Raw genomic sequence first — 142,667 nt, 5'->3', positions numbered from 1 at the left:
CCAGCCTTGGCCTGTGAATCTGGCTTCCTCCAGCATGTTCAGAAACACTAGCTTAAGTTTTTCTTTTATTCTCTTTTTCATTTTACTTTAGAGGTATTTCTTTCTGCATTGTCTTTACCTTCTACTGGGAATTGGGCTGTTATGTTGTTTTTGTTCCCTTGTTTGATTCTGCTTCTCTTTATTTTTTCTCTGCAAGCTCCTGTACTGTGATAGGAAGTTTTCTTTAGTTAGATGAGATGAATCCCGTCCTGGTTTCAGATGATGGTGACCAATTGCATATCACTCATGTTGATCACCTGTAAACCCATGTTTACAACCTGTGTTGTAAAGCCTCCCTTTTGATCTGATGAAGAGAAATACCCTCTTCTGGGACACAGCTCCTGCTCTCCTAGGTTAGATCTCTAAACTAGGTGAGCTGAAAGGCATTTCAGCAGGGTCTTTTCCACTTTGGTGTCCCTGACAGCCCTTATAACCTACTGTTAAACCAGGCATTTCAGTATACTGAGTTGGATGTAAATCTCCCATCTCGGACCTGAGAAGTTTCTGTCTTTATATGAGAGTGATATCCCTCCAACATTTTTCTGTGAGACTACAGTGTTCTCTTTCTTTTTCAGTGTCACCTAATTACCAGCTCTTCCCACTTAGCTGTAGACTATTGAGCAAGACTAATCTTTTTTGACTGTGAAAAATTATATTTGTTTTAGAGCCATGCTTTGCTTGTCTTCCTTTTGAGCATGTCTTCATAAAAATAAAATCTTGCATGAGCTTTTATTGATGGTATTTCTGGTGCTGGGCACCTTCCTGTCTCTTATTTTCCAAATTCTTACAGACAAGAGACAAGTGTTATAATCCATTATTTAATTTCATATCTCATTTCTCCTTTGCTCCTGTCAGTTTTATCCATTTGATTCCCTGGGCTCTCAAAGCTCCATGAGCCTGTGGGTAACTTCCCTGCAGGAAAGGCAAGGAACATGGGTTTTTTTGAGGAAAAGTAGTGATTTTAGTAAGTGCCAATGCCTTGCCTTTCCTAGAGCATTGAATTTTGCAGCCATAATAATTTGCATCAGTGATGTAAATCCTGCCTGCACATCTGGTGTGGCTTTCCTTGAATTGTCCCACCCTGCAGCACGGGATTAACTAATGCAGCACTGGCTCTGGGAGAGCAGGTGATGCTGTGCCATCCTGACAAGTTTGGGTGTTTGAGAATACCAGAAGATTGCCTTTGACTCAGGAAGCTCAGCCCCAGCTCTGTGTGCTCAGAAATGCAGGCACGCTGCTGTTCTGCACCCATCCTTACCTGGCCAGCCGCAAACAACAAACCCTGTGGTGGCTGCTGTCTGTCTTTCCTCCTGGATGATTTCTGAGAGCTGCCCAGGTGGGAGTACAGTGATTCAAGCCTGCAGCTGGATCCTCTGCTATACCAACCCCTGAAATGATAAATGAAGCTTCCAGGAGCAGGTACAGTGTAAGTCCAGAGCTGCCACAGAGCGTTTTGTGTTCCCCTGCCTGCTTGCCCTCGTGCCTTATGATGCTTTTTGTTCCCCTCCCCTGTTATGTGCAGTGAAAAAATGGCTCATTCTGAGCATTTGAACTGAGAGTTGCAGCCCTCCTAATCCACAGCAAAGAGAGGCTGTAATATTTATTAGTCTGTCAATAAGGATTGCCTGAAGAGGGAAAAAAGGAGGTCTGAAATACAAACACAGAAAACAAACAACATATATACAGCTGACATATATTCCTCACAAATGAGCAGAGGAAGGAAACTGGTGTGTCCATGCTGTAGAAATGAGCTGCTACAGTGAAAGCAAGAGGAACATTATCACCTAAACCCTCACAAAAACTGCAAATCAACATTTTTCTGAGCTGAGCTACTATGAAAGAGGCACCTCTGCATTCAATTTCTAAATTAATTTGTGTAAAAGCAAAAACCCCAACCAACCCCAACCCACACATGCCAAAACCCTGACAGATATCCAGCCAGCTCCTGTTCCTGTTGCAGTGGGGATCATTGCTAATTTTTCTGTAGAATGACTCGGTGCCAGACTGTTATCCTGATGCTTTTCACTTGGGCTGCAAATGTCCTGCAGCTCCTTCCTTCCCCTCTTCCCAGCCCATGATTGATTGTTCAACGTCCTGGGAAATGGAACAGAAGGCATCGGCTAAAGGGAAAACAGCAATTCCTTGTGATGCCAGAGACAAGGTCATGGAGGCATCAGCTGCCAGGCATTTCTGCATGTTTGCTAGCAACAAATTTGGTTTGTTGGTGGCTGCAGGTTGGATTAATGCCGAGTCCTGTGCTGCATAAGCACCATGGATAAGGTCAGGGGTTTCTGGTGAGCATTTAATGAAAGAATTTCTTGCACTAAGCTGAACCTGAAGAGTATTTTCTCACTGTGCCACAGTGAAACAGAGTGGGAATGAAGGACACAGGTACCAATCACTGTGAATGTGATTTGACTTGGAGCATGGTGTGACTCTTGAGCAGGGGGTGGTGGTGTGAGCAGAGCTTGGCAGGGAGAGCTGTGGGTGCAAGCACAGCTGGACAGAGGGAAGAGCCCTGTGCACCCATGGGGGACTCACAGATCTCATCAAAGCTCAGGCAGCCTCAGAGCTCTGCTCCAGGGATCCAGCCAAAGGCTGTCCTCTGTCCCATGGGCATCTGCTGGCAGTGCCCAAATCCAACCCCATCCAGACAGATGGGGGCTCTGGGGACTGGGGAGGAAAAAGCTGTGGGGAAATGAAGTGCAGAGATTGGGGAGCAGCCTTGGTGGGAGCTGTTGATCCTTGCCTGAGAGAATCAGCTTGGATCAGGGCTGGGAGCTTCAAATGCCAGAGCCTGAATCCACTGGCTTTGGTAGGAATGAACCATGGGTGGGCTCAGATCAAGGAGAGAGGAGGAAGAAAAGAGCAGGAAAAGATTAGGGGAGCAATGAAAGTGATAAAAGGAGAAAAGACTGAGCAGAAATCAAAGCAGAAGGAAGATCCTGCCTCTCCACAGCCCTGCTGGTGCAGCTCTCCCCCTGGCTGTGGCCACACTCTGAGCTTGCTGTGGCAGGGTGGCTGTGGCTGCCTTTGCTCAGCACTGACAGCTGGGTGCTGTTGGCCACATGAGAGAACTCAGCATTTCTTGAGTGATAAAACAGAAAATGAGAACATTACATGGGTTTTTGGTTTTTTGGAGTTAAGTTACAGCCCCAGCCTGGAGGCCTTGGGCCTGGCAGGTGGCTGCTCCTTGTGACAGTGCCATGCTCAGAAGAGCATCTCAAGCTCCTGCAGGCACAGAGCTCCAGGTGTAGCTCCCTAAACTGACCTGCTACTTGTAAATTGAACATCCCAAGCTGGCATCCCATCAGGCAGCTGTGCTGGTTCTGACAGGCAGAGCTCACAGCCCTCACAGGGCTGTGCTTTGCACTGGCAGCTGCATGGTGTTGATGACAGCAGACCAGTGTCCTTGTGTCCTTCTGGCATTCCTTCTCCCACCAAAGGACATGGCAGTGGGCAAGATCCTGGGAGGGGACACAACCAGGCCAGCTGACCCAAGTTAGCCAAAGGGATGTTCCACACTGTAAGATGCCAGCTCAGAGATGTAAGCTAAGGGAGAGAGGAGGGAGCGGGGGTTCCAATGAGTTTCATTTCAGTGAGTTTCATTTCAGTGAGTTTTCAGTGTTTGCCTTCCAGAAGAACTGTTTTGTGTGCTGATTTCTGCTTCCCAGGAAGTGTCTGAGCATGACTGCTGATGGGGAGTACACCCTGACCTTTTTCCTCTTCAGCTCTTGCAGTCACAGATCTCCACTTGTTTCTTTTTGCTGTGATAAAACTGCCTTATCTCAGCCTGCTGGTCATTCTCCATCTTATTCTGTGCCCTGTCCCAGTGGCAAAGGAGTGATAGAGTGACTGAATGGGCACCTGGCACCCAGCCAGGGTCAGCCTACAGCAGGTAACCCTCCCTGCGCTCTGGAACAGCCTCCAGGAGCCAGCCAGGGACCAGTGGCATTAACCCCACTCTGTTCAGTATCCCTTTGCAAAGGGAGTCACAGAGGCTGCACAAAACAACCTCAGCCACAGGGCTTTGGCTGTGACTGGTGTTGGTCTCTGGTGCAAGAGAGTGACCTCCTGGCTGGGGTGAGCAGTGGGGAGAGCAGGGCACAGGGCTCTGCAGGTGCTGAGCCCTTTGGCTTGGCTGGAGGCTCTGAGTCTCCTGTCTCTGCTCCTGGGCAGCCTGGCAGGGTGCAGGACAGCACACAGGGATCCACAGAACAGAGGGGCTCTTGCCCAGGCCTGGCCTTTGCAGGGAATGAAAAATGGGAACTTTAAGGGAACTGCTCCCCAGTTTCATCCATTCACTATTTGGGTAGAAATAAGGAATGCCCCTTCTTTGCCCATAGAATGGACAGAGTTCTGTGGTTATAGCCATAGCTCTACCTGCTGTCATGGAAGAGTGTGGGACAGGGTCTCTGGCTTGTTTTACAGGAGCATGAAGTCACCTTTACACAGTAAAGGCACTTGTGTGCAAACAGCAAGTGCCACCACTGCATCTGCCCTGGCACATCATCAGGGCACTCTTTGCTTATTTGGGTTCTCCAAACTCTGCCCACAGTGGGGGAAAATGCAGGTGGTGGGAAAGGAAAATGAGACTCTTACTGTCTATGAGCTTGAAATGCATAATAGGAATACTGAGTTCTCTCCCCTGCCCCACCTCCCCACATCTACACTCAATTTCAGCTGAGCCACTGTTTGGCTTTGTGTGTCTGTAGAGCATCTGTAACTTCCGGAGAGCTCTTTTTCCCTGCATGGGCAGCAGAAGTTGGGAGTGATTTGAAGCAAGGCAGGCCACGAGTGAAATGCCAAGGGCTGAGCTGACTGCATTTCATTTGAGTGTCTTTCACTTCTCAGTTCTGGACCAGCAGCCAACTGTGACTGGGGTTCCAGAGAAGCAGCTGCAGACACCCAGCCATGGCAGGCAGCCTCCCCTGCCATGGGAGCACGTGGTCCCAGCAAACACATCTAATAACTCCACATCTTTAGGGTGCAGTGATCCAAGGCACTCTCAATTCAGGCCAGGAAGGAATCCCTTGTCTTCCATTACTGTCTGCAGCCCTGGAGATGGCTGTGGATGTTTTTAGCCTGGATGGCTGTGCTGCTGCACTGTGTGTGATGCCATCTAACTCACAAGTAGCAATCAACCTGAGCTGCCTAATTCATCAGCTGAAGTCATTAGTTTCCTTCGTTTTGAAGCTATTATGCTGACAGCTTTTAGAGGGAAGTTTCAATTCTGCTCTAGCTAACCAGAAAAGGCTTCATTTTGTTTTTCCTGAGGTTGGGGGATGATTTTGTTTTCTTTCATAGAAGAGTTATCTCCTCGTTTTTAGGTACGCTCACAGGAAATTAAAAAAAAAAAAAAGAGCACAGCAAAAGGTGGCAGAGCTGTTTTCTGCTGAGATTTGGGGAGTGCTGAGAAGTAGGGAGGGATGGAGATGCCAGGAAAGGAAAAGGCAGGGGTGAGGGTGAGGAGGTCATGGAGTGGTGGGACATGGAGTGGTGGGACAGGGCTGGGAAACGGCCTGGGCAGGAGGAGGAGACAAAACAGAAATGTGACTTGTCCTGAGGGTCACCGTGTGATATTTAGAAAGTAAAGGATTTATTTAAGCAGCTTGCAGACAAAAAGCAAGCAGGTAAAGCTGCCTGAGGACAGAAAAACAACCATCCTACTCCCCTATTTTTGCTAAGGGGGAACAATGTGTGTGCTGAAGCCCTGCAGGCTGGAAAGGTGGCATGTTATGTTTAAGACCAGAGGTAACTTCATTAGAGCTGTTATATTTAGCCTGTCTTATAAAGACTATTATTTCTATGGAATATTACATAGAAACAGTTACTATGTACAACACAGTAGAAAAATGTGGTTTCTGTCCCACAGAGCTCACAATCTGCCTCTGTAAATTAACTCTGCCCAAACAGGTTAAATGGCAAGAGGTAGAATATTTGAATCTGTGAATTGTCACGTGGCTGGTAAGCTCAGAGAGGGGAGTAGGTCTAGCTGAGAGACTGTCTGTCCTGGTGTCCCTCTGTCCTGGTGCCCCTCTGAAAGGGTGCAGGTTCCCAAGGAGCAGAGGGTGACAGCTTTACACAGAAACAGAGCAGACTGGGGCTAAGGGTGAGAGAGACCAGCTCTGCTCCAGCTTTGATGACATTTTCAGATATTGACTGAGATTAAATTCCAGCCTGCCTGGATTTTATGGATGTCACCAGTGGCAAACATGGGAACAGGGCCCTCAGAGAGAACAGAGCATCTCTACCCTCAGAGATGTACAAAGCCCATTTGAGCAACCTGCCCTGTCTGACCCTGGCAGGGCGTGCAGGGAGGTCAGAGGGTTAATTGTGAGAAGCACTGCCTTTGAAACTGGCACTGAAACTCGCAGCTAAGCTCTCTGCTCCCTAGGGAAGGTGTGCAGCTGCTGCTTCCCCTCACAGCTCTGCCCTGCACCCCAGGGATGCCCCAGAGCCCCCTCCACCCAAACACCAGCTCCTCTCTCCCCAGAGATGGCCTCAAGGTGTGGGAGGGGAGAGCTTCAGGCTCAGGATGGGACAGAGAGAGCCCTCAGTGAGCTGCCCTGCAGGGGCTGGGTGTCCTTGAGGAGGGGGAGGCACTGAAGCATCCATCCATGGATCCATGTGTGGATGGTTCCATCCATCCATCATCCATCCATCCATCCATGCATGCATCCATCCATGCATCCATCATCCACCATCCATCATCCATCCATCATCCATCATCCATCATCCACATCCATTATCCATCCATCCATGCATCCATCCATGCATGCATCCATCATCCATCCATCCATGCATCCATCCATCCATCCATCCATCCATCCATCCATCCATCCATCCATCCATCATCCCTCATCATCCATCCATCCATGCATCCATCCATGCATCCATCCATCCATGGATGGTTCCATCCATCCATCCATCCATCCATCCATCCATCCATCCATCCATCCATCCATCCATCCATCCATCCATCCATCCACTGCCCTCAGGGCTCTCCCCATCCAGAGAGAGGCCTTTTCTGGTAGCAGCCCAAGCCCTTGGGAGGTTCTCTGAGGGGCAGAGCCCTGGGCAGTGCCCGTGTGCAGGGCTCAGGGGGTCACTTTGCACCCACCCCGGCTTTGAGCACGAGCTGCCTCTGTGGTTCATGCAGAAAGCAGTGCTGGGGAAAGCCCCTGTGGCAGGGCCTGGCTGTGGTTGGCTTGCTTGTGAGAAGCAAGCAAGCATCACCTGGAGGGGAGCCAGACAGCTGTGAGCTGTGGCAGCACCCTGCTCTGCTCGCTGGAGGAAGGCTGGGTGCCCTCACAGTCTTCCTCATCTCCTGTGGGAGCTGCACCTGAGCCCCACCTGCCCCTGAGGGGTGTGCAGGCTGCTGTGGTGTTTATTAAGGGTGGCTTTTGGGAAGCCCTCAGTGCTGGCAGCATCAGGGGCTGTGCTTTGGGTCAGAGAAGCTGCTCCCATCACTCAGCTGGGACGAGGTGAGCTGGAAGAGGCCTCAGTGCCTTTTTGGCAGCACATTGCTGCTCAGTGAGGCACTGGGTGGGCAGGAGCCATTCAAGGTGTCAGGTGGTGGCAAGGAGCAAAGAAAAACTGCAGGGAAATGATTAACCTTGGCTATAAATACTCTGTTAAATTGCCATAAACTGCATGCAGTGGTAGCTTAAGATGTTGCAAACTAATGGTCACTCACTCAAGTCCTGAGCAGAGCTTCTAAACCACAATTAACTCAAATATGCTCTACTTCATGAAACCAGAGTTTTGTCCTATTGTTTTCTATTCAGAGCAGTATTACAATGCTGGAATGTGTCTCAACAGCCTTTTAGCCCTTGCCCATAAAAAGAACAAATGTTTTCAGCAAGACAGAGCAGCTGCCTGGCTGTGTCCCCAGCAGACCCTGAATGCTGGAGAGGAAAACTCCTCCCCTGGCAGCACACCTCTCCATGAGGTGGTTTCACACCATGGTTGCTGAAAGGAAGAGTTTTGGAGAATCACTTGCACTTTGTTTTCCATCTGGGCCATCATAGTACTGCAAAACCTGATGTGAGAGGTGAGGCAGAGGAGGAAAGCTGGTCAGGAGAGGCTCAGGGACTTATTCCTCGTGGGATTACACCTGGTGTCAAAGCAGCAGCACATCAAGCTGCCCCTGGTGATAGGTGCATCCAGCAGTGGGAGATGCCAGGCATTTCTCAGCTGGTAGCCTCAAGTTCTGGGTGACTGGTTTTACTACCCCTCTCAAAAAATCTTTTTTCTCCCCTAAAATCAATCATGTTTTGGTCATTGGGAGCTGGAACATGCTACAGACCAGTACAATTCTCTGCTTGCTTCATCTTAACTTTGAGCTTTCTGTTTCCCTGCTCTCCTAAACAGCCAGCAGAAGGTAGGTCTGAAGCAGGGACATTACACAGAGACCTCCTCAGCCTCAGATTCCCTTGTGTATTTATGCAGCCCATGTTGGGTGTGCAACATGAGTGAGCAACCTGCTTGGCACCTTTACTGAGAGGAACCTTCTCCAATGATTTCCAGCAAGTCTCTGAGGACACCCAGGTTTGAGGAGCTCTTGACTGATGTGTGCCAATGCTTTGTTAGCTGGCAGCTCTGCGTGGAGAAGCACCTCATCCTGAAAATGATTGTTTTAATTTCATTCTAAAGGTAGAGGATATTAGAACCCGAAGTCTTAATGGCTGATGATAAAATATGGAATAGCAACTCCCCATTCCATTTGTTGTTGTCTCTTTCTTCCGTAAATCAATATAATTGAATTTCTCCCAACTTGCCCAGCCTTGCACGCAGCCGTGTGCAATCACAGGGGACACTGCACAAAGATGAATAAGCACAAAGCTGCTCTAAATCAGCCAAGCACCCAGTGGCCTCTCTCAGAGATTGGTTTTGCAGCACGCTCACGTTCTCCCGAGCCGGCCCAGCTCTGTCCTGGGGGGAAGGCTCCTTTCCCTGCAGCAGCTGGGACTTTCTGCAGTATTTATAAGTAGCATATGGAATTCTCATTGCCAGGAACGCCTGAGTCTCAAGAGTGGATAAGTCTCTGCTGAAAAGGCTTTTCACTGTCAGTGAATTGATTCCCAAGTGAAGCTTGTCTCTGCCTCAGTTTCCCGAGTTGTGTGACTTCACCAGCCACCTGGTTTCCCACCTGACTTTCTTAATTTCTTTCCCTTCCCGTTCCTCATTTTGTAAAATTAATGTTGTGGAAACCCCAGGTTCTAAGGTTCTTTCTGCTGTTCCTGCTACAGAGTTGGCACATCTGCATCTCCCCTTCCTTCTCCCTGCCTCTCTCCAGGGCAAAGCCGGGTGATGGATCTCGCAGGGCCTCCCCTCCCTGCCGGTCTCAGAGCTCACCAGGAGGGGCTGCCAGGCCCTTTTACAGAGAGGGGAAACTGAGGCAGGGAGCCAGGAGCCTTGCACAGGATCAGCAGGAGGCAAAGGTGCTGCTGGAAGCAGAGCTTCTGTTCCTGAGCTGTAGATCTGTGCTCTCACCTCTGCCAGCGCTTGCTGGGGTGTGTGATACCCACCCTGGGGCAGGCTGGAGAGGGATGGAGCAGGAGCTCACCCTGGGCATGGGAAGCTTTGGAGGCAGGGATGGAGCAGGAGCTCACCCTGGGCACGGGAAGCAGGGATGGAGCAGGAGCTCACCCTGGGCATGGGAAGCTTTGGAGGCAGGGATGGAGCAGGAGCTCACCCTGGGCTCACCCTGGGCTCCTCCAGCCCTCGCTGCAGACCCGGCTGCCTCCCCTGTCCCAGGGAGAATTCAGGATTTGTGCTTCACCACGCTCATTTGTACTCGCCCCGAGGCTCCCGAGGGGAGCCCGGAGGAAGCAAACAGCTCTTGAGTGCTGGGAATTCCCCAAAGGGGTCCGGAGCCATGAGCTAAAATGCGGGGTTTCACTTTCCATGCTGCGCTCACTGCACGGCCGACGGTCTGTGCCCGTCCCTCCCGATCCTTCCCATCGGGACAGCACACACCTCCTTGAACAGCGGCAGCTGGGACACCGAGCCAGCTCTGTGAGCCATCCTGAGCTGCTGTGCAAATCTCGGGATGTGGAGCAGTGCTGTGTGCTCAGGCACTGCAAACCCTTCAGAGCAGCTCGGCCATGCTGCCTCATCCTCAGCCCCGGCAGGGACGGACAGACAGACAGACAGACAGGTGGGACCCCTGCACTGCTGCATGCCCAGTGATGCTGCTGCCTCCCGAAGCTGCTGCAATGGCAATGGGCACATCTGCAGCTGGAATGCGTTACAGCCAGGGCCTGGGAAGGGGATTTCTGCTGCCCACCCCATGCAGGAGGGTTTAGTCCCTCAGCAGCCCAGGGTGAGGAGCACAGGCGCTGTTCCGGGCTGGCTGCAGGCACGCTAGTACACTTATCAGTCATTAAGCTCCTCCCCCATCGCCAAGAAACCCCCTAAAAATCCCAAACCACCATAAAAATGTGTTGGCAGAATGGGAGCGAGTCATGCAGTGCTATTTGGAAAACACAATCTTGTTTTCAAAATAGATTAATGATGGGTTTGGTGCCGGGGAGTCTGCCCTCCCCAGCCCCCCCTTGGAAGAGCATTGCAGGCAGGTCTGCAGTCCAGCAGTAGAACTTCCTAAAAAATAAATACAAGACTGGCTAATAATAACAGTGCCACTGCTGGTGCTACTAATAGTGTGCTTCTGGCTGGCAAGGTCTGTGCCTTCACAGGCTGCTCTGAATGAGAGCAGCCAGGGATGGGGAGGTGACAAGCCCAATTCACTGGGATCCACCCTGGCAGGGGTACTGGTGTCACCTGATGGAAATTTAATGGTGAGGTTAAACGGCTGCCTCACAGATCCAACACAGTTCCTGCTGCTCTGAGCACGAGCTAATTTGTCCATTTTTGAGGCTTTTCCCACTTGTCTTACTGGAGGCCAGGCTCTGGCCTTACCCTCACAGAGCCAGACCAGCTGGAAGCTTTGTGAGATCCAGCAGATAATGGATATAGAAGTGATGGAAAATGCCACTTGGACATGCACTAGGCAGCTTTTTTCCTGCTAGGGCTTGTTTAGGGTAAGGGAGCAGAGGAGTTGTTGGGTACGTTTATCTGACAGAATTTCACTTTTGCAGATGACCAGCCCCTGCACTTGGACAACTTTGCCTTTTGCTGATAGGCTGGTCTAGCTGTCCTGGTAAAACCCCAGCAGGGCTGCTCTAGCCCCTACCCAAATTACAGAATAATGGAATGGCTTGGGGTGGAGGGGACCTTAAAGGCCACATTTCCAGGTTTCTCAAAGCCCCATCCAACCTGAGCTTCAAGGACTCCAGGGCTGGAGCAGCCCCAGCTTCTGTGGGTACCCTGTGCGAGTGCCTCACCTCCCTCACAGTGAAGAATTCCCTCCTAACACCTGATTTAACTCTCTGCCCTTTCAGTTTGAAGTGTTTTGCTGTGGCAGAATGAATTGTGGCACGCTCGGCCACGAGCCCAGGTGCTGCTGGGGAGGGCTGGGGCTGTGCCTGGCCATGCAGGATTGCAGCAGCTCTCCCTGGGCACGCAGGGCCCAGCGGGGCTGGGGGATTGCAGTCACACGCTGCTACTGCAGGGCTGGAGGAGAATTAGTAAAATTTGCTGCAGGATTCCCACACCCTTGCAGCAGAGACTGGCACTGCATCCCGAGGGCCTCTGATTCAGCTCTTTCTCCCCTTGGTCTCGGCTGCTAGCACTGTTTTTTATCAGATGCTACGGACTATAAAGTGATTTTCCTAAAAGCTGCTATTCAGAGCAATTTTCCCCCCCACCCCATGCTATTATTTAATGAAATCAATACACAATGTTGTTACATGTTATGTTGTTTGTAAGCTATAAGCTTTCAAGCTAGGAATTGGAACAACATTATTCAAAGCCTTTTCAATTTGCTGTGCCTGCCAACTTATATGTTGATTGTGGCATTTTGTCCAAATAGCATCAACTTGCTAAATGGCAGTCAGAAATTTAGGTATGTTAACAAGAAGGATTAGAGTCTGTCATGAGGATTCACCTGCATGCCAGCAGAGATGTCACTTCCTGCACTTTGTTTTTTCTACCTGCCCCTCAGTTTGCTTGCATGCATGCGTGGCACAGGCTCCTTCCCAGCACTGTCAGGCTGCACCATGTGCTGGCTGCTAAAGGGAGAGCCAAGGAGTGAGCCTGCAGAGGCTCTGCAAGTTGCATCCAGGCTGTGCCAAGCCTCCCTGAGCTCTGTGCTCTGCCAAAGCACCATGACAGAAGCTGAAACACCCAGGGGAGCCCACCTGGGTCACTGCAGCAAGGCTGGACTATGGCTGCTGCTGAAACAGCCCCTCAGCTTCCCCTTTCTGAGCTTATTTTAAACTGCAATTTTACAGTTGCATTAGTGCAGAGTCCAGAACTGAACTTCTCTCCTTTTTCACAGTCGGGAGGTAGGGGGGGCAAGTGTTATTGATGAAATATCCCCAACCCCCATGAAGCTCCCTGCTCATTACAGTGGCAGGGCTGCAGCCACGCTGGCTCTCAGTGCTTTAGCAGTGCCCCACAGACCCAGCTCTCAGTGCCAACGTGGTATCTCCTCTTGCACAGAGATCATTCACAGCTTTCCCCTTTGAAACAAAGCCTTTGTAGTCAGATCACATCTGAGGAGATGGTTAGGGGCTCAGTGAGGTGATGAGTGAATGGATTGTGTTGCAGCAGACAGCCCCCACCTCCCACAGACCCTTTGGGCTTGTTTGCATCAGACATTTTATCTACACGAGGAGATAGCAGAGCTTCCCTCCCCTTCCTGGGCAGACCCAAAACTGTGTGTGAGTGGTGGTGGGGGAAAATGGGGCCAGGGAAGGGGCACAGAGGAGTTGGATGCTATCAGGGGTGCAATGGTCTGTCCTGCTGTTTTGCCAGTGCTGTTATGCTGGTTGGCTTTCCACTCTTCTGTTGCCAGAAAATATCTGTGCTGGCAAATGTCCCAGTGCTGATGCAGTTGTATCACTTGAAAAGGACTTTGCTGGCATTGTTTGCTATCTCTTAAGAGCCAGTCTGAGATATTCCAGCTGAAGGAGGCTGCAATGAGCTGCCTTTCCTTAAGGGTGTTTGCTGAGAGGTGTGACCCATATCTGGGGAAGGTGGGGATGCTCAGGAAGGAAAAGATATCCTTGTGAAAACATGAATCAGCCAACCACTTGCAAATTCATCTGCATTTCTGATACTGAAACAAAAAATGAGGAAACAAGCCTCAGGTTTTTGGGGTGCTCTCCTGCGTGCCTTTTGAACCTCTGCTCTTACTGTGAGAGCCAGAAAACTGAAAACAGGAGAGGGGAGCAGTTTTATATTCATGAGAACCACTAAGCCACAGAGACCAAGGGCTTTATCAGAGGATCTCTAGGAGGCCCTGGGGTGGTGGCTTGAAGCCTGAATGGACCCCCCCAGGCTTTGCAGGATGTTACTTTTTGTGCAGCAGTGAATGGGAGCCCGTGGCTGTGAATTGTCCCCCTGGTGATAGTGGGCCAGCAGGGAAAACTCAGAGATGAATTCATGCCCATAGAGAGATGTCCCAGAGAGGTCTGTGACACACACTTTGCTGTGCTCTTGTTCAGCACACGGGAAAACTTCCCACCATGAAAGGTCCAGGTGTTACATGTCCTGCTGTCCTGCCCTCAGCTCTCACAGAGGACCAGGAATTGCAGGAAAGGTGTTTGTGACTCAGGCTAAATGGCCACTATGCAAGTGATGCTTTGTGCTCATATTAGCACTCTGTCCCCTTCAGATCTTTAACTCATTTGACCAAATGATACAAATTTTCAGGAACCTCAGAAATACCAAGCTCCCTAAATTCCATGAGTATGGAGACCTGTTACCATTCCTAACACAGGAAAGGAACAGCAACTCTTCTTTCTCTGGGTATCTGGTAAGAACTGAGCTTCACCTTTAAGATGTTGTTTGTAGAAAATGAAACTTTTTGCTGTACACAGTATTACCTGTTTCTTTGATTGATTGCACTTGTCTGTTTCACTGTGTGAAGATCCCAAGCAGGGCTCCACGACACTGAGACTCCAGGTTTGTTTAAAGCCCAGGGGCAGGGCAGCCTTTCCATCAGTGTTGGACCTGCCATGCCATGGTGCTCTGGGAGGAGAGGAATGGACAGGGCAGCAGCTCCCCTCAGATGTTCCCCATGGACAAACCTTGTAGCACAGCCTGGAGATGCTGGCCAGCAGTGATGGCCTGGAACAGGAGCAATCAGGTGATACAGACCAAGACAGCCCTGGAAATCATCAGGGTGGTTTGGCTGCCTGTGCCAAAACCCAGCACAGTGAGTTCAGAGAGACCCCTGCCTGAACCTGACCTGGGCTGCCAGGTTGTTTGGGGTGTAAGTCTACTGGGGAGAAAGGCAACAACATCCTGAACATGCCTGGGGAAGGATGCTAACAAAGACAAATTTGGATGATGATGGATTAGTAGAAAGAGAGGTGATGATGCTGTGATTTCTCTCCTGAATTCGGCAAGAATAAGTGGGTGAGGGAGCTTTAGACGCTGGTGATGGCAAGGTTCCAGAATACCTGAGGACTGTGCTCAAAGCCTGGGTTTGTGCTGCTGCTGTAAACCAGTGTGGGAACTGACGTGGATTTGCTGGTGCTGGTGGTGCTCAGCAGGTATTTCAGGGCTGTGATATGAGAGAGGCAGGGCAGGCAGGGCTGGGTGTCACACAGACACACTGCTGGCATGGAGGGGACATGCCTCCGGGGCTTACGGGCTGGCACGGCTGCTGCAGCATCAGCTGCTGACTGAATCACAGGGTCCAGGCCTGGGAGGGGTTTCTGAAATCCATCTGCCTGCCATCAGTGACCCCAAACAGCAGCAGTGCTGGGGAGAGTCCTTTCTTCATGACCAGATGATCACAAGGTGTTCTGAGTCCCTCTGCCACTGGTATCATGACAAAAACCCGGCCCCAAGCTCTCTCAGTTGTGAGGTCTCTGCAGACTTTAGAACCTATTTCTGTGTCAGAACCCAGGGCATCCCTCTGGCTATCCTGAGCAGCCAAGACCCTGCCAGGGGGCCCAGAGACCCTGGCACAGAGCCCAAGACCCCTGTGGTTTTGATTATGACCAATGGAGTTACCAACCTTATATGAAGATCAGTAAGCCACAACAGTTTAAGTAGAATAATAGTGAAGTTATCATGGGGTGAAAAAGTAGATTTTTGGGGTTTCTAGAATGAGGGTTCAGGGGGCAAGATGGAGGGATCTGGGCATGCCCAGCCTTTCTCCCTCTTCTTCTTGGCCTCCATCTTCTGCTGTGATGTTGGCACTTTTAGATTGGTTTAGAGTAGAAGCTCACTGTCTAACATAGGTGATGGGTATTGGAAAGTAACTGTAAATATTGTACACGGAGCTTTTAGTATAAAGACATACCACCACCCTGGGAACAGGCAGAGTGCCTCTCTCTGTCGTGCTGAGCAGACCTTAGCAGGCCAGGAGAAAGAATTTTATAGATAAGATGCAATAAACAACCTTGAGAGCGAGAGATGAAGAGCCGGGCTGGGAAAAGAGACTTTCCAACTTTTCTTGGGGTCACTCTGAGCAGTGAGAGATCCCAACATTTCTGATCTGGCTCAGCCATCCATGTGTAGCACCTGGCAATTGCTTCCATTTGGAACAAGGTCTGAGCTGGACTGTTGCAGAGCCTGTGTGCCTGCATGGGTGAGTGCAGCCCTGTGTGCTGCAGAGCACTGCTGCAGCCTCTGAGACAGAACTCACTGCTCTTGGTGCTTCAGGATACACAGGCAAGAGGGGCCAAGCCCAGGCTGTTCAGAAATGTCACCAAATCACAGAGTGGAACAAAAGGAAAGGCTTTCCTGAGGACACTGGCACAGGCAGCCCCCCAGGCATGGGTGTTACTCCTCCACAGGGTTTCACCCAAACCAAAGGGACCCATTTCTTTTCAGGCACAGAAATCAATTAAAAATAAGCAAATAACAAAAGATATGAAGGTGTTTTTTACACTGGAACTTTAAAGCAAGGAAGAAAATCCCTCCATTCTAAAAACAAATCCAGACACAATTCCCAAGGTGGGAGTTACAACAGAAGCTATTTTCCTTCAGTAACATTCACGGCAGAATTCCCTTTATTGCAGTGTAATGGCCACAGCACACAGTGCACTGCCACAAATGACTTAGTTCAGACAGAAATAAAACTTGTATTCTGAATGTCTTTTAAAGTCATCTGTTGGTTCTGTGCCATCTCCTTTCTTGTTTCATCTCCTGCTTTACCTATAGGAAGAAGAAAAGGACCCCACTCAATGAGCAGGGGTGTGTGTACCTGTGTTCAATGAGAAATCCCCATTCATAGAGACAAGACTCTGACTCCCAACAAAGACTGGCGGCCTTTGCTAATGATGAAAGGATGTTTCCAGTCTCAGCATCACACTGCTTTTACTCAAAATAATTAAAATATCTCTATTTTTCTCGTGTATTCACTGGATAGGTTTGACCACATCCACTGTATAATTTGTTTTGCTGCTACTTTCATGTAAAATCAGCTAATTTTTTTCCCCTCGTAGCTCTGTGTAGATCTTTTCTATAGTAAGAAGGAAGCCTAAAAGGCAACTGCAGTTAATTATCCAGAAAACCATGCAGTGGAGAGAAAAGGGCCAGGTGTAGCACATGAAACTGTCTGCATTTTCTACCACAATCCCAACACTAGGCTGAAAATATCCCATGGCATTTACAAGCATCTTGATATAAATGGAAAACCCCACAAGATGAAGATTTTCTTGCCTTTGTTCAGACTCCTGTCAGTTCAGAAAAACTGCATATTCATGCTATTCATGCTAATTATTATTCCTGAAACAAAACCCACATAGCACAATGTTGGGAATTATTTTTTTCTTTGGGATGTCTTTTGTGGTGAGCATTGTGTTTGCCTCTACAACACATTTTTCCATTTGTTTTCATGTCGTTTCATAACTCCTACCAAAAAAAAAAAAAATCCAACCCAAAACAAAATGAACCCAACCAAATCAAAAACCTCCCCCAGAAACCCCAAAAACTTTTGATTGATAACTTAGCACAAATCCCTACTTCCTTCTACACTATTTTTCACAGTACAAATGATATGCACAGCTCATCCACTGGTGCAGCCCTGCAGCTTGAAAGGTGTTTTCTGTATTATCTCACTTAGATAATTATGTAGGCACTGGTGAACATCACTTTGAAACAGTCAATAGAGTAAGGTGAAAACCTGAATTATCTTTGTTTTCACACATTTTGGAAGGCTGATAGAAAACTCAAGCAGCAGCACCGAGAGGAGCATTGTACGTGCACGTTTAGCTGTGAAGAGTTGCCTCAGCTCAGCTCTGTGGAGCCCACAGGAGCAGTTATGAGACCAGATGTTTTTCTCATTCATTAAACATGCTGGCCAGCATGCAATTCTGAGCAGAAAAATGCTGGGATTGCTGGAGATACAAGACCTCTTTGTGATGTGAGCTCTGGTTTTACACCTGATCCTGCTGTGTGCAAGGGCTGCCCAGTTGGACATGGGGGGTGTGAGCTGGAAATAAACCCCAAATCAAGGCACAACTGCACACACCTGCCAGCCCCCAGGAGAAAGGGTGAATTTCTGGTCCCTCTGAATCTGGTAAGAGTCTGCTCATTAACTTCAGTGTGCTTTACTTTGCCTGTCTGGTTGTTTGGCTCCAAACTCCACATTTTTTATGTCTTGAGCAAAAAGAGTGTTCCTGCAGCTGTTGGTAGTAATAAGTCTCTTCAAATCAGTCACCGGGGAAGAACTTCACTCATTTGTACAAACAAAGCCAATGTAATGCAGGGATGTCAAAAAGCAACCATGGCTGGCACCTGCAGGGAGGCTGAAAAAGTCAATTCAGGATGACTTTAGAGCTGCAGTTCTGTATTGACTTCCAGAGATTCTTCCCTGCATGGGAATGGTGGGGTTTAGCCAGGAAAATGCTGGAGCCAGCTAGAGGAAAATGCAGTTATAGATGATGATTATAGATAAGGAGTGTCTCTCAGGACCCCCTGGCTTTCTGCTCCAGCCCAGAGGAGTTGTTTAGACTGGAAAGCAAGCAGCATGTGGAGTAAGACATGGCTTTAAACTTCAATTTTCTTTTAAAGGTGGCCAATTGTAACACTTCATAGAGATGCCACAACATCTGTAGCTGTGTTTGGTTGGTTGTGGGGTTTTTTCGGTTTTGGTTTTGTTTTGTTTTATTTTTTTCCCCCAAGGGTGAATTTTATTTTTCTTGGAACAATTGAGTTTGGTAGCTTTCTAAGGAAATTAGGCCCAGATATTTTTTCTGCACTTTTGAATGGTAGCTGAACTAATGTTGCTGGCACTGTGAGGGCTGCTGCTGAGTCAAAGGACAGCAAAGTTCCTGTGCTTGCCAGCAAAGCTCCTCTGGGCTGAGTCTGGCTTGGCAAAGAGGGCTCCATGGGGCCCTATATATTTTTATGTATACCTGTACATATCTGTATCTGTCTCTCTATATCTATTAATGTAGTCTTGTGTGTGTGTGTATACCTATAGAAAGACAGGAGTTTTTAAAAACAAAAAGCTAAACTCAAGGAAATGAGCCACTTACTGAGTCACAATGGGCTCTGCTCATTCAGAAACATTTTCATTTAAAAATACTTGTGTTATTTAGAACAAATATTTCCTATGAGATCCAGATTCAGAAGGATTCTCTCAATAGATTGTGTATTTTTTAGGAGTGTGGAGGGCATGGAAGGTGAGGTTAAGTTATCAGAAGCATCAACAACACAATATATGAGCATTGCACTGAGTATTTCAAGAGTGGATTGAATTTTTTGCTGGGTTCATGCCTTGCTGAACTGTTTTCACTGGTACCATGATGAAAACCTGCCCTTCTGCCCATATTTTGAATGTGGAACAGAAAGAGCTCTGAGCGTTTCTTGTCAATAAGGATGAATTCTGGGATGTGAACAGGGAATTTTTCCTAGTACATGATGTACGAGGCTAGAGGCAATTAGTTTACCAGCTTTGTGCACTTTGACCCTTTTACACACACTAAGTGGTTTGATGGTAGTTTGAGGAAAGCATTAGGATCGTCTGTTAGTCAGATTTCAAGTTAATTAACCAGCCAATCTGCTCACACTGGAAGGGGCTCGTGTATGATTATGAGTCACCCAGTTGGGTAACTGATATTTGTTTATTTTTAGGCAGACTATGAGGCACCCAGACACTATGGCAATGGGTTCCAGATCAGTACTTTAAATATATGAAATAAACTGGTGATTTGGACCTTGCAGATGAGAGGAGTGTCTGCTTTCTCACAACCTCTCCCTTTGTGGAAGATGAGGTCACGCTCATCACATGAAGACAAATTCCTTATCCTAAGTATAGTTAAGGCTCATTCCTGAAATATACAGAAAGCATTATTTTGGGATGGATCTGTATGTACTCTTGCAGTCCTTGGTAGGCCCTGTGTTTCTAAATGAAAGAGTTGGTCTTACCTTACAATTACCTGTGTAATTGTATAAAATTGTGCGGCGCTGCATTAATAGCATCCAAATTTTTGGTGCTTTGGGCCTTTATTCTTGAAATGTGGTGCTCAAAGTGTGGGTCCATGAAAGTGTGAGAGGTTGGCAAAAGCGAGGCAAAGAAAGTACAGTGGGATTTGGGAACAGAGGTGGGGTCTCGGGTACCATTGAGACAAATTGCCTGCCTTTGGAGGTGATCACACTCCATTAATGAATCCATCAAACTCCTTTCCACACTAAATTAGGATCCTGTCCCACCCCAGGGCCACCAGCTTCTTGCTGCCACCTTAAAGGGATTTGTGGCCAGCTCAGACCCACTTGTTCTTGTGCCAATGCTGACTTTCCTTCAGCAGCTTTTCCTACAGGGCACATCCCCATTTCTTTTGTCAAGGACAGGAGGAAATTTTTTCTTGTCTGCATTTCTGCATGAGGAATTTGGAAACAGAAGGAAGGCTTTGTCTAATAAGGACTTTTCCAGGGGCTGGTGCCTCCCCCTCAAAAGGAGTGAGTACTTTTCTTAGTTTCACTTTCCTTTCCTCAACTTTTGCCTCCTCCATAAAGGTGACACAGGATTCATGGAATGTTACTTGCTTTTGGTTCTGGGGAAAGCATGGCATAGGGGGACATCAACGTCACCCATTCCTCTGCAGAAGTGACTTTGGACCATGCAGGATGACAGGAAGAAAAACAGAATGAAATGAGACCTGGCAGCTTGTTCACGTTGCTAGAGACCATGAGTCCCAAACATTTATCTGTGGATGTGAGATATGGAGCATTAATTAAACTGTGTAAACAACCATTTATTCATTCTTACTCTATAGCCTGGTGAAAAATTACGTGCTGGGAATTAGGTATCCTTCTGGAAAAGTGTAATTTTTATAAGAATTGCATTAAGCAAAAAGTTTACTTAATTTAGAATTGCCCTTTTGTGTATTTATGTCTCAATATTGTATTTTTAACATTGTTTTTGTTTAGTGTATTTTGTGTAAGTAGTCACTTAATTAGCAATGACTTCATTTAAGTATTACAAAGATGATTTCCATATTTTATTAGTATTTGTTTTAGCATTGTAACTACATAAGCACAGTCTTCTCTTCTTCTGGAAACAGCTGCATTTTCATTTTCCTGAAATGGGTTCTTTTAGGATCTTTCCTTGAAATTATTTTGCTCTGTACATTTCATATTTGATCACTTCTGCAATGAAATTTAATGAGTTTTCCTTATAACAGTTTCCAGTGCAATGGTCCTGCAGCATCATTATTCTGGTAAATGCAATGAGGAGAGGAGAGGAGACTTTTACATAAACTCTTTCTATATTGTGGTTGCAAGAGGATTTGAAGGAAAATTTTAATAATTACGGTGAAATTAAAGCGAGGTGATATTGCGCATGATTTCAGACTCTGAGGGACCTTCTCACAGCGGTTTCACCCCAGCTGGTGGTGGCATGGAACCACATGAAGGAGGTTTAGTGCTGGAAAGGGGTTTTCTGTGAGCCATGAAGGCCTGGGAGTGTCAGTGGGGTGGGAGAAGCCTTCTGGCTCCTGGCTCGAGCCAGCAGCACACATCTCATGCTATTACAAACAGCCAATTAAACCAGCAGTGCTTTAATAAACAATTTAAAAATATCAGACGTAGCAAAACAAACCTGGGGGTGACAGAAACAGTGTTGTTTTTAGAGGTGGCAGAGAACAGAACATCCTTTTATTGGAAACACTACATGTCCAGGAGGAAGGCTGCTCCTTTGCCGTGTCTCAGCTTCCCCAGACACTGCTCACACAGTCTCAAGCAGTGCTGGCCCGTGGAAACCCATGTGCCAATTTGTGTTTGTAGAAGCACGGGCTTCCCAGCTCTCCCAGGGATATTCTGTCACCTAAATAAAAATTCCTCTTGCAATTCTTGCATGTGAAGGTGAAAAATATTTGGCAATAACCCAAGAAATGCATAATTTAGATAGAGAAAAAGAAGGGCTTTTAGTGACCCACAAGCAGCTGTTCATTTTGAATGTTAGTGGCACACATCATGCCTGGGCCTTGCCTTGTGATCTCTTTTTTAGCTGATGACCAAGAAGTAGGGTAGCTTCATGCTTTCCACCTTGGGAGCTGCAGCTCTGGGCTGGGTTTGGCCACTGATGTGTGAGAAAGGACTTCAGGTTGTGTTGATGCTTGAGCAGCTTGAAAACATGCTGATGACTCCTTATTTAATAAAGGAATGGGCCAGCCCTCAATGCAACATCCTGAACATCCCAAATACAGCACAGTGTGAAATAATTTCCCCAAAGTAACCTTCTGAAGTTAAGATGCAGATAAGGCTGCCTGAGGGGTGAGAAATGAAGAGAATTAAAGTGGGTATTTCCATGGAAGAGCAAGAAATGAACTGAAAGGGGCTGGTGTCTTTCTGTGAGGCATTTAACTCCCAGTATCACAGGGATCACCTCTGGGGGCTTGGGGAGAATCTAGAGAGACCAGTACATATACTTTAGTCTCTAGATAACTTCTGTCACTGTCATATTTTCTAGAAAAATCCCTTCACCAGGATTTCACTCCTAGGAAGATGAGAAGCCTCAGAGAAAAAGGAAAGCAACATTATCTCATTTGCTTCTCCTGTATTTTGCTGCTTTGGAATGTGGTCTGGAGATTGTTTGTCCAACAGGTGGTTGTTTCATTGGTTTAATGTGAATTGTTTTAACTTAATGACCAATCAGGGGCCAAGCTGTGTTGGACTCTGAGGAGAAAGTCACCAATTTTTCTTTAGTATCTTTTAGCTTTCTGTCTGTATCCTTTCTGTATTCTTTAGTATAGTTTAGTATAGTATTCTTTAATATAATATAGTATCATAAAATAATAAATTAGCCTTCTAAGAACATGGAGTCAGATTCATCATTCCTCCCTTCGTCGGGGGACCTCAGAAAATGCAACAACTTTGATTTAATCCTTGGACTTTACACTTTGAAAAAAATGCGTTAAAAAGTATTAGGTGATGATTTAGTTTTGTCCACCTCTGCTCCTCAGCTTTACCAGTACTTCAGCTCTGAGGCACCTCTTGGAGCAATGGCCAGGTTATTACAAAAATGATGGATCTAAAGAAAAACAAAGACCTGGCTGACTCATGAAAATTTAGTGGGGGCAAATGTCTGTTGAGCTCTGTTTCAGCTCTGTTAGCATAAAGTTAAGATGTATAGAATGTCCTGGAGGATCAGTCCTTTGGGTGGCTCCATGCAGGTGTGTCACTGAGTGCTGCAGAAAGCCTCTCTGCTTTTCTTTGCTCCTGGCCCTTCTGCCCCCCAGCCCCAGCACCATCCCCACTGTCAGCTGCCTACCTGGACACTGGGCCCTGCTCAGACTCCCCTGTCCACCTGGGGAGGTGTTTTAATCCTCCTTCCTTCACAGGAAAGAGGCAAAAGTACAATAAAAATCAAATCTCCTCACTGGGGCCTGGGCAAATATTCGACTCGCTGGCCTCTGCAGGTTATTTTTGTTTAATAAAATGCGGCAGAGGAAGATTTCTCAGGAGACTCTCTGCTTCACTCCATACTGCAGGGTCAATATTTTAACAACTTATTTTTCCTTGCATTTGTACTCTCAGAGTGTTTGTGCTGGGATGGCTGAGGTGGGACTGACACCACTGAAATGCAGGGAGAGAGAATTAGCAGCTGGGACCCTCAGCCCATCATACAAAACCACCATGAACAAAACGCCCCAAACACAGGCTCCAGCTATGGGCAGTGGGGACTTTCTTGGGCGCTTCTAAATGCAGCAGTTTTGCAACATTTAATTATAGCAGAACTAACTGTGGTTGAATACAGAGAGATGAAAACGTGAAAATCAAGAGATATAAGGTATTTGGGGTTACCCAGGGCTGAACTCAGCCCCTCCACAAGATTAAAAAAAAAAAAAAAACTAATGAAATTATAAAAAAAACACAGAATTGATTAGCAGAAAAGGCCTGTTGTCACGGACTCAGGGTTCTGTAGATTCACATGGCAAACTAAGAGGTCATTAATAAAGGCTAAATAATGAGTGAGCGAAGTGTCTGCCCATATTGGCCTTGCAGTGGGCACCAGGTGAAGTAAACATTTCTGGGGGAGTTGTTAACTCTCAGGTCTGCCCTGCCCAAACATTTCTCAAACCCCAGAAACATCTAAGTCATTGAAATGGGTGTAATCTACTTCATCTTAGAAAAGTTATGTAGTTAGGGGAATTGAAGGAAAGGATCTAGCCAATATCTTCATTGCTGGGTTTCAGTTTCTTATTTTCTTTCCTCCCTCTCCCTGTTTCCTCTTCTCTATCTGCTTGTGCCCCTATTTCAGTGTAGATTAGGCAGCCAGGACTGCATTTTTGTTAGAGTGCTGCAAGGGTGCTCAGGAAGGCTGAGCAGTGCCTGATCAGCCCAATGCTGGTACCAGTAATCTCAGAGGAAATGGTGAGAGTGAGCTGTGCCCTTCCTTCCACAATGAGATGGAGGGGAAGAGTCAGCACCACAACAGCTGCTGTCTTTTCTGTTTCTGCACCTCTTCCCTCCTGCCCTCCATTTCTATCCTCATCGTTTATTTTAGCTTTGGAGAAACAAAGGAGAACAACATCTCCTGTGGCCTATTTAAAATAACCTTTTCCCTTTTTGCCAAAATGGACAGTTGTTGTCACCTCTGGTACCTTACAAGAGCCAGCAGAGAGTGACTTTCCCTGGGAGTAGGTCATCCTGTAAGCAGGAAAAATAATGAAGCCTGTTTCTCTGCAGATCTATGTTCCTATCATGGAAAGGGCAGTATTGACTTTTAAGTTAATTATACTCAAATCTACTGTTATCTCTGCATAAAGCATAAAGCATGTCATGCCCTGCAACTTCCATGTTCTTCAGCCACTCTGCCTTCCTGACCTCCCCACGGCTGCTCTGCTGCCTTCAGCCTTTCATCCTCCTTTCCATCTTCTCTGCACTTTACAGCCTCTGTGTTTTTCTGCTGCTCCAGGTTTCTCTTGAGACTGTCTTGTCATTTCCTCCTCCTTTTTAACCCATCCCTTCCCCTGACTTGAACCTTCTCTTTGAGGGGCTGTGTGAGCTGCTGCTGTCAGCATAAATAACAGCAGGGCTGTGGTTGAGCAGTGACAACTCCCAGCACTTGGGGAGCTCCAGGGAAACAGGGCAATGCCTTACCCCACTCCTCCACACTCATTGAGCTCTCAAGGTCTCTCACATCCCATTAACCACAACACCCTCCAGAACTTGCTGTGCTCCAGAGATGGGGCCCACCAACAGCCCATCTCCACTGTTGACCATCCATCCAGTGCCCAAACTCCAGCCAGGGAATGTCCTTTTCCTGCTGCTGGCACTGTGCAGCTCTTTCCCACAGCTCTAGGCAGCACAGGGCTCACCCCAGGGCTCCACAGCAGGGACAGTTCCGAACACTGGTACCAGGGCTTGTATGGCACAGCAGCTAAAGGTGGAAGAACTGAGCCACAGCTGCTCCCTGGTATTCAATCAGCCCTTTGTACTGTGCTGTGCACTTCCTCAGTGGCTGCTATCTCTTATTATACATTTTTAATTGATTAATTTTTCATCCTTATCCTAAGGTCGCGTGTTCATGGCAGTCATTGTCAGCACCCCGTGTTCATTTCATGTAAAGCTATATTTAGACATTTCCTGGATGACATATCCCTAATCTACAGTATCCTTTTATGGCTCGTATTAAGTCAGACTTCAGACCTTTAGGCCAGGCTTGGTTAGTCCCTGACTGGACCACAGGGTGGGCTGCTCAGGAGAAGCTTGTTGGTCCCAGCAGTGTGACAGAGTTACACAGCTACATGAGGCTTCCTGCCTTTTTCACACTGTTTTTGGCATTGCAATATCCTGCCCCGTTCCCCTCCTATTCCTGTGCCTGCCCATGGCATGCTGCCCAAGGGGGCTGTGAGGATCCTGTCTGGCCTTTCCCTGAGCAGCACCACAGGGGCTGCTGTGGATGGTGCTGGTGGATGCACTGCTGTACTCACCATGGCACTGTGCTTCCCCTTTGCTTTGCCCTTACAACATTCCACACATAATTCACCCCTGACACCCCACTCCTTCCCCCCCCCTTTAAAGGATTTTAAAGCAAAGTGATATTCTAGAAATAGGGTTACAGGAGCAAAATCATTAGAGGTCAGCTTGGGAAAGTCCAAACCATGGTCCCTGCTTCCCGGCCACTATTTTTTATAAATCCTGTAAAAATTAATTTAGGCTTGAAGGACTGTACTTTCTATTAAGTGCTCTTGAAATTGGCTAATGGGGGAAAGAAGATTGAAGGGTGAGAGATGTGCATTTCCCAGCTGATCTCATAAGCTTTATTTCTATAGGAAATCGGTATAAAATGCGAAAGGGAGCAAGTCACGTTAAAATAACAGTTGATCCTTCACATATCTGATGCTTTTAATACTTTCTCTCCCTTCCAATAAATTGAGGGGGGCACACAGGGCTGAGATGCTGTGCCTGAAGCCTCAGACTTGATTTGCCAAGCTGAAGTTGAGTTAGCACATTAGAGCCTCTGGGGCTGTGCCTTGCACAAGAAGCAGCACAGCTCGTTCTGGTCCCCAGCCCTGCTCCTGTCACTCGCTGCTCTACGTGATGGGGGGTGACACGTGCAGGGAAACAGGGCCTCTTCCAGAATGTGTGAAAAGGTAGGTTTGACATAAGATTAAATCAATAAGGGGAAGATGGATGAGCATTCATTACCCATATTACAGAGGAGACTGTTTTAAGAGAAGGGAAAGTTTACCTTAGGACATTCGCTCCCCTCCCCTTTGTTGTACAGCTGCTTGTCTGTCAGTCCTCTGGCTGTCACGGTTGGGAGTGTGCGTTTCAAGGTGAACTGTTGCTTATTTCAGTTTGCCTTAAAATGTTGCTTGGCAAAGCGAGGTAGTTCAGGAGATGATTGATGAGCAATGAGACAAGCACGCAGCAGGGACAGGCTGGACAGCTGGGATGACTTCAGCCTCAGTCCAGAGCTGATCCTATCATTTAAAGGGCAGGATTGGGTCAAAAGGAAAAGGGATGCTAAAGGAAGAAGAATGAAAAAGGGAGAGAAAGGGAGAGTTTCAAAGGCTGTGATACAGTAGTCACCATAGTGATGATGAGGGAGGGAGGCAGAAGAGAGGGCAAAGTCAGTTGACAGTGAAGACATTCAAGGTTTAAAAGGCAGCCTGCTGCCTTTGTGCATGTCTGGGAACCCTAAAGACTGGGCAGGCTCCATCTGGCATCTCCAAGCCTTTCTGCTGCTATTGGTTTAATTCGGTAAAGATTCATTTCAAGTTATCATTTGGATCATAATTTAAGAGTTACAATTAACTTTAGTTAAAGAATATTGTCTTCTGATACGAGTGACTCTTGGCTAAACTTGACCAACTTTGTGGTGAGATTGGTACAGGGAAAATTCCTTGTGGCCTCCTTCCTGTCTTTTAGTGGTGCCTTTGAGTTGCTAATGCATTTTCTTGCTGTGAAGATGGATTGCCCTACTGATGGGGTAATTAGAACACTGAAGGGTGGATTGCCCTACTGATGGGGTAATTTGAGCATTGCTGCACACCAGCCCCAGGAGGATCTGCAGGTCTGTGGCAGACCCCTTGCCCCCCAGTGCATGGAGATGACAAGGTAACATTAGAAGAAGATCCCAAAACCACTCTACTGAGATGCCACTTACCAAAACCAGGAGGCATTGAAAAGAGGAGACATCCTTGGATATACATTACCACTTTAGAAGAAACTGCATCAGTTTAAGACATGATCATCCCTTCAGCTGTTTGAGTTGGTCCCATCCCTGCCCGGGATTGTCATTGTCACACCCCAGCAGCTCACCTGAGCCCTCCTCACCTGCCCCAGGGCAAGGCTGGACCAGCCCACCTCTGAGCAGGCCAGTCATGGCAACTCTGCCAGCCCTGCTGAGGGAGAGCAGCAGCTTCCAGGCCAGCAGTTGTAGCTGGAGGACAAGGACATTCCTCACACTGCCACATTTGCAAGGGGCCACCTGACCAAAGCTCTAAATCCATCCCTTCTCATGGGAGAGCCATCTCACTGCACAGCACCAGGCAGTGCCTGTCTCCTTTCAGAATTCAAACTGCAGCTTGGTGCCTGAAACTTTGCTTTGTTGTGTTGTTAGGCTGTTGTTTGTGCTGTTTGTGTGTCAGCTGCTGGAGATGACACAAGAGGCAGGGGCTGGAGCACTTGACAAAGAGATCCATTCACCTCCTGTCGATCAGCAGAGCGCTGGGGCAGAGCTGGAACTGCGCTGCAAGGGAAGATCCTGAAGGCCTTTCAAAGCTCTTATCTGTTGCATGAACTAATTAGAGATTCTTGAGGGACAACAAAGGGGAGAATAATTGTTCCAGATATTACAGTACCTATCTCTGAGTCTCAGCATCCCAGGCCATCCCTATTAATTTAGCTAGTCATGCCAAGACTTGTTCAGTCTTTGTCTTCTCAGAACTATTCCAGACAGCAGGGTTTCTCTGAACTGTGGGGAACGAGACACACATAAGATAAGATTAGAGACAAAAATCAGTCTTATTCCAGTTATTACTGGAATACTCCAAGGGCACAAGAATTTGACCCTGGTTATTAGGTGTGTTATTGCTATCCCTTTGAAGGCTTCGGGTTATGCTGTATTTAGTGGGACCCTTCTACTTGCATCTGGGTCTTTTAATGCTAAAATCATCTGGTGTTGTCTTTTTTTCTCTCTTTCTTTAGAAATTAAGTGAATTTTAGGTCTTCAAACCTGTTTTCCTTGACCTTCTTCAATAAGGGAAAAGCTTTTGACTATGCCATGATAAGTCTGGGGATTTTTGTAATTTTTTTGCCTAATTTTTAAGGGTATAGAATTGACTGAGTCTGGATTTACTTCCTGTTCAATAAATACCCTCACCAGAACATTCCCATTTCATTTGGGCTGTAAAACCAAGCCTACTGTTGCAGAAAAAATTGTGTCAAGCCAAATTATCCCCATTCCTTTGCTCTCTTCAGAAGATCACAGCATTTTAAAATTCTTGATTCTTGAACTCTGCAGTTCTAGACAGATTACAGATTTCCTGGACCCTCCTATAAATATCTTAAAATGTGCAGGTGAAGTGCACTGCATGATGGACAATGAAACTGTGAACCTGAATCAACAGACAAACATCCTGTCCCTTGCTCCTGCATGGTTTTTTATCATGTTTCAACACTTTGTGTTATTTGTAGTTTTCATGCACCAACAAAGGTTTGGTTTGCATGGTTGGATTGATTTGGTTTGCATGGATGGTTTGGATTGCAGCATGGTTGTCTCCAATAATCCACCCTGGGTGTTTATTTTGGCAAAGGTGTCACAAAGAGGGCTGGTGTGGGGCACAGGCTTAGAGGTGACAGAGATATAAAGGGGAAGGGAAATTGTACAAGTGCAAGGGAGAAAAAACAGGAATGAACATGATTAAAAGATGGCTGGTCTTTGGTGCAAAGTCATTGACAGTGTAGAAAGAGGCCAGATTAGATGGAAAATTAAGAGCTGGAAGTTATAATGAGAGAGAGACTTGGATGAGGATGGGATCCCTGAGAAATGGGGAGTGAAATTAAAACAACAGGAAAAATGAGCAGCATGAGAGGAAGTAAGGTGCCTTTTAGGGGATGCCCATCAAGATGTGCCCCCATCAGAGCCTGGAAAAGCATCCAGGCTGCTGAGCCTCACTGTTCTGCTGTGGTTAAACAGCAGAGATGCTGGGGTGGCAGGAGAGGAGCTCTTCCTCCAGAGCACCAGCATTGCAGCTCTGTGAGCAGCTCTCTCTGAGGTCAAGGAGTAGAAGTCTGTGAAGTGGATGTAAAGAGTCTGAGCATGAGAATATGAATTACTCTGGATGACACAATAAAAATTTAAAAAAAAGAAAGTAAAAGAAAAAAACAGTCATCACTCTCCTTGCCCTCAACCCAAAATAGAAATCCACACGAACAAGTTGACAATGAGGTTGAAGTTCAGGTGATTCAGAAATTCAGATGACTCAGAAACATGTCAGAATAAAGACAGTGTTATGATGCAGTTCTTAGTGGGATACTATTCTTTCCAAAGATCTTGAATTTCTTTGATCTACAACATGGACAGAGGACCCCTCAGTAATTTTGTTTTATCTGCAGCATTTAATGTGTGGTGCCCTACATATTTATTTTGTGTTAACCAGGTTTGTTTGAAAAGCCATCTGTTTCCTCCTAAGTAAGGGTGCTATATATTTGTTTTTCTCTGGTACATACTTTTTTCTGCCCTTTGAATCCCAGCTGGATGGTTCTCTTAGGCAGTAAACAGGATTTTAAAAGAGGGTTTGAGGGATAGGTGCTCTTGGCTTTGGAGGATTTGAGAGTAACCATGTAAGACCTCTACTCCTCTTACTTTTTGTCAGTGATGTGCTAGCTCAAGTCCTAAAATTTTCTCTCTAGTAGTCATCACTGCTGCTCTTGAGGGCTTCACAAACACTCAATTGATCTTCATATCAGCCTGGCAAGGTTTTCACTTTGCTCTGTTATTTTTGGGAGAAGTTAGGTGGGGTTTTAGAAATAAATTTCATTATCCATCTTTCAACTTTGATTATAGGGCGCATCTATCCAAGAAAAGACTTTGCCAACAGCATTCTGGTAGCAAAATGGATAACACCTTCTGGTTATGAATTAGAGGACTGCAAGTAGGACTCCTGGATAGTGTTTCTTCTGCAGGGTGCATGCTTTCCCCTTCTCATTGAAGGTGTTTGAAGCACAGCATGTTAAACTCTGCAATCCTGGATTCCTTACTAGCTGAGTGTGCAAATACCCACTTTTCATCTATTTTCTGCAGGGCTTGGTTTCTGTAGCATCAAGTTCCTCTTTAAGGATAAAGTGAAATACAGATCTGGAAGGCAGGAGTCCCTCTTGCTGCATGCTTCATATCCAAATCTCTTACTCAGAGAGGCAGAGGAAAAAATATGATTGCATCATTAAGGGCTTCAGAATACACATTCAGAAGCAAGGCAGAAGGGATATCAGACAAGCTGAAGTTGCACACACAGGCTTAATATTAGTGCTTCCTCAGTCCCCCAGTCACATTGCTGTTAACTAGATTTAGATATAAGTGGTGGAAGTAGAAATGGGATGACAAATACACTCAGCAGAACTGATATCAATTCACTGCAAAATATATAAGTTGTGAACAATAAAGTCAGATTATTTTTGCAGGGTTTACTCTGAGTTTACCCTAGTGTAACCCAGAGCAGACTGTGGTCCGGTGGGTATCAGAGAAGTGAGATTTTAAAGAAATAAATCTCACCTATTTCAAGTTTTATTAGCTTCTATTTCCATTGTGCCTTTCAATTTTTATATTTGTCATATACTGGAGCTTGCCTAGATGAAATCTTTAGTCTTCATTGTGTTACAGAGTTTTTGTAAAGCGTAGATGATGTTTTTGAAAAGCTGAGAATAGACAATACATGTAATTGTTTATAGTGAAGTTACTCTTGGCTCAATTTAGCCTTTAGTGTGACAAAGAATTTTATCCAAGAGCATAATGAATCTATATGGTATTGCCAAGCTGAATAATATAAAAATAATGAGTCAGATCTTTTAAAAAAAGTAGGAAAGGGACTTCTAGTTATAATGTTTAGGAGAGAATATGTGTTCAATTAATTTTGCTTTGCCTTCTGATTCCTCAGCCTTTGCAGTATGCTCAGTTTATATTTTTATGCTTCTCTCTATAACCATGAGAGCAGGAAAATTACTGCCTTTTTGTTTAAATGAAAGAAAAATGGGAGTTTTTACATAATCACATCATTCCAAGGGATGGTACTTTGAGGAAAAAGCCTCAAATACCACAAAACTTGCAATAAAGATTGTAAGAATTGTCAATTTGTAGTTCCTCAGATGTGTTTGAGGTTTAGAAATGCTCTTGTTATAAATAAAGAACTTCCTGAGGTCCATAAAAGATGCAAAGCTATATTTTAGCAGCAATGCCATTGGAAATAACTTCTCTTTCTGCAGGGAAAGATGCAGATTGCCACCTTCTCTCTCCCCAGCCACCGAAATGGGAGGCCCAGATAATGAAAAATAGTTCTGTTCTCAGCTGAGTTGACAGAGTTACCACAGTATGCATTGGGAGTGACTCCAAGAAAGTGAGAGCACATACCACCAGTGAGTGCTTTCCACTTTGGACCTCAGACCAGAATAAGATCAGGGTTTCCTGATACCCTGGGGAAGCTGGAGGAGGGAGGGATGCTGGGTTTTGGCTTCATGGCTGTATAGCATCTTAAACAGCCCAGGAGAGGTTTGGAGCCTCTTTCTGCTCTGGATTATGTTGGTGTCAGACTGCAGCAATGGCACAAAGACAAATTAGCATTCTCCAGGTAAGAACGAGGCCAAAGAAGAATTTGCTTTTTGTGGCTTTTGATTCAGTGCAAAGATGACATATGACTTTGTGCATTTTAATTTGCATCTGTCTGCAACAGAGGAGCATTTAATACATGATGTGAAAGCATTTTTCTTAGCAGCTGGAGCAGACACTGAGGACTGAACTCAGGAAAGTAGCACAGGATCAGAAAAAGGCTCTTATCTCTCTGGGATACAAACTAGGAAGGATGAAAACCAGAAGGACCTGGGAACTGCTGTGGTGTGACCTAGGGAATGGTGAGGTCCCATTGTCCCAGCTCCCTAAGGCTCCTGAGAGTTCAGCTATTCTGTTTGAGGCTGAACACAGCAGCTCCTTGTCCTCAAACCCACTGACAACATTTGCCTGCTATTATTAAAGTGAGAGAGCTGTCCTTAGAATATTCTGGGGCTCCTTCAGCTCCATCTGCTAAAATTACAAGAGTGTCTGGGCTTGCCTGCAGTTTGACAACAGGTTCTGTTCTATTATTATCTGTTCTTACAAAAAAATAAATGCAAAATTCATTTTGGTTTGAAAAGAACCCTTGTTTTCTACACTGGCAGCAGATTACTAAGTTTGTCCTGTAAGCTGAGCTCTCCTTAAATCTTCTGCTGCTCCAAGGGTTCTTTCTGGAGCTGCAGCCTAAGGAACCTCTCTGAGTTTCAAGGGCAGCTAGAGCAAAGTGCCACCCTCTCTGGCCATTTGTCAGCAGGGAGATGCCTGTGACAGAGACACATCCCATGGCCCCTGCTGGGAGAAGGAGCTCATTTATTTACTGAGGAAAATCTTCCAGCCAGCTTTGTTGGGCACACTCCTTTCCAATCATCTGAAGGCTCCAAGGGAAGTTTTCTAATACTCCTAGCTCAGACCTGTGCAGAATCTTAGCTGGTATTTCACCACTTCCACCACAGGATTTTCAGCATTGGAAGAGCAGGAAGGGCTCCTTCTCTGGGGGACATGGCTCTTGTGTGGGCTGGTGCCAACAGAACTTGGGTGTTATCCCCCAGAACCAAAACAGCAGCCTCTGCAGTGGGATTGTAGAAGATTATTTGACACAATATCCAACAGGTGAGCCCAAAAATCTGAATAGTCCCTCCTGATTAAGAAACTCAAAGTAGTTCCCTTAGCAGGGCAGCTCTCTTCCCAATGCTGCACATGAAAGACTCCCAGCTCCTGAATCATTGCTGCCTCATGCTAATCATTGGAACTGGGTTCTCTCTAGCTCTTGTTAATTACTGTCTAGCTTATATATAACCCCCTCATATTGCAATCACAGAGATAGTAAAGATTATGCAAATGCTGATTAGGGTGTAATGTGCCTTGCAGAGCATTCATCATAACCAGTAAGAAGGGAGAAGATGGCAAGCTTGATTCATAGGGGCTAGACTGAAATTGTCCTGAGAGCATTTGGATTTTACTTTTTTTACTTGAAAACTGAGCATATTTGATATAGAGAATGCTGGAACTCAGCAAGGAAAATATTTGAATATAATCATGCTTCCCTGAAGATCCATTTAAAACTAGATACCTGCCCTTGGGTTTTAACAATGCAGTATGTGGGGGTTGCTAAGACAGCCAGTTGTTTTCATCCCAAGACAGCCACTCTCTTCCCAATACCACCTGGAGCACTTTTAGTCATTTTTTTCATATGCACAGGTTGGAAACCTTCCCAACCCCTGAGATAAAAAATTATAGAAGAAAGTGAAATCATTCTAAATATCACCCAGTGAATATGCTGATGTCTCCTAACTCTCAAGACCCAGGTGGATAAATAGAGTCCAGCTCAGAGGTGTCTTCAGACCAACAGCTGGATAATAATTGCTTCTCTAGTTACCTCATTTTATGCATGCTGTCATGAGACAGAATGAATGGTGCCTGGGAAACTGTAAATCTGAATTACCATTTTCCTATTCAAGGTGAGAAAATTGCTAAGAGCAGTGGGGAAAACCGTGGAGTCACAAGAGGCAGATCAACAAGGGACTACAGGCTTTGAGGTAAAAGCCAGAGAGAAGAACTTTCTGCTGTCCTACAGGTGGGCACATCTTGAATCCCACATGTGGATCCACTAGGGGGCTGGATGGATGCTAAGACAAACAAAACCACTGTGACCAGAGAAGTGTTTTCCTCTATGCTTCTAGAACAACTGCTCTTTATATGGTGATTCTCCTGACTGGATTCTCTTCAGGAATCTGCCAGGGCAGCACACACAGAGGTTCCATCCTGTGTAATCTCTTCAGTACTGAAGTCTGGCTGATCTGCCTGGGTCATGCTGCATGTGAATTCAGGACAGAATACTTCAAGCTTTGGAAATACACCTTTTATAGCCAGTTTGCTTACAACAAAAGAACATCCAGAGGCTCAAACAACCTTCCAGAATACTCTAAAATATCCCTTTAGAACTACCTAGAGCATTGTCAATAAAAGGGAGGGTGAAAAATCCTCTCAGACCTGTTCTGGTGCTCTCACAGCACTGGGGGTAAGGCACACAGCTAAGCTGGCAGACAGGAAAATTATGATACAGTGACCACATCCCAATCATCTCAAATGCTCAAATTATTCCTAAGCCTGATTCTCACAGGTTGTTTGGTGTTCCCATGACTACATGCAGAAAAGGTGAAAGCAAAAGTAGTTACATCACTCTGAAGAAAGAACTACTATTGATTACTGAAGAAGAGCCTGTAACAATTTCTACAGTAATGAAAGAGTCTCAGAAAATATCCCCACCTGCTCTTTCTGACAATGTTAGGTAAGGCTTTTTCTCTGGTATGATTAGATTCTGAGATTCTTGATGGACAAAAGATCCTAGGAATATCAGGATAACCTAAAGATGTTTCATTGAGAAAATGAGGGCATCTGAATAAATCAATACAGCTGTTATATTCATGTCAGCCTTTTACTTTGCCAGGTTTCAACAGAATCCTTGCAGTTGCTAGTTACAAACTAGCATAATAACTGACACTTCATGTCTGGAGAAATCTTTTGGACCAATTCCTTCTTCCTGATAAAGCTTCTTTGTGCTGCTCTGAAGGCACAAAGCACCCTTTAAGATGCTTTTATCAGTTGTATTCAGATTCAGCTGTCACAGGGAAATCTCCATATGGTGGGGAGCTGATCTTGCTGAGTTTGCACTCTTCCCACCTCAGCTCTGATTTTGCAGCCACACTGAGAGGCAGAGCTGTGCCCCAGTAACTCCCTGCTGGGGAGCTGTGTCTTGTCTCTTTTTCCAGGCACAGCTTTGGATTCACGTGAACCACTTTGGCCTCTTTAGGAACCCACTGACATGCCCTTCATTTGACTCCAAAGTCAATTTGGCACGGGTACAATGGCAGTCTTGATAATAGGGGAACCTGGGGACCTCAATATATTTTTAATAGTCTCAAAAAGACAGTAAGAAGGCCCTAAGATTACTGAGACACAGTTGTGTTATGCCATACTAACATTCCTTGTCAAGTAGCTCTATAAGTTGGGAAGGGAAGGGAAGGGAAGGGAAGGGAAGGAAGGGAAGGGAAGGGAAGGGAAGGGAAGGGAAGGGAAGGGAAGGGAAGGAAGGAAGGGAAGGAAAGGGAAGGGAAGGGAAGGGAAGGGAAGGGAAGGGAAGGGAAGGGAAGGGAAGGGAAGGAAAGGAAAGGAAAGGAAAGGAAAGGAAAGGAAAGGAAAGGAAAGGAAAGGAAAGGAAAGGAAAGGAAAGGAAAGGAAAGGAAAGGAAAGGAAAGGAAAGGAAAGGAAAGGAAAATGTTACATAGCAAATGCAGAAAGGCACGTATAACTTACTTCTGGGAGAGCTGGGAAATGTTTCACCTTGAATGCTTGTCATTTGGAAAACCATCACTTTTTAGGAAATTAAAATAAAAATCATAACTTGGGCTGGGGGAATTTTTTCACCCTAAACAAATGGGCTATCACATTAGACATTATTGCCTTGGAGCAGTTGAAATAAACCCTGAGGAACCCCTACCTCATGTATGGGATGCAACAAATGAATGTGTATTCCCATAATACAGGTCCTCTTGGGCATTGCTTCAGCAATAAAAAAGAATATAAATTTAATGATTTTATTATTCTGTTAATGAGCATCTTCAATCCAGAGCAAACAATGAGGAAGCTGCAAGTCAAGAAACTGCTTCAGTGCCAGAAACGTAGAAACTCCTGCTCCTGCTAAGTGTTGCTCGGATCCACAATAGATATTGATTAGAAAGAAAATCATAACCACCTTCTGCAGAAACTGTGGAGAAGCCATGTGAAGCACACAAACCACGACATTTAAGAGTTAGCATTCCACACAGAAGCAGTGCCAAATTGCACCTGAAACAGCAGGGTTAATAAGGATGTACTGTACCATTCCAAATTACAAATGTTCAGCTGAATGACTGTTAATTGCAATAAGCAAATTCACACAAGAAACAATGGTTTGCTGCCCTCTTTCTCTCTCCCTCTCTCAGGTTTGCTTCCAGAATTAAAAATAACCTGTTGATGCCACCTCTGGGAAGAAGGACTGGGACTGATCCCCAGTCTACAAACACATAATGGCCATTTTGTTTAGGAGATCTCAGAGCAATAACTTTTCTGCATCCCCACTCATCAAGAGTCACCAAACCCTTTTTGGTAAGAGGTAATAAAATTAAGAGCTGCAGTAAAAAAAAGGCTAAACCTCTCAAGCACAATATCAGAGAAGACTATAACCAGTAGCCATGCAACAAGATATTTACCAAACAGATCTCCCAGAAGATTCTGAGAAGGTGGCAAGAGGAACACAGGGCAGTTCTTTGCCAGGCTCACCTGAGGGAAAAGGTTTTGTGGTGACACAAATCTGGCAATCACAGTGTGCCTGTGAGCAAGATCCACCACAAACCACCTGATGACTTAATGTCACCAGCCCTTTCTACATCCTGTCTCTGACTAATTTCCAGTGCCTCAGAGGCAGTTGAAAAAAACCTCACAAGCCAAATGTAGATGGAGCAGAGAACCCGAAGTAGGCCTGCAACTCAGGAATGATTACAGCACAATGTCAAAGGTCAGCAGTTCAGCTGCTTCAGATCCCCTTTGGACACAACAAAGCATCATGCCCTGATTTAAACCATGTAGGTGTTTGTTCCTGGAGTACTGCTTGTTTGCTCTTGGAATGGTTAGAAAGCTTTTCAATCTAAGTATACTCATGACCAATTTATGACCATGCATCACCATTTTAACATTCATTTAAATGACACTCTTTCCTTGATGTTTCCTGCCTGAATCACACTATTTTGGCTTAATTTGGCTAGCTGAGGAAGCTAAGTCTGCTTGCTTGCAGCTCCCATTCAAGAACAGATACTCTGCTCCTTGCCACCCCAGTATTTCTCTTCTGCACCTGTGGCAACCTGAGTCAATCTTTTCTGACCCTAAGTCACCAGAATTGGACGCAATTTTCCAAGCAAGGTTCCTCAGCTCTACTATGCAAAGCCTTATTAATACTTCCCTCTCTCTACTAAAAATACCATGCTTTGTGCATCATAGACTCAAGTGAGTCTTTTCCATACCATTCTGCTGGCAGCTCACAGTCATTTTCTCATGGAGGAACTCGCCCTCATAGTAAGGTCAGAGCAGCAGACCCAAGGCTACCAGCATCACCACCCTCCTTCTTTCACTATCCTGTTTTAGGCACACTGCTTCTAGCCTTTTTAACCTTGAATGAATCCTTGCTTTGGCAATTGTTATTTGCTGCTTCTCCCAATATCTCAAAGTAAAAATCATCGTTGGGTTCATCCATCATGTCAGCCTCAGGAATTTTCCCCATTCCTTTAAGTCTGCTGTTCTGCAATCCCAAGTCTTAGCCAAATATCTGCATTTGTCCCTCTTGCAGTTTAACTTCAGCTGGATTAGTTTGTGATCACTCAGTCCATGATCAGTTTCAACATTCTGGCCTTCTACAAGGTCCTTGCTGCTTATTAATACCAGTCCTAAAATAGCATCCTCTCTCATGGACTGTTTGCCTGAGAAATCGAGTTTCTACAACACTCCAGAACATTTAAGCCCTACCAGTTCCCAGTGGTACCTTCCAGTCTGTATCTGAGAAATTAGTTTCCCATAATCACATGCCATTTGCTCTTCTATGCCTTCCAAATAGTTTGTGGAGATAAGTATCCCTGTCCAAGTTTGTAAGGGATTATCACTCTTCTCTCAGTGGATTTTTTAAATTCTTTCCTCTCAGGTGATTTTCCAATGTAATGCATTATTATTTTACTTCTTCAAAGAATTTACTAAAATACAGAGCTACTCCATGGTCTTTACTATAATTTCTGCTGTTTTATGTAGCTACCCCTCCAACAACTATATTCTAAATAGTACTGCCAAGCAGAAGTGTTCAGCATATCACAGCAGCCTTGAGACAGCACTTTAAGCCCCAGAGAAAACATCGGTTATAACACAGAATTCCAAACCAATTAAAGACTAAACACTGGTGGCATATCTTGCTGTAATAATTGTATTAGAAATCTCTAAAATTTTGGAGCCACAATATGGAAAAAGAAAAAAAAACACCAAAGCAATTGAAATGCTAGGTATTTCATCAAATCATCACTTTATCCCTTCGTCAACAGGCATTTCTTTTAATGGGGAAAGACTTCTGACATCTTTAAATGGTATAAGATTTTGTTTTCTCTCTGTGGGGAAGAATACATCAGCATAGCTGCTTGAGCTACAGGCACTGGAATCCTATTATGTTTTCTCCATTTTTTTCTTTTTTTTCTTTTTTTAGGGCACATATACAACAGCAAAAAGAGTGGCAAAGGAGGAAATTGCAGGTTTGTCTCTGATAGAAACTTATTTGCAGCCCTGCTTCTGGAGAAATCCTGGGTTGCTGCACAATCCTTTCTGCTGGTCCTGAGCCAAGCAGTCTTGAACAAGTGATGGGAACATGTAAGACATCCGTCTGAGACTGTCTTTCTGATGGCAGGTTCACGGCATCGTTTCAAAAGCCGCAGTTGTCTTGACAGCTAAGCCAGCCTTTGACTGGGGACAGCAGCAAAGGCGGGAGAGAGGGGGAAAGAGAGAAAGCAGAGAAGTGGGATGAGGAGAAAAACAGCGCACAGGAGGGAATTAGCGGTGCGGCCAGGCTTCGTGATTTAGCGGCTGGTGAGGACAGTGCCGGAGATGTTGAGGTTTGCAGGGCAGCGTGGCGTGGGCGGCACGGAGAGCCGGGGGAGATGAAGAGCGAGGAGGGTCAGGATGGATTTCGGGACGCGCGGAGATGCTGCAAGCGGCAACTATGACGCAAAGCTTGTCCGTTCAGGATCACGCATCCAACTGTTCCTCCCTAGTGATCCTTCGATAAACAACGTCCAAAAAGGACGGTGACCTCATCCCACTGAAATTAGCCAAACACCACACATTTCTCCGTGTTCAGCTCTGCACATTCCTTAGAGCTGCGGCTCTCCCGCCTGCCAGCCCCATCGCTGCACCCAAGGCTCCGAAGGCCCCCGTGGGGCAACTCCTCCAGCCCCCACGGACCAAGGGTCCGGCTGAGCCCCCATCCCCAGCTCTGGCTGGGCATTCCCGGCTCCGGCCGAGCCCCCGCGCCGCTTCTGCGCCAGAGCCGCCTCTCCCTCCCTCCTTTCCCTCCCTCCCTCCCTGCCCGCAGCCCGGTGAGGCGGCGGGAACACGACGAGCCACGACAGCCAACGATGCCCCGCGTGAAAGCGTGACCGCCGGTACTGGCGGAACACATACCCCGGTCGGGACACGCTGCAGAGCTAGCGGAGCACGACGCAGGCATTTATTTCACCTGGCTGCCGGGAGCGACAGGTTCTATGGGCTGCCAGCGCCGCCCCTTTCCCCGGCCGCCTGCGGAGGGGATACGGTTCCTTCTCGCAGCCCCGGGGCGCCGGGCAGGGAACAGCCCGCACCCCCTGCCCGCCGCCGGGACGCGGGGCTGGCACCCACGGCCGGCGCTGCCGGGGCGCCCCGACCGGCCCGTCCCGGGGGCCAGCGGCTCTGGCTCGCTGCTCTTTCCTGATCTCTTCCAGACCCTTCTCCCGCTCCCAACTGCTGTTTTCGCTCCCTCCCATTCTTCCCAGTGGCATTTTCTTTGTTTGATAAACACTGTTGTGTTCGAGGCGCCTCTTTGAGCGGGGCTGCTGCACCTCCCTCGGGATAGGCAGGGGAAGCGAGCGGCTCTCCCGGAGCCCCGCGTCCCGGCGCCATCCCCGCGCCCTTCCTTCCCCCAGTGCCCAGCGGCAGTGCCCGCCCTCCGGCCGAGCCCCCACGGCTCCGCCGGCACCGCGCCGGCCCGGAGCGGGACGCGCCGTCCCCCGCAGCCCAGCCCGCGCCTCCTCCCCCGGGCGCGGGGCCCCTGTGCCCGAGTCGTGCCCGCGGGAGGGGGTGACAGCAGCATCAGGTGCAGCCGGGGCCAGCGGCCAGGGCAAGCCCGGCCCCCGGCTGCCGCCTGCGCGCTGAGCGGCTGTGCCGGGCCCGCCCTCGGTAATTGGGAGGAGCCGCGAGAGCAGCGGGCTTCGCCGGGGATTTCCAGCCCGAGCGGGCGGGAGAGGAAGTGCGGGGCGGGGGGAGACGGCGCACAGCGGTCGGGACTTTCCGCCGGGCTGGCGGTCGCCTTCGCCCGGCTCCAGCTGCCGCCCGCCGCCCCGCTCCCCGCACACGCTCGCAGGTAGGGCGGCCGCGGGGCTCCGCTCGGCTCCGCTCGGTTCGGCGGCGGAGAAGGAAAAGGAGGAGGGAGGGCGGGAGCTTCGCTGCCGCCGTGGCGGCGGCTCCCGCGCGGGGCTCCGGCACCGGCCGCGCTCGCCTGCCCGCGCTCGGGCGCTCCGGGCAGGGGGACGGGGCCGGGCGGGCGGCGGGAGCCGGGGGCGCTCCGGCGGGGGCACTGAGCGCTGACCGGGGCATCTGCTGCCAGGCAGGGGCCGAGCGCGCTGCACCCGCAGCCCGTGCCGGGACCTCGGCGGCGGCCAGTGCCCGGGGACAGATCAGCCTGCGGCGGAGCGGCGCGGACTCTCCTGCCCGGACGCACTCGCACTCCAGGGCTTTGCAGGTGCCCCTTTTCTCTTACTTATTCCTGCCTCCCCCTTCCCTCCCCTGCTCCTGTCGCTCTCTGCCCCGCTCCCCGCTGTGCGTGTGCCTGTGCGGGGAGCGGAGGGAGGCGAGGCCGGAGCAGAGCCGGGAGCCGCGGCGGCGCTTGCGGCGTTTGATGTGTCGTTTGAATGCAGAAGGCTCGCTCGCTCCTGGCTCCCTCCATATGCAGTGCTGGGGGCGGGCCGACGGCCTTTAAAGGGGCATTGCCGGCAGCGCCGCGCCTGGCGCGGAGCGCGGTCCCGGCTGCGCGTCCCCCCGGCTGCCGCTGCGGCGGAGCCCCCGCCGCTCCCCGGCCATGGGGCTGCGCCCGGAGCCGCCGGAGCTGCCCCTCAGCGGCGCTCCAGGAGTTGTATTTTCGCAAAGTCCGCCTGCCTGCACCGGCGCTGCGCTATCCCCGGCTGCCTGCCGTGAGCGGAAAGAAAAGTGTTTTGTTTTCACGCCATTCATTTCATGCGCTGATTCGCGACGCCGCGTTTTAGCGCGTTGAATGAATCGCCGTGTTGTAGGTCCGAAAAAAATCATGAATGTTTAAAAGTTTATACTGAGTCATTCCTCTGCAGATTAACCTATGACTGACTCATAATCTGAGAACTGCAGTGGCTTGTAAGATAGGAAGGTAAGGCATTTATGTATTGATTTATTTGTGTCTTTTTGAGTGCCTGAGATCTGAATTACCAGTAGAAAAACAGGAGCAATTGTATTAATGTTAAGAGGCATAATCTCATATTCTGCCGATCAGAGCTTGTGTGTGACGTGACAGACTGTATGTGCTCCTCCGCGTGGATCTTTACCACGCATTAGGGCATCTTTCATCTTTTGCTGTTTCTGTAGTAGTAAAATGTGGGAAGTTCCAGTGATACAATTTGAAATATGCTGTCTCTGGGTCTGTGACTGCTCTAGCTTGTGAGATCTGAGCCTTATATACTTTATATTGTAATTTACGTGTTTTCTATTTCTTGAGTAGAATGGTGTGTTTTTCCTTGCAGATTTGTCCCATAGGATGCATGTAGCATTATTGAGCACTAATCTGGACTTGCATTCATAGACTGGAAAGGAGTTTAATGCATGATGTGAAGGTGTACTAGCAGTGTCTAGCTTAGAAAAATGAAATAGTATAATTTAAAGTACGTAATAGTAGAAATCTGCGTTTAAAATGGCTATTGACTTGCCTAGAAGCCTGGATTAAAGGGCTGCACTGATGGTTGTTCAGACCTGGAGAGACCATACCATATACTGCATGTTGTCCTTTTAAAAGAGCCATTGGCTCATACTGCATATGGATTGAGATCTAAATACTATTTGTGGTGATTAGGGAGAGGGCTATTCATTTAAGGTGAGAAATACTTGAACATTTGGACGGAATCAGTTTTTTATGGCTGCACTGGGAAACCCCTTGTCATAGAGCTTGGTAACGGAAACACTGATGTATCATGAGCTTGGGCATTGCAGGCAGGCAGCACTTGGGGGTTTTAAAAGTTGGGTTGTTCCAGCACGAGAATGGTAGGTGTTTTACTGAAATATGACTTGGTGAGTTGCTTCTAATAATAGCTGGACCTAGAGTATAGAATCATAAAGTGCATTCAGTATCAGTGCAAATTAATTCTAATCCAAAGGGGGTGCTAAATGACTCAGTCTTTAGGCTTTCCTGAACTCCTCCTGTAATTAAGTTTGATGATACCAATTTTGAGAAACCATTCTTGCATGGGTTCAGAGAATTTGAGTATCGTGTAAGCATATTTACTGTTGATGCATCAGCATCAGTGACCAAAGATTATTTATGAAGTCTTACTAGTCCACGTTAACATGGTTTGTCTTTTAAATGATCTTGGGATCGTGTTGTATTTTAGGTCTTTACATTGTTCTTGTCCATAATGAATGCTTCAGGAGAGAAGAGGAATGGCTTCTTGGTACTGGGGTCCAGATTTTCTATAGTAGATATGGCAATGCTGAAAATACAAAAAGCCAAAAGCCTTGATTTTTGATTGGTAAGCAGCTGATCATAGTTCTTCTTCAGATGAAAAGGCAGTTTAAAAATAAGAATGACTTAAATCTACTCTAATACCCTAAACTGGCCTTGTATGAATAGATATTGTAAAAGTACAACATTCTCATCTCTTATCTCTTAGATGATGTAGTTACTGGATTTTATTAGAGTTTCTTTATAATGATAGTGTTTCTTAGTTGAAGGTGCTGCATCTTATGATGTGTGAAGATTGCTCATTAGACATTGGTTTCTGGTATCTGTATACTGGTGCACAGTTCCTTTAAAGAACTACCAAGGCTTGAGTTTGTGTGTGTTTTTGTTTTTGTAAGCTGTGGAGACTTTCTGAATAGAATACTTATATTTGAAACCTCCTTGAATTTTTGGTGTTTGGCTCACGAACACCTGAAGTGGTGGGAGAAATTGGAGATTTCAAAATGAAATATGGGGAAAAGAAGCCGAGGGAGGGAGGGAGAGTTGTGTGGTTTTGTGCAGCAGAATAAAGGTGTGATTACAGCACAAGAGGGAGTGCTGTACTTGCACCAGGTTTTACCTTAAACTTTTTAACCTGTGGTGGTGAAATGGTGCTGTAGAAACTACAGTAGTAAAGGGCTGGCAGAGAGAATATAATTGGTTTCCCAGCTCTGCCTGCTGGAATCCCATGCCCTCATAAATGGATAATTTAAGGTGAGTATATTTAGTTTTGACAAATCACAAACGTTTCAATTTTTTTCGGTCTTTTTTCTTATGGCGGGAGGAGGGACTAGAGAATTGGGAGAAAAAGGAATCATTAGGTGCCCACAATGTAGGAAGATGTGTTCTCTCTCTCTTTTTGTAATGGGAAGGAAGAGAAAATGAAATAAATGCAAAAAAGCTTTCAGGATATCTAAAGAAAGTAAGGAAAGTATCCACTGGAAACATGTTAGAACTTAAGGAGAAAATCAAGCAAAAGGTGATTTGGTATTGAGAATTCCATATGTGTGTGAGAGAGGGAGAGGTATTTACATAGTCTTTAGGGGGGTGATTGTTTTCTTCATGTAGATCTTCTCTTCTGGAGCCTTCACGGAAAAATATCATTGCCACTCTGACTTCAAATTGCTACTGACTGTTGCCTTTGTAACTGGGTTAACAGGGCGAGTGGCTCTAAAATTATATACAGCAACTGTAGGTCACTAATCCTCTCCACCCCCCAAAAAATGTTAAGCCTTTGATTTCCATGCTGTTGTTCTTCCCCGCTGGTTTGCTCTGCATGTATAAAATGTGATTTCAGTAGAATTTCAAGTTCTGCTGTTCATCCAGTCAAGGCAGCCTGGGAAGCAAAGTCTCAACATGTTTGTGTGTGCAGGAGTTCAGTATTGTGTGTGTGTGTTATGGATTCCATCCCCTGCTCACTCCTTCTACTGAAATTTGGGGTGTTGTGTCCTTGGACATCAAGATTTGAATTTTTGCTGGTTGCAGACATTAGAACCTCAGTGGGCATAGCAGGAATGCCTTAAGTTGGAATATTTCATAGTTCTGGTATTATTTTATATAGTTTCATACAATGTTGATTTGTAAAATAGTTTTCTTTGATGTGTAGAGGAAACATTCTGTAGGTTATTTGCCATGATTGCTACTAATTCTGTAGTAATTTAAATGCTCTGAAGTGAATCTTTTCTTGCACAAATAGTTAACACTTTTCAAAAAATATTTGTGAAAGAAGTCATGAATCTTCCATTTTACCTGTTTTAGTGATGACTGTATGGTAGCTCATAATTAGAAAAATTTAACATTTGGAGTAATACTGGACTTTTGTCTCATGTTTTCGTTTCTGCATTAATGTGGTAAACATATTTTTATAGATAAGGTATGTACACGGAAGACAAGCTCAAAATGCCATGAGTCTTTACAGCTTTCTTAAGTGTCTAGGAAAACAAGTAATTTGGATTTCATCTGTCTTGAAAAGTGTGTTGCAGATGCTAGTGTAAGATAAGTGCCTTCCTGGCTGCCACTTTGTTCCTGCAAGCTTTGACATCTATCGAGAAAGAGAAGATGATCCTCTGCAGGTGCCAGTGTCAGACCTGGAGGCTGGGCTTGGGCTTTCTGGCATTCCTGCAGATGTGTGTCCTGAGCCTTCCAGTCAGGGCCAGACCAGCAAGGGCCTTTGATGTTGAAGTGCTGAGTGATGTGACATCATGTCCTAGTCCCAGGGGCAGAAGGGGGATTCCAGTCCAAGTTTCCTACTTCCCTGGGGAGCATTCTCATCATCTAACCACAGGCCAGTTGAGAGTGGTGTCACTTCCTTCTCTTGAAGCTTTTTGCCATGCCAGGAAAAATCAAAACTCAGTGTGCCTAAGAAACAGAGTGAGAGGAAGCATGATGTCTCAGTCAAGTGGTTAGGACTTTTGTTAGGATTAGCAGGATGAGTAAAGACTTAGAGTCTGCTGATGCTTCATCCACTATTTTGTTTATTGTTTTCTCATGCATTTGAACTTGCTGCTCTTCCTGAGGTTATCAACCTTGTCAGGATGTTTTCTTAAGTGTGGAATATGTGCTGGGAAAGAAAAGAGAAACCTGGGTGTTGTGCAGGTTTAAGTGGTAGTTATTTTCAGAACTGGGGTTCTCAAAATAACTCTGCTGCAGCTAGTGGCTTGTTTTGTGTCTAGCTTCTTGCTCCATACACAGACCATTTTCCCAGTCTGTAATAACATGGGAATAGCGGTACTTTCCTATGATCTGAGGACATAAAAATGATGAGGTGCTGAGACCCAGCAGGGCAGTGCAAGCGTCATCTGTTGATAAAGTGAGTGAATTGCAAGTGCTGAGTGGAGGCATCCAGCCCTGGCTCTCTGCAGAGCTGTGCCATCCTGCACCGTCAGCATCGTGGCACAGGAAACAGCTCTTGCTCTGCTCTTCCATTGATGCCCACAGCAAACATGCAGTGCTCTCTGAGGCTGAGTGTGCAGGACAGAATTTATTCAGTGGTAGTTGTTCCCATGTTTGTACTTGTTTCTGGCTTTCTCCTTTGAATGTTCTAGAAAAATAACGTTTGTTACTTATTTTATGGAGCCAGCTCGCATGGTACTTGTGCCACTTTGTAACAGCAAAGCTCAGCTCATAAAACAAATTTTAACAATGTGAATGGATTTTGTTTAGTAACCTCATCTCTGTATGTGCGAGAGAGAGAGATAATTAGAGCAATTATTAGAGGTTTTTATAATGAAGATCTTGTGTGCTGCACCAGATTGACTGTGCCCACTCTGTGTCTTTACACAGAGAGGAACCTTGTGAGAGTGGGTTGTTTGGTGTGTTGAGGCTTGTAAATTAATGACTTGCAGATGTAAGTCTTGATTTTTGCACAGGAAGTATAACTTCATAATTTTCATTTAACTTGTTCTTGTTTCAATCTCCTTCAAACCATCCCAAGTGACTCCTCTTCCTGCATTTAAGCTCTTCAGTTTCCAATGGATTGCTCTTGTCCATGCTGTGCTTCTCTTCCATCATGTTTTTCCAAACAGTATAAATGCTCCTAATTTCTCCAGCTGGTCCTTCTGATTCTTGGAAGTGACTTATTTTGACCTGCTTTTAATCAGATTTCTCGCAATTTTGGAGTTGCTAGTGGATGACTTTTATTGCAAGGTGGTTTCGTCCTTGCACTTGAGTAAAGTAACTGCAGTCTTCCCTTTACTTCCATTTATGTAATTCATTTTTTTCTTGAAATACCTGTTTCCAGGATTGTACTTATTTTCACACTCTGGCAAGTAATTTCTGTCTGCAGAATCCACTTTTCTTTGACCTCTCTGTGGCCACCTGATTCTGTGATTCCCTCTCTGCCCCACCTCCCACTCCAGGTGAATTAACATACTCTTCTCTTCCAGGTCACCAAAGATACACTGCAGTGTACCCCACTGTTGTCTGAAGTACCTGTGCCTGTGATTCTACACTTGCTCTTATTCCATCCTTTGCACTGTCTTCTGTTCATCTCAAGGATGTTGTGCTTGGGAATGTTTTTATCATTCCAGCTGTTGTGGTTGAACTTGGTTAGGATACCAGTTCTGTATTCAGTAGATAAAGGTAAAAGTCCATGTAGTTGTAAATTGCCATGTTCTCAAAATGTTACTATTTGGTAGTTTGAGTAGGAGGAGGTTGGATACCTAAATAAATGAAGACTGCTGAGTTGCATGTGTGCCTCTCTAGCAGTTGTGGAACCCTTTGATGCAGTAGTATTTTCATTGCATTCTCCAATTCAGTATTTTGGTGGGGAGCAGGGAATAAAGGATTTGTGCTAACTTCATTTGAAATTAATGGCATGCCTTCAAGTATCCCTTGAAGTCAGTAGTATCCTGTTCTCTGTCAGGAGCTGAATCATGTTTCTATCTACAGAACCTGAGCATGCTATAGTTCAGATTAGCAAATACATCTCACTACTCACCCATGGTGTCAATATGTGATGGAAATGCCAATGAATCTTCTGCTGTAGTTCAGCTGGTAGATATTGCTGTTGTGTTGCTCATACTGTTTGGCAGGTGGTTTCTGTAGCAGTTTGGTTTTGAGCATGGACAGAAGAATTCTCTTGCAATATCTAGGAAGATAAAACAAGTTTATTATTATTTGAGTATTGAATTTCATCAGATATTTTTCACTAGTTGGCACCATAAATTTCCCCTATTCCTCTTTCCTTCTTGCAAATTCCTGAGAACTGCACTTTCATTTTGAAAAGGATTATTTAGACATGCAACTTTCCATATTTTAGCCAGTAACATCTTTAGGGAGTTTTGGAGGATTTACTCTTTTGGTAGTTTGTGTGGTTTGGTTGATGTTTGGTATTTTTTTGTTGTTGTTGTGTCGGGGGTTTTTTTGTTTGGTTGGTTTTATGTGTGCTTTTGTTTGCTTTCTAAAGACAGATTTAGGACAAGCAAATAAATATCTACCCACTGCATTCTGTGTATTTTGCAGAGGAGACGCTCTCAAAATAAATGAGGAAGAAGCTTGGAATTATCCTGTTTGTGTAAATAAAGCTTTTAGTACATGTAGCCAAAGTGTGATGCTGTAATTTTGCAGAATTAATGACTAAGATTTTGGTGGTGTTTTTGTTTGTTTTTTGGGTTTTTTTTAATATGAACTCTCAGTATATTAGTTGACTCTTTTGAGATGAGCTTGGGCAGACAGACTTTGAAAGTCCTCTGTGCCATACATAAAAAGGCATTTATTCCAGAACAAGTGTCCATGTGCTGAGTTAATTGGAAAAGTTCAATGCAGTTGAACCCTTACTTACAGTGTTGTGTGTTATATAATGAACATGGAGGACGAAAGGCAGTGAAGGAAAACCGACTTCTTACGTGTCCAGTTATACATAAGTTCTGTCATGTCTGTTGGCAAGAGATTAATGATGGATGTTTACAGCAGGCATCATGCTGCACACTTTATTGATGCTTACAGTAAATTGCTGCACATCTTCCATAGGGTGTTTTGTAGCAGGATTGCAGCCTGAAGATATCTGGGAACGCATAACTTCATAACATCATCTTAGGTTGGGGTTTGTCAGTGTTCTGTACACTTCAGAGGTAGTGACATTTCTGTTTTCCTTTCTGAGGGCAAGTTGGAACATGCCTAAGGTAGCTGGAACTTTCTGCACAGTTATTGTTGTTGTGGGGTTTTTTATAAGTTTCTAACTAAAATCTTCCTAAAATCTTATCTCCTGGTTAAACAAAGGTCTTGTGTACTTAAGAAATTTCTGTATGAATGTAATGTGGATGTGTGCAGAAAAAAGGACCGCGATTGTCTGTGGAGAAATGGTTTGGGTTCTCTTGTAGCTAGTCAGATTTTATAGGGTAATAATTAGGCCATGTGCTAAAGTACCAGTTGTTAACACCTCCAAACTCAAATATTTGTCATGTTAAAGAAGGGGGAAAATTGGTGAGCTCTCCATTAGGTGGTGCTGCTGGGATTGAAATATTTATATACCCAATAGAAGCTGGCTTCTGCCTAGAACTATTTCCATGTCTGTATTTTTCTTTTTAAGGTCTTCTCTTTGTTAAAATACATTTTTCAAAGGCAGGAATACTTGCTAAGGTGTGGGTTTTTTTCAGTTTGAAGTGATTAGATAAAATACCAAAAAGACAGGCTGTCATCATGGGAAGGAGGTATGGAAGGAATCAATCATATGCCTTTTGTGTGGGTGATTTAGATTTTAGCAGCTGCCTCTGTTGTAGCTCTCATCTGTGCAAGTGTTGACTCCATTATGTTCATACCCTGCTGCCATGTAGATGAGGGTACTGTAGCATTAAAGAGCTGCAGTCTCAAGAAATATTTGATTTTTAAATCCCAAAATTAATTAGACTATTACAGCAAAAACGCTCTTGTGAATCCTTTGAGTTCCTATGATCTCTTTTACCCTGTCTACCAGCATTTCATTTTAAAGAGCTGTGTTGTAACTTAAACACATCATGGTGGTGTTTCTTTGCTTAAGCCCTGACTGACTACTGGCTTTAGAAGAACCTAAGGGAACAAAGATGGTGCCTGCACACAGAGGCACTGAGTACCATCTTAAATGTTGTAGGTTGTCCCCTGTGGTGTGAAGCTGATGCTCAAAAATTGAGATATGGCTAAACTCTTTATCTGCCAGTTCTACACAGGACTTGGCATCTGGAATTGTACTAAGCCCCTGTGATTAGACCCTTGACTCTCTCTGCAGTAGTTAGAGCTGAGATACAAACTAAATTAAAAGTGAATTTGTTCAGTACTCCTTGCTGGTAGGATTGCTTCAAAGATAGCAGAATGAGGTTGCTGAGATGTCTGAATTCTCCCACACCACAGAGCTGTAAGTAGAAAAGAACCCCAAACTTCATTTTTAGAAATGGTGGTGGCCAAGAGCAATCAAGTTAGTCTCAATAGGTTCTCTTTTCATTACAGGTAGAAGTATTTTTAGTGTGATTTACAGAATCAAGGTAACTATAACCAGCTAGCAAAAAAAGTTCAGTAGCATTAAAAAAGCACTGAGCAAGAAATGCAAGAGATGCATTTTTTCATGAGAAACTGAGACTAATCCTATTTTCTTTCTTTTGAAGAAGATGTAGCATAGCAGAAATCCACTTCTTAGAATTAGAAAGTTTAAATAATTTCAGATCTAGCAGCTGGAAGCCTAGCTTAACAGTCTTGACCTGAGTTTAACAGCTGTTGAAGTGGTGTGAGAGAGCCAGTGGGTGTTACACGCTCCCTTTCTGTTTTCAAAGGGAAATAGAGAAGTTTGCAAAAATCTTGGTTGGCTTTCTAACCTTGGCCATGATTAAAATGTGTGATTGTCAGATGCTGTTAGTTCCTCAAAATATAACAATAACTAACTAATATAACAGGTTCAAGTAATAGGCAGGGGGATGATTCTTCTTAATAATTTATTTTGGAATAACTTGGTATGATAAGTGGAAAATGGACAAATTGTTGTGTGAGAGAACTTGGCCATTAGTGTTTTATCAGTTTGCTAATAATAACTTAGAGCTGGCTAATGATGACCCTTAAAGGGGCAATTAGAAGATAGAAGCTGTGATATCCAGCCATACAATGTCGTATCAAATGTGAACTTGTCATTCCTTGGTTATGTGATTGGCTTGGTGAGTGGGGCCAAAGCTGGAGGTGGAAACCAATCAGGAAGGAAGAAAATTGTGCTTGGTCACCTTGAATAGAATGCCTTGATTCTGACATTGTCCAGGATGGTGTATGGAGAGAAGGCTAATAGTATTCTGCACTGTCTTAGTAGATACATAAAAATTAACAAAACCCAGCCTTGCTTCCTCCATCCTGCCTTGAGTTTGAAGTGATTAGGAGAGTGACTCTGTTTACAGGCTAAGTTTTGGCAATTAACAGGATTTGTCACTGCTTTTTGCTGTGCTTAGACTCCAGATTGAGGAATAATTGTTGCTCCTACAGCCAAAATGGCATCCAGCAGCATATCCCACTGTCATGTTGATCAGAGAGGACGTGGTCAGGACAGAGAAGTGACAACATATTGTAGTGTATTGAGATTGTGTCTTGTTTATTTTTAGGTGAAGAAGATAGTGAGGGGAGACCTAGGGGGAGTGATAAGAGCAGGGTTGTGATACACCCACCAAAAATGAGTGGGATGGTATATTTCTGCTTTAAAAAAAAAAAGTAAATAAATTATGAAACACAAGATTTTGCATAAATGAAGGATTTTATTTGCACAGGTATCTTTTGAGAAATGACTACATGTCCCATGCGCCTGGGCAAAAATTTATTGATGCGCAGGAAAGCGCTTGATAATAAATATGGATGGCTGTCCCGAGTTATTAAATGAAATGCTAGAGCCTGATGTTAAGACTAGATGAAATGTGTCAGGCTTGATGCTGTTACTGACACCAAAATGAAATCATGTATCTTCATCACTCAGAGTTGGCCCAGAGCTGCAGCGTACTGGAACTCACTTCCTACCTTTAAACCTAGTTTAAATCACTGCTGAACATGAGTTCTGTGTTATATGGTATTGTGAAGTGAACTGTAAAACCATGATTTTGTCATGACTTTAGGTTTGGGTTTGGTTTTGGTTTTGTCTTCTTTTGTTTTTTGGGTTTTTTTCAGTACTGCAAACATAGTAAATTTCAAGGAAGAGGTGGGAAGGCCAAATAAAGATGTACCAATATCTTAATGTTGTAGTCAGTTACCAGGGCTCAAGCACCAGAGCCTATTGCCAAGTGTTACATACATTAAATAAGATAGAAACAAGAGCATTTAGTGAGTGTTTTAATAACATTTCTGTATGGCCTTATTCCCTGTTGGAGCTCCCTGAGCCCATATGATGCATTCCTTTAACTGATGTCTCTCTGTTCTTCTGGTCTCTACTCATTTTCCTGTGAATAGAAATATTTTTAAGAAAGTTTTAATGTTCGGATGCAAGTGACTTTTGAGATGCTGTTTCCCTACAGCTACCTTACTTAACCAGATGTTCACTGCAGGAGTAAAGAAGCTAGTGTACAATGGCTGTAAATTAATACAGAAGAGTTCAGCTTCCATTGTTCTAAGATGATGTAGGCTATTAATCTGTTCTCACTAACTAGGGTAAGCAGAGACTTGGGGTCATTCTTCCTGCAGATACCCACTTGGTCAGTCAGTCCTCTAGGACAGTACCACAGCTTTGCTGTGACTGTGGCAGAACTAGTCAGACAATCCAAACTGACTTTAGAAGAGCAGGCAGTGTGAGAATTGAAATGAGGTTGGTGAATTTTCAGCATTACATTAACTGATAGAACTGATCTGCTGCCGATACCAAATGAGGGAGAAATGCCTGGGGGAGATAGATGTTGGAGTGTTCACGTGTTAAACCAGTGACCACTGCCTGCAGTCTGCCCAGATGTAATTGTTTCTAGTGGCTGCCTAAACACAGAAGGCGTCAGGGCTGTCTCCAGTGTGTACTCAGACTTGGGGGTGGTTGGACTGGAGGTGTGATGTCTGAGGGGCCAATGTGCCACACAGGGCACTTAGTCTGCAGGCAGAACACTGTAGAATGACACAAGTCTCCATTACAGAATTAAGAGTCTTTCAGGTGTGGAGTGGTGTTCTGCCTGCTTTCATCATCTCCTTTTGCTCATTCACCGGAGGCCTAGAGCAGGGGCTGTTCTGTAAGCTGGAACACAGCTGTTTGTTGCTGCTGCAAGGATTTGTTTTTCTAATTCATCCTTTTTCTCTGCTCTAGGTTTTTTATATAGTATTTTATTTGGTTTGGAGTTTTTTTCCTAATTTGCACTGGGTGTTTTTTGTTTCAGATTACTGTTCTGAGATTCTTCCCTGTACCATGTGGAGATACAGCATTAGAAAAGAATTACTGAAGCTTCTCTGCCATTATGTTCCTCTCTGAATCGAGGCAATGGGTTTTATGGTGCTACCTTAGCTTATAAGGGTAGCTCCAAGGGTTCTGAGCTCTGTAGGGCCATCTTGCAAAGTAGCAGATTAAGCTTGCTCCAGCATGATTTCCAGATGTTTAACATTGTAGGAAGAGCTATGCTTGCTCTTGAGATTCGAGTGGAAGACCTGAGGCAGACCCACAAAGCCAGTGTTTTTCTGGCTGTAGTTTTTTAGTGAGGCCAATCAGGAGCGCAGCCTGCCAGTTCATGGGGGTTGAGGGCTTACATCCATCCATGTGTGGGTAAAGATGGTGAAGTCCATGTAAGTACAGCACTGTCAAGACTGGCCAGAAGAGCCTGGTTGCAGGTGAGGAGCAGTGTTCACTACCCCAGGAAACAGCTGTGCTGCTGTTTGCTTTCCATGTGAACTGATGGACACATGGGGAACTGTGCTGAGCACCCAAGAGAATGCTTTGGTAATTACCATATATTGCTTTTTACTTGAGCAGTGCAGCAGCATTGCTGGTCTTGGTCTGTGTGTTGCAGGCATAGAATTTAGGCCTTCAGATGAATGGGTGCATCAGCAGATGACAGAAAGGAGCATTCTGTTCTGAATGTGCTTTTTTGTCTTTCTCCATATTTACAGGTTGGGTCTGTTGGGCAGTGGAGGCAGCCCCCATCACTAGGTTTCAATTTAAAAAGAAGCATATAGTTACTTGAGTCAGAAGACCTTTCTCATTCATTCTTCTGTTACCATCAACTGGCTTTTGCTGGTAAATCCATAGGTAAATTGTTTATGAGAAGAAAAATGAGATGGGATGTCTTGATGTACTGTGGAGGATGAGAATGTTTCAATAGAACAGAATACATTAGAAAGGATTTGCATCACCTAAAGCAGATAAAAAAATAAGAACTATAGAAACAGTTGTTCATATATTGCGTTATGGAGTGCCAGCACTAAGGACTGGCTGAATATGAATTTGATTTTCTGAATTTGAGCTTCTGATCATGTGTCCCCCTGAATACTTTGTGGCTTGCTAAGAAAGTTGTTTTGCACTGTCATGATAATAGAATCGTACTACTACAGTACCAAAACAAATGTGATCTCTGTGCTTTTGAAATTTAACACATAGGCTTTAGTTTGAGTAGCTTCGCAATTTAGTCTCTTTTAGAACTCTAATCCTGATACTTGTGCATGTATGATCCATGACATTAATTAAAAAATATTTAGTCAATTTCCAGCTTCCAAAAAGTTGTGTGATGAAAATGCTTACTATTAAGTATCATTCAAAATATTTGAAAAGCAGCAACTAAAATATAATTTGCATTTTTTAAATTGGTGATTTTTAGCAGATTAAGAGGAATAATGTAACCTGTGCAATGTTTTGAATTTACTTTTCAGTTTTTAAAGATAATCCTTAAACTGTTATCAGCCCTCTGAAGACTGAGGAAGGATTCCTTCATTTAAGCCACTTTAGTTTGAGTAAACTGGATTTTATTTTGTAGTGGTGTTGCAGCATGTTTTCCTTGTTAAAAGAAGGAAGGAACTCCTTTCATTTCTTTATTGACTGATGATTCTTGGCTCTCTTACTCGCTTTTACAAGTAAAGTGAAAATGGAAGAACTAAGATGGTATCATGCTTTCTTGTAAATACCTTCTGACTGGCTCACTAGTTTTCTACAAGAGTGGATAGAACTGGTTCCTTAAACTACTTCAGTTCTTAGTGTCCCAGCTCAGAAATGGCAACAACGTGCTAACCAAGATTTTACGCTGGCTAACGTGCTTTAATGCCATTTGGTGGTAGTCTAAAAGCTACCTCTGTTTCCAGTGTTCACGTTTCCATCCTTTAATATCAGAGTGTAAGTCTTTCCTGTGCTGAGAAGGTTGAAGAGCAGTAGAGCTGTGTTGAGAAATGGAGTGTCATCTCAGATAGTTTCTTTTCTTGGTTTTGGTTTAGGTTAACAGAAGTATCTTTGCATCTGCAGTTTCTGGAAATTTAAGAACACTGTGAACCTCTGGCCAATAAAAATTTTCCCATTATGTAAAACGTTCTTGTAGATATTGACTCACTGAGGCCTTCCTCCATGAAGTAAACAGACTTTTGCAATGAATTTTCTAGTGAACTAGTAGGTTTCAGTGCAGCTTTTTGATTTGCTGTAGTTTGTTATGGTTTAGTGCAGCCTTTACCTACTATTTTTCTTTTTTTGCCTTCAGGCTTGTGAGAATTGTTTCTGTCTATTAATAGGAGATGCTTGAAACCGACTTGACTTGTTTGTTTCCCAGCAGGAAAGCCTAAGTGCTTAGGCTTTAACTGAATCAAGACCAGCTCTCAGCAGTGGGAAACAATATATTAATCTATCGGAGCACAGACTGCAGGCTTGTGTGTCACTGGGGTTTGTGGTGGGAATTTTTTTCATGTAAACAGGTAGGTAGGAACGATTCTTCTGCTGTGTATGTTTTTAATATGTATGTTGAGAAACCTCATGACAGTTGTGTGAGTTGGGGTTTTTTTTTGGTGGGATTTTTGGGTTGTTTTTTTGTTTTTTTTTTTTAGTATTAGCATCATTGCATGACACTGTAAAGTACCTCATTCTCCTTTGCGTTTTCACATCTTTAAGTTGATGATATTTATTTAACAAACCATCTTCAGTGCCTCGGTTTGGTTTGGTTATGAATGAAGGTGATACCTCAAAGTCAGAACAAGTTTCATTCTCATTTCTGTAAATAAACCCTCTTGTAGCATTGTTCTGTCTCGTTGTGTGCCCTGCACACAATCAGAATGGACTTTTTGGCAAGTTCTGCATTCTGCCTGATGGAATTAAGTTGCATGATAGTTTATGGACACTGGGTTTTTTTGTTTCATCAGTTGTACTTGCAAGGAAGGTAAGCAAATTATTATCTCCATTTCACAAAAAAATCTTCCCCTCAGATGTTTGATTTCAAATAGATTAAAAATATTATTAGAACTCATAGAAACCAGCTTCCTTAGTCAGCTTTCTTCCTAATTTGGAAAACTGCATTTAACCTTACTTGCAAGAGGAGAAAATGTCCTGAATCCTTTAGAACAGTACCTTAAATATGTTTGGGGTTGTGCTTTCCTTCCTTGTTCCATTCTACTTTTTCTGGAGTTTAAAAACAAATTATGCTTCTATAAAAAAAGTTAGTCCTGTTTGCCTTCAGTTTAAAAGCTTTAAATTAGGAATGGATAAAAGAAGCGAAACGTGCTCCTTTCAACCTCTTGAAGTGAACATAGGAAATTCTTCAGTCCTTCAGGTGAGTGCTGGGGGTTGTGGCTTTGCAGAGGAGCAGCAGGTGATGCTCTGGGACTACTCTGGGGCTTTTTCCTCAGAACAGGTATGGCTTTATAAGGCTGGAAGGTAGAGAGGCTCTTTCAAAGTTCTCTGTATAAAGGGATAAAAATAAAGCTTTTTGCTACACTATTGCTAGATCTTATGTTAAGCGCTGTGACTAAGAACTTCTTGTTGGTAATAAATTATGTGAATTAATGATGGTGTTTAAATACAGAAGTTCATGTTCTTGTCACAATAAGTTCTTTTTGTAGGTTCACATAACAGTATAACAGGTCCTTTTTAGGTTGTGATCTAGAAGTAGCATCTGAAGGATGCAGGAAAAGGAAGTAGTCTGCTGGAATAGTTGAACACTCTTTTGGCCTTTTCTCTTTCTCTTTTACTCTCCCACACAGGACCATGAACAGTTTATGAAGCAGACTTGCTATCTTTCTGTAAGATTTTTTTCCCCCTTGGCCACATCTTCTAAGTTGGTTCTAGGTGTTTGGTGGTGTTTTCCTAGGAAGTCTTGTGTGCCTCTGTGCTGGTATGTGAATGCCTGCCAGGCAAAGCAACTAGGCTACACATGGCTGTCTTGAAGTAATTTTCACTGTCCTGAAGCAAAACAGCTTAGGAAGTGTTAAGGTGCTAGTCTTAGACTAACTGCAGAAAACAAAAAAATAATTAAAGATCTTATTTTCCTATTTATGTTTGGTTTTTAGGGGAAGGGATATTTTTAGTCCTTCTTCTTCCCAACTTTATCAAGATAAAATTGTTTTTGTGTTCCTTATTTCTAGTTATTTTTTCACTTTTGACAGTTCCCAGCTTAAGACTGGAGCCCTATTATACAAGGTAATACATATGAAGAAATGGGAACTTGGTAGGTGCCCAGGTAAGATCAGAGAAGGGGGATCTGTTCCTCAACAAAGGAGAATAGAAATATGCAGAAGTGCATTAAGTCACACAGAAAGTCTCTAATAGCTTTTCTGATCTTGTTCTTCTGTTTCAAAGCTAACAGGCCTCTCTTTCACCTTTTCACATTTGTGATTATGATTTTAAAATGTTGTGTGTTGTGTGGTCTGCAAACCAAGGAAGGGATTTGAAGCTGAAGATGACCTTTAGTGGTAAATTCTTTTCAATAGGTAAAAATTGGATATAAAACCAACTAAAACTTTGTTTGGGAGCCTAAACTGGGTATATATTATCCACTACAGGAATGTCAATGTAAACTAAGCCATATTAGAAGAAGAATTGTAACATCACTGTTTCAGTGCATGGGAACTCAGGAGCCCCTGCAAGGAGTAAGCAAAGGACTTGTGCACAGCTTTAAGAAGTTAATCTCCCATCTGTTGGTGGGGGAGTGGGTAGTAGTTGTTTTCATTCTATCTGAGTCCATAACTATGTTGCCCATTATATTGGCCTTTAAGGGAAAGGAAAACCTTCAAACCTGCCCCTAAAACCAGCCAGCCTTAGCACTGCTTGGAGCCAAACCCCCAAAGGATGCATCTCCCTCCAAACTCTCCCATTTCCTTCTGCTCATGCCCATATAACACGCTCTGATTGCTGCTACTGCCCCCCTCCTGGGGGCTGCACAGGAGGTGGGGAGGTGCCAGAGGGCTGTGGAGGTTTCTGAGCTTTCCATGTCATTGCCAGCAGGTGCTCAGCCCTGCCTAATGTTCCAGTGAGGCTGAACCAGAGGAGTCTGGGCAGGATGCTCCCCCAAGGAGGACCTGGATCTCCAGGAATAATAGGTTGCTGATGGTAGGCAGCTGGGATGGGCTGAAAGATCTGGCCTTGAGCCTGGCTCTGCAGGATGCAGAAGGAAGGAGGGGTGGAAAGCAGTGATGAGCCTATTGTCTCAAGTGAGCCAACAACTGGCTGATTGACACAAGGGCTCCTTGTTGCTCCCATTGCTCTTAAACACAGCTGTGGTGAGTGGAGGGGGATGGAGGTAACTCAAATTAGAGATTAGATTTCCAGTGTCCAGACAGGCAGTGGGCATAAATTAAGAATAAAAAAGATAAAATTCCATCTGAATACAAGAAAAGCTTTTGGCTGAGGCTGTGCTCAAACACTGCAACAGGCTGCCCAGTGTGGTGGTAGAGTCACTCTCTGCAAATACTCAAAACCCAGTGGGGTGGCTGTGCTGGGCAGCTCTGCCTGACCCTGCCTGGGCAGAGGGGGCTGGCCTGGATGGTCTCCAGATGTCCCTTCCAACCCCACTGCTTTGGTGAGAGCTTCTTTAATATTTGGATTCATTCTTTTGCTGCTGTTGTGGAACACTTGGGGAATAATTACAAATGCCCCTGCTGGGCACTTGTCTCACAAAAACTGCTGTTGTGTAATCACGGCAGTTTTAATTGTATAGGGAAAGCATCCAAGTGCTAAGTAGTTAATTGACTAAACTCCCCAATTTAACAACCAAAGCAAAAAAATTCACCAGTGTCTCCTCCTTCCCTGAACTGAGAAAACACCAAAGCATCCTAAACCTTACAAGACATTTTGGTTTTAATCCCTTAAAATATTACGGTTATGAGAATTAAAGGTAGCTTTATTATAACAAAATTGTTTATTTTCCCCACATCCACTCCAGTTTTTCCACAAAGTGCTATCCTCAAATTATCCTGTGAAAAATGAAATAAAAAGCAGGCGGGAACATGAGGAGAAGCATCAGAGAAAATGCTAAGTGATCCCACCAAACTCTGCAGTTTATGCCTTCCAGCCCACGACTGGGAAGTCATGAGATGATCTGAAAGAACTTTGCTGTAGCTGTGTTTCTTTGCTGGGCTCCTTCAGCCCTCCCCCGATTGCATTTTGCCTCAGAAAGACTGCAGTGCAGTAGTTGGCAAGGAGGGAATTACTAGGAGGGAAAATCAAGCTGTGGTGGCTCCTCTTGCAGTGTGGTGTTGCTGAGATCTGCATTTTGGAGGAGGTAATGAACGGCTGCCTTTGGGTTTCCAATTCAGAAGTCTGGAAGCTTGCAAAAAGAAGGATGTGGATAAGTTTCCATTAAACGTTCCTAGAGTGTGCATGGCATGCTGGACAGTCACTAAGCTTATTGATGCAGTGGTTTGGGTTTTCTTCTTGATAAAAAACACCTGCATTTTCTGCCTAATACTTTGTTTTTAATCCTCTGTGCTCAGACAGTGGAGAATAAGGTAAGGTACTTTTTGTTGACTAACATATAAAGGATAATGGAAGTAATTTCTATATGTTGTAGCATGCAACAATAACTGTGCTTGTTGGAAAGTAAAAGTTTTGATTCCCTTTTTTATTGCTTGTAATTCATTGAAATTCTTTGTAATAATTTTCCTGAATTATCTAGTGTATTCAAGTCGAGAAACAGTTATGTGTACTTCATTAGTATTAAAAGATTCTTTTTTAGTCAGTTTTCACTTTGGTTTTCCAATATAATACGGAATTATTTTCAAGATCAATTATTTTCAATTGTTCTGAGAATGTTCCTTTTTTATGTTAATCTTAGGAGCTAAATCCCCAGTCCTTTCTATGTCTTACCAATATCTTTGGATTTTTTTTATGCCAGATTTTTAAGGGCGTAGCACTGTCATAGTACTGCTGTTCAGCTGTGGAGTGCACTTGTTTAGTAAGAATGAAACTTTGGAGGCACCTTAATTCTCTGTGGTTTGGAAGGGGTTGGTTGGTGTCTTGGGAGGGAAAGGAGAGGCTGAAAGTGCAAAACTCCCTGCACTAAATTTGGATTTATACCTAAGAATACGAAGGAGCAGTGGCCCGGGGCCATTGATATGATGAGTGTCTGAAGTCAATATCGGAGCTAAGAGTTTTAGAACTTCAGTTTTTTGCTGAGTTAATATGTAAATGTTTAGTACAGAAATTTGTGCTGCTTTCATGACACCTGTAGGTATAATGGGCTGACTTGTAATTTATATACTGTTTTGGTGGGGAAAGCGTACAGTTGCAGATCTCCTTTTTCTTTGAGTAAGCATTTATTCTTGGAGTTTTCTGTAAATCTCAGTGCTGGGCTCTTTTTCCAGGTACTGTGTTTCTAGAATGAGCCAGATTGAGCTTTCATTGGCCTGTGTGTGTTTTGCCAGAATCTGTAACCACTCATTAGTGGTTACCAATCATTACTTACTATGATTGTGGTCCAAAGTAGCATTGCTGCTACTTTGTTAGCAGCAGTAGCCTTTCCTTTCCACTTCCTGAGGACCAAAGGTGAATTGTAGCGCATGACCAAGATCAAAAAAACTCAGAAAGCCACAAAACCCCAGTTTTATAGCTGTGGAAGTTTGTGGCATTCCTCCTTTGTGGCTATCTTAGTCTCGTGGTACAAAGTCCCGCACTTCAGCTGTGGCAAGGGGAGCGAAGTCCCGGCGCGTGTGGGGTCAGGTAAGCATTTCTGTGACACTGTGACCTTCCGTAGCCAGCTGTGTGACTGCCGAGGCCAAGCTGTGTGACTGTGAGGCCCGTCGGTGTGCCTGTGGCTGCTGAGGCCCCTCGTGTCCCCAGCTGTGTGCAGGATGGCAGCGGGGAGCGCTCTGCCCGGCCGGGCCCTCGCTGCCGGCCTGCCCCTGCCCCGGCCCGCCCGCCAACGTCGCTGCCCTGGCACCGCGGAGTGACCGCCCGGCTTGGCCTCAGCGCCCTCCTGGACTCGGGGCTAGGTGGGTGCAAAGTGCACTGACAAGAGTCAAACTGCTGAAATTCCTGGGAAATTTTGTGCCTTGGCTCTGTATTGTACATGGCCAGGTGAGGTTGCTGCTGTGCGCTCACAAAATTTGGCCTTGACGCATAAGGGTGAGAGAGGCTTGTGGTAGATAGGGTCAGGCGTTCAGAAGATCTTGCAATGTTACGGGAAGACAGGGCCCCTGTTCCCTTAGATACGAAAATTAACATAGGAATGCAGCCCCCTAAACCACATGCCAGTAATTTTCCATTCCTACCCAGTAAATTTCCACTCCTTACTAACCATAGATAGTAAAGACAGACCCCCCTCTGATGTAAGAAAACCCCTAGATTATAAAACCCCACGAGAAGAAATAATAAAAGCCTTTAACCGTCCACCACATTAGTGTCTGCGTACTCTTTAGCCCGAGCGACCCTAGAGAGTTTAAGTCGCTGTGCCGCTTCCTCAAAACCAAGTCACCTACCTTGTATCAAAAAGCAATAGAGGCTGTGGCGCTTCAGACTTGTGTGGTGGTGGCCTGGGCACTGTGGTAGCATTTGTTGAACTTTATGCATTCCTAAACATGGGAGTATAGATATTGATGAAGATTTCTATTAATTATGCTCTTGGACCATTTTCTTCTTTTTCTCTGTGCTTGTAAAAATCCCAGGATCAAACAAAACTTCCCCAAACTAAGTTGCTTGCTTGTAATGACCTCTTGGAATATTGTTGTGGGGTGCTCTGCTCTGCAGAACACTTAATTGCTTTCCCAGAATTGAGTTGGTGTTTTCAAATGGAATTTATCTGACTTTCCAAGAAAATGGCACTGCTTTGAAGGTTTTCTACAGTCTGTAATGACCCATATTGTATCTGGGTGAAGAAGTTTTTGTGTGTGCGTGAAAGCAAGAAATTATAGCTGTGATTTTAACTGTGCATGCCCTCCTTTAATGCTATTTTGTTGAGTCATTTGTGAGCAATACTGGAGGAGAAGAAAACAATAGTTTAAAAATCATGTTGATATGCTTTGTGTACTGTTCTTTGTTATTTATCTTTGTTACATTTAGATTATTTTTAAAGTTCATCATTAAGTATTAGTTTGATGGTCTAATTAAACTAAAGAAGTAACTTGATGGATTCTGAGAAGCCTGTTACAGTGTTTTTGAATGAAGGTAATGTAACTCAAACTCTTTCTTTCTTCAGGGCAAAGAAAGAAACCAGGCAGACTGTAGCAAAGCTCCCTTTATTGGCAGGAGTAAAGAGAGCCCTATCAGAGCATTGAGAAAGCCTATTCTCCTTTCTTCTCAAGCCACGGATCAAATGAGATTCAGATAAAACAAAGGAAATGTAAGCAATCAGAGAGTCTTCCAAATTTGGGGGAGGTGTGGGAAGAGGAGAAGTATACAGATTTGATCCAGAAAGCTGCTGCATGGACTTTGGAAATCAAGAGCTTTTATTTAAGCTAACAACTCAGTTTTTAATATTATAGTTTCTTCAGTTGTCTGTGAAGGAGAATTTTTACATGAGAAGCAACATATAATTTCCAGACTGATAGAGAGTTTACATGTTAGCAGGTAATTAGGGAAGAGGTTAGAAAAAGCAATAAGAACAGAGGCTGGACAAGAACTGTAAAGGATTTCAACCTTTATGCCACTCTGGCAGCATCTGTGGTACCAAAGAGGTATTTAAATGGGAAAGGGTTCTGTAACCTGTTCTTAAGGTGAACCTTTTCTAAAGGTTAGAGCCTAAGAAAATACATACATTTATTGGAATTGTGTTACTGTGAGTTTGGACACTCACCTTTAAACTTCTAATACTTGTAACTTGGATTGTGTGTTACCTGAAATTGTATTCACATGTATGGCTTGTTCTTTGGTGGCACTGCCACTGCTTTCTGTGGCTCTGATATGGTAAAGCCTTTCCTTTTGTTTTTTTAGCTGCTGGGAAAATTCTCATATTTGTCAAACATGAAAAATTGACAGCATTAGATAAACTCTGAAGGAGATTTGTTTGGAATTACAATTTGATATACTTTCTCTCAAAGGCTTCTTTTGCCTTGTGTTTGAGTGCATAGCTGAAATGGGCTGTACTCAATCCAAGCTTCATAAGCTTGCTAGGTACTGGTTAGGAGACAAATTGCTGCTACATTTATTAAGGATATAATGATTTTTATTTCTCATAAAGCATGAATATTTGGGTAGACGAGAACATTTTACCTAAGCAGTCTTTCTATTGCCATGAAGTAGTTGCTTGGAAATCTGCTTTCCTTTGGTTTTAATTCTAGTCATGCACATAATATTTCCTCCTCTACTTCAAAAATGTAATACAGTCTTTGTGAGAATGAGCATTTATTTTGATGACCTTGGTCTGAATTTTCATGTGCAATCCTTTCAGCAATTCATCATTGCACTGCTGATAGGATGAAAAATAGATTTTTACAATATATTCTCCTGGCATCTGTGTTGTTGATTTTTTTGTAGTCCATTAAAGTAAACCTTGAATGTGGTAGTGGAGAGCTTGATTGAAATTCCTGGTCAAAACTGAGCAGATGAGAGAAAAAAGGGGCTATACAGAGGAAGTGTATAAATACAAAAAGTTTGTACTAAGAGAGATGATCTCTTATGCGTCTATTACATTCAGCTTAGGCCACTTTTAAAATAAAGTTATCTTGAGATGGTTTTAAAAAACTGGGTGATGACATATCATTAAAGATGTACAATTTTCTTCTGGGAAGTGAGAAGATAACTTAGGATTGTCCTCTCTCAGCTGAACTTAAGACACTATGAATTTGCCTTAATTACAGCTGTTGCCAGCCCTCTGTGTTGTGTTGGTGCACTGATGAAGTCCCTTATTTCCCTGAGACACAGAGGCTGTTTGGATTGATAACAAAACCCATCCTTGTTCCAAAGTGGAGTGGCCTTCACTGTAACTAATCTCAGCTATCAGCAGCACAGCTGTCAGTGAATAAGTATAATTCTGATGCAGTCCATACCCTGGAGAATAAATTGGCAAAGTAGTAAGACTATATAAAGATAAAAATGCAGTGTGAGTTTACATATACCTAGTTTAATGATTTTCTTTTTTTCCCCCTGAATAACTGTCTTGGAAAATGGAAAATTGTTTTTAAAAGCCCCAAGACAAAGAAAACCCACTTTTTGACACTATGATGCTTGTCTAACCTGTAGAACTCACTGTTCTGATATAACACTAAGAATTTGCTGCTCTTGGCCTCAAAATAATTGCTTGTAGATTTAGCAGATGTGTAGAGGAAATGGGAATCATGCTTAACAGAGTCTTTGGAGTTACCTCCTCCCCCTTTTTCTCCCTCTTGCCTATCCACTAGTGCATTATAGATATTATATAATGATGGAGAACAGTTCCAGGAACTGGTTTGAGCCTGGCTTGATGGATCAATATTACAACATTTTTAATGTATTTTGTGACTTTATGCCACATTGCAGGAAGTGCATTTATATGTATTCTGAATTGGATTGAGTTGGACGCTCTTTTGGGATCTTGTAAAGGCAACCATGAAAGAACTTCCAAAACAGTGTGAAGCAGGTTGAAGAAAGAAAGGATTCTTCTCAGAAGCATTTATAATGTTAAGGTGGTAGTTCTCCTTACATAGAGAGGTGCAGATTTGTCTTTAATATTACACCTGGTGTTTTCAGGTCCTGCAATTGCTTCCTAAGATAACAAAGCATTGGTGTACAGTTTAGTTGGAAAGTATCATGTTAAAAAAAAGAATGTCTTATGACTCTTAGGAAGCGTGGGCAAGTTATTTCTTTTTATCCAGACTTCTAGAAGGGTTTAGAGTGGTGACAAATCTTGCTAGAAGAGTCCAAAAATAATACTTCCTACTGATGTAGAACACTTCAGGCCAGAGATGGTATAAAAGGTAAGCAATGTTTTGCTTATTATACAGTTTAGGGAGAGAAACAAAGGGATGAAGTCTTAAAATCGTGTAGGAATTCTGTAGAATTGATGGGGGGAAAATTCCACACTGCTGTAATACTGGAAGCTTCATTGCCTAGATACAAGTTATCTGCAGGAAGTGGGAATCAAAACTCTTTCCTCTGAAGTGTCATTAGCAGTGCAAGATCCTGTAAGCTCTAATCCTAGGATGTAAACCCCTTACTCTATCAGTGAGTGTCCTCTGCATACTTTTAAATCTGGCATTTGCTCCATTTGTAAATTATTCTTTCCATTCTGCATATCTAAACTGTGCCTGTGTGAATCTTTATAACAAGCAGATAATTCTTTATGAGCATAAATTTTCCAAAGAATCTGAGTATTCTCATTTAGTTTCTAGAGTAACACCTGGAGGCTTTCAGGTTTGAATTTTGAAAAATAAAAGTGCATGTTTAAAGGTTAGATTGCCATTAATACATTACACAGAATTGCTTTATTAAGTATTTATTTGGTAGAAGTGAACATGATTTCATTAATATTAACTAAAGAAGCCCTCAGGCGATAAGCACGCAAAAAGAATTTTCAGCTAAAACTGTCAACTTTGTATTCCAAATCTGAAGGCACATCTCTTTAAGGCCTTGTGGATGGTGTGGAATGCACCAGTTTTAATGTGTTTCTGAAGCAGCAGCAGTACTGTACAATTTTATCAGAAGTTTCTTTAAAAGGTTGCTGTTGCTTGTGTTACACTTTTTTTGGCTGTGTAACAGTGATAAACACTTGGTTCTGGGTAATAATGTGAAGTTCAGTCAGAAAAATTTATAAGTTACTTTTACAACTTCCACACTAGGAATGTTGTAGAAGGATAACATCCTCATTGATTTTTGTTAATTCTCTTAATCCAGTACACGGGAAACCTTCAAAGGGAGCTGGGGTTGTTTGGTCCTTAGTAGTGTCCTGTCTGACCCAGGGCTGTAGAGGTGCCTTGTTCTCAAGATGTCAGTGATATCTGTTGATCTGAAACCTCCAGAACTGCAGTTGGTGTAAACCTGCAGGCAGCAAATAAAACATTTAAGGTTGGCAAGACAAAATAATACCATAGTTTGTTACCTGGCAAAGTAAATCACAAAGAAGAGGTAGAAACTCGGAGAAACTGTGAGAGAAATGAGGAAATTGCATGCAGGTTCCAGGTAAGAGTCTTTTAATTACACTTTACAGTTGGAATAAGGAACACTGTCATGCACCAGCAGGCATTTGTGTCTTACATGCACTTGGTCTCCAGTAGCACATTCCTAAAGTCTGTGTTCTACAGGAGGAAGCAACATGCTCCTGCCTTTCTTACATTGCTGGGGAACATGTTCTCTGAATCTAAATTTTCAGTTAGGGAAAGCACTGCTTTCTCCATGAACACCTCAATAAAGGTAAGAAATGCTTTAGATAGCAGTGAATGTGAAGTTGGGATTATGAATACTATGACAAGTCTGGGTAAAGGGTCTGTGACTTTCTCCTGAAAACTCAACTTCAGTAATACTTTTTTACTAGAGCTGTAGAAACTGAAATTTCTAGTATGACTAGAAATTCTAGCACAAGTGATTTAGAGGGTTTTAAATTTTTAATGTATTTTTTTCCTTCGTCCAGATTGTTTGCAAGTGTGGTTTGGTTGTTGGGGTTTTTTTGGTTGTTTGGGTTTTTTTCCATCTAATACAAAAATCTTAATAAAACTCCCACATTTTTCCCAAACTCCAAGATGTTGGTCATAGATAATAAAGTCTAACAGTGAAGTATACAGTGTAGGCATTGAAATCACTGAAGTTAAACCTCTGTCACTTCATTAAATAAGTGGACAATATTTTTTTCCCCATACATTCTGATAAATAATAAAATACAGGCAAATGAAAAGAGAGTTACTGTTAATATCTTTTTTCCTTTTCCTTCCTGATTAAGAAGCAATGGATTCAGACACAGCTGAAGACATCATCTAGAATGGTGGGAAATTTCACTCAGGATTAGTGAGATGTTGAATTCTGTGCAGGAATAAATGTCTTCCATGCAATTCAGTGTTCAGTAAAATATTCTGATGATGTCACATGCTGTGTTAATTTCTAGAGTTTGATTAGTATTTGGGGCAATATTTCTTTCTTAACTGCGTTCATAGTACACTGTGTTCACTGGGATAAAATGGAAGAGCAGGAGATGTTTTATGAGAGTAAGTTAATTTCCATGAAAGACAGGTTAGATAGGTTTTTTTGCATTTTGGATATAGGCTTAGAAAATTTAGTTAGAGTGGAACAAACTTCATGTGGAAGTGAGAGACTGTGGTTTTGAGTTTTCTGGTATGGTCATGTCTGTTTGCACAGCACTTCATTTCAGTCTTGAGTTCAAGAAGTGCCAAGCCATACTTGAAGTTGCATTCTCTTTCATTTACCAGATTCCTCTAAACTCTGCTGTGTTCAGAATTTCCTGGGAGGACTGTTTTTTTAAAGATGAGCTGCATTTTAAAATTAATTAAGTTGTATTTTGTCGGTATTCTTGAGAAGGCAGTTTTGCAGTAATTATTTATAATAAGCTTCTTGAAGTGCTTTGGGTTTTTTTCTTTTTATTTGCTGGTCTCTGACACCTTTGCCTTCACATACTTTCTTCTAATTGTAGAAGATGAGATACTACCTCTATTTTTTTTCCTCTGCTGAGATTTCAAGGCTGGATTCATTAAGAGCACAGATGCACTCTGTCAGGAATTGGCAATGCAGAGATATTCTTCATGCAGTTGGCAGACAGCAGTGTAGATAGGTAGACTCTGGTTTGAGGAATATCTTCTGCTGTTCTGATAGACTTGAAATTTTGTTAGATTTGAAGCTGAGGATCTCTTTGATTAACAGAAAGTAAAAGAATAGCGCTGATCTGATCGATAGGTCTTGGTTCAAGAACAATGAAAAGGTTGACAAAAATACTGCAGTAATTTTTTGATCTCTACTTGGTGATTTCAGAGATGAAGAGACTTTGTTGTTTTAAGATGCTGTAAGCAAGTTGTTACTGATTATTCATGCAGCAGATTTTTCTTGAAGGCACACTTTGGGAGGAAAAGGGGCCTAGACTGGTCACAAGAGGATGAGCCATCATTTTCTAGGACTGCATGCCAGGGTGAGAATGACTGGGACATGCTCTTTGCCTTTACCCTTGTTGGTCCTTGCTGGGGTTTGTTGTTGCCCAGTCAAGCAGGCAGAAGTGGGAATCATAGTGAGCAGTTGGGCTTTTGGGTGTCTGTGATTTGACACTTGTATCATGTGAACCAAAGACTTGTGGTGTGCTGTGCAGCAAAAGTAAAGCATTAGACCTGCTGTAAAACAGGAGTTGGAGGAAATCTGGATTGAAATAGTTTTCCATAAAAACAGAGTACTTCAAATGCAAATATAAGCTGTTTTTTCCTAGTTCTCTCTTCAAAGCACATTGAAAAACCATTTTGAAAGATGAAACTATCTTCAATTCCAAATATGATTTTCGTGGTGTTTCTGGGAATATTTTATCCGAGTATATTTCTTTTGCAGAAGATAAAATGCTTCCTTTGTAAACAGAGCCAGAAGTTAAAAAAATCAAAAATTCATAGTGTTCAGCCACTTCCCCCACATAGGACTGTCATATGTATCTCAATCATGGACTTCCCCTAAACAGCAGAGGAAGAGATTAAAGTATACTTTGTTCTGTGATCATCTGATTATCTTTTGATCTTTCCTGTTCTTTATCTGCTTCTACTAAAAGCCTGGTATAGAAATACAGATCACAGCTGGGGGTTAACTTCATAGATGAAATGTAACAGCTTTGTCTAGGGGTGCATGAGAGAAAAGAGGAAATGTACAGGAACCTGAATTGGAAATGCAGAAGAATACTCATCGTGAGCTTGGACAGCATTTCTCTTATCTGTTGTCTTGTGACCCAGGCTTTCAAAGCTTAAGAGGTCTTTTGATTTCTAAAAGATGCTTTTGATTTCTTGCACTTCAGATGACTTTATACTGTATTTTGGTAGCCCAGCGAGATTAGGAAGTAATTACTGAGAGCTGCAGATAGCAAGTGTAAGTCAAAATACAAACACTTTATTTTTACTGCTGCCTCAGGCTGAATCTTAAAGCTGTTTTGCCAACCCATGTGTCATCATTCAAAGGAATGCTGTAAACTTCCAAAAAGGCAAGAGCTGAACATAGTGTCACATAAAAATCAGCTTTCCTTAATTGCACTGGCTTACCTTTTCTGCTGTCTTTTTAGTAGATAAAATTTAAGCCCTTTAAAAGTTGTGTTTTTTTCTTTTCTCTCATCCAGTGAAATATGTATTTGACTAAATGTTAATTGTATTCAGCATATTATTGGATAGTTACTAAAAGTGTCAGTCCCTGGCTTCTTGGGCATTCTGAACTATGTTAATACTATGTTATTACTTCTAAATATTACTAATCTAAACTCTTAGAGCTGATGTAATTACTTTCCGAATCTGTCCTTTATTTAGAATCAGAAGTTTGTTACACTGAGCAGGAGGGAGTGTTTGTTAGAGCTCTTTTCATGACAGCATAGTCCAGCAGACTTGCTAAATTGAGATCCCTTGGATGGGGATGCTGTTTTGTTTAATCCCCTAAGACACTTCACAAGGCTTTTGAAAGAAGTACAGCCAAGGAAATAAGTAAGTTGAAAGAATAAAACAATGTAAAACATAACTTACCTTTTATGTTCAGCTCTTCAGTCATCTTGCAAACTAGAACATGGGAAATACACAATGTTTTTGATTAAAGTGACACATGGTTGTTCTTTTGCAAGAATATCATGATAGCATCTTTTGATTATGCTTCTGATTTTCTAGGTCAGATAGGAAAAGAAGGAATAGCCTGTACCTTCCAAACCAAGAATAGTTTTCCTATTTATTCAATAATTTCTACAGGCTAGAGCCTGTGGAGATTGTGGTGAAATATGGTTTAATTGCTTGAGATCATAGCAGTTCAAGTATCAGAACAGGCCTTTTTGCTGCCTGAGAATATCACACCATAATTGCTGCCATAAAAACTCCTGACAGGGGGGGTGTTAAGTGCTGGGAGAGGTTGCTGGGAGAGGCTGCAGTTTCTTCACGCAGGGAGTTCTGAAAACTCAGCAGTGGACCTGACCTGACTTTGAAGAAGGTCTCCCCTGAGCAGGAGGCTGGGCTGGATGACCTCCAGAGACGCCTTCCGAGCTCAGCACTGGGAAACTGCACTGATGAGTGGCTCTGGAGAGCTTGCAAGTGGCAGAAGCTTCCTGTGTGGAGAATGCTCAGTGCACATCTTCTCTGTGTTTTCAGATGTTTGGCCTACTTGCTTATATCTGATTTTTCCTGTTGGTCTTCATCTGTTCTATTATATGTATGATATCCAGGTCTTCTTCACAGCAAGGAAGGTGCATGCAATTATGAAATCATAGGGCAAAGTTTAAAGTAATTAAAATAGCCTATTTGTTTTAGCACAGAGGAAAAAAAGTTTTAAATATCCATGGTGCTTTCATTTCTGTGCAGGAATTAGACTTAGCATTTTAGTGTGAATATAAAAGAAGGTGAGGAGTTGTCTCATATTTCTCACTGTATAAAGTTGTATCAGTGTCGGTCACTTAGCAACCCTTTCTTACCCTCCTCAGAATATTCTTTCAGAGCATGTCCTGGAAATACCTGAACCTCTGGTTAGTTGGTCCTATATAGATATGCTCTGGAGAAATAGTAAATAGCACTTCCAGCATGAAAAATGCATGGAGGTAAAAATAAATAAATCAGTAGTTCCCCTGTGCAAACAGCAGGAGTGGACAGGCCAAGACCTCTGCCCTCACACAAAACAAATTTCAAACCTGCCACTCCAGTGCTGCCCAGTCATGGCCTGAGTCTTTCTTTGGAGTGATTCAAGCCATTTGCATTTTGTTTATCTGTTGTTCAGTGCCCCTGCCCAGACTCAGCAGTGGGTTTTGCCAGAAGGCCAGGCTGAGGTGTGCTGGGTGTTGTGAGAATGATACTCTGCAGTCGGACCCCTTCATGCTTGAGAGCTCCAGAGTAAAGACTTCCGTGGCAGCCTTATTTTAATATTTTTGACAGGTGTGCCCTGAGTAAACTGATTTCATGTGGTCACCAATATACTGCTTTCAGCTTGCATTACTGTTCTAACAAGACAGCAGAGTATGCCAATATATGTTGCATATTTTAATAGCACTTGGAAACAGAACCAACTCAGAAGACTTGTCTAAAAATGGTGAAAGATGGACATTCTTTTCAGTATGTTCTAGGAATTTATTTGAAGCTATAAAATGCTGAAATATAAGACAGAGAAAAAGTTCAGATTGTTTTAATAATTCAATTTTAAGATAAAGGTTTCTGTGTGCTAACTTGAAGCAATAATTCTTGATGATAGAAAGCAAGTGAGCTGGAAAGACTGAAGATCTGGAAATCCCTGTCCTGGTATCTGGTTGTGTGTCTCTCTGAGGATATCCCGTGGAGTGTGGAAGAAAATTCTGTGAAGAGCAGTGAAACTGATGAACTTTGTTTTCCTACTAATCTGTGCTCTACATCCTTTTTTGTACCCCTACTCCCCAATCCTCAAAAAAAACCCCAAGCAAAACCAAACCCTAAAAAAAAGCAATAAAACAACAAAACCCCTAAATCTCCAGCCCAGCCCTGCTTTTATGGTACAGGAGGAGACTGAGGCCATGAAGCTTGGTGGGAAGGGAGGGAGCAGGTGTTCCTGGCTGGTTTGTGTGTCTGTGCACTGACTGACTGATAGACCATGGGGGTGCACTTCTATGGCCTCTTGCTCACTGGGACACTGCATTAAGTTTCTCTTTCTGTTCCCCTCACAGCTGTTCATTTTCATGGCAACGCTGTCCAGTTGGTTCCGATGTGGTTTTGGGAGGCTCAGAGGAGAGACAGCACAATCACAATCCCTTTTCTCATTAAAAGCTAGACTGAAAAATTGTACCCCAGGCTACCCAAAAAAATGACCTAGTTAGGATGAGATGCTGAAGTTTGTGTGCTTTTACACGTTTTAGATACAAAAATTTTTTGAAGAGGAAAGGTTACTTTTCTTCTCTGATCTTAAGCTCCTTGTCCCACTTTAGGTTTCTCTTTCTGAGCTTAATTTAGATATTGTGCATGCAGTGCTGTTCTGTTTGAGGAACTCCTGTTCTCATTGCAAATTGTAATTTGATCAAAAAGCTTTGCTGTCCGGTAGTAATAACCAAATTAAACAGTGTCATGCATTATTCTCTTCCAAGGTGCTGTAATGAAAACATTTATTTCTAATAGCTTTTTGCTCTTTTTGAATTTTCAGGCTGTGGCAAAAGCTTATTTGCTTCATATTGTCAATATACTGAAACTGTCTTCATACAGAGTCTTCTAGGTTCCAAATCCCATGGTACCTAGTACAATCAAATTTTTAGGAGTGTTTTAGATTTTTATAAGAAGTAATCTTTTTTCTGTTTTCGTTAGGATGCAAATTTATTTTGAATTTTTATAGATGCTTTATTGTATTTCAGTGTCACAAACTGGCTTTATTCCCTAAGAACAAATCATAAAGGTATGTGCTAGTACAGAACACAAGTGCAGATTTTTAGGATGTTTGCTCTTTGTGCAATGAGAACAACACCTTGCTTGAATAAGGAAAGAGCAAAATGCCTTTTGTTTGGAAATTCCCGTGCTTCCTAATTCTCGGAACAACTTCGTGGGTAAACTCACTTTTGCTTCCAGTTTCTAGGTTTCTGTACTGATATTAGTGTTAGTTAAGCACCAACAAATTGTTCTGACCTTCACTGCAGTATTTACAGCTTGAAGTATCAGCTGGGGCTCAGCCTCAGTTGCTTGAATTCCTCTTGTATTGAACAAGAGTAGTGACCAGACTGGAGCAAGCAGTGTCACAGTGTCACCCATCTGATGGCCACAACCATGTCCATTCAAGTGTGAATATTGGCATATGCTGGCTGCAGGAGAGGTGGCTGAAAGCAGCAGTGGACAGAACCAACCTTGGTGACTGTGCCTCTTTTTTATGTGCTTATCTGCCCTGAAAAGTGTTTGTCCAAGGTTTAACAGCTTTAAAAGACATCTAAAAGTCATATACTTTTATTGTGATGATCTTTAGCCACAGATAAGAAACTGGAGTGTGAGAACTAGCTGACGATTAATTGGGCATTAAGATTAGCTTGCTGAACCAGAACCAGAGTCTTTGGCTGGATGGCTCCTTGCCTTGCCTTTAAGAATCAGAGGCCCCCAGCAGACCTGGCCCATCTTGGATGCCCTGGCTAGGCTCCTCTCCCTGCTCTCTGGGAGGATGTTAACTTCACTGCCATAAGTGAAGAGTACCTACTGAGGTATGACTTCAAATTGCTTCTTGTTGGCAGTTTGAAACATGATTGTGGGGGAATAATCCAAGTGCTGCTGTTAAAGGTTCCTGCAAAGGAAGAGAAGCCATTGCAGCTGACAGCCTGTAGTGGCATGGAAGTCATAACAGAATGCTGTTTCCAAAAAGGTGGCAGCTGAAATGTTTGTGTTTTCTGTGCTTGTGTTCACTGATCTCACATGCAGGTGTAGGAGCATGTAACTAATATGCATGAAGGCAAAGCTCTGTGTATACAGACCTCACTTCTCCTCATCCCCTTGTTAAATACAGCTTGTTCATTGTAATAAGGTTGTGGTGGTCTTGCAGGCTCAATGCTCTATTTTATGATAGTACTTCATGAATGGCTTCCCAGTTTTGCTGCACAAGAAAATGCTGGCATTCAGATTATTGTGGAAGAGAATTCCTCACCAGCCTGGCTGCTCTGTTGCTGAGCTTGTTTAGCTTTTCTGGTCTGACATACCTCTTCGTAAAATAAATACAAAACCCAAGGCAGACAAATCTGTTAAGCATGTCCCATAGTATGTTTTATTTGTCAGTGTGCTTTCTGCTTCTTTTCTGTGACAAGATATCCAAGATGTCAGTTCCAAAAGTGGAGTCCTGTGGCACCCTGTGCACTTTATTCTGGTGTGAAATCTCTCTTGACAGCTGACAGTCCAGCCTGGAGCAGTTTCGGATCTCACTGAAACTCTCACCTGCTGCTCATTTGGCATTCAGTGCTGTCTGTGTTAAGTCTTGAATATTCTCCTGTCATCCCTGCCTGCCTCCTTGTGACTAATTATTCCATTTCCTTGAAGAAATCATGCTTTTGGAAGACTTCACATGTCCAATCATCTTTAGCTTCTTTTTGTTTAGAGGAAACTTAATGGGGAAGCAGACATTCAGTAGTTGTGGACTGCGACTTGGAAGTTTGGGAACTTTGTGCTCTCTTGACTTGACAATTCTCCTTTCAGCATCTCTTTTAGTGCCTCTTTTTCTGTATTTCTTTTGTGGGTTAGAAGCAGGTCATGCCTTGTTTCTTCTGTCATTTTAAGGAAAGTAATGTTCTTTGTGTTGTTCTACAAATCAACATGCTTGAAGTTGGCCTTTGACTTCAAGAATTGCCAGAATAGTGGAGATCTTGAATATTATTTTTAAAAAAATACACAGCTGCAGAGGGGAAAGAGGTATTAGTATTAATCAAGGAACTGAAACATTTACAGATTCCTACACTGCAAGTGCCAAATGGAGCTTTTCCAATCACACATAGGAAGCAAGTCCCTAGGTAGCTAAGTTTCAGCAGTCTGAACACTTAAGGAGTTGCGCTTTTTTCCCATCTCTTGCTAATCTTTTCTCTTACAACCACAGAAAAAAGTGTCAGGTCGTAAGCTCTGCATTTCCCCATGACCAGCCACTGATGTACAGCAGCAGCACATTTGCCTTGGGCAGTCTTTGAATCTTGACCACTTTTGTAAGCTGCTGTCCTTCCTCATTCATGGCACTTCTGTGAACCTCCTTGTCTGAATCATGTTCTCAACATCAATCTCATTTCTTTTGTGCTGGTTACAATCTTGAGTTGCCTCTTCTGTGTCATTATTACCTGCTGGGTTTTTATGCTTGCTGGTGAAACTCTAGCTAAGGTCTGAAATAATCTGAATTTCCTCATTAATGAAAAGTGTGACTCACTTTCAGTTCAGCACAGACTTTTTGGTTCTTTCTCATATTGTTCTGTCAAGACACAGGTCTCTGCAGTCTTTGAAGAGCAGACAAGGAATAGACTAGCATTAATTCAAATTATGGATCAGAATTTATAGTAGCTTTTCAGTTCATAGAACCTGTTGGGTTTTTTCTTTTTTTTTTTTCTTCTTTTTTTTATTTGTTGTGTGTTTGTGTTGTTTTGCTCATTTAGAATAAGACACAATGACTGGGTCTGTGTGCCAAGTTGTAAGGATGGTTATCTTGGGCTCTCTCTGAGTTTGATGGAGATCAGAGAGGATTTCCCCTGGGCAAGGGGGCAGTGAAAGGGGCATTTCACGTTTTTACAACACCAGCTGAGCAAAGGTAGAGGTGCTGAGAGAATTCTTCACTCAACACCTCTATCCTTGCTCAGCTGGTGTTGCAAAAACGTGAAATGGTCTCAGCATTGAGTCACAATGATTTTGTCTTTTGTTTCTGTAAATGATGGCATCAGAAATCAAAGAAAATTCTGTACCCATTTAGTTTGCATGGAGAATTCTGTATCAAAATTCCAGATGCAGAAATTAGCTACAAGTAAATACATTTCATTACAAATGTGTGGTTTTGGGCTTAGCGAGGGAAAAAAAACTGTGTACAAGAGGGTTTGTGTATTTGGAATGTGAGGCATTTGACTCCCTTTGTGGCATTTGTGGACATACTTTGAGAAGTGAACTGAGCCTCATTTCTTCATTCTGCTTCCTTAAACTGTACTTTCTCCTGGGTATGCTGAGCCTTTCTAAGAGCACTTACACTTGCTTGACTGCGAGATAAGCTAGGAAATTACTGAAAACACATTTTAAAACTTAAAATATTAAGGGATATCATTCCTGTGTTGCTCTGATGATGCTTTGCATGCTGACCTAGAAGATGGATTGTCCAAGATAATAGGTACTGTAATTTACTCTTGAGCTGGATTCATTATTTTCTCAGCTACCTGTCAGTTGTGCTTAGCCCTGGTAAATTAATCAAATGGCCATGTTATATAGGCACTTCTCTGCTGTCAGTTAGACTTTGCTCAGCTGCTCTCTTCAGGTGAAGATGTGCCATGAAAAGATTGGAGAGCATCACCTTTTTCTGATGTTGTGAAGCAGATAAAGCAGCATGTCTTACACTATGCTATTGCAAAGGGATAGACAGGAAGAGTGGGCAGGGGAGCTGGGCAGGCTCTGGCACCCTGTGTAGGACACTGGTGGTTGTGTGCCTTTGCAGTAGCATTTGAGCAGGATCACGTGCAGTACTGTACCAGAACACCCTCCTCACCACACCTCTTGGTGCCCCTAATGGTTGGACTTCAACATTAAGCAATACTTTTCAGAGTGAAAGAGTGGAAGATATGAAAGAATCCCTTATGTATTTCCAGAGTGATGGCCATAATTAACACTTCATTTTCAGGAGCAGGTTTTAATGCTTTGCTTTCTAGAGCCTTTGACTATGTAGACTGTTTTACAGATTTGCTATGCTAAATATACTCAGGCAGTAATGTATGTATAATGTATGTTCACGTGATGTATGGACGCAGATCTGTTCTTGGTGCTTTCTGATTTCATGCAATCTCTCAGATGCTCTGTTTGTTTTATTTAAATGGTGAAAGAGGTCCTCATTTCTCAGTTTTTGTCACTTTTGATTCACAGAAACTATCTTAAAGCATGGACCCCAGTAAGAAGTCAGAACCCCCTTTATCTGTAGAAATGGTGCAGCAGAGGGCCAATCCTGACCGCAGTCCATCAGCATCCATCTATGTTCCAGAGCAAGGTGGCTACAAGGAGAAATTTGTGAATGCCGTGGAAGATAAGTACAAATGTGAAAAATGTCACCTCATCTTATGCAATCCTAAACAGACTGAATGTGGACACAGGTTCTGTGAAACCTGCATGAATGCCTTGCTGAGGTACGTTCTTTGTTCTGGTAGAGTACGTTGATACCTTTAGATGTTGTGAACTACTGACATTACTGTGAACCCCATTGCAGCTTTAGGAGTATGTTTAGCCTTGCACTGTTTCTTGCTTGAGTATTTGTTATCTGTGTGCTGGTGCAAACATTTTTGCTTTACTCTGGGTCAGGATAAGACAACTGGGTTTTCCATTGGTATTGTTGGAGTAGTTGTTTGTTGCAGTGTGTTGTGATTCATATTGCAATAGTTGTTAAGGTGGTGTAATCCTGTGTAGAAATGTGTTAGGTAAGAATTTCATTCCCTGTGGAGCCCGAGTGGAGTAACTGTTTCACAGGACTTCTAACTTGGGTAATCTGGTGTCAAAGACACAGAGAAAATTGTCTGTCTGAGGAAGTGAGCTTGCACACATTCCTTGGGGTGGTGATACCTAACCTGGCTGTGGACCCAGCCTCAGAATGGGTGATGGGACCCTTGGATAAATGTACCTGCTTGTGGAGCAGTTTCCCTGTAGCCCTTCCAGCTGTTTGTTATGGGACTTGCCTGACCTGTGGGGTCAGAAGGGCTGGCATCTATTACTGAGGTGTTTGGGCCAGACTGCAAAGAGGTGAGTGAATGATAGAGATGTAAAATGAATGCTGAGAGGTGCAATCTTTCCTAGTGTAGATAAGAATAAAAGTGCAATCATTCAGGGAGTATCTAGGTTTTAAGTGCCTGTGTAACAGTAGATTTCTTTGCCTCTCAACTTTTGCATTACTGCTGGTTGTATTCAGTAATGGGATTTCAAAACTTTGTGTAATGTTTGTAGACCATTCAGCACACTTCAGTCTCCTGGGGTACATAAGCACCAAATGTGTTCATTTACTACTGGAAAAGCAGAAATAACAGAAGATACCTGGCTTGATGAAATGTTGCATACTGGCATACTATCAGAGAGAGCTTTGGAAGCCTTGGTGATCTGTTCCCTTTTTGTGACCACTCTGACTCTAGATGCTGGTTTATATGTCACTTGGAAATACTGTCATCTGATATCTAATATTTAGATATCTTAAGTCAAGGCTACATGCAGCATGGCAAAAGAGTATGGAAGTTATTACAATACTCAATCTCCTGATAAAGAGTAATCTCTCTACTGGGCAAACACGAGGGTCCATAGCTCACTAATGCACTCCTGCAGGTTCTGTGCCTACAGCATTTCAAATGTAAAGCAACAACAAAAAACCCCACCAACTTTTCTTTTGATACACAGTGTGAAGTGAGGTGTGGTATTTAAGAAATGCAGTTATTTCTTATTCAGGATGTGTTTTTGGAATACTCTTACAAGGTTAATAACAGTGACTGCAAAAAACCAAACACCTGCCATGCTTGGATGTGAGCAGGTTGGCAGAGCAGATCCTTGACAATCTAAGCAGTAACAATTCTGGCATTGCTAGAGTCTGGGCAATTTTCCTTCCCTGCTGTGAGACATGCACATGTGCTTATTACAGTGTAGCTAGAATATGTGTAATTTTATCTTCCTGACTTTCCAACCAGTCTGTTACTAAAAGGACACGTGCTTTTAAGGCCATTGAGTTATTTCACTTGAAGTGCTTGTTATAAGCAAATCCTTCATTAAAATAAAATTTACATCCCCCCTTTATTTTTTTTTAATAAAAAGAATGCCATAAAATTGAGAGTAAAATGGGTTTATGTTGGTCCTGTATTTGGCACAACATTTTTTCATTCAGTGTTGATACACTGCTGCATATACAAACACAGTAATTGTATGCTAGCAACTTCTGTTCCAGGGTTGTTTGAGGACAAGGGATTGGGAGTTAGTGGAAATAAAGCAGTAAAGATGTCTGCTCAGTATGCAAGAGTAGTTTGAAAAAGCAAGTAGGATGCTTGAGTGAATTCAGTAAGAGCAAGGAAAGCATGACATTGTATTAAACACTATGTGCCCTGATGTAGTTTAGATTACTTTTTTTTTCCCTGACTTATGAAAAGCATTACAGGTATTGAAGCTTCGAGGTACTTCAGATGCCCAGAAATATGATGAGACACAAAATGGTTGGTTTGAAGAGCAGAAGCCAGCGAGATGATTTGAAATAACCATACAGAATATGTAACATAATTGAACTTTTTCAGCCTTTTACATTGATTTGCACTGCTGCTAGCAGCCCCAGCCTGTCAGTGAGTTGCTTCATGGAAGAATTCACGCAGCTTTTACCTGGTGCTTTTCGTCTCAGTGCTTTACAAGGGAGGTAATTTTGACTGTTCCCATTTAATGTGGGGAAAAGGAGCTAAAAAGGAACAGAATCACTAGGTTGGAAGCGGCCTTCAAGATCATTGAGTCCAGCCCAGCCCTAACACTTCAGCTAAACCATGGCACTGAGTGACACATCCAGTCTTTTCTTAAACACATCCAAGGATGGCGACTCCACCTCGAAGGAAGCAGCCGGCTCTGGTGGAAGGTGTTCCTCTCCATGGCAGGGCAGTGGAGCCAGATGAGCTTTGCTCTCTTCCAACCCAATCCATTCTATGATCCTAAGGGGTTTACACTACAACACTTGGCAGCTCAGAGCCAGAAACAGCTGTAGAAACTCAGGTTTTCTGCACTCCAGTTTCTCGTCACAGCCTACCCTGCTCCTGATTCTGCCTGTTGTCCAAAAGGTCACAAGTTTAATAATTAGTTTACTAAGACAGCTACAAGGCAGTATTTCAGATAGAGGAGGCAGCAAGCATCTGTAACAGTTGGTAAAACCAGAACAGACTTGAAGGACATGGACATAAATACTTTTTTACCCTAAAAGGATGCATAACTGACTGTCAGAAAAAGTAAATTTTCATTAGGTATTGTTTGAAAAACAATAATTAAAGAGACAATAGGCCTTTTTTCACAGATTGAGAAATGACAACAATTTTGGATCAGGTGCAGACTGAAAAAAAGGAATTAATTTTGCCAACTTGAAAACCACTTTGCAGTTGTCTGAAGACATTGTGGTGATTTTACTTCTTTGGGAATGCCAGATACTTTCCACTGAAAACTCAAATGTTCAAGTTTATTGAAATAATGTATTTTCTCCTTATAAAGAACTATATCCACTCTTAATGGTTTTAGAATATGTTGAATAATCAAAATGAAGTGCCTCATAAACGGAAATTTTTGTACTAGAAAAATTCAGATGAGCTAAAATAGTGTTTTTCTTTTCTCTTCAGATCTTCTAGTCCAAAATGTACAGCGTGTCAAGAAAGCATAGTAAAAGATAAGGTATTGTTAAAATAATTTTTTATTCAAGAGTATTGAACTGTGTGGCATCCACAAGTTGTGTTACTGTTATGTGGTAATTATTTCATAAACCTAATAAGCTGCCTAGAAAGGTAGGTTTGTCATAAAACCTAAGCCATGCATTTTATGGAGGTAGGTGTCTCATTTTTCCTGTCAACCTCATGGTAGAAAACACATCAGCTTCATCCCAAAAAGTCCAGACAGGTGTCACATCTTGTATTCATAGCTGGGAGCTGCAGCAACACATTGCACTTGTCCTCCCATCAATCAAGAGGATGATAAGAAATATTCCTTCTCCTGTAGGTGCAGGGATGAGACAGGTCTAGGTGAACACTGATTTGGCTCTAGACCTGTGGCTGCTGTTTCACTCCTCTCTTTTTATAGTGTGGTGTTCAGTGAATCCCACTGGAATTAGGACAGTGGGGAGTTACAGTAATGGTAATGGATCAGATTCCATTTTATAGATATAAGTTATTTCAGTGATACCCTCTACACGGTTTTTCACATCAAAACTTTTTGCTGCCTTTGAAACATTGAAGGTAGAAAAATTTCTTGGCTTAGTACATGGTTTATGTGGTTGAACATTATTGCTAAAGTGTTCAGTAAATTATTTGTGCTAGTACTCTTTCTTGCCTAAATGAATACTTGTCTGTAACCATTTTGAAGAAAAGGTTGATGGGTATGTTAATATCTCTTTGTTTTAATCTAAAACAATTCACTGAACAGTGCTCAGTGTAATTTAGTTTTGACATGGATGGACTCTCCAGGAGCTCAGACTCGTGATGCCTAATTTATTTGTTCTTTTAACTGTGACTTTCTGGCTCTCAATATACATAAATATGTACATTTGTTATGAAACTTCAAGTATCTTTAAAACAGGACAAGAAGGCCAGACCTGTTAGACTGACTGTGCAAATCAGTGTTTTCCATGAAACTGGACACCTCTCTTCCCACAGAATGCTCTAGTCCTAAATCACAGAAATGCTTTTAGATAGTCTTTGAAAAACTTTAAAGGTTGTCTTCTTACCTTATCTTCAGTCAGCAAAACTCTGCATACTGACCCTGTGAATTACTTTGCAAGAGATACTGCAGCATAGCCAATTGATTATTTAAATGAGACTTGTTGATTCATTAAACTTCCCACACGCTTCTGAAAAGTAAATAGAAATCAGTGACCTGTGTCAGATGGGATCAGATGAGAGTGATTGCAGTGTTCCCTTCTTCACTGATACTGGGGATAGGTTCACAGTCATTGTGGGCAGGTGGATTATAATTCTTGGTTAAGTGTTAGCATGCAGAACCATTCCATAATTACAGGAGTGCTGCAGTGTGCACATTATCACAGGAGTCTGTTTATCAGAAAAGCAGTCATAGGTTGGGCTTGGCTCTTGAGGTATTTCTTAATGGCTATTAAAGCAGTTGAAAAACAATTAGAAGGTTATCTCTGGTTTTGGATTTCAAAATAGCAGTAATGGTTTTCAATTCTTGTATCTCTCTAGTTCCTGCCTGTTGCAGTTTGGCTCCTTGAGAGTTCAGTTGTGTTGTCTCTTGTAGGGTAAAACTCAAGCCCCAACCTCTCTATTTATAACTTCTTCCAGTTTTATTGTGGACAAAAAACACTGAAAGTGCTTATAAACATTAAAATGGACAGATAGTTAAAGCCTGCTTATCTGTGAAATAAAAAACCTCCTTCTCTCCAAAACCTTAGAAAATATCTGTAATTTTACCACTGAAATGCAGGTAGGTATTCCAGCCATCCAGTCTGGTAATTTTGGGACCACCATCCATGAAATGCTTCCTCTCCAAACTACTGTGCTTTGAGTCTCTTTTGTTCTGTGGTGTTGTGCCTAATACAGCAGCTCACCAAACAATGGAGAGAGTTCTGGCTTGTGCAGGCCTAATATTGGCAAGCAAAAAGCAAATTTGGTCCTTTCTTTACCTTTCCCTTCATTGTATTTACAGTACAGCTGAAAGGGTAGTAGAGTATCTGTCCAAATACTCTTTTTCATTGTGCTGCTTCACAGTGGAGGAACCTCAGTGTTGTGCACATTCTAGAAGAATTGAATAGCAGGATTTTATTTCTGGCACATGAAGCTAGAACTGAATGACACTGCTGTAGCTGAATTGCATGGCTTCTACTTTATTTGAACTTGCATATCCTTGAGTGGTTTTCGGTTTCTAAAATAAAGTTATTTTGATTTTTCAGGTATTTAAAGATAATTGTTGCAGGAGAGAACTACTTGCCCTTCAGATATACTGCAGAAATGAAAACAAGGGCTGTAAGGAACAGCTGTCTTTGGGTCAATTACTGGTAGGTTAATCTAACAGTCATAAGCTTTCTTTTGAGGTAAAGACTGATGAAAAAATTCTTACAAATTAAAATCACAGCCAGTTTCTTAACTTATTTTCACTGGTGGTTAATGTGATTTAGAAATGTTACAATAGATTTAAATTGTTTTAAAACTCAGCTTTTTTATGAACTGTAAGGAATTATAAAAAATAATGTGATTGTCTGGCACTAAAGCCTGGAAATACTGATGTATGAACCAAATGAGAACTGGAAGGAGAAACAGAATAGTAAAGAATCTTAATGTGTACTTGACAAATGTGAGAAATTTGATTTCTATTTTGGTGTGTTTTATTTATCTTAATCCTCTCATGTGGTGTTTATGTGTGAAATTAAACGTTTGGCTTCTCCAGAGTTGTGCAAAATAAGCTGTAGCAGTTTTGGTGAAGGCATGAGATAGCAGTAATTCAGCAATTCAGCAGTTGTGTGGTGTGGCTGCACAGCAGTTTGCAGTGAGATGAGTAGATTCTTGCTTTGAGTGAGCAAGCTCAGGTACCTAAACAACTTAAAGCAGCATCTGTGTTTATGTGGAATAATATACCTTTAAAAAGAGTGCTTACTTTTTCTTTAAATAGCCTGTGTAGAATTTTGTACTGTGTTAGAATGCTTTTCATGTAGAAGCTGCTCACGTACATCTGTAATGCAGCGAAATCAGCTGTCCAGGTAAAGGGACTGTACAGTCAGAAATGTATTCCTGAGTAGATTTGTCAGTGTTTGCTCTTGTGTGCTGCAGTTCACAAAATAACTCTCCTTACTTTGGTTCTGAAGTTATTGAATGTTGGATGTCTTCAAAGGATGGAAGATGTGCACAAAACTTAATTGGATTGACTTTTTTTTTAAATCTTTCAGATGCATTTGAGGACTGACTGTCAGTTTGAAGAACTCCCATGTCCTCGTGCTGATTGCAAAGAAAAAATACTGAGAAAAGATTTGCCAGACCATGTAGAGAAGACCTGTAAATACCGGGAGACAACCTGTAAATACTGTAAAAGCCAAGTCCCAATGATTATGTTGCAGGTGCAGTATTTTCTTGTATATACATCAAGATTCACTACATTAATGTAGAATAATAACAACTCTTCTTGTCCTTCTCTGTAGCTGGCAAAAGAACTTTGGCCCCTCAGCCAGAATTAATAATTCAAAAAAGAAAATAGACTGACTTTCAAAACATGTCTTTTTCCAGAGGAAAAAAAAGTGCATTGAATAGGAAATATTTTCTTTATTCTGATGTTCAGATACTGCATTTTAAAAAGTTCAGGTCCATTGCCTGGGATTGATACTGAAATTAATTTTGCTGTGCTTTTTAGATTTTTTTACAATTTAGATAATAAATGCAACTACTATAATAACAACCAAATATTGTGCAAGAAAAGCAGAAGCATTGCAATTGACTGGAAAAATAGCATCTTCTGGGTAATCCTTCTTGGGTACTGTGTGATCTGTTATGGGAGGAAGGGAAGAATGTAAAACCAGTTCTGTCTTATGAGAGGAAGGAAAGAATGTAAAAACAAATTGTACCTTGGCATAACCAGCAGTGGTACATGACAGGCCTAGGATGAGTTACTGCTGTTCTTGGCATCAGAGTAGCTTGTCTGATAGGCAGCATATTGAGGGTTAGAATTACAGAGCAGAGATTGAGAAAGTCATGCTTACATTACACATAGAATTTTAACTTGACTGTGTTTGTGTTATTTCACGTGGAAAGATATTATGCTGAATCTATCTTGGTATGAGTTTAATATTCTTTTTAAAATTCTGTCTACTTTCTGTATTTTGATGGTTTTGGATCTCACACCTTCTTACTACAGTAAGAGTGATGAAATTTTATTGTCATTTGTGATCTTGTGTGTTTTTTATTAGGGGAAGTCTGACAATGATGAGAAATGTTCTTTGCTTGGAGATGTTGTTACAAAAAGGCATAGGCCTTACCTAGAATAAGGTGGTTGAGGCATGAAAATACACAGAAAAAATTAGGTCTGCCCTGTATTTATTCTTGTACATTCTGATACAGAGGTGAAGTGTATTTAGGTAGATTAGGGGTGCTATTCTCCCAGAGTTATGATTAGCTGGGGATTGGCATGAGGCAAAAAGTGATGCTAAAAAATGTGTGGTGTCTTAACAGACAAAATCAGTGAGTTTTAACTATGTTTTGCAAACTGGATTGGCTGATATTTTTGGGGCTTTTTCCTAGATTTTTAAAAGTTCAGTGGTTATAGAAATGCAGATGGACTTCTTTGTTGTGGCCTGATAAAATGTTATCTCACTATACTTTAGTAATGAGAATGAGAAGCTTAATGACACTGTATGTTTGAATCTTACAATCACAGAATGGTTTGGCTTGGAAGGGACCTTAAAGATCATTCTTGTTCCAACTCTTCTGCTGTGGGCAGGGAGAGCTTCCACTCAACCAGGTTGCTCAAAACCACATCCAACATGGCCTTGAATGCTTCCAGGGACTAAGCATTCACTATTTCTCTGAAAAATCTGTTCCAGTGCCTCACCACACTCACAGTCTAGAACCTCCTAGTATCTAATTTAAATCTGCCCTCTATCAGCTTAAAGCCCTTCTCCCTTGTCCTATCTCTACATGCCTCCATAAAAAAAGTCCCTCACTGGCTTTCTGTAGGCCCCTTTAGGTACTGTAAGGTTTCTTTTTACTTCTTGTTTGAGTTTTGTCACCCCGTTGACAAAACTGGATTTTTAGAGATGAACTTGAGTTCATCTCTGGGTTCTGTAGCCTAGAATTTTCTCTAATATAATAATGACTGAGGCTGGCCTCAGTGACTTGAACTGAAAACGGAGGTAGGGGGAGCAGACTGAGAAAAAAGGTATGCAAATGGAAACAAAAAATTTTACTGGAGAGCATGTGGTTCATGTCTTCATAGAATCCCGTGACTGGTGGGGTAGGAAATCCCCGTGGTTGGAGGCAGACTCCAACAAGTTAACAATGTTAGTAGAAAGCTTTTTTAGATTGCATTTTTCTTGCCTGCATGCTCACTCGGTGACTTTGTTTCCTAATGTCCTTTGTTCAAAACATCTAAAAATTCAGGGTTTCTTTTTGTCACAAACCTACCTTTTCCATCCTCTACCTCCTCCTGACAGATAAAGATGGTGCATTGTTAAAATGGAAATCAGTAGTATGAAATGCTCCTGGATTACTGTATTTTTCTGTGTGTAATCCACAAAGCTGCTTGGAAGTGCTTGTCCTGTAACACTGATATTTAGACAGCAGTAGTGTGACAGGGATCTGGAAGGACAGCACTGTTTTGTGCCTGGGCTCCTCCCTGAAACCCTGCCCATAAACCAGACCCTGCAAGGACAATCTGGGCTCTGCCCCATGGTCTGAAACACAGCTGAGCTGCCTGGGATAATACTGGGGATGACCCCAGGCATGGTCCCTTGCTCCCTGTCACTGCTCTGGAGCCAGACATGTTCCTCATGTGGCCCTGGCTCTTCTGAGAGCTGTGCTAAAATCCTACCCTGCCCTCACCTGTGCTGGGAGCCCTGCATGTGCTGTCACCTGTGGTTTGTGCTGGATTTGGTATTTGGCTTTATGTGCTCAACTAGATGAATTGAGACTGGGAGGGAGAGAGTTCTGCCGCTGGACTGGGGTTGCTCTGGTATCACATGAAGTCTCTGGAAAGGTTTGCTGTGGCTTCAGTGGGCGGACACTGGGATGTGGAGCAAGGAGGAAACCAGGAGAGAATGCTGAGAAGTTGCATGTTGCCTTCTTATCATGAACCAAGACTCAGTGTCACAGCCTTTGTCAGATGGTTTGGGTAGGTTAGGAACAGAGTTAGGGAATTGAAATTAGGGAATGAACATTAGACAGGAGTATTACTTGTCTGGGTTTGTAGTTGATAAATATATAAGGACTTGTGTCCTTAGGCTCCTAAAGCCATGTGGTTGTGTGAGATGTCTCCTTCAGCACAATTCCAGGTGTGTTCAGAATGAGAGGCCCAGGTCCAGCTCTAGACTCTGAGCAGGGGTGGTGCTTTGGAGCTCCTCTTGTCAGAAAAGCATGGCTGTCACCCTGGCAGGCTGCTCTGAGGAGAGGGGCTGGCACTGCTCCTGCCTGGGTACCCTGGTGGGGATGGACTGAAGGTGGCTCAGGAGCTGTCCCAGCTTTTGGCTGAGCTGAGGGTTCCCTGGTCCCTGTCACTGGAACTGTGCCACAGCCCCAGTGAGTGAGTGTGAATGGGGAGCATGGCAGGGTAGATGGCTCAGGACAGCATCTGATGGCCTGCTCTAAAAGGAGGAGACAGACAACTTCAGACAGTGCCAGATTTGTGCCAGAATTCTGACCAAGGCCTTTCACATCTTGGAGATCAGTTCTCCTTTACTTCTCGGTCTTGTTTCAAAAAATAGACCTGGTTACTGGGCAAAAAGGGCATGCAATTTGTTCTTCCCTTTCTACCAGGCTTATAAATCTCGAGCTTTGTTTCCTTTGCTTTTCTCAAGTACCAGAAATGAAGCAGTGTGTTTCAAGTTGAATGGGACGTGTCACTTGACGAGAAACAGATTTTTCATTTTGTTGAGAAGACAGAGAGGAAATGTAAATTCAGTTATCTTGGGCCTGACTTTCTCCCTTGCTGGAGTGGTAGGGTTTGACAGCTATGCTGAGATAACTTGTCATCTGGATTCAGGTTAAAATCCCTGCCCAGCATTATAATGTGTAACAGTGAATCTTAATATCAGGTATTTGGGAATCAAAATTGGAAAAAAATTAGAAGGGAATATCCATACGTAGGAAAGAGAATCCCTAAGAGTGGACAGTGTACATTTCTAATGAACTTTTCCATGCAGTATATATCCTCACTAGAAAGGACATCTCGACTGGTTCTGTTTTCTCTTAAAGATGCCCAATTTTGTGAGTAATTGTTGGGGATTAAAACTTTACTTTGACTGCTATTTCATTGTATGAAGTAAAACCAATAAAATGGTAAGCAAATAGATGTGCTTTGCGTGGGGGAACAAAAGGAAACCCTTGGTTTTGCTTCAAGATATCAACACCTCGATCAAAAGTATAAAATGATGTTTGAGCAATTGCAGTTCTGTAACTGTGCAACTGGGAATAACATTGAAAAAATCTTGTGGGATTTTTAATTATTGTAGGATGCTTTTCTTTGCAGGTAAGTTCTCTCTTAATTAAAGAGTAAGGTCTGATTTGTGGTTTGTTTGCTTTTTTCCTCTGTAGAAACATGAAGATACAGACTGCCCATGTGTCATGGTTTCATGTCCTCATAAATGTAGTGTTAAAACACTCATGAGGAGCGAGGTAAGAAGTCATGTCCAGTGTTGTGCTGAAAAATTAAATAATGCCTTTAGTAAGATCTCGCAAGAATTTTGCCAGAAGCCATTTCCTTGTTAAAATGTGAGATCTAAGGAAAAGCTTTTTCTACCACACAGTTAAGTGTGATAACACTCAAATATTTTTAATGATTTCTTGAAAAACTATTTAAAAAGAAACAATTTCTTTATTTTGAGTCATTATTACACTTGGCTTGTCCAAGATTAGCGCATGTCCTCCTTGCTTTTGTTTTTACTAGCTCTCCCCCTGCCCTTCCCTCCTTTCAGCACCACAGAGCAGCATCTTGGGGTAGTTAGCTTATATTAAAATAGAAATACACAATTAAAATTCAGTCCACATTGACAAGAGTTAGTAAAGACTACAAAAATCATACAGATGTGTAATTTCATGGAAAAACTTAAATTGCTATTAAATCTATTAAATTTTAGGGAGGAAATAGTAACTGATACTTAGAGAAATGGTGTAAGATTAAGGTTGAGTACAACACACTAACAGCTGATGCAACAATGCATAAAATTTCTCCTGATGTGTTGAAGCTTCCAGTAATTAGTATGTAGATGAAAAAAAACTTAAGCCTGACTTTGAAGAGATCCATGTTCTTGTACATGAAAAGATAAAAGTAGCATCTGTCAAAATTGAGGTACTTAATTTTTCCCTTAAAGTAGAATTTACTTGCCAAGGATAGAGAAGAACTTACTGGAGTCTTCATCACTCAGTAAGCCTCTTTTAAGGAAACTGAAGTTTCTGATCTGAGGATGAGCTTTTCTCTTTCCTCTGCTACTTACTTCCCAAGCTGGATTCATACCATTTTTTAGTTGCACTTGTAAATTATTAATTGTGGCAGAGTGCAGAAGGCACATAAGACTCCTGCCAAAGTTTAATGCAGTCTTTTCCTCCAAGATAATGAAATACAAAATATATGATAGATATTGTATTTATTAAGAGAAATCGAGCTGTTAAGAAAAGAGAAGATACTTATACTGGCCAACCCTACCAGTGCTTACTGCCAAGATTAGATCCTGGTTCTGGAGCACTTTGGCTTATTCTTAAAGCCTGATTTCAGCAGTTCTTTCAGAAGAGGTGTGTCTGAGTGCTTGTGAGGGCTGCACCATTAAAGGCTGGGTTGTTACACACAGAGTTAGAATGGGGTTTGAAACCATGGCTAGGAACAGAACTTTAAACAGCCCTTTGCCCTGCATCATCTGTTGCTGTATGTTGCTTATTTTTTTTTCTTAATACTGTGAAAATGTATGTATTTCTTGGTTGCATGATTAGGGACAAGAAGTCTAATGCAGAAAATGGGAAAATGCCTGCCTAACAGTTTGAGAAAATTTTGTAGTGTACAAGTGGATATGTTACTGTAGAATAAAAGGCAATTTTCATGTTTAATTCATAACTCCTTGGCAGACTTCTGGTTTTCAGAAGCTGAAAAAAGTGGCATTCTTGTAAAACCTGTTAGACCACATATCCCTTTCTTACTTCATTTTTTTTCTCCACTACATGTCTTTTGAAATGATACTGTGAATTTCTACAGGTAGCGTTTAGAATGCAATAGTTGTGAATCAGAGATGAGTGACTGATGGCATCTCAGTAAGAGATTTTACAGACTCTCTTGTCTGTTCCAGTGCTACACAATGAGAGCAGTGTTGATTCACCACTTCTTTCCAGGGAGGTGGATGAGCTGAGTCCTGTGGGGCTTAAGGTGTGGGAATTTCAGATGAGATTCTGCAGCCCAAAAGAGTGATGCCAGCTGAGGAGCCAAGCTCTGGCTCCTGTCTGCTTTGTGGGAAATACAAACTGCAGACTGTGTTTTTGAAAGGAGAGTGTTTGTTAGGCTGTCCTTTCCAAAAATGTCTCTCTGCTCCAACTTTTAGGCAGTTTGCATCCAGCTGCTGCCGTCTGTGCTGCTGCTGTCCATGTATATGTACATGCTTCTGTGAATTGGTTTACTTTTAAATCAAAAGTGGTCTGTGCTTGTAATAATCCAAGATGTTGGACTAAATCTCAATCTGTGAAAAATGCAGGCATTTTACTAATCAGTTTTAATCCCGTGTACTGCATTTTTATAGAAGTTACTTAACAGTACCTATTCTAAAACTCTTTGTCTGTTTCATGCAGTACTTGTTTAGTCTTTTTTGTGTAATTTAACTGTTAAATTTAGGCACGGAGAATTGCATGTTATGTTTTGAAAAGTTGGTTCCTCGTGAAATCAGGATCAGAAAAAAACGTACTTTACTACAGTGAAACTGATCTTAAGACTTGCTCAGAGCACCAGTAAAAAAAAAATTTCATTTTTTGAGAAAAGATGAGCCATTCACTAAAGTCAAATGAAATCAAATAATTATAGAGTATGTTCTTAAATTGGGTTGCCCATTGAAATAGTCTTTGGTAGAAGTTTCACTGTATATTAAATGTATCACACTGTATACTGTATGGCATGTGTGTGTGGTTTACATATGTGTATATACAGAATTAGCACTTGAGATCAGACTGGAGAAAATATACACATGTGTGTTGTATGTTCTGCAAATGGCACACAATACAAACCTGATAACCTCTGCCCTTTATGTTATCATGCAAAAGTCTTTTTGCCAAAACTCACATTTTTTTCCTATTGCAGTTGAATGCACATTTGTCAGAATGTATTAATGCCCCAAGTACCTGTAGTTTTAAGCGTTATGGCTGCACTTTTCAGGTCAGTATATAACAATTATACTTCCCAATTGATGAAAGTCTGCAAATAGAACCTAATTCTTTGACATGAAAGTTCTGGACTTCTCTAGTTTCAGTTAAGAAAATCATCCAGTTGCACCAAATGATTATACAGGAGATGTTTGATTTTGCATTTTAAAATAATCAACATGAAAAGCCCACACATTCCTGCAGTGGTTTGTGAGTTCAGTTGTTAGGTGTATCTTGTTGAAATAGGAATATGAACCATTTGAAGAACTTGTTAACTGAGGATAAGAGGAAAGTCTCTTTAGTTCTTCAGATAATAGACTGGTAACTTCAGTTGTTTCTATGAAAGCATTTTCTTCAACTAAGTATGTTTATATTTTCTCTCATTTGTGTGTCTTAATATTTTTAATTGAGGTTACATGTAGGTTAGCACACTTAAAACATGTATTTTTATGTGCATTAATATGTCTGTGTGCACACAGGTGTATAATCAAAGCATGAAATTCATTTTTTAAGAAAAGTTTTAGGTTTTAATCCTGGCAATCCCTGCAATATTAAAAAAATAAAGTAAAACCTGAGAGTTCAGTTTCAGTAGTAGTATTCCAGTTTCTTCCAATATTCTGCTTCCCTTACCATAAATCCTGGGGAATTGGGATGCTTATGTAATGAAAATATTAGTCAGGACGTGTCAGAAACCGCTGACAGGAAGAAATGGCGTTTATCTGATAGAATGATTCCTTTGTTAGCCCATGGCTATTTAAAAGGACAAGGACTCACTGAGGAGCAACACATCTCTATAGATGATATCCTGCAGGTATTTCCAGGTTCTTAAATAATGAGCATTCATCTTTTCAAGTGTTAACAGTAATGCTCTTAGAGGTAGAACTGATCAATGCTGTAAGCCTGCCCACTGTTATGTTGTACGTATTGCCATTCATTTTATGTATGTATATGTGTGCATATATGTACATATATCCACATATATATTTTTAGTACTTTATATAGAGTACATACCTTGAGGATCATTGAAACCCTTTCAGTTGCTTTGCAGCACTATCTACCATCAGAGCTAATATTCTCTGCCTTGCAAAGCACTTACTGAAGTAGGTGTAAGCAGCACAATGCAAATGAAGTAAGTAATGTGGTCTGCATCTTATGTACTCTGTATATAATCTATGTGTGTTCTGTAAACTATATAGTGATTATTTGTAACAGCACTTATAGGTTGTGCAGAGGCAGCGTATCTGAGTATCACAGCACAATCATGGTAACATCTTAACGTGACAAAATAGGCATTGTAATAACTCTCAGTGTAGTTTATAAAGCTGGCAGTTTCCAGTGATTAATTTATCTTAAATATTTGTCTTTAATATTCAGCTGAAGGAAAATGTAATGCTTATGAAGCTGTTCATGAAATGGAACGGAAGTTTTAAATTACAGTCAGTGGAATTGGAAGAGTTTATGTGACTCAAGGGTTTTACTGTGCTTTGTTTAGTTCTAAGCTACACAAAAGGCTCTAAAATACAACTCATTTTGTAAATCTTGTTCATCTTTATTGTTTCTGAGTTATCAAGCACACTGGATGGAGATACATAGCAGTTGTATAAAACACTTGCTATATTAAATGTATTCCTGATTTTTGTGAATTCCCAAGTAGATTTCCCTCCTCTCTACAGTTCTGCAACAAGCACCTGTGAACCAAAATATGTAGTGTTGGTTCGATGTCTTTATATACTCTTTTTTTGTAGGTTTAAAAGAAGTGGAATTGGCTAAAATGTATAAATTCTTTGTTGTCACAGGGAACAAACCAACAAATTAAAGCACATGAAGCCAGCTCAGCAGTGCAGCATGTTAACTTATTGAAAGAGTGGAGCAATGCTCTAGAAAATAAGGTATATCTTCTACTCACTTCTAATTTTCATTGACTTCTTTAAATCATACAGAAGTACTGGAAGAAGCGCTTTTTTCTGTTTTACAGCTGTTCAACATTACAGCTAAAGCACTAGTAGGCTTCAAAAGCTATCAAGCCATTTAGCATATCTTTGTGCCTTTGTTATATAATAAAATGCTGTGAGAAACTTGGCTTCGCAACTCCATGGACAATTTTCCTCATTGATAACTTAATTAAAACACTTCCTTCAGATAAATAAACAGTCCAGTGTTATATTTCCTCACTGAGCTGCCTTCTTACAGAACAGAGAGTTCAGAAAGCCATGGCAGCACTGTGAGCTGTATCTTTGCTACCTCATCATTTTTCCTGACATAACTTCAGAAGTGTGTAATAAACTGGTTATTTATTTTATTTATTTTTGTTCTTGCTCTCCAAACTTAAAGACCTGCACAGGTTAATTAAATTAAATATATTGTAACTCATGGGCATGATGATGTCTGCTTTAGTGCTAGACCAGCATGAAGTTCATGTTGCAGTGTTTCCTTGGGACTCCAGGTTTTAAATTGTTTGGGATTTGGGAGATGCTGGGAGTTGTATCAGCTATGATCTTGTGAATAAGCTTGAATGACTTAACCACATGTTCTGCAAATAAAATTCAAGCCTTTGATTTAAAAAATGCAAAATTTCAGAACAAATTGCTGTTTTCTTAAATCCTTTAGACAAAGTCTTACGTAGGCATCAAACTGATGTTTCTGTATTTTGAAGGGAAAGAAGATCCCAGAATTACCAAAGTATTCTACAAATGCATGCACAAGAGTGAGAAGCCCCCTTCAGACTTTTCTCAAATGAGTTCACAAGTAGCAATTCCAGTGTAAGCTCAGTGGCACTTGAGATATGATTTCTGTCATCTCAGAGCAGATCACAAGCAAACTCTGTCTAAAAAGCACATGCCCTTCTTGGCCTACAGAGATCTCTTCTGCCTGGGTCTCCAGCAAGGTCATGCAGTTGCAGGAATTGTAGTTTTAAAGCAGACAATTAACTGGAACAGTGTAATATGTTTTTTGCCCTCTGCATGGTTGTTCCTGAACTGCTTGGTTTTGAACTTGAAGCCTCTTAAAGAAGCCATTGAACCTGGCAGAGTTCTAATACAGATTTTTTTAGATACAATTATAAGCAGGTCTTAGTTTGAGGATCCATAACATTACTTAAGTTTGCTTTTGCCTCTGAAACTTTGTCAATGTAGGAATTTACATTTTTCAGTTTTGGGAGATACAGATTCATATCCTTAGTTCATTTTTCATTAGTCTGAAAATTATACAATTTATTTCACATCATAGGAAAAAACCCACTTTCCCTGTGACTTGCAGAATAGATCATGTTCTGCCTTTTCTCAATGTCCTGAGAGGTGCTTTGTCATTTAAAAAATGCCCAGCAGTTCTATGTTTGTCTCTTACGGACATTAGAGATGATACACTTCACTACTGTTTTATGCTCGACTTTTGTTTCAACTTTCATTTAGGACAAAACTGCTTATCATCATATGTCCATTTTTTTTTTCTTTTTACTTCCTGCTTTATAGACTTCTTCCTATTCATAATAAAGAGTTGAATCACTGGAAATCCCAAGCCAGTGCCAAGTTACCAGAATAGCTAACCACATGTCATATGTCAGTGACTTTATTCTAGGGAAGGGTAACAAAATGATTTGTAACTTCATTGCTGTGCTCTTCTTTGAGGAAAAAATTAATCAATGCACTGAAGAACAGCAGTGCCAAGTCAAATTATCTGATGGTTATCTCAGAAATCTTAGCCCTGCTGAAGCCAGTGGAGTCTTCTTAGTTTGTATAGGGTCAAGATTTCATTTGGGGTTGTCTCTGTGGAGGGGTTCTCTCCTCCCAGTCACCACATTCTTTAGCAGTGCACGTGGAGCAGGCAAACTGGAAGTCTTCAGACTTCAGACTTTCAGGCAAAGCTTGTGCTAAGTTAGGAGTTTGGTATTGAATGGTGCTGCTGGCAAAGAGTAGTGAGAGAAGGTCAGATGTAAAATCTTGAATCAAAACTTTGTGGGGGGAATTAAAATTCAGCACTTTTTTCCCCTCTGTGATGATGTAGAATTGCAGACTGAACTCCCACAGTTTTGTAATGTTGGAAATAATTAGTTGAAAGTAATTTTGTGGCTTCATCACATTCTTACAGAAAACTGGTATAAACTGTTTTGTTTTTTTTTATATGAGACTTAAGTATGGAACCTGTTTGAATACAGTTTCTTGTGGCATATGGTTTTTTCCATTCTTCTTTAGTAAGCAACAATAAGCAACAGCCTAATTTGCAAAATTGCTGAATAAGAGCATGCTTTTTCCTAGGAATATTTCAAATATGCCAGCTAAGTAAAGGAAGCTGATGCAATTTGTAATTAGATGCTGTGTTTCCTTCTCCCTTTTTTAAACTGAAGTTCCAAAGACTTATGTTGAAACAATAGTTAGGAAACTATTTAGTGTTAATTTTTTTTTTTATTATTCACAAATCACAGCCAAACTACAATTGCTGACTTAGCAATGACAGTTCTGTCTGATTAAGGACTGCAGGACATAATTCTGCCTTTCTTGTATTCTGTAAAGCTGCGTGGAAAAATCTCAGTACAAAACAGGCCCACGTTTTATAACTTGTACAAAAATGGAAATGTAATGCTTAGTGACCCAGCCCATAACTGCCTTGTGATTGGGAGGCCTGGGGAGGAAACAGTGAGAAAAGGGAAATGTAAAGATCACAATTAACTAAAAAACTCTGATTCATTACGGAAATGGAGGATGCAAAAAAATTAAGTGTCCACCCAGCAGATCTTAAATATCTGGGAGACAGAGGTACTGGTTTAAATTTAATTTTTTTCTGGTACCTAGGCATTCCTTCAGTCTCAGTATTGCTTCTCTCTCTGCACTGACAAACTTAGCTTTGTCCATTTCTGTTGAGTTTATTTGCCAGTTTTTCCATGGATAAAGTGCAGAACCAACCTGTGTGTGTGTGTGCACAGGTACTGCATTGTACTATATTGAAAAGTAGATACCCACACATATATTATGATATCTCTGTATTTTTGGGCCCCACCTGAAGAACTTGCTGACTGCCTGTGGACTTTGACAGTCCTTTGTCTAGTTTAGGTTCAGAGATTTGAGACGAATTACCTTTTCAAACAGGCTGAGTTCTGCTAGGAATGCAGTGACACATAAGGGATTTGGTGATGGTGTCAGATTAGAGGGCAGTTAGGGGGATGGAATTCTACAGTGGCACCCACATCAGAGGTGAAGGTAGCTTAACCTCAAACTAGCGGCTGTAATAGAGGCCAGGAGTAGATTTTTTTAGACCATGAAACATCCAAGTAATTAGTCTTGATGTGAAACATTCATCAAGACTTTTTTGGGTCTGAACCGGTGCTCTGTCATATCCATTTGAAGATCTATCTGTGGAATAGTCAGGGCATGTCCAAACATCATCTTGTGCCAAGTGTTTGTTTTCTGCATTTTTGCTGCAGAATGATCTTGCCTGGGGGAAAACTGCATTTCTCAAAAAAACAATGCACCACCACCAAGCAGCCCCCTTCTCCAAACCACATTAATGAACAAGCACTAAGCAGTATGACAGAAAATATTTACTGTATTACTTTCATCCCCAAGGAGATATATAATAACTGATATTCTTTTAACAAGGCTCATGTTTTAAAAACAGAATGAGTCACTAATGAATAAATTCATAAAATGTCAGTACAGAGAGAGAATGTAATCCACAGCCTGTAGTTCTTTGGTCTTTTCTACTAGTAGGCACCATTGAATTGTCCTTCAAATGCATGGATCCCTTCTATATTCATTCATTTCAAGAGTTTTCATCGCCATCACATTCTTTTAAGCCAAGTCAGTCCCATGCAGATGTTTTTTCTTAAGTTTGCTATAGGTGAGGACAGATTGGAGTAGGTGAAGAAGATTAGTGTTCCCTGATCCAGCCAGCTCAGCTTGTCTCTGGTGTCCCTTCTGTGCAGGGCTCGAGTTCTTAACACCAATTCAGAGTGAATTAAGCTGTTTCTTCCAAACTCCAAGCAACTCCCAAGTCAGTTGGTGTGGAAACCAGGAAACCAAGCCATTAAACAACAAGTGAATAAAGAAAATGTTACATTTAGACACAAATTCTTTCCTGGTTTTGTGTCCCATCTGCACTTTCTTAAGCCAAAGTTGTACCAATGTCATACATTGGAAGTGCAAAAATAGCTGTCAGAAGGTTGGGTTTTATTTATTTATTTGCAATACATGGAGAGAGATTTTATTAGGATCTTATCCCTTTCATGTGTTTAAGATAGTTTTAAAATAATGTAGCTATTTTAGTATTTTGATAAACTTTGGCAGGAGTAATTGTAGAATTTTTTCCAGGTGGCCTTGCTCCAGAATGAAAGTTTGGAAAAGAACAAGAGTATACAAACTTTACATAATCAGATTTGTAGCTTTGAAATAGAAATTGAAAGACAGAAGGAAATGCTGCGGAATAATGAATCTAAAATACTTCATTTACAGGTAAGAAATACAGACTCTCCCCATTAAAGCAGAAATGACAGTAGCTTCTGTTCTGTGCCTTTAAACTTGTGAAGTGAGGTGGTATAATTAAAAAGTGGGGGGAGATATTTTACATTGTTAGAGAGCCATTCTGGTATTTTTTTTCTGGTTTGTTGTGTAAACCACTGCAATTGCCTAGCCTATGTTAAAACAAAACAAAACAAAAGCTTAAAAAGGGAAAATATTGAAAACAAAATAGAAATCTTATATGAAGAATAATCTTTTTTTTACTTTAAAAAACTGCTTAAGGAAGTCCCACTGAAGGACAAGATTAGCACCTTAAAATTGTTGAATATTACATATATTCCTTTTCTACTTGCTGGTATTAAAAAGTAAATACAAATCATAAGTGAGATCAGTTTGGTGTGGATTTAATTCAAACATAGCATAATGCATTTGAATACACTTTTAAAAAATCCAGATTACTGTTGTCCTTCTGAGGAAAATTTATCTAGTTATTCCTTTGCTGATAGGTCTGAGTTTCATGTTCTGTGTTTTGAATGACCTGGCCACAAGCCAGCATGAAACTAGGAATGCTCAGGATGCCCTAGCACGGTGGTTAGCCCAAGCTGAAATTCCTTGCTCTGTATTCAAAGCTGACTTGCAGTGTGGGTGCTGGGAATTTGTATTAGCTTGCATGACACTACCCACAATAAGGGAAACCTCAGGAGGTATTTAGCAAGCAATTGTGGAGGTATCATTTACACATTAATGTAGTATCTGCTGCTAGAATATCAGATACTTGTTGTAGCATTCACCTTAAAGGAATGGAAATAAAATTATCTTTTTCACTTACTATTCACTTCACATATAAACTGCAAATGTTGATAACTCAAGAAAGATAAAGGTATCCAAACCAGTGTGTGGCTAAAAGGGTTCAAAGGGTGGCACATTCAGGAGCTCAGGGCCTGGAGACCCTTGATGATGGTTTATAAGGAAACCTTCAAGTTTAGCAACTGCAACATTTTTCCTTATAGCAGTAATTTCTTTCCATGACCTGCCCGCTTAGTAACCAGCTCAGCCTGCCTTAGTCATTGTTCCTTGTCTGATGATAGTCTGGGATATGGCTGCCTGCCTGCAATATTGCATTCTGACACTGGGGAGCTAATCCTTGTATGTACTGATATTGCTGATTGAATCTACCAGGAGGTAAGTTAATTTGTAAGCCTGAAGTTCTTACACATGCTGTCTCAATGGCCAGCAGTGAGAGTGGAAATGGAAAAAACATAGATCTGAGTTTTTCATTATTGTCTTAAATGACAGATTGCAATATCTTTTTCCTTGAGCTGTAAGTGTTAGCAAAATCAATTTTCGAATGATTGGTTTAGGAAAAAAGAAAACCCCAAACCACTACAAAGCAGCAAATTCCAACAAGTGGCTTTGTGGTGGTAATAAGTACTGGAAAAAATGTTTTGATCTTTTTTCTTTTTTTTTCCCCTCCTGTTCTTTACTTCCTCTTGCCAGCTATTTCAATTTAGTTATTTTAAGCCAAACTGTATTTCAATGCTTTTTCAACCTGTTTCCTTCCACTCAGCAGAATTTCCTGGTTCAGTCTGATTGTTAAGGATATCCTGGAACCATGCCTCAATTTGTTTTTTCCTGGACAACATGGTCAGCCTCCTTCTGTTGCCCACCAGGAATGGAAGGAATTAGTTACCTTTTGTGAGCCGTTCTTTCCCTGGGTTGTGTTGAGCAGCTGTGGTTACCTGGGAGCCACAGATACTGCACTAGCCAGTTCAGCTCTGAGCAAGGGTTATTTGTTTAGTCCCCCAAAACCTGCAAATGCTCCTGATGTCTAGTACAGCTCCAAGATTGGCTGTCAGTGACCTTTTTGGCTGGGGAGTGACAGCAGCATCACTGAGCATCATCTGCACTGTGAGGCATCTGACACAGCCAGTGTAAATGCATCAAGGGAGTCTGGGCACTGGCAGGAGCCTCAGCCTAGAGATGCTTTGTTTTCAGATGAGTTTTCTCTATATTGGTCTCAAGGGAAAGTGTTTTTACCAAGGGTGTGTGATACTTTTTTTGGCTGCTGTCATGTGGAGAGGATCTTTCACGTGCAGTGTCCAGTCTTCATATGGAAATGGAAGCCTGTGAGTAATCCCATTGTAAGCAGGGTGGAGAAGTGAGGTACTGAGGGACAAAAGAAACAGTGGCCTCATGAATATAAAATGATTTGATGAGTAATACCTTCCTTCAGAGGAGAAGGACACGTGATTTCTTTTCCAAGTCAAGCAGTACCTTTTCTAGTCTGTTCTTTAGCTTTTCAGTTTCGCCCTATCAGTTGCAATGGAAAGGTCATTACAGCTCTTCAGTTCCTTGTGACATTTTCTGAAATTCTTTTAGTAAGTATAGTGCTAAAATTCTGGAAGTTGGTAGAAATACTAAACAAAACCCTATATGAAAATCAACATCAAAAGGAGCTCACAAAGGTTTCTCAAGCACATAACTCAGGATTAATGATCCAGAGAGGTCAGTTGCTAGAATGAAAAGTGCATGCAGAAAATTGATATCTACTTGAAAATTTATGAGTACAGTGTGAGACATCTGTGTGCTTTCTAATGGAATAATTAGAGTGAAAATCTCCACTGCTGCATTAAATTCAGATTTAGTACATCACTATCTCCCAGCAGGAGGGAGGTTGACTCCCTGTAGGGTAAAAAGACAGAGATCCCACTGCTTTTAAAAAATTAAATAGAAGTCTTATTTCTGATTATTTTATATCTCTTGAATTCCCATGTCAAGGTGCAGTAGATAAAAATGCTACACATTTGCCAATGTGAAACAGAAGCAGCTAAACCAGAATTGGTTATGCATGTACAAAGGTGGAATGTTGCACAGGTTGATGGAGAGAAGTGGGTCCCTAATAACAGTTTTGGGTAAACTTCTCCCAAAAGAATAGCTTACAATTGTTCTGCATGTTTAGCACTTCCCCTTTCACATAAAAACGTGATCATTTATTTTGTTTGATGCTGTGTTAGTCCAAAGAGGTGCAAGCTGTGAGGCACTGTGCAAACCCCAGCCACGTTACTGTTCTTGCCTTGGAAAGTTCATGTTTGGTATGAGTAAAGGAAGAATATCAGACTTGGGCATATTTTGAGTTACTTTTGCATGTTAACTGTGAACTAGTGGCCAAATCCTTTGGTTCTGCTCTCACATGCAGTCAGGCCATGCTGTGGTATGTTTCCTTATTTATATGGCAAACAGCCCTTCCCTGCTCTACTGTCTGATTACCATCAGCCCAGGTGGGAGGGTGTGACTGGGTTGGTAGGTGGTGTTTCATAAGTCCAGGCAAGCTGCTTCATATATTTACTGGGCCCATACCCCTGGCATTTATGATCCAGTGCACAGCTTTCCTTCACAGAGCCCTAATTCTGGATGTGAGAGATACATAACTTGTTTTAAAACAGGAGCATAGAAATAAATAGTTAATCCTGAAATATGTAAGATTGCTCAGTTGTTTTGAGACAAAAAATAAGACTCCTAGAACCTGATGTTGCTAGCTGGCTCATCAGACTGACAACCTTCAATTAATGGTTACAGACTTTCAGTATAACCGAAACCACGTGATTAAAAGCAAATGGCTCAAAGGGCAGAAGGGTTTTCCCCATCAGTGGGGAACACTGAATCCACATGGCCAACCAGAAGGCAAATGCAAAAGAAATTTATTTTCTTGTTTTGTACTCAACTGCCACTTTACTGTTGTGAAGAAATGAAAAATCATTTTTACCTTTGTTGGCTCTATATGATGATAAACTCTAAAGCTATAAAGTTAGATTTGGAATTTAACTGTAGGTGGTAGCAAAAGTAGTTTCTTCTCTCAGATACTTTGTTATCATTTGAACTTCACAACTGATTATAGGGTTCTGGCTAAAATTCCTGCTAGTCCAAATTAGCTGTGATAATGTGAAGTGCTGTGTATTTCTTGCATCAGATTTGAGGTAGACTGGGAAATATGTTCTTTATATTTTATTATACTGAGGTGATTGCAGTGTCCCTCTTTAAGAGAATACTGGCCTTTCTGTCTATTTCTTTCTTGAGTGTTATATTTCATGCCTTTCCAAAACCAGCTGGGCTATTTTTTTGTTTGTTTTCTTAGAAAGACTCAACAGAAAATACCTTCAAAATGCATGGGTTACTGAGTTTAGGAAGTAAGAGTGGGAATTTTAAAGGTTCTTAAGGGGACAGAAGTGATCATTTTGCTTACATTCTTGAGGGCTTCTGATATGGTTGTGGGCACATAATAACTTAGGCTTTGATTACTGATTTATGTGAGCTGGGAGCTTGCACATGTGTGTACTCGTGTTCCATGTGTGCAAGAATAATGATGTTTTCCTGGAGGCATAAGTTATTTTGCTGTAAACCAATATAAACCTGTGCACATGGGCAGCCATTTGATCCACACCACGGGAAGCTGTGCCCATATTTTGTTGCTTAAGTACTGTCACATGAAACCCAACAGGTATCAGCCCATAATACCAATGTAGAGACATTCAGAAAATTGTTCTGATATTGAAAGGTTTAAAAAAAACTCAAATTCAAACTACCTTAGACAAGAGGTACATGCTAACAAGTCCCTTTTTTAAAATAAGGCTATTGCTAATTCTGATAGTGCTCTACCTATGCAGCACTAAATATTTAAGTGTTTCATAAATACCTGGGCTATTCCTTTAAATTTTCAAGGCTTGTGTTATTAAAATACTAGACAAAACCAAAAAGTGTTTATATTGGAATTCAGTCCTATTACCAACATATAATATTTTTTTAATTTGCATAAATGAATGTCTTTGTGTTATTTTAACTCATATGCTATTATTTTGTAAAGCGAGTGATAGACAGTCAAGCAGAGAAACTCAAAGAACTGGACAAAGAAATCCGTCCCTTCCGACAGAACTGGGAGGAGGCTGACAGCATGAAGAGCAGCGTGGAATCCCTCCAGAACAGAGTGACTGAGCTGGAAAGTGTTGATAAAACTGCAGGGCAAGGAGCTCGGAATACAAGTGAGTGTGAGCACAATGGGCTGCAGTGCTGCTGAGAGGAAAACGGCGTCCCTTGAGTGGCACTGCCATTGTGACTTTATATGGAAACATCAATAATGCTGATTCTTCTGATTTTTGAGTAGGAGATTGTGTATTTCATTTGTTATTGGTGTGGCATTGCTTTTCTTAGGCTTGATTATTGTCTTTTTTGTTTTATTGACTCTTGTCTTGACTGCATTGTTAGCTCATTATAAACAGTTTCTCAATTGATCTTTGATAGCTACTAGCTTTCAGCAACTTCTTTAAATATAGTCTATAGTATTGACATTTTTTACTACTCTTCTCCCTTGTGAATGATCAGTATGGTTATCCACCTGAAACCACCCATCCTGATTCTGTTAGACAGGTGTATTTGATCCTAAGAAAACTGAGATCTGCTTAAGAATGAGGTTATTGTACTTCTGAATAAAGACTGGAATTCAGCAGGACAATGTAGATGATATGCAAGTGTTTAAATGTTTGTGACAAAGAACATTTAAGTAGACCTATATAAGATAAACCTGCCGTATGAATTCATCTGCTTCTCAATATTGTGGGTTGGCCAATTTTACCAGTAACAAAACAAAAGAGTAACATGAAAGGGAAAGGGGACACAGAAAACATAGCTCTCCCTCCAAACTAAGAAAACGACCATATAATACAGATCTAAGCTTGAATTTTTTGTCTTTTTAATGAAGAACTTTACATTGTAACAGCACTGTGCTTCTGAGACAAATAGTGTCTAAAAAGAATGTTTTGAGTGATCAGGAATGCTTCTGAATTTCAGAGGGATTACATAGGATGTGTAACTGCTTCCAAGGTCTTACCTGCTAAATAGAAATTTGCAGTTAATGCTACCAAGTCTCCTTTCAAAAAATGGAAGCCTCTAGTTATACTGTTTAGTGACCAGGAAAACTCTGTTAGGTGATTTGAATATTTGACTTTTACTGCATGTACAATTAACACCCACATTTGTAAAAATCCCAACTAACCTAGATGCCAACCAGCAAATTAGAGCCTGTAGAAATTGCTTTATCAGTGGCCAAATGCACTTTGGTTCTTGGGGAGGAAAGCATTTTCATACACAGTAGCAGCACTGGTGGTTGGTTTTTAGAGCCTTTAGTAAGCAGCAGGTTTCTCACCCCCATCCTTTGTGTTTCTGCCAGGCCTGCTGGAGACCCAGCTGAGCAGGCACGATCAGATGCTGAGCGTTCACGACATCCGGCTGGCTGACATGGACCTGCGCTTCCAGGTCCTGGAAACCGCGAGTTACAACGGCGTGCTGATTTGGAAAATCCGAGACTATAAACGTCGGAAGCAAGAAGCAGTCATGGGGAAGACTCTGTCCCTGTACAGCCAACCCTTTTATACTGGATACTTTGGCTACAAGATGTGTGCCAGGGTTTATCTGAATGGGGATGGCATGGGAAAGGGGACGCACTTGTCTCTGTTTTTTGTCATCATGCGTGGAGAATACGATGCTTTGCTTCCTTGGCCCTTCAAACAGAAAGTGACTCTCATGCTCATGGATCAGGGACCGTCTCGGCGCCACTTGGGAGATGCTTTCAAGCCAGATCCGAACAGCAGCAGCTTCAAGAAGCCAACTGGAGAAATGAACATTGCATCTGGCTGCCCAGTGTTTGTGGCTCAAACTGTTCTAGAGAATGGAACGTATATTAAAGATGATACTATTTTTATTAAAGTCATAGTGGATACATCGGATCTACCAGACCCCTGACATACGCTGGGGGAGGCGGATTAAGCAGAAGGCAACTCCGTTTGGGGGTTTTATATCAGTTTGTCTTCAATCAGAGGTCCTAAAGCTCACAGAACCACCTTGTGGAACAGATGGAAGAGTTTGAAGGCATAACTGCATAGGGTCCAATTGCGAAAGTAGCAACACATTAAGAAATCATACCATGGTATATTTTTTAATAGAACTAGCAACACTTGAGCTCTGACGAATCACTTATCCCTCGTCAGGATAGTGATTATGGTCAGAGAGGATTTTTTTTAACTTATTAATTATCTAGTCAATTGGAGGTGAAAAGACATATACAGTATGTGCTGAATCAATTACTGACTTTTATTTCTTTTAAGCTAGAATACAAGAAAAACCCTTCACATGTGGGCTAGCTGGAAATTGTCAGCATGTTAAAAGAAGATGAAGTAATGTTGCAATTATGATATTCTTTGAAAAACTGAGGTGCAATCTTGTCTGAAATATAGTATCTTGTCTTTTTAAGGCCTCATCTGGTCTCTGTTTTAATAATTACTTTGTCAGAAGATCTTGGAAAAGTATCCATGTCTTCTCAAAAGTATCTGAATCAAAATCATATTTTTATTTAAAGTTCTATTGTTACAGAAAACATTTTATTTTAAAACTGTTGATAGACTGATATTTCTTGGAAGAAAAAATAGAAGATATCAAACACTGGTTATCACTTGTGATAGGAAAAAAAACTATTCAATTCTGTTATTTCTCTTTAGAAATGTAAACCTACAATATATGTCGTAGTTAATGACACTATTTCAAAATTAAGGAAAAATCACTCATGGATGCTGTGCATCATTATCAGATTTATAATTGTTTTCACCCTAAAATAGGGCATTTGTTGAACTTTGGAGTTCTAAACGGAATCCTGTACATTTTTTAAAGTTCTGCCCCATGCTTTCCAATCAAGCTATATATGTTGCACATTATGCTGTCAGCAGTATATAGTATTTTCAGTATTGGGGAGGAGGATTAGTGCTGAAAAAGCCTCTATGTTTGTTCTGTACTAGCAGCCATTGCTTCAAGACAAACCAGCAATGTCTTAATACAGTGATGGTGGCTTGCATGCATACATGTGCCTTAGATGTGCTGTGCTGCTTATAAACCATAGCTTTTTATTCAGATTAATTCTGATATCTGAAATGGTAGTTTGATTGGACTTCAGGCATAATGTTTAGCCTTGTCTTCAGAGCCCTTAGGTACCTTGCAATGTACGAAACAGAAGCCAAAGCCCACTCCTTTGGCTCCTGCAGCTTCTATGACTTGGCCATGGTGGAATCCATCCCACTGAGGTGCCAAAACGTTATGCTCAGTGCTCCTATGGAGCTTGGACTGGACAGTCTCCATGGCCACTGTGAGGGCAGGCGACATTTCTCCTCTAATGCCTGTGGCTGTAAGGTGGCATCACTTGAAACTAATCCATCTGAGAACTCTGGGGCTGTGAACATGGATGCTCGTGGCAGCTTCTCGTAGCAGACAAGCATCCTAATGGGGAATGCATGGGCTTCTTTCTTGTAACAGCCTCAACTGTAGTGAAAAGCATTTGCTAGCCCTGAAACATGCTGATTGCAACCTGCTGTGTTCATCTGCTTCTATTTAATAGCCTGTGACAAGCAAGTCCAGAGACACAGCCTGACTGTGGTGCTCTTTAAAATCCTGCTTAAGCAGAGCAGGCTTGCACCACTGTGTTTTCAGCCTTCATGGGCTTGAAAAAACCTGTTGCATCTCAGCCTTTAACGTCAGGCTGTATCAGTTTTCTGCTTTTTTGAGGCATAGTCACAATTTTTGTCTAAGGTGCAGTTGAATTCATGCCTTTGTATTTCAGCTTGTCTTTGCTGTTGTCTTTTTTGGCTGTGCCTTCACACACAGTGCCTGCAAGAAGTATTTATGGATATACAATGCATGCTAAGTGGTCTTCATGGGTTTTCCAGGCACCTGCTAGAATACTGCCTGCTGCTGACTGTCCTGACTGTCAGCAGCAACTTGTCTTCCTTTTCTTGCCTTCCATTGTCCGGGTACTGTACTCCCTCTATGGTACGTGGCTGTCAACAGGTGCAAGCTCAACTATGGAGGCACGTGCTAGCAGTTAATTTCTAGCACGGAAGGAGGATGTTCTGCACAAGAGATAAATATCTATAGATATACCTGCATCTATATCTCTAGATATCATTGTATGGCACTTGCAGTTTTATGCAGGCTGCATAAGTAAACCCATCACTTACGCTTTAGGGCGAAGGTTCGCTCGACTTGTGTCATTTTAATAATTGTGAATGTAGGCAGCTGAGCTTTTGTGTTTGTGCATCACAGAATTTTACTGAAAACAGGATTCCCAAGTGGAAATGTCCAAAGGACTCTCCTCCCATTGCTAATGCATGTCTTGTAAAATTAAATGAAACCGTTTGGCGATCACAAAACAATTTATATCCTGTTTCAATCTGGGACTTGGAGGAGATTTTGAGTATAAGCAGGGCCCGGCATATTCTGCAGATTTGTGACTACAGTTTCCAACTTCTGTGACAGAATTGCGCTTCTAAATCCAAGCTCTTTAAAAGAGGAGGAAAAAAAGCATTTCCAGCCTTGGTGATTGAAAGAGGACTTTGAAACATGTGAATGTGTAAACCAATAGGGAAGTCTTCCTGAGTCTGCACACAGCCTAAACTAGTAGCTTTAAGAGATCTGAATATCTCGTCTTGGTGGGATATTGACTCAGAAACTTCAGAGAGAAGTTAAAATATGAACACTGCTAACTATCTAAATGCCGATCACTGTAGCAGAAACATCAGTCACTGTTGTATTTCACAGATCTCTATGCTGCTTTCCACATCTCCCAAGTGCCAAAAGCACCAGCTGCCAGAATCTTCAGCTTCACTTGGGCAGCTTTTATAATGCAGTAATGTGCTATCGATATAAAAATATTTTTGCATATGTGCTTTTTATCACAGTTAATAAAACGGAGGCCTACTGCACTTATTTTTTAAAACTACATGAAGCTGCCAGAGAATTTCCAGTTTGCCAACCCTGCGTACTGTGAAATCCAGGATCTTGCTACACAAATGTAGACACCGCCTGCTGTGGAATACCTGAAGCCTTGACTGTAACACCCCTTTCTCCACAGAACTCACAGGCCATCTCTGTAGAGTTCTTACTGTGTACATAGAAATCGGTTTCCTCTGCTTTCCAGCAAGGAGTATGTAGCATTTTGTGAAAACAAGGCCACTGTATATTCTCTAAGTTGAAAGGAAAAGATACCTGGTGCTTTACTCAACACTTTTAAGTTATTTAACTGTTTCTCTCATCGCTGAAATGCCCTTTTTCCTTTTTCTCTTTGTTCCTGACTGAGATATCCGAAGTTTTCTAGGGACTGTCTGTTTAAAGTGATTCGTGGGACAACACCCTGCCCCCATGTGTACCCTTGAATCCTGGCAAACTCCTGGGGGCTGCCACTATTGCAAGGGGGTCCCAGAGTATTTGCATTACTTTGAACAGAGTTTGTTCAGTGGAACCTTATTGTCCTCTACTTAGTAGTAATTCTTAGCAGCACACAGCTGAAGTCTCTTGCTGGTGTTCTTTCTTCGCGGTGACGCTCCAAATTATGTACAAACCTCTTCCGTTTCCAGCTTCCTCTAGGGAGATTCCAGTGTGTGACAATCTGGATGTTGCCCTTTGTGTACACTCTTCAGCACAGAATGAGTGCACCTGTTAGCTAGAAAGTCTTGAATCCTAAGCAGGATGAAACTATTTGGGTGTTTAAAGACCAACCTGCAGTTATGATGCATGACCATGTCTGCATTGCTTCTCTGAGCGAATTAATTGGGGTCTTGTTTCAGTTACTGTCTACATGGTACACCTTCAACTGCTGACTTACAATATGCAATGTTGATTTCAGCCTTGTACTGTAAATGTTGTTCTTCACAAAGAGAATGTGCAATAGGAAAAGGGAATGGTGGGTGGCATATTTTTGATGGAAAAAACACGCTAGATTTTTAAAAACATGAAAAAAAAATGAAATGCAGTTTATTTCCTTTTCTTGTGGTGTTTTCTACTTGGAAAAGGAAAGATGAAGATATGTGCCTGTTTCTGTGCCTGGTGAATTTCTCAAATGCAAAGGTAATAGAGATTTGTGTTAGCTGGGATTTAAGTGTTGAACCCATGAATGTTAGGCTGCGGTTGTATTGCTTCTGTTTCCTCAGCTTGCCACAATTACGGCTTGCTGAACTGGAGTTTAAAAGCTACCACCTATTTGTATTTGTATTCCATCACCTGGGATAGGCATTTCACCAACAGTGCAGGGTATCTGTTGATATTTTGTTCAGTTTTTAAAGCACTGGTGCTTTTTGGTCCAAGACAGAGAAGCGTGTAGGGAGTGACAAGGAAAGCTGCCTGCACTGCAGAAGAGTGAAAAACATGACTGCAGTATTGATGCCTTTGATATGATTTAACTATGCAAATATACAGATAGGTGAGGGGGAAATTCTTGGGTTGCATACCTAATCTCTTAGATTTTGCTCTGTAAATTACTTGTATGTGTGTAGGTACATACATATACACACAGACGTGCATGCACATAAATATGCAAAGTCTTTTCTTTATGTAGAAGTGATGAAACAAAACCCTTTCCTCCAAGTTATACTTGATCACTTGGTGCAAATATAACTTGTTGCTGCTAAAGGAGGACCTTGGCTAAGGGCAGACTTTGATTCATGTCTTTCAGGTTTGAAGACCTGTATGTAGCAAACACTTTGTTTAGCTTTTCTGAAGACTCTGAATTGTGATTTAGGATACGTGTTCTTCCTCATGCTCTGATAATTTGGAGATTCCTGTATTTTAAATAACTATAGTGATGGGCAACTTTTTGACTGCAAATCATTTCCTCTAATTTGGAACAGAAAATGATAAAAAGCATCTTGACCTCTTCCCTGGAATTTCTGTCCCGTTCAGTCAATACCTTGATATTCTGGTTGACCTAGAAGTCAAAGCTACTGCAATAAAAATGACTGGTTTGGCAGTTTAATCTGAGTTTTTAATATTGTGTACACTGTATAGCAAGTGCTATTTCTCTTTTTTGGAACAAGGAAATCAAGGATGAGTTATGATTTGCCCAGAGTCACAAAAGGAATCTCCTGGAGCCGGAACTGAATGAGAGGTTCCAGTTCCCTAGTTGTTATCTGTGAATCATGAGGTTTTACTCTTTTAATACATTTGTCCCTTAAAGGAACTGGAAAATAAGTTGACATACCCTGAAGACCCACGTCAGGACAGTAAGGGCTAGAATTAAACATACAAGCTGTCGTGATTTGGGGTTGTACACGCGTGGTGGCCCAGGCGTGCGGAGGGAAGGCCAGCACAGCATGTCCGTGTCAGTAACAGCAGCAAACTGTGTCCTGCTCTGTCTGTTCAGAATTGTCCAGCAAAACCAGTCTCGTTTGATGCTCCTCTTACCTAAAGAGGGAGAATACCATTGTACAGTGAAGTGGGTTCATCTTTGTTCTACCAATCAGTGTGACTGACCATTTCTTCCTTGTGGGGCTTTCTCCCTTTTTCTGTAAACCAAAATCTGGAGGGCTTAATTGTTCTTTCTTGCCTCTTAATCCAGGCCTTTGCAGAGAAGCACCAGATAGGAAGGTTGTAGAAAACTTTGGACTGCTGATTCAGGGACATCCTCTTAAGATTTAGAAGAGTAGAATTCTACAATGCATAAGGGATCTGACTATTCCTGTTTCTCTTCTAATACATGGTCAAGACTGCAGCTTCTGTCTTCCATTTCATGATGTCAGCGTAGATATTCGGCTGTGTTTTTTCATTATTTCCCCTCCAAGTTAGGATTAGTTCCTTAGGGTTCAAATAAGTTCTGAATTTCACAGAGAAGCACCTGAACCAAAACCCTGGATTCAAACATCCCAGACTTGATGTGGAATTCAAATCTGGATCCCGACTCTGTGGCTTACTAACCTACCCATTCAGGGAAGGGTTTGTTGTCTCTATGTGGTGTTTGTGTTTTTGGTCCTTTGGAACTAAGCTTTTAATTTGGTTGCCAGTTCTGCAAGGACTTTTTAACTTCTTAGCAATGCCGGTGTTCACACGCTCCATTGCTGGCAGTGCGATGCGTAGTGATAAAATTTGACTCTGTCTAAGGGTTACTGAGATAAACCAGCATTACCATTCGTAAGGTCATTTTCTTGCATAGTGTTCTGAGCTTTGTATTTGAATCTAGCTCGCACCTGAAAGGACACATCTTCCAACTATGACCTGCATCACTGGCAGAGAGTTGTATAATCTGTACTTGTGGAATGGGAAGGTACAAGCTTCCATCGTTGCTGATGCATCGCGTAATCCACCTGTTATGTTTTTCTTATCGCTGTTGTTCGGTTAATACTTCTTTTTTTTCAGTTTTTTAGAAAAAAAAAAAAGGGGAAGTTCAGGATTTTTTCTACAAGGTATAAAACTCCAATGAATTAGTGGTGACTAGAGAGCTGTGAAAAATACCCCATTAGGAGATGATGGGCTAAATGTAGGTCCATTTCTCTTAGACAAGTAGGATAACCTTTTAAGATGCATGGAACAACATAAAAATCGGGAAAACTAAAGCTGACATTTGTTTCCAAGAAATTCTGTGAGAACTATCTATGGAAAAGACATCAGTGATTGAGAATAATGTACAAATTAATGTGTTTGAAACTTGTGTATCCATTTCTTTAATCTCATACTCTTCAGTGAACGGTACACTTGTGTTCAGTTTTATGATCAAAAACAAAGACCAAAGAAGGCCAGCCTCATTTGATTGTGTATATTCTGCCTGTCTTAATTATCAATAGCTGTAAGGATACAGTGCAAGTGATCTGGTAACCAGTGGTTCTCGTCCTTTTCTTATAGGGGGAAAAACAATTTTAAAATGTATAATTTATTGCTCAGCAATAACCATGTTGTTAAAATAATAATAAAAAAAAGAAATTAGCAACATGTCTTAATTTCCCAATAGCATTATTATATGTTGTATTTCGGTTTACTGTATATTGTGTTTTTGTATTTATTTGTGTTTGGAGGTCTTGCTATGTCTTTTTGTGTTTAAATGCTAATAAACAAGGACAGTGTGTAAGAGTGTAGAATGCTGAACTCTGAAATGCTAAACTGTGTTATTAAAGGAAAAATAAATAAGTAGGAAATAATATTTTTTAAAAAACCTGGTGTGTTGAATTTGAATGACTGCTGTTGACTTGCAGATGCCCAGGGTGCATCGTTCCTCCTCTGTGAGCCCACTGCATGGCTGTTCTGTGCTTTATGCTCACACACCCAAGAGAGCTTTACTGTGGCATTTCCCATCTTCTGCACAGGTAACTTCCCATAACTTCTGTCAGAATCCTATTTTCCATGTGCTAACTCTGCTGGAATAAACCAGGAGATGGTGTTCATCCTAACATCAGAGCTGAGAGCCCTCGTGCAAACAGTAGAAATAAATTGAATGGCTTTTCATGCACCTGTGGTACACTGCTTTCCCAAAGAGGTGTGGGAAAGGAGAGTTGAAGCATAGCTTAAATGTCTAAAGATGTAGATTTCTTATTTTTTTCTTCTGTTGTGTCATTAGTGACTCTTCTCAGCTCAGAACCGCATTCCAGGTGTGTGCTCAAAGCCACAGAACATGATGCAGTCTGTAAAAACACCAGGCTGTTCTGGAATGTGTGGAGAAATATTTCCACCACGTTTCAGATTCAGCCTAGGGATGAAAACCCTGATCCCCTGGGGTTTTGTATGAAGCATGCAACTTCTACTGAGCACCACACTGTTGTTTCTTCCCTATCCTCCCTCCCGCCTCTCTCTAACTGAAATTGCAGTTTCCCTTCCTTCCTATCGCTGCAGGGGCAGTACTTCGTTTAGCAATGCAGGAATGTCCTGCCTGTGCTCAGACACAAGACCGCAGTGTCTTGGCAAAAGCCCCATCTCCTTGCTGGCCTGGAATGTGAGAACGACCTGGCCAGCCCATACTGGTGTTTGGAACGGGCTTTCTCAAAGTGCTGGGCAGCTGAGTGCCTTCTCCTGATAAAGTGGGGATGCCAGAGAAATGGCAAATGCAGGCAGGTGGGCACGGTGAAAGGGGAGGGTGGCTAAGAAGTGCCATTGTCACCTCGTGCAGGATGTGCTGAGGTGGATGTTCCCTTGGCTGCTGAGAGCAGTCACTGTGTTACTCTGGGTGCTCTGGCCTCTGCTGTCCTGCTCATCAGCCTTTCCACTCGCACTCCAGCGCTGGCACTTGAGGCTGCACTGCCTGAAGCTCTTCATATCTCTGCCGTGGAGCGTGAAGGGGTGGTGAGCTTCCTTGCCTTAATGAAGTGGGTTACCTTCCAGCAGAGTCCTCTGGAGAGGAGTCTCCTCCTCCCAAATTGGGGAGCTTGCTGCTCAGACGTGACACTTCCATCATTACAGAACAGCAGGATAAGCAGAGAGGAAACAAATTGCTTTAAACGTGAAAGCAAACGCTAATTCTCTCCTCACCTCCCTGCTCCTCCTCCCCCAGCAAAGACTCGTAATTGCAATGATACGTTGTGCCCTTCCCGGCTCCAGTGAGGCTTTATAAAAGTTTTCTCCTTTATGCCAGGTCCCAGAAGGTGACTGTCAGCTTTGTGGGGTGCTTTCCCCCAGTGAGCCATCCGGTACTTAGGGTGACAGAAGCAGAGTGCCAGCTCTGGGAGCACCAAGCAGCAGGGGGAGCAGGGTGAGGAGCTCCTGGGCTACAGAGTGCTGGCTGACAAGAACACTGCCAGAGCCTGGACCTGCTGCTAGGGCCATTTTTGGAAGAACTTCAGGGTTTTTTTTTTTTAAGTTTTTGGGAAGTTTTCCAGAGTTTCAAACCTTGGGTTTGCTTGGTGTCTGGTAAAAAGTCAGAGGTTTTCAAAATGTTCAGTCCTGTGTATCCTGCTCCTTGTTTGCTTTGATGTGACCAAGTCCTGGAATTGTCTAAGGAATGGGGAAATATCCAGTGATCAAAACAAGTGGTGAAATAGGTGATTTCCCCCAACCTTCCCCAAAGCCCCAGTTATTCTGTGAGTCAGTTGTGTGGTTCCTTCCTGCACGCCTGGATTGAGCCCTGGAGGCTGTTCCTGTCAAGTATTGTGTCTGGCTTGTTGTTTGGCCAAAACAGGTGAAAACCCAAGTATCTTCCCTACCCCCCTTGACAAACGTGGCACCTGGGGAAGCTGAGCCCACTCAGATCTCTCGCTCCTTCAAAAGGATTTTTGGCAGTGAACACTGGACCTCAGCACGTGCTCTGGTGTGTTCTGTAGGCTCACAGGAATGGAGAATGGCCCAAGCCAGGAAATGAATTCCCACAGGCTGGGCTGGCAAACACAGAAGAGACCTCAGGAACTGAATTCCACCCTGCAGGCTGCACCTTGGGTTAAGCAATGTTTGGGCACAGCTGGTTTGGTTGCAGCTGTGTTTTGACAGCATGGCTGTGAGTGGAGGTGGGAGCTGTCTGCAGACACTGCTGTGGACACTCGGCTGCTTTGTGCCAACGCAGAAGCTTTGCAGAGATTACTTGGATTTTCCCCAGCTGTGGCCCCTTTAGCAGGTGTCCCTGGGGTAGGTAGTGATGGCTGGTGAAAGACACTCAGTTTTCCGAGGATAAAAAGAAATTCCAGCCAAGCACAGGTTTGGAAGAAGTGGGCTGGTTCCAGTGTGCAGCTTGGCCTGGGCTCAGGGCTGAGGAGCAAACCTGGTTGCTCACAGCCCTAGTTGCTCACACCCCTACATCCACACAGATCTCACTCTGCAGCTGCTCCTTGTGGACACCCCTAATGGGAAGCTCTTGTTCTCCTGCTCCACGCTACCAGATAAGGAGTGAGTTGGGGGGTGGCTTCCAGGTAGCTCTGAGATCAAATGTGATCCCCTCCGGTGACTCCTCCTGCCTTGCTGCCCTGAGGGTAAGGGGACTGTGTGGCTGCTGGAGGCCTGTGAGCTGGGTGAGTTCCTCTTGCTGAATTGGTGTGGAGCTCCAAAGAGGGATTTAACTCCACAGACTGACTGTGTATTCAGCTTCAGCTCCTGACCAGCCCTGAAATGAGGCCGTGCCTCTCCCAGCAGCACACACAGCTCCTCTGCCACCGGAGATTGGCAGTATAGATGGTGCTGTTGCACTCAAGACTATCTTTTTCTTAAATGGAAGGAAATGTCACGTGGGGATTTTCTCTGGTTGATGCTAGGGGCTGCCTGCTTTAAGGGCAGCCATGAGATAGAAAACAGCTAGAGGGGCTGTCACCTGCCAGGCCATTTCTCCTCATTTATTTAAGCTTAGCTTCGTGTTCAAACCTTCAGCAGTGCTGCCCTGTGCCAAAGAGACTGGCAAACATTGTGTGCCTGGGTACAGCCAGCTCCCACAGGGGGAGGCTTCAGCACTGGGGGTTTGGAACCAGTTTTTGGCACACCTCTGCCTTCTCCCCTCTCTGTTTGAGGTCATGGCGTGTAATACAGTTACCACAGAGTAATTTTTCCATGCACTTAATGACTTTCTGGGGACGGTGCCATTGCTGCTTGGAGGGCTGCAGGAAGTGTGTGCTGTGGGGGGCAGTCATCCACCTTGGGGCCTGGTGCCCACAGCATCACTGCTTTGTGCTCAGCCCTGAGCTCTCTTTCCAGATGCAAAGTGCTGGGTCTGAGTGCTCATGCTGGGGAAAGTCCCTTGTGTTGCAGGATACAAATTTAAGCAGTGAGGAGCAGAGAGAGGCAGATGTACAACAAGGAAATGCTGGGAGGTCCTGGATGTCCAGAAGGGCTTTAGGAGATGGTTCTGCTGGCTCTCTAAGCAGAACAGTGTTTTTGGCTTTGATGCCCGTTTATAACTCAATGCTGGGAAGGTCAAGCATCCACTGAGTGCTGTTTCCCCTCTGTGCTGGTGATGATCTTGTCCCCCAGAGGAACTGTGGGCAGCCAGCACAGGGGAGCAGAAGGATGGGCAGGCAGCAAGGAGTGAAATGTGCTGCTCTCTGCATTAGGGCAGCTGCTTTAATTTTGGGGGACTGATTTCTCCTTCCTTTCAATTTGTTTCACTCCTCCTGTAACCACCTGACCCAAACCTTGCTCCTGTGCAACTTTCCATTGTGCTGTCTGGTCCTGAGCTCAGCAGCATCTTGGGACAGCAGCAACAACAAAATCTGGGATGGAGAGGAGCAAGCTGCAGCCCTGGGGAGATACCCACAGGGAGGGCTGGATTATTCTGACTGGGTTATTCAGCAATGCTGCAGTGAGCCTCTGGCCCAAGTAATAAGTTTTGCTGGAATTTCTGTCATTCCTCTACCCTGTCCTACTCTAATGCTGGAGAAGGGACTGTCCATCCTTGACCAGAGTTTCACAGGCAGATTGGGGATTTCTGACCTCTGCCTGCTTGCCAGATGAGTTCCAGCTCATTTAAAATCAAGTATCAGCTTTGGTGGCACAAGAAGCACTGAGAAGCAGCAGGTGCAGAGCACAGAAAGTAAAACAAAGGGTGTGGAGCACATCCCAGCACAGTGGGTTTCAGGGTCCCATGAGCAGTTTCTCCCACCCTGACTGTGCTGCTGGATGCTGAGGCCACAGACAAGCATGCATTTGCCCTCTGCTCACTGCAGTCCTTTCTCCAAACTCTAATTGCCAAGTATCCATGATTTATAATTTTTCCTCCCTCTATTAAAATACAGGACATCTCACTGCAGCCAGCTTTCACCCTGAGAGTCCCCTAGGAGAGATTTGTGAGTGGTAATTAGAGTGCAGGAGCCTTTAACCTCGAGGACATCTCTCAGCATTGAGCTCCCTGGGTAGAAAGTGCTGACTGTGTTTTGGCTGATGCCCAAGATTAGAGCTGCAGCTCTAAGGAGCTTTCTCTCCTGGCACCTCAGTCTGCCTGCCAATTTGGAAGCTAGGAAGCAGGGGGAGTATGAATGGTGGGATGGGGATGGTTTGCTTCCCACTCCTGCACTCCTAAATCCTTGCAGATGTCAGGAGATGGTCTGCACTCCTAAATCCTTGCTGATGTCAGGTGAGAGCTCCTTGTGGTCTGTGTCCCTTCCACTGGATGACCCTTCCAAGAATTTCTCCAGTCTCCTGCTGGCCTCGAGTGAAGCCCTGCATTCACCAATCTTCTGCCCTTGCCCTGCTGGTACCAGTGTCAGCTGAAGGGCAGCTAAGCCCCACAGCTCTCTCCTTGGCATCAGCCTCTGCCACCATCCATGCTCTCTCCCCACTCTTTTTCGCTCCGAACACATCCTGGGCCAGCATGCAGCACTGCTCCATGCTGTGGCAGAGGACAGGGATGATGCAGTTCCCTCTCCTAATGCATCCCCATGCACCGGTGCCGCTGCCAGCAGCCGCCGCAGGAGCAGCGTGGGGCTGTGCTGGCGCTGCCGGCTAATGATCAAATCAGCTGGTGGCCAAAGTACAATTACGAGTCGTGGCTGGGAGCTGCTCCCTTCCAAGCGAGCTAATTGAAAATACACGGAGGCCATTATTTGTAATTAGGAGGTAGCTGCTGTTCGGCAGGGATGTGCTCACCCCGACACCCTCCAGCTGGCCCTGGATGGATGGGGGGAGCGTGGGGCGAGGTCTGGTGAGCCAGCTGGAGAGCCCCACTCCTGCCTCTCCAGCTGCTTCCTCGGTGGCTCTCTTAGATTCCCAACGGGTTCCAAGGAAACAGGGAGACTGGGGACGGAACTGAGCTTCTGGGACAGAGCAAGGGTGGGGTTTGTGCTGGGGGAAGGCTGCCTCCCATTGTGATGAACTCCCTGCTCCCTGCAGCCTCCCCGGCTGAGCCCATCACGTGCCCGGGAAGGTGCAAGGTCCAGCGGGGCAGGGATCGCGGAGCCGAGGGCTGGCAGCCGGCTGCGGAATGAAGCGCCTGCTCTCCCTGCTGGGCATCCTGCAGCTCCTGGGTGAGTACGGCCAGGGCCCTGCCTTGGGGAGCAGGGGTGACCGCTGGGCGAGCTCCGCGTTTCGCGTGTGCTCCAGCAGCCCTGGAGCAGAGCTGCGGGCTCTGTCACTCCCAGTGTACCGGACTGGCAGACGGGAGAAGGCATTTCCAGCCGGACACGGGGAAGGCAGGCAGGCACCGAGGCTGGACAGCCGTGCGGAGCCTGCTGAGCCTCTCATTTGAAGTCAGCAGCGCTGCGCTGCAGGACACGCTCCCTGTTGAATATGCATGTAGCTTTGGTGTTCAAGGACTGCGCTTCCCGGGAGACAGGGCCGATTAAACAGCACACTGATACTTCCAGGGCTGGGGAAGGTGCAGGAATGCCGGGGGCAAAGGGATTAACCTGCGGCCGGGGGAGCCGTGCCCAGGGTGGGCCCGCTGTGAGCCCGCTCGGCCTACGGGCCCTGAGGCTTCGTGCCATGGGGCCGGCCGAGCCTTGCGGCTGCAGCTCCGGCCTCTCCATTCCCCACCTTCCCGGCGGCAGAGACACGAGGGAACCGCAGCAAGGACGGAACAACTTGCCATTGCTGTCTGGGGTCTTTTTTTCCTTCTTAAGCTCTTTTCTGCTCTGAGCTAGGAAGGTGTTTATGCCCACAACACTGCGAGCAGCAGCCTGGTTGCGGTTCTTACCGCCGGTAATGTTTTTTTCCCTCTCGGAGGGTTTTACAGAGTGCACGGGTGTGTTCGCCCTGCCTGAGGGCTCCCTCAGGCACCGCAGCCCGGCGTGAGGCAGGAGCCCCTCCGCGGTTGCACCTGGGCTCCAGGACTTTCATTCTGGTTAAAAATACATGGTTTCCTGTTCATCTGGAGACGGCTACTACAGCCAGCGGTCTCGGCAGAGCCCCTGGCAGAGTAAACAGCGCAAATTGCACCTCACGGTGATCCCTGTGTGCTGATAGAGCCTTTGCAGGCTCATCGCACCCATCGCTCGGAGGAGCCGGGCCCGGGCTCTGTGCAGCGCTGCAGTCACTGAGAGCCCCTCCCGCCCCGGGCTGGGCCCGCGTTCCCCCTGCAGGGCCCCAGCCCTTCCACCACGGGCTTTCTACATACTTTGTAATTTTGTGGGTCTTTCTCCTACAGAAAAGATGATCCATTAAAATTACAAAAGTAGGAGGGTTTTTGGTAATTTTCTCTTCTGTGTCTCATACTCGCTTGCCTGAAGCCATTTAATTCAGGCTGGTGGAGGTTCATTCATCTTCAGCTGAACATGCATCCCCCAGCCAAGCCTGGGCAATGTCAGGTCGGGAGGCTGCTCTGCTGTGCTGGTGCAAACAGAGAGGTCAGAGTGAAACCCCCTCTGCCATGTCCTGTCCCTGCCCAGCAGGCTCATCCCTGTGGGGCCCCAAGGGCAGAACTGCCACTGTCCCAGGAAACCCCAAGGGGAAGAACCCTGTTTCCCAACATGTTTATGTCTCAGGCTGAAGTACACCACTGAATCCTCCCTCTCCAGCTCCAAACACATGAAACCAGCCTGTACTTGTGCTACATGTCCCACAGCCAATGCCCTTTCTTCTCTTGCCCTGTCATAGTGGTATCACAGCTCTGCATGCCCACTCTGTACCTTCTGGAAAACAAAGGCTGAGCAATTTTTGCTTGTTTAATTAGTCTGAGTGACAACTAAATCCCCTGCAAGGATTGCTTAACTACCAGGTGTATGCTATTCTTACCTTTTGCCTGCAGGACACTTTCCTGCCTTCTGTCTGCTTGCTGAGCATTTGTCCCTTGCTTCTCTTCCTGTCTGAGTGGCTAAAACCATCACCCAGCCAAAAAAAAATCCCCTCTGTAGAGAAGGGCTGTGACTGCTCAGCCTGGACAATGCAGGAGCTGCTCTTGGGTAGAAAATCCCCAAATCTGACCTATAAATGCCAAGCCAACCTAAAGCACATCCCAGAGCAGGCTCCCAGTGCCTCTCATGGACTGGGTTAAACTGGTTTTTCTGTTCCCTCCCAGCTGCCACCGCTGCCGTGTACAAGCAGTGGATCCCCAACACCAATTTCGAAACCGCCTCCAACTGGGATAAAGGCAGAGTCCCCTGTGCCAGGGATGTGGTTCACTTTGAGAAGGACAAGGTATAGACATTTTAAATTTATTTTATTTTTGCTGTCACACAACACCGTCAGGCATTGGAAAAGCCCCTTTACCTGCCAGGGCAAAGCACACTTCACTCTTGCTTTTCTTGCAGGTTGTCTCAGTCTTCGTCGGGTCTCCCCACGCGCTGACAGACATGGTAAGGCATGGTGGGCAGAGGTGCACGAGGGTGGGTGAGGGCAGGGGCAGCCCTGGAGCTCTGCCTGGTGGCACATTCCCCTGTCCCCCTCTCCACAGAATGATAAAATGGTTTGGCTTGGAAGGGGCCTTGAAGGTGATCAGTCCCGACCCCCTGCCATGGACAGGGACACCTTCCAGCAGACCAGGTTGCTCAAAGTCCTGTCCAACCCAGCCCTGAACACTTACAGGGATGGGCATTCACAGCTTCTCTGGGCAACCTGTGCCAGTGTCTCATCACCCTCACAGTAAAGAATTTCTTCCTGATATCTAATGTCCTACTGTCCTCTGTCAGTTTAATGTCATTCCATGGACTTTGACACTTTCTTCCATGATCCAGCCAGACCAAGGATGCCTCAGCTGGGTAAAGTAACAGGAGTCCTACAGTAGCCTGGGTTTCTCTGTACCATGGAACCAAAAAGCTCATTTCTGCTTGTTTTGGTTGGTTGGTTTTGTTTTGTTGTTTATTTGTTTGCTTGTTGTTTGTTTGTTTTTATTTGGGGGAAATGAGAGAAAGTACAGCAAAATCCAATTTCATTTTAAAGAAATTGATTTTTTCTTCTCAAAGGAGGGATAAACCCCCTCCATGTGATGGAGAGCTTAGCAGTATTTGGCTGAGGAGCACCAACTCACAGCATTGTTGACAGAGCAGGCACTAGCCCTGGGCAGAAGCTAAGTGAAGCTGACATCAAAATATCTTGAAATGAAAACAAACTGTTCTGGGAAATCCCAAAATGTTGCTTGAGAAATTTTCTTTCAAGTGCCATTGGGTTTTGTATTTTTCTGTGGTATGATTAGTCTAGCTGTGGCAGCATGGGCACAACACCCTGCTGAAATGTGTGTGTTGGATGATACAAGATTGGAGGGGGATCAACTCAGAGGGGGTTTCTGAGCAACCTGGTTTTGTCCCACCTGAGGAACTTTGCCCCAGAGCAGGCTGACAGGCACCCATGGAAACATGGGCCCTCAATCTCTGTGGCTTGGAGGGTAAAATTTAACAGGGAGGAATTAAAGGGAAAAGCAAACTCATTGTCCCAGCCTGCCAGTGGGGGATGGGTCACCAGTGAGCCCTCTCCCAGTGCTGGGACAGGACGAGATGGGCTGGATCCTGTTTGGAAAACCTTCTCCTCCAGACCTGATGAGCTTGTGGATGAGATTCCTCTCTTGGTTTTAGGGCAGCTTTGCTCTTTTATTGGCCATTGAATTTGAAGAAGCCCTTGAAATTTATGTGGTGTAATTTGTTCAGGCTGTCTACGCCACTAATAGTTTTGATGCTTTGATAACGCCATGTGCCATGTTTAATCCCTCTACAAATATTTGGAAAAGATACTTTATTTATATGGCATTTTAAATATGAATTTTTGAAGGAAAGAATGTACTGGGGAAATACGTACAAATATAATGTAATAAATGATGTGGAATTTACCCAGAGAAGAAAAGAGCAAAATACCACTCCAGTAGATTTTATTTTACTTACAGATGAATGTATAATATTTCTAAAGTACTTTCATCAGAGGCCTGCAAAGTGCATAATTGCAGAGCAGCGTCAGTCATTACGGCTGAGCCTCCTGCAGCCAAGCTGGAGAGCAGAGCTGAGCAGCCTGGGGAGAGGGAGATCCACACAACCTTTGCACAGCACAAACCAACACCCATGGCCCTGCCCCCTGCTCGGGAGGATGGCTCCTGTTGCCACTGAGGGATGGCTCAGGGTGCCCCAGTGACCCCTGGCTCGTCCCTGTCAGAGGATCCAGAGTGCTGGCAGCAGCCCCTGGGGACCCTCGGTGCCTTGGGGTTTCTCTGGGCCCGTGCTGCTGGCAGGCAGCTGCACAGGCTCCAGGGTTACAGCGAATTTTGTGCAGATGGGGAGGGATCCATGAGGGAATGCAGCATCACATGGGCTGTGAGGGCACCATCCTCCTCCTGCACTGAATTGCACTGCAGGTGAGCAGCCAGCCCTGCCTGTAACCTGTACTGCAGCTCACACCTTCCTTCTGAGCATCACTGCCCCAGCCATTCCCTGTGAACTGTCCCAGCATGTCTCTTAGTGAAGTAGTTAATATTTCTTTGTAATTTCAGCTCAGGCACTTCCCTCCTGCTCACTGCCGTGCTCTGCTGTCACCAGGTGACACAGGGACTGCCAAGGTTAGGGATGAAAAAGGGATGAAACCCACCACCTGAGCCAGGCTGCCACTCATGCAAATGGCATGAAATTTGGCAACCAGCTGGTTAGAAAATGAATTGGTCATGAGGATTTTTGCAGGGAGGCTGGGCTGCACCTGTTCGGCTGCCAGCCACACGCGCTGGAGCATTAATCACTTAAATCAGCAAGAATACATTAAGCTTTAGAGTCACCATGGAGATGCTATACAGCCTTTGGCCAAAAAAAAAAAAAAAACCAAAAAAGGCATAATGTTGTTTGCTATAGTACCATAGAAGAAAATTCATGGCTGAGGAAGGATTAGGCTCTCAGTGACTTTCATGAAGATAATTGCCTGCTGTGGCACGTGTAGGGAGGGATGCTTGGTGCTGGTGGTGGAGGTACAGCATGAGATCTCCCATCCCAACTCCCCAGCTGACTTTAGTGCCAGGCAGTCCTCATGTGTCACCATTGCTCCTCTCCTGGACATTTGTGTGAAAGCTCACTTCTGTATGGTGAGCTCTCCAGCTCCCCTCCCCATCCATCCCATGTGGGCACCAGCCAGGTGCTGGGAGATGCTTTCTTGGGAGGGGGCTGTTGGGGCACAGAGCCTGCCTCCCTGCTCAGAGCTCACCCACTGAGCACCCAGCTCAGCAGTTATTTGAAGTTTCAGATGCATCCCTAATTCAGTCACACATTAAATCCAAATCCAGCTTAAAGCGTAAGTGGCTTTGATGCACAACCGTTGTGATTAGGCTGGATTTTCTATGGTGTTTAGCTGCCTAAAGATGCAGATCAGTATTTAGCCAGCTTTTGGAGGTGCCTGAGACTAAGTGTGCAGGAAAGATGGAAATGGAGGTGATGGTGCCTGGTATGGGTGCTCTAGGGCAAGGCAGAATTTGGCTTTGTTTGTTTCCTGATGGGGGAGAAAGACTCCTGAGAGGGAGAGGACCCTCTGGCTATGTCTGTGCTTCCAAAGGGAGCCAGGCCAGGGCATGGCTGTGGCAGTGAGCCTGGTGTTTGTCCCAGCCCTGGTGCAGTTTGTGCTTGAGCTGGGCAGCACTGACATGTGGGCCAGGGATGGATGCTGCTGCTTCTGTTTTTGGGGTGGCAGGAGTCGGGTTTATTCACATGGGCCGAGCAGCCTTGCTCGACCCCAGGGTCAGGACCCTGGCTGGGGTTCCTCAGCAGCCCTGGCATCACCTTTCCAGCTCTGCCCCATCCCTGAGCTCTGCTGTGGGGCAGCATCTGTCTGTATGAGGGCTGCAGGGCTGGGCAAGGGTTCGGAGTGGCACTGGGGTCTGACCAGGGACACCTCCCCCAGCCTTATATTTTTAGCTGCCTAATTGTGAGAGCAGAATGTACTTGGCTTTGCTGCAGGATGCTCCCGCTCGGTTCCTGGCAGAGATTGATCTCAAAATGCCAATTGCTCTCCAGGGGCACCGGCTCTAATGAATTGCCACAGTTCGTGCTAGTCCCAGGCACCGGTGCTCCCTCCCCCACCTCTTCCCAGACAGCAGGGTAATGAGACAACCAGAAAAGGGATTATTTTTCCTTCCCCTAAGATGAAGATAAAAAATTTCAGGGGACTGTGTGCCAGCACACAATTCCAAGATGGAATCCTGCAGTCTTTTCTGTGTCAGCGTTTGCAATGAAGGTGCATGCAGGAAAGGAGTTTGGTAAAGCAGCCATTTACACTCATCTCCCTGAGTCTATTTGCTCATTTCAGGCTGGTTTCCAGCAGGAGGAGTTACTAAAGTCTGATGAGCAGAGCAGCTTGCCAACATCCTGGGCTTGCAGCGGATGCTAGAGCCTGTCTGGCTGGGAAGCTGCTCCATGGACTATCTGCCATCCCTTCTCTGCTGGGCATGGCCTCTCTGCCCACACCTCAAGCCTCTTCCTGGCTTTCTCTGACCTTGTCTGTAGAGGAAAGTTCAGGAAAAGGAGCTTAATTAATCTGAAATAGATTTGTCAAATGGCTTTAAGCCTCTCTTGTGTCTCTGCATCCAGAGCTCAATGTCTTCAGCTACCCAAGGGTCTTCTCATGTCCCTGTGACACCTGATTTTTGTATGCTGTCAGGACCTGTTCAGCTAGAAGCCTGTACTGGCCATCTGCAATCAAGTTAATGGGCTTTTTGGGTCTATTGTTTGTTTTTTGTCTTCCCATGGCTTTCACTGGGGAGGTTTGGCAGGGGCTGTACCAGGCAGCACCCGTGTGGCATGGCCAGGAGCTGTGGCTTCTCTGTAGGGACTGGCAGGACCATGATGTGTTGGGAGCCTAATGTGTCAGGCCAGCCCTGTGCCAGGGGATGTGGTGGCAAGGCCAGGTTGGACAGGTGCTGTGGGGAGCTCGTGTGCTGAAACACACCGTGAAACGTGATGAGCACACCCAGCAGGGGAGCCGGCTCCGGCGTTAATGACAGCGCGGCTGTGCTGCTGCTGCTGGGCAGGGAGAGCAGCCAAGCACCTCGTTAGCTTGCAGGGGATGACACTGAAATGATGATATCCCCTGGCACGCCGTGCCTGTGCCTGTGCTCCTGCCTGCTCTGGGTCAGAAGCAGAGGGGTGAGCTATTGCTGGGGTCAGAGCCGGGCTGTGGGCATCCTCCACCACTGCTGGTGGGGCCCATGGACAGCAGCACCAGCCTCCCTGCCCCAGGCGTGCTGCACCAGCCTGCAGGAGCATGGGGATGCAGGCTGCAGTTCTGGCCTGGTTTCCTTGGAAAGGTAAAGCCCCATTCCTCATGGGACCATGTGCCTGGGCAGGGAGGTCTTTGGGCAGCAAGGTGCTACTCCAGCAGCAGGGATCCTCTCACTGAGGTCTTGGGGTGGCAGGAGGTCACCCTGCCTTGCTGGGGACCTGGCTGCTGTGGGATTGAGGGCTGTGGCAGGAGCAGGCTGGCTCTGGCAGCAAACTGGGGGTGTGGGGTGGCATGTGTGGCTGAGGGGAAGGACACTGTCCTGAGGGAGCCAGTGAAAGCTTCACCTGGACCAGAGGGTGAATGAATGAAGCCTCAGTAATGAACCCAAGAAATGCTGGGCTGCAAGCAAGCCCCTGGCAATGCTCCAGCGCTGTCTGAGGAATTCACCTGTGGGTGATCCTGGCCCTGTGCCGTTCTGGGGTGTCAGCCAGCAGCTGGATATCACCCAGGCACCAGCTGTACTGAGACCCCCAGCCCCAGCAGACACTGGGAAAATCCCTGCTGTTCCCACCTGGGGCAGAATGGGCAGGGCCCACCCGTCTGCTGCCCCGGCTGCCTGCTGCTGCCACTGCCCCAGCAGGGCTGTACTGGGAAAGATGAAATGGAAATTTCTCTTGTGCATTATTGCTTGTGGTGGGTTACAGCAGTCTGTGTTGGAGCCATAGCCCACCTGCATCCTATCCCAGTGATGTTTTCCAATGGAGAGACAGCAACACCAGGGCCAAAGCTGCTCCTGGGCTGGGTGCCAGGCAAGGGGATGTAGCTGGGGGCTGATGGCTGCTGACCTGCCGGCTGGTGCAGCTGTGGAGGCAGCACTGTGGAGCTCAGTGTGCCCAGGCAGTCTTAGTGTTGAGTGATGGGGATGGTGGCACCATCCCATCCAAGCAAGGAATTCAAATGCACTGATGTTGCAAATAAAAGCGAGGCTGGGGAAAGACCTGGCTACAGTCACCAGTGTTGTTCAGCCAGGTTAAAGCACAAGTGTGCATTATTCCTGGTCTGATGATGGTGACATGCCAGTCACAGTGCTCCTGTCAATCATCTCAGCCCAATGCTTGGGACTCAAGAATCTGCCAGAGGCTGGTTCCAGTCAGAGGCCACCTGATTGGAAAGCCATCTCTCAGAACTTTGCTATTTTTTATTTCACATTTTGGAGGCTAGTTTCTTTTTCCCTTATGCACTGGGGGAGCAGATTCCTTCTGGTAGTGCAATGCTGGGGCTGGTCCAAGAGCCACATAGGGTCTTTCCTCTTATTTTATTTTTTTTCCCCTGGCTTTGATAAGAAAAATGACTGTGTTTTGGTTGTCATTGCACTTGATAATGATAACTGAGGAGATAAGTGATTTACCTGTATCAGGGATGGAAAATGACTAATGGGACTCTAAACACTCACTATATTAATGGCCCTGGAGTACATGTTGGCAGGAGGAAGGGAAAGCAGATGAAACTTCCAGCTTTTGGCTTTGGTCCACTGGTACCTGTCATTGCTCGGTTCAAAATGTACTTGGAAAGTGGCCCAACCTCCATGCAATTTCCATACTAAATTCCCAAAGGTAGAAAACCACTGCCCAACCAGAGTCTCTATTTGTCCTCTGCAGCGAGCTGAGATGCTTAACTTATGTTAGGATAAAAGAAAGGGAAATTATTTACAAAGATCCACTGGGTGATGGAGACTCTCCTGAAACCTGATTTTCCCAGTGGTGAGAATCTCAGGCAGGGCTGGTGGTGGATGTGCAGCACAGTGGGCAGGGAGCCACAGCTGCAGGGCCCAGGCCCAGACATTCCTGTGACGAAGCAGAAGTGCAGAGCTCTTCCTGAGCTTGATGTCTGTGGAGATGGGGTGACTCTGTGCCCTGTCTTGCATCGTGTTGTGTTGCATTCTAATTCCAGGGCCGGTGCTCGCAGTGTTTGGGGAATCCCAAGGTGTGAAGGGACATGGTGTGTGCTCACTCTCATTTCCCTGCCACACTGACTCCCACATGAGCAGCTTCCTCTGGAAGGCCAGCCAGCCTGGGAGTTTGGCCTCAGCAGTGGAGGGGGATCTCCTGTGGTGGCTGGAGAAGCTGCATCTTGTCTAGAGAGCTCAGAGGCCAATGTCTCCAGAGCACAGGTGCTGCAGGCATGGGGCAGATTTGGCATCAGACATTTCTCACATTTCTCCCAGCTCTCCTCTTGAGTAGAACCGGTGCTGTGTCCTGCTGGCCCATCCAGACCTGCTTGCCCTCCCAGGCATGTGCAGGGTGCCCAGAGCTGACTGCTGTGAAGATCTGGTACCCTGTGCTGGTGAAAGGATCTGCTGCATCCCATCCAAAGGGCCAGGCTGGGCAGCTCAGATGGCCCCAGCAGCCAGCTGGCCCCCCTTCCTGCCTGGCCCTGCTGTGCATAGCTGGCTGCAGGGGCCAGGGGCTGCAATGGCTCAGCCAGCCTGGAAGAAGGGACTGGGCTGGCAGTGCTGCTGGCACTGGCCTGAGGATGGGTGGCAGCTGACTGCTCCTAATGTCCCATCACCCACTCCTGCCTGAGCTCACAGGAAAACAAGCCAGGGCACTTGAACTGAAGTACAGCATTTTGTGGTTGAAGTTGGTAGCATTGCCCTCACCCAGCTGAATGCAGGCCAAGTCCTGAGTCTCCAAACAGACTTGTTTTGATGGGTTTTTCATCTGCAGCTAAAGGACATTATGCCTTTTGTATCCTGGCAGACCTTTCAGCCTTTTTCAGTGCTTTGGTATTGGACAAATTTCCTTACTCAAAAGTAATAGAAATTCAGAGAACCTGATGGCAGGACACAAGCTGTGGTCTGATGGAGCAGTGTCCATAGGCACAGGCTTCTTCCTGGCTGGGGAGAGGAATGCACACCCTTGGGGCACATGTTGCCCCAGCCTCATTTACTCCCAGTGTCATCCCCTGTTGTCCAGCCCAATGTATGGCAGATGGTGCAGAGGAGCACTGTGAGACTTGTCTTGGTGACAGCCACCCTCTGCTCTCTATCCTGGCTTCTCAAGGTTCCTGAGCCAGGAGAGAGGCACCAGGGCAAGGCTTTCAAAGCACTGCACCAATAAGGCACTCAACTTCTTAACAGGTGCCCACCTAGAGTTTGGGGGTGATGAGCTTTTTGCCTTGTCCACCTCCCCCATCCCTTCCTCATGGTGGCCTCTGAGTGGGACTGAGCATCCTCAGGCAGGACTGGCCAGGGACAGAGAGCTGTCATGGCCACCATGCAGCAGTCAGTCATAACTCTTGCTTTCTCTAACCTACATACATATTTAAAGACCAGTTAAGTAGATGAAACCTTAAAATCCCATTTAACTTTTTCTGCCTGAGCACAGGACCCTGTATGTTGGCATAACTCAGTCCTGGAGGGCTTTCAGCTGCTGTTGGGAGTGATGCTAAAACACTGGATAGACCAAATTAGAGAAGGTTGCCTTGAGCATCACTGACTCTCAAATATTGGAAGAAACCATGACTTTCTCTCTACAATTTCTAAATGTAAAATAAGATGGGCTGGGCTGAATAACCTGTCTGCTGTGGATGAGTTGCCTGAGTCAGTCATTTGTCAGGGCCTGTCCCAGAGTTAGCAGTGCTGGCTGGTGACCCAGGTGGCCACAGTTTCTTGCTGGAAAGGTTCCCATGGCAGAGCTGTGCCTGTTGAGGTTTGTCAATGGGTGGGCCCTGCAGGCTGAAGCCAGGTCAGTGCTGTGACCCTGACTACAGCTGGTGATGTCCTGCCCAGCACGAAGAGAGTCTGGCTGTGGCAAGCTGCTCCCAATGCCACTGTGCATTTCCCTTAGCTTGTGCTCAGTGCAAATTCACTACCTGACACTGTACCAAGCATAGCCTGGGCCCCTGATTTATATTTTGTGGGGCAAGCACAGCCCATGGAGGGGGGAACCCATTAAGTGAGGGGGCCTCTGGCACTTGCAGAGTAGGGTTGGGTTTTTCTTGAGCTGCTGCGAGTGTGTACAAGAGGAGGAAGAAACTGTCAAAGAGCTTATTTTGCTTTATCCTGTTCTTGCTCCTCTGAATGCTTTTCTGTGTTATGGAGGATAATGTCACACTGCCTCTCCCCATTACAGGATGCTCATCCGTAAAACCAGGAGCTGATACTTTCCCAGGTACATGGGGCACGGTAAGGGTAACTCCTGATAACTGTGAAGTGCCTTGGAGACTGTAATAGGAAGCCTAACAATTAGGAGTGTTATTTGGTAACAAGCCTGGGTGGCTGGCAGCAGGACAGTAACACTCTGCATCCTTCATCTAGTACCTGCCCCTGAATGGAGAGTTCCTGCTGGCAGCTGGTGCAGCCTTCACAGCTTTCGATGGCAGCTGGGATCCAGGCTGTGACTCAGGTATTCTGTGCCCAAACCAGGCACCCATCAGGCAGTAATGAGTCGTGTAAATCCAGCCCAAATACCTCTACAAAGGTCCCACCTCAGGGCAAAGTGAATCACTCCTCTTCAATACTTACCTTTTCTTTGATGACCTCCCTCACATCAGATCTTTTTTTCCTCCTAGATCACCTGTCTTCTGAAAAGGTAATTATAGTAGGGAAGCCTTTGAAGTTGTAGCAGAGAGGCAAATATTGTTTGTATTTTCCCCTGCCTATTAAGCATGTAGCCACATCAAAGCCCTTATTTTCTCTGCCATGGTGTTTCTAAAGAAAACCAGTTAGGAGTTACACACTGGTGATCCAAACCATGGCCACCACAACAAACTGGCCTTTGGCCCCACACACACATCCTCCCCTCCCCCAGCCCATGGCTGAGACAGCAGCTTTGTGTCATAGCTGCCTGCTTTTATCTGAAAGCTGTTTTCTAGGGAGGTGTATTTTGGGTGCTTAAGAACTGCCCCATGCTTTCAGTGGCAAGTAACTTTTTAGTTCCTCTACAGGGAAGGAAGTATTCAAGCAGAGCATCTGTGCCTGCACTCTGAATGGAATAAAAAAAAGGGAAAAAAGAGAGAAAAAGTCTAAATTAGTCTCCCCAGAAGAAGGATTGTATCTTAAGACGTCTGGAACCACTCTGAAATCCTTTATCCCTATAATTTTATTTGTTTTGGGGCTCTTTGCCCCCCAGCAGCGATGCTCTAGCATCTGTGCTTGGCACTGGGCTTTTCCTGCTGACCATGCACTGCTCCCCTGAAATCAGCTGCCGTTTCTGGGACAGCTTTCACAAATGGACTTCTCTAAAGCATGATTTCAAATTGAATGCAAATAATTCAGTCACTAAATACCTGCATGCTGGCTGAATTGATAAAGGTTCAGCTGCCGGGAAGGGAGAGAAGGAATCAGGGCATTGCATGATAAGACTAACCAGCAGGGAGATGGTTAATGGTTAAATAATTGATAGTTAAATTGAGCACTGGCTTTGGGGTTACCTGCTGCAGGGAATAGTGCCTGTCACATTTCTGCAGACTGCCAGGCTGCTGGGAAACTGGGACATAAATTATCATACCCATTTTTATCAGATTTAGCTGTTACTCAGCATTCAGGCAGATGTTTTCCTCCTTAACATCCTCCTTAAGGATGAGCTTTAAAAAATGGGGGAAAAATATCCTGTGGGATCTGGGCCTGGAAGCCTGCAGGCAGATGTGGGATTTGGGCTGAGACCCCAGCCCTGAGTTCTGGGAAGCTTTGCCAAGCTCTGGGAAATGCCTGCAGTGAGTGCCCATGAGGGGGATGCCAGGGCCAGCCCTTGGCTCCCTGCCCGCAGGGTGAGATCCTTCACTTCAGGTGAAGGTTTTACCAGCCCAGATGCATCTGCTGGGGCTTTGGATTTGGGCTGGGGTCATGCTCAGCCTTTTCTGTCCCTTTTCCAGGTGGAACAGTGAGGTTTGCTGATGCTGAGCAGCGCTCGTGGTTCGACCCCACGCTGTGGCGGGATGTCCTCCCCAGCGGCGAGCTCAGGCCCGGCGGGCCCATCTTCTCGGTGCATGAGGAGCGCGTCCCGTGCCGCCACGACGATGTTATCTTCCAGCCTGAAACCTCCTTCCGGGTAAACACCGACTCAGCGCAGCCCGTGATTCAGCTCCGCAGCATCTCTGTCATGGGCCAGGTGAGGCGGGGAGGAAGAGAAGCTGGCTTGGCACCTTCTCAGCACGGCCCCGAGAGGGGGAGCAGCGCTGCACGGGGAGATGGGCACACCCGCGGGGCTGCAGCTCCATGAGCTGCTGCTGCTGCTGTGGATGGCCTCCATGGCTTTTTGCATCAACCACTTTGTTATCGGCTCCCTCCCCGCAGTGTGGGAGTGTGGCTGTCTCGCTATGAATGTTTAAAAAAGGGCCAATATGCACGGGTCAAACCATCAGCAAATGGCAGCTTCTGCGGCTCCCAGGAGTCGCTCCCTTCCCAGGCACGTGTCTGCAGCCGTGCTGCTCAGGAACCCTCTGGGGACACCTCCCTCCTGCCCCCGACCTTAACATGGCCTGTGGCCCAGTGATCGTGTCCCAGCTTTGCTTCAGCACTGCTCTTTAATTGATTGGAGGGATAATTATAGAAGCGCTGGCAGGCTGCTGTGCCTCAGCCCGGGAATCAGGCTCCCCACGAGCCCTGTCCCTCCTGGTCGGAGGAGCAGAAGATCACAGGCGCTGCAGCAGTAAACACAGGCTCCTTCCAGGAGTGGGAGATGCGGCAGGCGTTTCATAAGTTATTTATTATTTCTGCTGCTGTGCTGGCTGGGATCTGCCATTTCAGGGCCAGGCATTAGGTAGCTGCTTTTTTGAGTAATAGACTCAGTCAGTGCCCAGGCGGGTGCGGGCGAGTCTGAACAAGGCAGCGCCCCAGCGGAACTCACCCCAGGCCCACAGAGCCCCAGGGATGCAGAGGTGGATGCTCTTGGGTGCTCAGAGTGATGCTGGTCCTGCTGATGCTTCAGACTACCCCACAGCATGTCATCCCACCCAGGGACCACTGCTGGCTGTCCCTCAGGGCTGGGGCTGCTGCTGAGCAATGAGATGGAAGGAGAAGGTGCTTTCTATGATCATAGCATATTTCCTGAGAACTGACCTTATGAGCTTCTCTATCCCTTTGTAGCCAGCCTACTCTGTGCTCTGTGATGACTATTTTCACCCCAGGGCCTGAGCAATCTACCTGTTGTGCCAGAGCATGGAGACACTTCCTGTGGAAGAGAGTGGGTGAGAGAATCACCGGTGACTTGGCAGGATGAGGCTGGTTAGTCCAGCTCAGCCTTTGCTAATGCCAAGCCCATAGAAATTCTTCCCCAGATAGAAGGAAAACAGCTCAGACCCAGCCCCCTTCCTCCCAGTAGTGAAAAGCTGGTAACTTGAATTCTCTGAGCCAGCAGAAAGGTGGAAAGCAAAAAAAGAGAAGGCCCAGCCATCTCAGTGTCATTGTTTTTGGTTTGAGAGAGTTTTTCTGTTGGTCCAGGGGAAAAGATGGAATGGGTGCATTGGCAGAGTTTTCGTGCTGCATCACTGCCTGCACTGGGGCTTCCCAGTGGTGGCCATCAGATGTGACACCAGGTGTCCCAGCAGCAGGGCTGGGTGCCTGGGGCCAGCACTGGGACCTGTCCTGGCATACTCACCTGCTTTGCTGCTCTTCCCTGCACAGGAGCTGAACACCCCATCATCCTGGGCTGGGTACCTGGGGGGCCCCTCTGCCCCGCTGCAGTTTCATGGCAATGGCACTCTCCAGGTGACAGGCACTGGCTGTCCTGATAAGTCTGGCTGTGCCTGTGGGAATGCCCTGGTGAGTCTTCCCTTTCCCATTTTGGGGGTTCCCATGCAGTTTGTGGGGCCAGGACTGACGGTGCCCTGCTCTCCTTTAGGATGGCCCCCGCATCTGCGCAGCCCTGCTCAGGGCACCAGGGAGGCCGTGCCCAGAGCCAGCGTGCCAGAGCCCTCTGCAGCCCCTTGGCCACTGCTGTGGGGTCTGTGGTGAGTGGGGAACACGACCCTATTCCTCCTCCCTGCCATGCCAGCTGCCCCAGCCTGCTTCCCCTGGCTCCATGGGGGAAAGTTGGGTGCAGGGGGTGCTTGCTGCTGGTTGTAAGCTGGAGTTTTGCTGTATGACTGCTGCCAAGGGTCCCATCTGTGGGTCCCATGTGCAGATCCCATTGTGCCACCTTCTAGCACATCTTTCTGAAGAGATCCTGGCTTTTGGGAGCTTGTTCTCAGTCGCAGCCCTTTGTCCCTGCTTCTGGTTTATCCTGTCAGGATGTCACAGCTCGTCAAGCTAATAGGGCTCTGCTGAGTTTATGCAGCTGAAAACACACAGAGGAAATGCAGCCTTTTCCACTGTAATGTCAGCTCCCCAACAGCCAGCTTGTTTAATTTTATTTAAAATAAAAGCATGCAGATTGACAGCATTCTCTCTGCAATGGGTGCTCCTCTAGTAATCTGCATGAAATGTTGCTAGGGGCAATTTTTCATGCACAACTGTACCTGGGTACTTGGCATCCAATATTTGGTATGTCATACCAAATTCATTAAAATGGCACCATATGTTTCTCCGTGTGCTCCTAAAAACATAGTTCCTTACAGTCTTTAGGACAATTTAAAATTTCAGCAAATACTTAATTGCATTTTTTCCCAGGAAAATATTTATACCCATGACTGCAGTGCAGTGGTGTGGAGAGCACAGGTTTTCCCTCCTCTCAGCCTCACCTTCCCCCCCCAAGCCAGGGTAGTGCTGCCTCATGCCCCAAAACCAGGGGCATGAGGAGCTTCCCAGAGGGATAAGTATGAGAAAACTTTCCAGGGAAAGCTTCTCTCCAGAATATGCTGGAAAGTCAAAAGCCTTTCATCAAACCCAGCTGACAAAAAGACCAGCAGGGGAGGTTTGTCCCTCAGCCTAGCCAGATCAGTTGCACAGGGTACCAGAGGGTCCCCAGTGCCCATCGTGGCAGTCAGAGCTGTGCTGCTGTGGCTGCTCTCTGCCCACCCGTGGTGAGTTTGATGTCTGCCTGTCTGTCTGTTTTCTGGCTGCAGGGGCCACCATTAACCTGGAGTTCACTCCCGATTTTGACCTGCAGAAGTACCAGGACAAATTGGTCCAAGAGTTGCTGAGCCAGGTACTGAGCCTGTCAGATTGGGAGGGGCTAATGAAACCACGAGCCACTGGCCACATCTGCTGGTGACGTGATGGCTGTGGGACTGTCTGGGGCATGTGGTCCCAGTGTGCAGTGCCAGGGGTGCAGCTCACTCCCCACCACCCTGCGGGGCCCACGCTCCCTGTGTGACCTCTTGGATGTGCCTGCTGTGGGAGCTGGCTCCTTGCTCCCCACCACAGCCCCACCAGCTGCCGAGCTCAGGGCGGGAAGAGCTGCTGGCTTGCAGTGGGGAAGGATGCAGGGGGCTTGCTGCTCTGGAAAACAGAGCAGAGCAGGGAGCTCAGCACACACAGCTGGGATGGGCAAACCTGCAGCAGGGCATTCCCTGGCACTGGCCAACTCTCAGATGCTCTACAAAGCATCACTTCATGCTGCTGCTTGTCAGACACAACATGACATCCCTCCTCTTTGCCAGGGGCCGCTGGGGGAGGAGGTGTGCACTGTGCTGCACTGGGAGGTTCGATACCAGGGTATTGCTCTATTGATCCTGAGCTGAAAGCTGTCTGCCTGCCCTCCTTACAGCCACACACCTTCATACAGCTTTTAATGGGTGTGATACATGAAATTGCTTTCTCAGCATGCTCTCCTCCATGGGGGCTCATTGTGTGCTGGGTGCTGGTCACAGCCTGGGAGAGAGGGGATGCACAGGCCTCTCCTTTGGGAAATGGCACTGCCGTGACAGGGATGGTGGCTCCGTGGTGGGGCTCACAGGAGGGTTCAGGTGGGCCTTGCAGCTGCACCCATCGTGGCTGTCTGGAGATGTGCCTGATGTGTGCCTGTCCTCTCCCTGGCTTTACTGTCTCCTTGTGTTTTGGGCAGCCCAGATACGCCGGTGTGCAGCTGGCCATGTCCAAGGTGCACAGAGCACAGACCTTCCTGGGCCTCGTGTCCCGCGGTGCCGCTCCTCTCATCCAGATCGTGCTGATTGATGACAGAGCGGGAGCGCAGGCGGGCACCGCTGCCGAGCAGCTGGCAGCAGACATCATGCAGGACATAGCACAGCACGGTAACCCCCTGTCCTCCTCAGCAGGTCCCCTGCAGGGGCACCCAGACCCACTGCTGGCCAGAGCTTTGCATTCCCTGCCAGCAGCCCTCATGGCCAGTGGGGGCTGAATGTCTCTAAGGAGGGAGATTCGGCAGCATCTCTCCACAGCCTGTCTCCACAACTGACCCTCTCTGCAGTAAACCAGTTTTTTATATATAAATACTTAGATGAATATAGGTATTTAAGTGGAATTTACCATATTCAGTATCTGTCCATTGCCTCTTGCCCTGCCACTGGGACCTGCTGAGAAGAGCCTGGCTCACCACAGCTCCAGCTGTGCTCACCAGGGCAGGGCAGAGTGGAAGGGTCACCTCCCTTGCCCTGCTGGCAATTCTCCTCCTGCAGCCTGGGATCATGGTGTGCTTCCATGCCACGTCTGACCATGACCAGCTGGGTGCCTGCCAGGGCCCCCAGATTCCCTGTCTGCAGAGCTGCTCTGCAGCCAGAATGCTGCTTGTGGAGACAGGGAGGTAGACAGGAGACAGGTTGAGGTAGAAGACCTGGAGATCTTTGGACGCCACTTCTGCAGATGGCGTGAAGGCTGACAGATGCTGATGGGTGCACAGGTCACAGCCAGGGGACCTGGTGGTCATTGTGTGGGTGGCAGACCCAGAGGGGCTTGTCCCCATTGAGTCCATCCACCTGTGAATCCCATCCCTGTTCCCAGGGAAGGACGATCAGCCAGGCAGGCAGGACCTGACCCAGCTGAAGGCTCCCTCTGCCATGGGTGTGGGGATGTGTTGCCCTGTACAATCCTCATCCCTGTTTCTTCCCAGGTGAAGCTCTCGGCATTTCAAGTGGCAAGATGGAAGTGGCCACTGGCAGCACTGCTACTGGGCAGGTGGGGAGCCCCCCAGTGAGCAGGATCGCAGCAGGGACGGTCATGGGGCTGCTCTTCAGTCTCCTGTTCCTTGGAGGGATTCTCTTTCTCTACAGAAAGGGAAAGCTGAGGTAAGGATGGGGCTTCTGCCAGCAGCAGATATTCAGGCTGCCTCTGTCTGGGAGCAGCTGCCAGCCCAGGCTGTCCTTCCAGCCTGGCACACAGGGCACACGGTGCTGCCCAGAGCTCCCATGGAGAGGGACATGGCCTGGCACCCTGCCACCTCCCATTACTGTTCCCACAACCACAACATGGTTTGGGTTGGAAGGACTCAAGGATCATCCACTTCCAACCCCCTGCCATAGCCAGCGACACCTTCCACCAGACCAGGTTTCTGAGAGCCCCCGCCAGCCTGGCCTTGAACACTTCCAGGGATGGAGCATCCACAGCTCTCTGGGCAGTCTGTGCCAGGGCCTCACTGCCCTCACAGTAAAGAGTTTGTTCCCAGTACCTAATCTAAACCTGCCCTGTGTCAGTTTAAAACCTGTCCTGGCTCCTCATGGTTTTCTGGAGGTGAGGTGGCTGAAAGGCACTTCTGTACTCTTGGGCTGTTGCTTCATTCTCCTCCATGACCAGGAGGAGCTGCCTCGTGGCAGGGTGCAGAGTGCTTGGGTGGGAGCAGGGCTGCTGCAGCTCGGCTGGAGCTCTGCACAGCCTTGTCATGGTGCCTGGTGACACCTCCTGAGCTCTGCACAGCCTAGTCATGGTGCCTGGTGACACCTCCTGTTCCTTGGCACCATTCGTTTGCAGCCCTGCTGGGGAGGGGAGGACTGAACCTGCCATCAGCTCGATAGAAATGCATCAAAATAATGCAAAACACTTGTCCCACAGCTTCATAGCCATTCCAAGAGCAAGTGCAGCTTCTGGTGCATTGCTTGTTCACACAGCATGGAGTACAGAGTGCAGGTCCCAGGGCAGGGCTGGAGGGTGCACCTGACTGCACCACAGCTGGGAGCTCATCAGAAATACCCCTTCTCCATCACCATTTTCCCTCACAGCTTGGATATGGGGCCTGTCTGTGATTCCCAGCAGTGCCCACAGCAAGTGCTTGAGGCACCCACCTCTGCTCCTCCCACATGCACCCACCTTCTCATGGAGGGTTTTGCAGGGTACCCAGCTGTGGGCAAGTGGGGTTGACTTTGCGCACTTGATAACCAGGGGCCAGGAATTGCTTAAATTTGCATGTGCAAAGTGCACCTGTGTCTGCCAGGGGGTGCTGAGCTCCCTTGTGCTGGGGCTGCTGTGTCACAGGCTCACAAGTCAGGTTGTTTGTTCCGTCCTGCCTCCTCCACTGGGATTTTGTCACTCTGCAGCGGTGGCCCTGGCCAGGAACACTTGCCCTGCTGCTTGACACGTGCTGACAGGATATTTCCTAGCAGTAAACCCATGCCTTCATTTAATTTCTAAATAAAACTCCCAGACCCATAATTGCTACTTGATGATTTATCTTTCACTGATGCTTCTTTGGATGCTGGACAGGCCTTTGAACCAGCTCTGTCAGCAGCAGGAGGGAATTTTATGTAGGAGACAGAACTGAACACGAGCCCAGGGCCTGTCCCACTGGAGCTGCAGGTCCCCCTTGTTTCCACCAAAAGGGGCCTGGCAGAGCCTCTCTCAGAGCTCCTGAGGTGATGTGCCTGGACCTGCTGCTGAGCCCACCTGCAGCAGCTGCCCAGTGCAGGGGAGTGCTCAGTGACTGGGACCCTTAGGATAAAAGTAATGAAGAAAATAATACAAGTAGTGATGGTGATAAAGATGAAAACATGATAATGTGATAAAAGCAATGATAAAAGTAATGATAAAAATAATTAATACTTGTTGAGATTACAGTGGGAACAGGTTTCAGCTCTGTGGCAATTCATTTAGGCCACAGGGAAGGAATGATTGCTCCAGAGTGAAGCCTGTGCTAGAGTTGTCTGCCTCTGCAAACTCCTCCCTCCAGAATGCAGGTCCCAGATCTCCAAGCTGAATGATTTCTGCTGGATACATCTGCTTTTCCCTGGGAAGGGTTACAAATACCCCATTTCAATAACAGCCTGACGTTTTGCCCATGTAGAATTTGCCATCCACCTCTTGGGGAGGCTGGGTTTCAGCTGGGGGAGCTGCAGGGCTGTGGGTGCTGATGCCCAGCTGCAGGGGTGTGGGTGCTGATGCCCAGCTGCAGGGGTGGAGGGGTGTGGGTGCTGATGCCCAGCTCTGCCCAGGTTGCCTGCCCTGCGCCCGCAGCACCCCTGGGAGAGGATGGAGGAGCCGGCGCCCCCTGCACCAGCCAGCGACAAAGGCTTTGACAACCCCGTGTTCAGCGTGGTGAGTCACCCTGCTGCGGTGCCTGGGGCATGGGCAGGAGCTGCTGGCTGCTGTGACACTCCTGAAACCCTCCTGGGGTTCCCTGAGAGCGGCCCTGCCTTCCCCGGGCCAGGAGGGGTTTGTGGGACATCCCTGTTCTCCCTGAGGCCACCGGCCTCTTGGCTGCTGCAGGGACTCAGCCCTGGGTGGGTTTTGCCCAAGGGTTTTGTTCCCCCCATCAGTTGTTTTTCCTCCCTTGCTGTTGCAGGAGCCTCCAGATGTTGACCTTGCAGAAGTGGCATCCAAAGATCTCCAGGTTTTCTACCTCAACCCTCTGTACAGTGCAAGCGAGACAGAGACCTGATGGTGTGGACTCACGCTGGGGGCAAACCCCACTCCCCTGGGGATATCACCACCTCTCCAGCCCTCACAGCCCCTCACATCACTCCTGGTGGGATTCAAGCCAGAAGCAGATCCCACCTGAATAAAAGTGTCTCTGCAGTGAAGGAAACCATAGCAAGCCTTCACTGCTGGGACTCAGTCACATGGACATGGCCTCCCTGGTGTTACTTCTGGGTTGTAAACTGTATTTTGCAGGTGTCAGTTCTTTTTAGATAGTTCAGCATTGAGATTTGGGTGTCAGATGGTATCCAGAGAAGCTGGGGTCTAGCTCAGCACCCCTTGCTTTAGCCAGCACTGTGCTGGATTTGCCCCAGGGCACACAACAGGTTGAAGGAAGCATCCATGGATGCATGACAGAAATTCAGAATATTAATTTTGGAATATGACCCAGAGCCTTCAGGGCCTGGAAGGTTGTTTTGCTTTCCAGCAGCATGTTCAGTGCTGGGGATCTCTGCTCAGGGTCCCCATTCCTCCTCTCACTCCTGTCCACTGGGTGCTGGTGAGATGCAGTCCTGATTAAACAATTCCCTCCCCAGGAAAGCTTCTGGAGCTTGCTCATTTCCTCTGTGCCTGGACTGATAGGTAAGAAACCCTCTTGGACCTTTGGGGATTTATTCTGTTATTCCTCGAGGTGAGAAAGTCTTCTCATGGTAGAAGGGGAAGGAAATTTGATGCCAGGGTCCCTGGGAGGGATGCAGGCAGGAGCTGAGGGCTGGGGACAGTCACACCTGATGAGGGCTGGGGCAGTGGCACTGAGGGGCCTCGTTAGCTCTGGCCTGTGTCAAACATCATCTGCTCACAATGTCAGGCTGTGCATCTTTATGGAGCAGGGCTGATGGGTGAGGTGGAAATTATGGATATGTATGCAAATGGATGCAAATTTACACTCTACTGAGTATTCAGTAGGGCTTGTTGGCATATTCCATAAGGAAGCAGCTATTTTAAGTTTATAATATTTTGTTCTAGTCTCTGGAAGACATAATCCCTTCTCAAAGGGCTGGGAATTCATCATTAGGTGCATCAGAGCCCTGAAGAAGGGTAAAAGGCAGCCTGTGGTGTGGGAGCAGCCCTGCCCTCTGGGAACAGGCAGGACTGGAGCACAAAGCCAGCAGGGAGCAAGGCCTCTCTGGGTGCTGTGGTGCATTTGCAAGTGGGGCAGAGCCAGGGCAGTCCTGTGCTCAGGGCACACACCCCCTTGGGGTTTCACCTCTCCTGAGGGGGCTCAGTACTGGGCTGAAAAGCAGCTTGCCTGGGCAGGAGTTTGTGCCTCTGTCAGGCTCTTGTTGCTGGGTGAAATGGTCCCCAGGCAGGTCAGAAAGCAGAGGAAGCCATCAGCCTGCAGCAGCTGACGTGGGGAATACCCAATCCCCACCATCCCATGGTCCTACAACCAGTGCATCACTGGGGAGCAGTGACCCACGGACAGCACCCAGGAGCTCACCACGCAGCACACACAGGCACTCCTGTGGTGTGAGCCCAAGGTGGATCCCCGGCCCAAGCCCTGCTGCTGACCCCCATGGCCAGGGCTCAGTGCAGCTCAGAGCCGTGGTGTTACCATGGTGCCTGTGAGAGCAGCCACATCCTCCACCAGCTACATCCCTCCTTTCTGCTGTGAGGGCCTTCTTGTGTTCTTTTCCTCTTTCACATCAGTTCATTGCAGGTGACTCCAGCCCACAAGCTTTCAAATACAAACACACACAGAGGAATTTTCTTTCTGGGGCCAATGCAGTGCTACACACTGGAGGCCACTGCCCCAGGCAGCCCATCATTGCCCCAGGCAGCCCATCATCACACCAGCACTGCCAACACAAGGAAGGGGCTCAAGGGTGGCCCCCGGGGAGTCCCCACCTCAGAGGGAATTTCTTCCCTCCCTGGCTGTTTTTGGGCCTCGCTCACTGTGAGTGTGAATTGTGATGTGAGGATTGGGAGGGGTCTCGATGGCTGCATCCTCACATCCTGTGCAGAGGGGGAAAGGCAAGAGCATCCCATGGTCATGGGCTGAGGGAGAGAAGAGACATCCCATTGGCAAGGGGACCATTGCACAAGAGGGGGTCAGGATGATGTTCTTCCCCTGCAAGTGGCTGAGGACATCAGCTCTGTGTCCTGCCTGCTCACACAGGGATTTGAGGGTGAGCCACAGGCGGGGGTGTGTTTGTGGAGTCAGGCACCCTCCTGGGACACATCACTGACACGGAGGGAGGCAGAGCAGCCTGTGGCAGGAGCCTCCACCTGGTCACCCCTACGTGTTTGAATTTGCTGTTGGCGAAGCTTCATTTTTAAAATGCATTAGCAGCTTGAGGTCACTTACAATAGAGGCTTTAATTAATGCAGAGATCAATTTTTGTCAGTGCACGAGCAGAGCACAGTCTGTACTTTTCCTTCAGGAGCCACTCGCTCGCTCGTAGAGAACGCGCTGCAGGGAGGGGGGAGCTCTGCAGAAACAAAATGAAGCACCAGAGTCAGTTTGTGATGCTGGGATCGAGAGCTGCTGGAAGAACAGCTGTATCCGTGATTGTATCCATGACTGCTGCACACCGACACACACACACAGCCCGTGCTGCAGGCAGGGCAGAGCAAAGGGGTTGGTACACAAGTGTCTCCTGGGATCCTGCCTAAACAAGGAATTTAATTCACAGACATCCTTGGTAAGCAGCACATTGGTGGTTTGTGTCACTGAGGCTGTGCACGGCGGGTCTGGGCACCTGATGGCTTTGTTTTGCTTCTGGTCCTGAGTGTCAGGGGTCCCCCACTGTGAGAGACTAATTCAAAATGCATTAGTGTTAATGGCAAGATGTCAGGAGTCATTGCTTGCTAGGGTGTCAAAAGAAAAAGCAACCTGCACACTATTAATGGGCACCAGCACATAGCACGGTGCCTTCCCTTTGCACAATACAGCCGCTCACAGAAGTTGTGCACAAACTCGGATTGTGGCAGAGTCCTCAAAATATCCCTGAGCCCAAAGACAGACTTGGCTCGATGAAAGTATATTTTTATATCTCTTTCAGCAGGAGGGAGCAGTGGCAGGAGGGCATTTGGCAGGGACGGGTCTCACCGGAGTGCAGGGGCCGGCCAAGGCACTGCGGGGCGGCAGCTCCGGCCGCGTCCATCAGCATGCAGGGCTCTGCACTGCCCGTCCCCACGGGACTGCAGAGCGGGAACTGCGTAAGGAGCAACAAAGGAGGCGAGGCTGAAAAAATCTGAGGGTTTTATCTATGAGAGAGCATCAATAAACCTGCATGAACCTGTGCAGTCAGATGACAAAAAAGTGCTGCAGCTTATTGGGGAGCAGGGAAAATATTTGCTGCAAGGACAGGGAAGGGGCTGATTCCTTAGTCCATGTTCCTCCTCTGGCTGGAGCACAGCACTGCAGCTCCCGCTGGCTGAGCACGTCCTGCTGTCTTCTGCTCCTGTCCTCAGCTAACCCTGCCGGCAGCGCTGGCCTGAGCATCAGGCACCGCTGGGACCGGCTCCTGCCAGCGTTCGGCATCCCTGAGCATCCCACACCAGGCCTGCAGTTGATACCTGGTCTCATCACCACCCCCCGTTCCCAAAAACATGTTTAGGGCATCTCGGAACCACTGAGACAGTGCTGGCACCGTGCCTTCCCTCCTGTCTTCCTGACGTGGTCCTGTGCCCATGGAACCGCCTCCCCTCAAGCAGAGCCCCTCCAGCCCCGTGTGCTGCCGCGCCAGAGCCGAGCCCGGCACCAGAGCAGCTCTCAGCCCGCAGGAAGGGGCTGCCCTGCTCCGGGCAGGGGTGGCAGCTGCCAGGGAGGAATGGTGAGGGGCAGCTGAGAGGGGAGCCACATTCACAGGAGGGCAAGCAGGGAGAAGGTCGGGCAGAGCTGCTGCCACAGCAGGGGAAGAAAAGGGTTGGGCAGCTGAACACTGATTTTTGGACTGTCCTCCTCCCTTCTGCCTGCCAGAGCCGCTTCATCCAGAGCAGATGGTGCAAACTGGAACACAAGATGCTCCAGTAGCCTGGCATGCAAGAATGCCATGTGTTCTTTTTGGTTCAAAATAAGCTAAACTCAGCAAGACAAGGGTTCTGGTCATGATGTAACACCTTCAATGCATTAACACGTTGCTTAACTGCACCTCAATGTGCAGTTCAGTTCCCACAGTCATCTCCTCCCTCAAACACTTTCCTGCTTCTCAGTGCTTCAGGGTACCAGTGCCAGCTCTCAAGGTTTTTACACATCTGCTTTCTCCCAGGGATGCCAATCTGGTGCTGTGCAGAACAAGGGTGCCTGCAGCACCTCCAGCATTTCCACTCTGAAGTCCCCTCCCTGTGACTTAGCTGTGTTAAGCACTTACCCTGCAAAGTTAAAGCCAGATTTTATGCACACCCTCTCCAGCAGATTGCACCTGTTTAGGAAGCTGTTTATTCCCAGCACACCTGTTCTGTAGACAGAGATGGTGGCACATGAATTTAGTTCTTGGGTGGCAAGTGATAGCAGGATGTATTCCAAAATACTCAGCTTTTTGGGGAAAAGATGTGTGCTAGAAGTGACCAATTGTTCCAGTGAGTTCCACCCACCACTCCAGCTTCAGGACCTGATGTCATACCTCTGTGAAAATGGAATGAGCAGAGAAACAGGCACACACCAAATTACCCTCATTCCTTGCATAGCTCAATTCCTCACTTTCAGTCCTAGACTGGTGCTTCCAGGGATAAGAAAGTGCATTGTCAGAGAATCATTTCACCTGAATGCTTGCATTTATGAAAATTTTCCTGAGGGCTGATTTAGGTAACCAGAATCAAAATCCGTAAGGGAAAAGATGATCTGGAAAGGGCTGTGCTGGAGGACTTGGGAAGGGATTCTGCTTGGCCAGACTTAAGCAGGAAAAAAAAAAAGAATAATGTATTCACATGAGCAATTAATTAATTTTTCTAGAAACATTCTCCTGCTTAAATTATAACCAAGCCCTGGCACTGCTGAGTGCTATGATTTAATACCCCCATAATTAAAGACTTTGTTGTCATCCCAAGCCCTCACTGTGCAGAGAAAAATCAGCTCAAGAGCAGGAGAAATGTTTTTTAAAAGTCAAAGGCTGATTAGCATGAATACTTGTGAGAAGGCTTCCAGCACAGAGCCCTCAGATCTCCTGTCAGCTGTCACCCCATCCCCAGGGCAGTGTGGGTGCACCTTCCCACAACAACCCACACCAGCCCAGGGAGGTTTGGTCAGGCAAGAACAGCAGGTGCAAAGCACCCAGCTCGGCCTTCCCTGGGAAGGGTGAGACAAACCAAGGAGCAATTCAGGAACACCTGGCACTCCATAAGGGATGAGAGATGCTTGCCTAGGACAGCCTAGAGGAGATGCTGGCACTGTCTAGATACAGTGGGCTCTATGGTGCTCAAATATCAGAGCATGAGAGCTTTAAAAAACCCCGTGTGAGGGGCTGCACCATTCACATACCAATCCTTGAAATGTTCCTAAGCCTTTCCTTGGGAGTACTGCTTGGAAAAGTGAAATATATTTATTGTTTTATGATACTTAAGATGCATAATT

At 44.7% G+C, this 142,667-nt stretch overlaps 2 protein-coding genes across 8 annotated transcripts; both read left to right on the top strand.

Moving 5' to 3' along the window:
• Positions 1-40,392: 40,392 nt before the first annotated feature.
• Positions 40,393-110,616, top strand: TRAF3 (TNF receptor associated factor 3). 7 transcript variants are annotated; one of them, XM_064713572.1, is made up of 14 exons: positions 40,393-40,526; positions 40,770-40,904; positions 41,506-41,561; positions 61,886-62,029; positions 76,311-76,567; positions 79,766-79,817; positions 82,042-82,146; positions 83,032-83,199; positions 87,380-87,460; positions 90,114-90,188; positions 91,972-92,064; positions 96,475-96,615; positions 101,480-101,654; positions 102,839-110,616. In XM_064713572.1, exons 5-14 carry the CDS (start codon positions 76,326-76,328, stop codon positions 103,408-103,410), a joined length of 1,704 nt encoding a protein of 567 aa, XP_064569642.1. In that variant the 5' UTR covers positions 40,393-40,526; positions 40,770-40,904; positions 41,506-41,561; positions 61,886-62,029; positions 76,311-76,325; the 3' UTR covers positions 103,411-110,616. The 7 variants fall into 7 exon arrangements, with proteins under 7 accessions (XP_064569642.1, XP_064569646.1, XP_064569645.1 ...); XM_064713576.1 differs by lacking the exon at positions 61,886-62,029 and adding an exon at positions 55,040-55,181; XM_064713575.1 differs by lacking the exon at positions 61,886-62,029.
• A 2,711-nt stretch (positions 110,617-113,327) lies between these two features.
• Positions 113,328-137,663, top strand: AMN (amnion associated transmembrane protein). The gene is made up of 13 exons (XM_064714062.1): positions 113,328-113,396; positions 116,200-116,333; positions 118,322-118,440; positions 118,554-118,598; positions 127,733-127,820; positions 129,289-129,524; positions 131,039-131,176; positions 131,256-131,364; positions 132,418-132,500; positions 133,359-133,545; positions 134,361-134,535; positions 136,669-136,771; positions 137,019-137,663. Exons 2-13 carry the CDS (start codon positions 116,291-116,293, stop codon positions 137,112-137,114), a joined length of 1,422 nt encoding a protein of 473 aa, XP_064570132.1. The 5' UTR covers positions 113,328-113,396; positions 116,200-116,290; the 3' UTR covers positions 137,115-137,663.
• Positions 137,664-142,667: the final 5,004 nt, after the last annotated feature.

This window comes from Zonotrichia leucophrys, chromosome 5, assembly GCF_028769735.1.
Source record: "Zonotrichia leucophrys gambelii isolate GWCS_2022_RI chromosome 5, RI_Zleu_2.0, whole genome shotgun sequence".
Classification (NCBI taxonomy): domain Eukaryota; kingdom Metazoa; phylum Chordata; class Aves; order Passeriformes; family Passerellidae; genus Zonotrichia; species Zonotrichia leucophrys.
The sequence above is the reverse complement of the archived record's forward strand: the minus strand, read 5'-3'. Positions and strand labels throughout refer to the sequence as shown.

Excerpts from the sequence above, each read along its gene's own strand:
- TRAF3 (XM_064713577.1), top strand. The coding sequence starts at position 76,326 with ATGGACCCCAGTAAGAAGTCAGAACCCCCTTTATCTGTAGAAATGGTG. Across the intron at positions 82,147-83,031 it reads TGTCTTTGGGTCAATTACTG|ATGCATTTGAGGACTGACTG; the intron begins GTAGGTTAATCT and ends TAAATCTTTCAG. Across the intron at positions 87,461-90,113 it reads AAACACTCATGAGGAGCGAG|TTGAATGCACATTTGTCAGA; the intron begins GTAAGAAGTCAT and ends TTCCTATTGCAG.
- AMN (XM_064714062.1), top strand. The coding sequence starts at position 116,291 with ATGAAGCGCCTGCTCTCCCTGCTGGGCATCCTGCAGCTCCTGG. Across the intron at positions 116,334-118,321 it reads GGGCATCCTGCAGCTCCTGG|CTGCCACCGCTGCCGTGTAC; the intron begins GTGAGTACGGCC and ends GTTCCCTCCCAG. Across the intron at positions 131,365-132,417 it reads CCACTGCTGTGGGGTCTGTG|GGGCCACCATTAACCTGGAG; the intron begins GTGAGTGGGGAA and ends TTCTGGCTGCAG.